Source organism: Hyperolius riggenbachi, chromosome 11, assembly GCF_040937935.1.
Source record: "Hyperolius riggenbachi isolate aHypRig1 chromosome 11, aHypRig1.pri, whole genome shotgun sequence".
NCBI classification, from domain to species: domain Eukaryota; kingdom Metazoa; phylum Chordata; class Amphibia; order Anura; family Hyperoliidae; genus Hyperolius; species Hyperolius riggenbachi.
In genome coordinates, this window is record NC_090656.1 from 62,923,846 (window position 1) to 63,045,741 (window position 121,896).

Genomic DNA, 121,896 nt, shown 5'->3' on the forward strand with positions numbered 1-121,896 from the left:
GCCCCTTGCGGGCAATCTGATCACCCACCCACACCAATAGATCGCCTGCAGATCCGACATCAGATCACCTCCCAAATCCATTGTTTACATCTATTCTCTCCTCTAAACACCCACTAATTACCCATCAATCACCTATCAATCACCCCCTATCACCACCTGTCACTGTTACCCATCAGATTAGACCCTAATCTACCCCTTGCAGGCACCCAATCACCCGCCCACACGCTCAGATTGCCCTCAGACCCCCCTTTATCAATTCGCCAGTGCAATATTTACATCTGTTATTCCCTGTAATAACCCACTGATCACCTGTCAATCACCTATCAATCACCCCCTGTCACTGCTACCCATCAATCACCCCCTGTCACTGCCACCCATCAATCAGCCCCTAACCTGCCCCTTGCGGGCAATCTGATCACCCACCCACACCAATAGATCGCCCACAGATCCGACATCAGATCACCTCCCAAGTGCAGTGTTTACATCTCTTCTCTCCTCTAAACACCCACTAATTACCCATCAATCACCTATCAATCACCCCCTATCACCACCTGTCACTGTTACCTATCAGATTAGACCCTAATCTACCCCTTGCGGGCACCCAATCACCCGCCCCCACGCTCAGATTGCCCTCAGACCCCCCTTTATCAATTCGCCAGTGCAATATTTACATCTGTTATTCCCTGTAATAACCCACTGATCACCTGTCAATCACCTATCAATCACCCCCTGTCACTGCCACCCATCAATCACCCCCTGTCACTGCCACCCATCAATCAGCCCCTAACCTGCCCCTTGCGGGCAATCTGATCACCCACCCACACCAATAGATCGCCCGCAGATCCGACATCAGATCACCTCCCAAGTGCAGTGTTTACATCTCTTCTCTCCTCTAAACACCCACTAATTACCCATCAATCACCCCCTATCACCACCTGTCACGGTTACCCATCAGATTAGACCCTAATCTGCCCCTTGCGGGCACCCAATCACCCGCCCACACCTCAGAACGTCCTCAGACCCCAGCCCTGATCACCTCGCTAGTGCATTGCTTGCATCTATTTCCCCCCTCTAATCACACCTTGAGACACCCATCAATCACCTCCTGTCACCCCCTAGCACACCTTCCCATCAGATCAGGCCCTAATTTGCCCCGTGTGGGCTCCTGATCACTCGGCCAAACCCTCAGGTCCCCCTCAGACCCCCTTCCGAACACCTCCCCAGTGCATTGATTGCATCTATTTTCCCCTCTAACCGCCCCCTGAGACACCCATCAATCACCTCCTGTCACCCCCTAGCACTCCTATCCATCAGATCAGGCCCAAAACATCCTGTCATCTAAGAGGCCACCCTGCTTATGACCGGTTCCACAAAATTTGCCCCCTCATAGACCACCTGTCATCAAAATTTGCAGATGCTTATACCCCTGATCAGTCATTTTGAGAAATTTGGTTTCCAGACTACTCACAGTTTTGGGCCCGTAAAATGCCAGGGCAGTATAGGAACCCCACAAGTGACCCGATTTTAGAAAGAAGACACCCCAAGGTATTCTGTTAGGTGTATGATGAGTTCATAGAAGATTTTATTTTTTGTCAAAAGTTAGCGGAAATTAGATTTTTATTGTTTTTTTCACAAAGTGTCATTTTTCACTAACTTGTGACAAAAAATAAAATCTTCTATGAACTCACCATACTCCTAACGGAATACCTTGGGGTGTCTTCTTTCTAAAATGGGGTCACTTGTGGGGTTCCTATACTGCCCTGGCATTTTAGGGGCCCTAAACCGTGAGGAGTAGTCTAGAAAACAAATGCCTCAAAATGACCTGTGAATAGGACGTTGGGCCCCTTAGCGCACCTAGGCTGCAAAAAAGTGTCACACATGTGGTATCGCCATACTCAGTAGAAGTAGTATCATGTGTTTTGTGGTGTATTTTTACACATACCCATGCTGGGTGGGAGAAATCTCTCTGTAAATGGACAATTGTGTGTAAAAAAAAATCAAAAATGTGTCATTTACAGAGATATTTCTCCCACCCAGCATGGTTATATGTAAAAATACACCACAAAACACATTATACTACTTCTTCTGAGTACGGCGATACCACATGTGTGACACTTTTTTGCAGCCTAACTGTGCTAAGGGGCCCAAAGTCCAATGAGTACCTTTAGGATTTCACAGGTCATTTTGAGACATTTGGGTTCAAGACTACTCCTCACGGCTTAGGGCCCCTAAAATGCCAGGGCAGTATAGGAACCCCACAAGTGACCCCATTTTAGAAAGAAGACACCCCAAGGTATTCTGTTAGGTGTATGATGAGTTCATAGAAGATTTTATTTTTTGTCACAAGTTAGCGGAAATTGATATGTATTGTTTTTTTTTTCACAAAGTGTCATTTTCCGCTAACTTGTGACAAAAAAAAAATCTTCTATGAACTCACCATACTCCTAACAGAATACCTTGGGGTGTCTTCTTTCTAAGATGGGGTCACTTGTGGGGTTCCTATACTGCCCTGGCATTTTTGGGGCCCTAAACCGTGAGCAGTAGTCTAGAATCCAAATGCCTCAAAATGACCTGTGAATAGGACGTTAGGCCCCTTTGCGCACCTAGGTTGCAAAAAAGTGTCACACATGTGGTATCGCCGTACTAGTATATTGTGTTTTGGGGTGTATTTTTACACATACCCATGCTGGGTGGGAGAAATATCTCTGTAAAAGGACAATTGTGTGTAAAAAAAATCAAACAATTGTCATTTACAGAGATATTTCTCCCACCCAGCATGGGTATGTGTAAAAATACACCCCAAAACACATTATACTACTTCTCCTGAGTACGGCGGTACCACATGTGTGGCACTTTTTTGCACCCTAAGTGCGCTAAGAGGCCCAAAGTCCAATGAGTACCTTTAGGATTTCACAGGTCATTTTGCGACATTTGGTTTCAAGACTACTCCTCACGGTTTAGGGCCCCTAAAATGCCAGGGCAGTATAGGAACCCCACAAATGACCCCATTTTAGAAAGAAGACACCCCAAGGTATTCCGTTAGGAGTATGGTGAGTTCATAGAAGATTTTATTTTTTGTCACAAGTTAGCGGAAAATGACACTTTGTGAAAAAAAACAATTAAAATCAATTTCCGCTAACTTGTGACAAAAAAAAAAAATCTTCTATGAACTCACCATCCTCCTAACGGAATACCTTGGGGTGTCTTCTTTCTAAAATGGGGTAATTTGTGGGGTTCCTATACTGTCCTGGCATTTTAGGGGCCCTAAACCGTGAGGAGTAGTCTTGAAACGAAATTTCTCAAAATGACCTGTGAAATCCTAAAGGTACTCATTGAACTTTGGGCCCCTTAGCGCAGTTAGGGTGCAAAAAAGTGCCACACATGTGGTATCGCCGTACTCAGGAGAAGTAGTATAACGTGTTTTGGGGTGTATTTTTCCACATACCCATGCTGAGTGGGAGAAATATCTCTATAAATAGACAATTGTGTGTAAAAAAAATAAAACAATTGTCATTTATGGAGATATTTCTCCCACCCAGCATGGGTATGTGTAAAAATACACCCCAAAACACATTATACTACTTCTCCTGAGTACGGCAATACCACATGTGTGGCACTTTTTTGCAGCCTAACTGCGCTAAGGGGCCAAAAGTCCAATGAGCATCTTTAGGCTTTACAGGGGTGCTTACAATTAGGCACCCCCCAAAATGCCAGGACAGTGAACACACCCCACAAATGACCCCATTTTGGAAAGTAGACACTTCAAGGTATTCAGAGAGGAGCATAGTGAGTCCGTGGCAGATTTCATTTTTTTTTGTCGCAAGTTAGAAGAAATGGAAACTTTTTTTTTTCTTTTTTTTGTCAGAAAGTGTCATTTTCCGCTAACTTGTGACAAAAAATAAAATCTTCTATGAACTCACCATGCCTCTCACTGAATACTTTGGGATGTCTTCTTTCCAAAATGGGGTAATTTGGGGGGTATTTGTACTATCCTGGAATTTTAGCCCCTCATGAAACCTGACAGGTGCGCAGAAAAGTCAGAGATGCTTGAAAATGGGAAAATTCACTTTTGGCACCATAGTTTGTAAACGCTATAACTTTTACCCAAACCAATAAATATACACTGAATGGGTTTTTTTTTTATCAAAAACATGTTTGTCCACATTTTTCGCGCTGCATGTATACAGAAATTTTACTTTATTTGAAAAATGTCAGCACAGAAAGTTAAAAAAATCATTTTTTTGCCAAAATTCATGTCTTTTTTGATGAATATAATAAAAAGTAAAAATCGCAGGAGCAATCAAATAGCACCAAAAGAAAGCTTTATTAGTGACAAGAAAAGGAGGTAAAATTCATTTAGGTGGTAGGTTGTATGAGCGAGCAATAAACCGTGAAAGCTGCAGTGGTCTGAATGGAAAAAAAGTGCCTGGTCCTTAAGGGGTAGAAAGACTGTGGTCCTGAAGTGGTTAAACAAGGTGTGTATGATGATCTGCAGATCTCATAGACTATGAATGCAATTTGCAAGAACGGATCTTTGGCAAGAACAGATCTTTTGCAGATACTGATCTTTTGTGTCTGTACAGCATCTGTGTGTGCAGCATCTTGCAAAGATTTTTTTCTGATGGGGGGGTTCAGCTCCATAGAAAAGACTGTGAAGGTATGGCTCTCATACTACATAAAGGGTGGTAAGATTGGTCTGTGATCTTTCATTTTCCAAAGACTATAGTCTGATGTGTGTATGAGCCTCTACTCATACAGTACAGTAGTGCCACCTCCTCCCTTCTGTTGTGCAAGTCAAATGAAACACTGCTGCTCTCCTGCCTCCCCCTCCTCACTCACTATCAGACTCCTCACACAGCACAACAAGCTGCTTTTCCCCAATGATAACCTCTTCACCTCACTCTCATCACACTTCTCCTCCTACTCTGACTACATGCTGTAAGTGTAAACACAGTACAAACATGCTACCCCAATAATCTCTGTGCCTGATGCAAATGTTTCACCTTGCTTTATGAGAGAACCGGCCCTGAAAATGTTATCATTAATATTGCAACTTTAAGAGCTAAGCTAGAAAAGATTGCTTATTTTTACTTTTATCAAAATAATAATAATAATAATCTGAACATTTGTATAGCGTGTTTCTCCTGTCGGATTCAAAGCGCTCAACCACTTTCAAGCTACCGTATTATATTTTCTCCACTGAAGACTGTGTAACACCTCACTGCTTCTCTGTCATTTGTCACCCTGGTCTCCCTGTTGCTGTATGACATCACACTAGTGAGAGTAATCGATTTGCTCACTGAGATTTTAGTGATATCAGACCTTTAGAAAGAATAGAAACACAACTAATTCCTGTAGCTTGTGGCTCCACCTGGTGGAGACAGATATCTATAGTCCAAAGCAGGAGGCCAAACATTTTTGTTTTTAAAATCTTTTTATTGTGGAAAACATTCAGACTTTACCAGCATACTAAAGTAACAGCTTATAATACAGATAGTCTCCCCAATTATTACAATTATTATTATAATTATTGGTTTATAAAGCGCCAACATATACTCCAGTCAGATGATCATCAAAGTTCCAGTTATCCATTCATAGTCATTCATCGATTTATGCTACACTGACCACAGCAGCTTGTCAACAGCTCACTGATGCTACGTACACACATGCGACAACGATCGTTCGTTATGAACGACGAACGAACTTTTAATTGAAGAAAGAACGACCTAAGTAAAGTTAGTTGTAAAAGGTGTGTAACGATCAGATCGTTAAAATGAACGTTACAACAAATAAAGCAATCATTGCGCTTGCGCATAAAAATGAAAAGTTCCATGGAGAAATAGTGAAATGTGCATGTCAAGCCTAGTACGAACGATCGTTTCCAACGATGTACTACTTTTGCAAACGATCGTCGTTGGGAAAAATCCGCCAAGCTAGATCGTTCGTTTTGAATGATCCAGCTCGTCCGTCGTTAGACTTCATGGTCGTTGGCTGCTTTTTTTCAAACGATCGTCGTTTGAAATGATCGGGGAACGATCATTTCAAACGACTATAGTCGCATGTGTGTACGCACCTTGAGGCTAGGTAGACTAGACATGTTACAATTTCCCGTTAGATCAATGCGTGGAATTGATAATTTTAGACATGTAAGATCTGCTGCCAATTGATAACGAGATCAGTTTTGTACTGATTTCGTTATCGATCGGGGAGTAGATCAGACATGTAGTAAAAATTATCAATTTGATCTGACAGGATATATATATATATATATATATATATATATATATATATATATATATATATATATATATATATATATATATTATAGGCTGTGTGTCCCTGATGTCCCAAGTAGGCGGCGATTATAATATTGGGCTTGGCTGTGAATAGATGATATTCCTTCACTTTTTTTTTCCGCAGTGATGTTTAGATCAGAGCGATTTTCCAAGCGTTTTTGTTACAGAAGCTGTTCAGTTACAGCTCTACTGTAACAAAAAATAAAATATGCTACACCAAAATGCTCCAAAAAATGCTAGGCATGTGTAGAAAATCGCTCTGCACATGCCTAGAATCTCTCTGAAGAAACACTTCAAAAACCGCTAGTGTTTGAGGATACGCTAGAGGTTCTTGGTGTGCACTGGGCCTTAGTATTTTGAGGACTTCCATGGTCTTAAAGGGAAAGTCCAAGCTGAAATAAAAAATGACACCTACCAGGGGCGTAAGTAGACATCACTGGGCCCCCCTGCAAAACTTTGGATCACCCCCCCCCCCACACACACACACACACACACGCACACGCACGCACCACCACCACCATGCAGATAAAAACACTTAAAGAGAATCTGTATTGTTAAAATCGCACAAAAGTAAACATACCAGTGCGTTAGGGGACATCTCCTATTACCCTCTGACACAATTTCGCCGCTCCTCGCCGCATTAAAAGTGGTTAAAAACAGTTTTAAAAAGTTTGTTTATAAACAAACAAAATGGCCACCAAAACAGGAAGTAGGTTGATGTACAGTATGACCACACATAGAAAATACATCCATACACAAGCAGGCTGTATACAGCCTTCCTTTTGAATCTCAAGAGATCATTTGTGTGTTTCTTTCCCCCTGTTCTCATGCACTGAAGTTTCAGGCTGCTTGTTTCTTCCTGCAAACAGCTTTGCCCTTGTCTGTAATTCTTCAGTATGTGAAAGCCTAGCCAGCTCAGAGGGCGATTTATCCAGCTTGTAAAAGATAAGAGAGAAGAGAGAAGCTGCTCTAATCTAAATAACACACAGGCAGTGTGCATAGAGGGGCCTGGAAGGGGGAGTTCATAGCAGAACCACAACACTGAAGAACTTGGCAGCCTTCCAGACACAGACCGACAAGTCTGACAGGGGAAAGATACATTGATTTATTACAGAGACAGTGATAGTATAAAGTGCTGCAGTAAGCCAGAACACATTAGAATAGCTTTTTGAACTTGTAGGATGATAAAAAACAGGATGCAATTTTTGTTACGGAGTCTCTTTAAGACTTAAAGGAAACATCAGGCAATCTATGCTACCCCCAGATCTACTTACCCGAGGCTTCCTCCAGCCCCTTGCAGCCTACAAGTCCCTCATTGCAGCTCTGCTCCCAGTACAGACATACACACAGACGTATTATTTTACTACATGAGAGCACATGCTATATGGAGGAACAATAATGACATGCTGAACATAAGATATAGCATGCACTGTAACTTTGGCAGAACATTCAGAATGTCACTGAATGCTGCTGTTATTACAGTTTAAGTTTGCCTCAGGCAGCCAAAAGTCTAGAACTGGTCCTGAGCTCACCAACTCTTTTTTTCAGACATAGGCAAACCAGGCAGATGCCAGGGGCCCTACAGAGCTTAGCTATTTAGCACAGTGTGAGTTATGTAATTCTTATAGACAACTGCTAGTTCCCATCAGGATTGCAAAATCATCCATTTAAATACTGGCATATCTAAGTTATGCAGGTTTTGGGGCTAATTACACATTATCAGTTCCTAAACTGTATCTAACTATCCACAAGACCTCTATAACCCATATGTGTCAGTAACCAAAGGGATAAGCTGGCAACACTGATTCCAATAAGAAAGACAGCCATTGTACTTTTAGGCCCGGTGCACACCAAAAACCGCTAGCAGATCCGCAAAATGCTAGCAGATTTTGAAACGCTTTTTTTTATTTTTCTATGGCGTTTTGCTAGCGTTTTGCGGATTGCTGCTGCGGTTTTCAGTATAGTAGATTTCATATATTGTTACAGTAAAGCTGTTACTAAACAGCTTCTGTAACAAAAACGCCGGCAAAACCGCTCTGAAGTGCCGTTTTTCAGAGCGGTTTGCGTTTTTCCTATACTTAACATTGAGGCAGAAACGCACCCGCAATCCAAAAAATGCCTCACCCCGGCATTTTTCGTTTCTGCAAAACGCCTCCTGCTCTGGTGTGCACCACCCCATTGAGATACATTGACCAAGCGGATCCGCAGCCGCAAGCGGCTGCTGAAACGCTAAAAAAGCCGCTCAGTGTGCACCAGCCCTGAATGCCTAAACTGCTAATTAGCGCAACAAACAAGACATGAATAACATATACGTGATATGGCAAGTGCTGTTAAATTGCTAATTAAGCTGTAATTGATTTCAATTTGGTCTACATTGATTGTTGCAACTTTCCTGGATTTATAATCCCCAGGACAATATATAGACATTTGAAGACCCAGGCTTTACATAAGTAGTATTTTATACCGCTCATAACAATTGTAGGACGGATGTTTTACGTTTGTTTATTGAGTGAGAATTCAGTGCGGTCGGTCGGTGAGGTATATCTAGTCTATTATTAATTGTGTGTTCTTTATAGACTTATTTTAACCACCCTGGCGTTCTGATTAAATCGCCAGGGTGGCTGCGGGAGGGTTTTTTTTAAATAAAAAAAAAACTATTTCATGCAGCCAACTGAAAGTTGGCTGCATGAAAGCCCACTAGAGGGCGCTCCGGAGGCGATCTTCCGATCGCCTCCGGCGCCCAGAATAAACAAGGAAGGCCGCAATGAGCGGCCTTCCTTGTTTTGCTTATATCGTCGCCATAGCGACGAGCGGAGTGACGTCATCGACGTCAGCCGACGTCGTGACGTCAGCCGCCTCCGATCCAGCCCTTAGCGCTGGCCGGAACTTTTTGTTCCGGCTACGCTGGGCTCGGGCGGCTGGGGGGACCCTCTTTCGCCGCTGCTCGCGGCGAATCGCCGCAGAGCGGCGGCGATCAGGCAGCACACGCGGCTGGCAAAGTGCCGGCTGCGTGTGCTGCTTTTTATTTCATTAAAATCGGCCCAGCAGGGCCTGAGCGGCAGCCGCTGGCGGTGTTGGACGAGCTGAGCTCGTCCAGACCGCTCAGCTGGTTAACTGCTTCTGGACCGCACTTGTAGAAATCTACGCCCTGTTTAGGAGATGCTTTCCCTGCCAAGCAGTAGATTTCAACTTCTGCGCCACAATCTCTCGCCGCTACCGCTGCGCTGATTGTGCCGCTGATCTCCTGAAGCTCACTCGCTCTGCCGTTGCTATGACAGCAGAGCTGTGTGAGCTGGTAACAAGCCGATTGCATTGGCTCCTGACCCCATGATCATTGTGAGCCAATCTCATTGGCTTACATTGATCACAGCGTCAGGAGCCAATGCAGTTGGCTCGTTACTAGCTCACACAGCTCTGTTGTCATAGCAACGGCAGAGCGAGTGAGCTTCAGGAGACTTTCATACATACCGCAGTAAGACGCGAAGCGACAGAAGTGACTTTTTCACTGTATCCCCGACACAGGTTCAAAACTACATTAACTACATAACAACGAGGCGATGCATCAACTTTTTGTGATCTGCGTCATCCCGGAAGTCATGTTAGTCTATGGCGATGCGTGGATTTTAAAAGTTACCGATGCAACGTCATGGTGCGCATGCGCAGAAGCGTTTGTTAACAATATGTTTCCACATACCTGAAGCAGGAAGTGATGGCTATGCATGTTATGCGCACGTCACTTGCTGCTTGGCCGGTGGCCAGACAGGGAACACTGCGCAATAGTTATGTGAATTTTATAAAGGAAAAACAGAGAAACCTATTCTATACAGTTTCCATTTTGGTTACTTTTGAATGAAGCTAATCCTGACATCATTTCCTCCCTAACGCCCAGTGCACACCAAAACCGCTAGCAGATCCTCAAAACGCTAGCGGTTTTTGGAGCAGATTTCAGAGCGATTCTAGGCATGTTTAGAGACGTTTTCTAAACATACCTAGCGTTTTTGGGAGCGTTTTTGTGTAACAGATTACTAATATTGTTACAGTAAAAGCTGTTACTGAACAGCTTCTGTAACAAAAACGCCTGGAAAACCGCTCTGATCTAGCGTTTTCCAGAGCGGATTGAGCTTTTCCTATACTTTACATTGAGGCAGAAACGCTTCTGCAAACCGCAAACGTGCAGCAGGAGGCACGTTTGCGGTTTGCTAAAAGCCTCAAACCGTTGGTGTGCACCATCCCATTGAAATACATTAGTCAAGCGTTTTCACTGGCGGATGCGGTTGGTGGATCGCTCCTAAAACCGTTCGATGTGCACTGGGCCTCCCTCTTTTTTTCTGCTCTTGTTAATTTAGTATTTGTTACCCGCCCTCCTCCCAGAGTCTTCAGACACTGAGGTCTATACTAGGAAGTGCACTGTCTTATAGCATTAGAAGGAGGGGGAAATAAAGGGAAGAGGAGGAATATATTATAAATAAAAAGGCCCCCCCCCCTCAGCATGCAACTGCTTTGCCAGCTGATGGCACTGGCAATTAAAGGGCCAGTGCGCCTAATGTATGTGATAACTCCAAATCATAACAGCAGAAAAAGTTTTGCAAGTTTTGATTACAGGATTAGCATCTTCATCACTTAATACACTCAGACCAGTTGCTGTTGAAATTTGATTTTTATGGTGACAATCACGCATTAAAGTATACCTGAGATGGGAGCACAGGGTATATTTATACTTCCCTGGGCTTCCTTCAGCCCCATGAGGTGTGTGGGCTCCCTCGCTGTCCTCTGCAGTTGCTCTGTTCTCTTCTAATCCCCTCCAGTAATCTGTCCAGTCGCGGCCAGTCGTGCACTCCTGCATATACATGGCCCTGCAGGCCCCCGTGCCCGCCATCCTCTCAGGGTTCTGCGCCGGAGAGGATAGTGAGGGAGCCCATACTCCTCATGGGGCTGGAGGAAGCCCCAGGTAAGTATGAGGCTGCATTTCTACTTGTGCGGTGCGGAATCGCCGGGAAATCACCGCAGACGAAATCGCATGCGGGTGCGATTTTGCATGCGTTTTTTCCCCACGATTTCGCATGCGATTTCGCATAGGGTAGTAGGTGGGTGATTTTAACCATGTCACTGCCTGTGTAAATTAACATTACCTCCTATGCGAAATCGCGGGGAAAAATGCATGCCAAAACCGCATGCGATTTCCCTAATAGATACATTGTATGCGATTTGCTTAGCGGTGTGCGGGGAGCGAATTCTGACGGCTCTGCCGTGCAGATTTTCCCCGCACACGAAAACGCTCTGCACAACGCACAAGTGGAAACAGGCCCATCCACTTGTATTGGCTGTGCGAATCCACATGCGGACAACGCATGCGGATTCGCTATAGTGGTAATGAGCCCTAAATATACCCTGTAGTCCCATCTCAGAAGTTCCATGGATCATCACTGTCACAACTCTGCAGTAAAAATAGAAGCATGTTCTATAGATCCAAGAAAAAAGAAATACAACTTACCAGCAGAGGGAGCCCCAGACGTAAAATACTCGTTTGAAATATATCCGATTTTTCTGTACAAGAATATTTGGAGCACTGATAGCAAGATAAACCAAAAATGAAAAAAAAAGTATGTATTCTGGTATAAGGCTCGGTTCACACATAGCAGAAACGCTAGGGTTGCATAAACGCTGCGTTTTATGCACCAATGTTACTCAATGGGCCGCATTAAAAAAAAGCATGGGTATGTACTTTGGCGTTTTTAAAATCGCTAGTTTGGTTGCATATTATGCATGAATGGATAAAAAATGCACATAATGAAAGTCAATGGAAACACAATGTATTGTGTTGTGTATGCGTTTTTGATGTTTTTTTTTTTTTTTTTTCATTTCCGATTTATTTCTGCTTCCTGTTGTCTTCCTAGTGATTTGCATAAATGTGAATATTAAAACGCATACAAAACACATTTGTGTTATGTATATGCAAACCGCAAACGCATTAAATCGCACACAAAACGCTTGAAAAATGCATCTGGTGTAAAAAAAAACAAAAACGCAAACATAGCAAAAATGCAGGAAAAACGCACAACAACGCACACATAAAAGGAAAACATAACATGAAACGCCGCCTTTCACGTTATGTTATGTGTGTACCCGGCCTAAGACTAGATTATTACTAGACTAGCCTCTGCTGGTTGTGCAATGATCGCTGCCAGTGACAGGCGAGGTCAGGCTATACGCTGTTTCGCTGGGGGTGAAAGCTCTGCCTGATAACTGTCTCTGTTTTTCGCTCCATGTTGGCAGGATTCTTTTTTTTTTTTTTTCTTCTGTGTTGATGTTGGAGATCATCCAAAACAAGTAATTAAAATCGCAGACTCAGCTGCTTTTTTCTTTTCCAACACGCAACATATAACATGTTCACGGCAGCTCCAGAACCTGCGTCTCCTGTTAGGGTGATGGGCGTGCGCAGCATCAGCAAACACGCACAAAGTTACATTACTGATTACTTAATACATACCTGAGTCCTTATTCACTGTTTCTCCTAATTTTTAATCATCTCTTTAAAATAACTTTTCAGCACTTTACAACTGAAGAAGTACCAACATAAGGTCAAAACGTGTTATTAAAATTACTAGTAGACCTAAGCCCATTTAGATACGGGATCTAGGTCTCTCTCACCCGCGCCCCCGACGCATGTCAGCGCGCATCCCCCACCCCGGCCCCGTCCTCCTCAACGCAGCGACAGTTAGGCCCCATTCACACTTACAAAACGCCAGCAATTCTTGCCGGCGTTTTTCAGGAGTGATTTTTCCGCGACTTCACGTGGAAAAATCACTGAACACTGCGGCGATTTTGCCGCGATAGCGTTTAGCACTTCTATAGCACTGAAACGCGATCGCCGGGAAATCGCCTGAAAATGGTGCAGGCGACGCGTTTGCGTTTTGCGGTTTTGCCCGTTTTTGAGCGATTTGCAGCTATTAGCGCAAATCACCCAAGTAAGAACGGGCCCATAGGGTTTCATTACGTTTGAGCGTTTTGCCGAAATCACGGCAAAATGCTCTAGTGTGAATGGGGCCTAATATAGTATGTTGAGTACTTTCTTGCTTCCTGGTGATTCAAAAGGTATTTTATTCATAAGTTGCACCTGGGAGGAAACTCGGGAGAAAAGGTTAATTGCATATGGGACAATTTTTTATCTTCTGTTTAAAATAACTTTTCAGCGCTCTGGAATTAAAAAAGGACCAAAAAGTAGGTGAAAAGGTACTGCCAAAATGATAAGGTTTTTTTCTTGCTTCCTGGTGGCTTAACATGCATTTGGCGTGTGCAAGTATCACCTATGAGAAAACGTAGGAGAAAAAAAAATTGATGAAGGCCCCATTCACACTCAAAAGCGCAAAACGTTTTGCGGGAGTGATTTTACCGCGCAAAAATTCACGCAGAAAAATCACTGGACACTGCAGTGATTTTTCCACGATTGCGTTTAGCGCTTCTATAGCACTGAAGCGTGATCGCCAGGAAATCGCCTGAAAATGGTGCAGGCTACACGTTTGCATTTGTCGATTTGCGTTATTCGCCGGCGATTAACGCAAATCGCCTAAGTAAGAACTGGCCCATAGGGTTTCATTGCACAAGCACTTTAAAAAGCGCTAGCGCGTTTTGCCGAAATCGCCGGCAAAACACTCTAGTGTGAATGGGGCCTAAGGGGCTGGGGCCAATATGCATTTTTTTTCTCCTGAGTATTCTCTTATGAGATAATTTTTCATCTGCTGCTTAAAATAACTTTTCAGCACTTTACACATAAAAAAGATTTCCCTATGCTTCCATGTCACAAACACCTCGGTAGATGCCCCGCCCACTCTACCCCATAGGACCTCGTAATTATAAATTCTAAGTGTTCCCGCCCCCTCCCCAGTCTTTTTTGTCCTCCACCTCACCTCACAGGACCAGATTAGGAGGGGCACGATTTGCCTGTCATTTATTTTTTTTTTATGCCCTGCCTGGCTGCTTAAATAGTAGCTATATATTTATTTTTCATGACCCGGTTATGCTATAAATTAGTGAGGGTCCCCTCGTATCTGCTGGTCTCGGAGGGCGGCATCGCGTGGCTATAGTCTAAAGGACTAATCTGCCTACGCTTATAATGCCTACTATTGCCGGCAGCATCTCAGGAGTTGGCCGTGGTTAGCATTAAATATGCTAAGTGTTTTAGAGCGCAGTGGTGAGCTTCTTACCTTGATTTTTCTCTCTTCCGGGCTGTGGAGCGCAATCGTCACTCCTAGTGACGTACTTCCGGTTGCGCACTTCCGCCCTACGTTCTCCTGGGCGTAACTGTTTCCCCGGCGCTCAGGACGCATCCTCCCTCGCTCTGATTGGATCAGCGGAGTGGGGGCGGGAGAGGGAGGCGGACACCCGGAAATCTGTGCATTTAATGCCGCTCGGGATGGCGTCCGGCGGCCATAGAGCAGACACTACGCACACTTGGTGCCGGTTTGCCTACAGCCTTCGTGCAATAGCTAATGTTTTAGCCAGCATGGACACCAATCCACCGGCGCCTCCAGATGCCCTAGAGCAGAGTAAGTGCAAATTCCGTCTCCCTACCCTGGCTGGAATATGTCAATACCCTGTCTGGATAATACCTTGGCTAGTATCTGAAATTTACTATTTCTTTCTTTTCACTTCGTCAGCTACTTCGGCTGCTCCTATCGCTCCCACTGCGCCCCCAGCAGACCAGCGCCGGGTTGAAAGGTATGGGCAACAAGGTAGGTTCTAACCCGATTATTTTGACATCAGGGACCTGAACATCATTTTTTGTTTTTTTCTAGCCCAAGAAAGCACAAGAAGAAGAAAAGTACTCGCTCAAGATCAAGATCACGCAGACGAAGCCCTACGCCTAGATACAGAAGTAAATCAAGATCGCCACCACGCTACAGGAGGTGCTGGGCCTGTCACAGGGAGGCTCTCCCCGACAAGGCGGTCTGCAGAAGATGCTTCAGCGATTTAGCGAAAGACTATGATCAGACACCGGTCGATGTCTCACAAATGATAACTCAGGCAGTTCAAGACTCCATGAAAGAATATTTGGCGGCATTACCCAAGATGCCTACACAAACCACGGAACAGACCCAACCACAGTCTTCGGCAGATTCTGAAGACTTGGCGGTTGGATTCGATTTCGCACTTGTCCAGCCCTTTATCCAATCAGTCAGAGAGGCCATAGAATGGGAGGCGGAAGATACGGAGGAGCCTTCCACTAGTACTACCAAACAAAAGGAATATTTCACACATCTAAAGAAAAAGACGACCACTTTCCCGTTAATGAATGAGATTTCTGATATAATTAAGGAAGAATGGGAGAAAATAGACAAGAGGACACCTTTAAATAATAGAATCTCAAAGGTATACCCATTGAAGCCTGAGGAAACTAAATCTCTGGATAACCCACCTATCGTGGACGCCTCGGTGGTACGCCTAGCAAGGCCGATGACGTTACCAAGAGAGAACGCCACATCCTTCAGAGATGTCCTAGAAAAGAAAATGGATGCAGAACTAAAAAAGATACATACTATTACAGGCAATGCACTTAAGCCAGCAATAGCTCTTACATCTATCTCTAGAGCTCTAAGAGCTTGGACAGCAAACGTCGAGGAAGCAATTAGAGTCGGCACGGACAAGGATGCAATCATAGCAGCGTTAGACGATTTCAATCTCACTGCTGACTTCATTGGAGAAGCGGCAGTGGATGTAATAAGATGCAACTCCAGAGCAATGGCTTCATCCGTCGTCACAAAAAGGGCCTTATGGTTGAAGTCATGGGCAGCCGATCCTGCATCAAAGCAGGATTGGTGCAAGATACCATATGATGGTACAAATCTCTTTGGCAGGGAGATGGACGACGCAATCAAGAGAGTGACCGGAGGAAGTTCGGGACTAATACCGCAGGATAAAAGACCGAAGAGAGCCTTCCCTCAACAGACGAATCGCCTGCAACAGATAAGATACAGAAAGGCAAGGTCTTATAGGCCTGGTAGGGAATTTAAAAAGAATTGGCGCAGCTCACAATCCAATTTGCAACGCCTAACCAAACAGAGAGCTACCTCTTCATCTTCATCCCAGCAGAAGCCCTTTTGACGGGGAATCCGTTCAAGCCTGCCCGGTAGGGGGGAGACTCTCCCATTTCAGGCAGGTTTGGGCGGAGAGCATAAAGAATCGATGGGTACTAAGAACTGTTTCCCGGGGTCATCGATGGAGCTTTGTGTCAACTCCAGCACACTCTTTTCAAATTACAAATATTCCAAAGCAACCAGACAAGAAGTTAATTCTGGAGCAGTATATCCAGACCCTTATATTAAAGAAAGCGATAATACCAGTACCTGCAAGGGAGAGAGGCAAGGGGGTATATTCCCCATTGTTCTTCGTTCTAAAGAAAACAGGAGAATGGCGCCCAGTGCTGGATCTAAGGAGGTTGAACAAGAGAATCAGACTCAAGAAATTCAAAATGGAGACCCTGGAATCAATCCGTCTAGCCATAAGAACGTCAGACTGGATGCTTTCTGTGGACCTCGAGGACGCATACTTGCATATCCCTATAGACTCGAGGTCCCAGAGGTATCTGAGGTTTGCGGTTGCGGAAGACCATTTCCAATTCACCTGCCTACCCTTTGGGATTTCCACGGCCCCAAGGACATTCACCAAAGTGCTACTGGCCGTGGTGGCTCTGCTACGGGAGAGGGGGTTGAGGTTGTACCACTACCTCGACGACCTTCTCCTTCTGGCATCAGACAGACAGACACTAATACAACACAGGGAGATACTAATAGACACCCTGTTGAACTTTGGATGGAGAATAAATTATCCCAAAAGCCAACTGGAACCCACGTAGTCAATGATCTTCCTGGGTGCTCTTTTCAATACAATTCAGAACTCACTGTCTTTACCACTACACAAAGCACAGAACCTGATACAGAGGGTCCGGTTAACATTGACGGTGTCAAGGCTGCAAGCAAGACAATGCCCAAGCCTGATAGGTCTGATGACATCTACCATACCAATGGTACGCTGGGCACATTGGCATATAAGGCCTTTCCAGTGGGACTTCCTGAACCAATGGAACAACAGTTCATTCAACCAACAGATTCTACTCACACCACTTATGAAGAACAGCTTAGTATGGTGGACGTCAATAGACAACCTCAGCAGACATCATCTAATTCAAGACAATGGCATGATCATTGTTACTTCGGATGCCAGCCTAAAGGGATGGGGAGCCCACTGCGAGGGCCATTATGCTCAGGGACAGTGGACTTATCCAACCTACCGAGTACCAGCAAACATACTAGAGCTAAGAGCAGCCCACCATGCCCTTATCAGCTTTCAACACCTGGTTCAGGGAAAGACGGTATTGATGAAAATGGACTACAAGACCGCAGTGTCCTACATCAAGAGACAGGGTGGCACCAAAAGCATGGCATTATTACAAGAAGTATCGCCGATTTTTCAGTTCACAGAAGAGAATTTATGGAACATCAGGGCCCTATACATACCTGGCAAGCAGAATCAGACAGCAGACTACCTGAGCAGAGAGAAGCTCAACAACAACGAATGGAGTTTATCTCAGGAGACCTTTCAATGGATTTGCGACCATTTTGGAAGGCCGGAGGTGGACCTTATGGCTACCCCGGAGAACATGAAATGCAGGATTTTTTACTCCAGGTACCAATGCAGGCAGTCGGCGGGAGTGGACGCGCTGTCGGTTCAGTGGAACTTCTCCCTAGCATATGTGTATCCTCCAACACCTATGATTCGACCCCTACTTCTCAAACTCTATCGAGAGAGAGTAACTATCATAGCAGTTATACCTTATTGGCCGAGACGACCATGGTTCCCCCTGCTATGGGAATTGAAATTACGGTATCCACTTCCCCTCCCATGCCACAAGAACCTGCTGACCCAGGGACAGATACACCATCAGAATCCAGACAAATTGAGACTCATGGTATGGATATTGAGGGGGAAAGGCTAAGACAATCGGGCTGCTCAGAGGACGTAATAGAGACTCTATTAAACTCCAGGAAACCAACTACAAAGGCCACATACAGTAGAGTATGGAAGAGGTTCCAGATCTTTGCCAAGGAGAACAACTTTAACCCGCTAGAGCCGGAACCAAATAAAGTCTTAGACTTCTTGCAGAACGGCCTTGCAAAGGGACTAGGCTATCATACCATCAAAAGTCATATATCAGCCTTAACCGCCCTCACTGGAACATCTTGGGCCAGTCAACTCTTAATCAAACAATTTACCAAAGGTGTATTGAGACTAAGACCACCAATAAAGAGCGTATTCCCTAAATGGGATTTACCTCTCGTATTGGAAGCCCTTACGAAACAGCCATTTTTTCCAGCACAAAATTGTAGCTTATGGCATCTGACCCTGAGAACTGTCTTCTTAGTTACAATCTCATCAGCACGAAGAGTTTCAGAGATTCAGGCCCTAGGTTCAAAGGAACCATATCTCTCCTTCTTTCCAGACAGGGTGATGTTAAGGCCAATTCAAGAATTTATTCCAAAAGTTGCTTCAACTTTCCACCTCAACCAAGACTGGACCCTGCCTGCCTTTATCATGGAAGACTCTAATGACCCACATCCCCTGGACGTGGTTCAGGCACTTAAATCTTACTTAGAGGCAACTGCCCAGTTCAGAGACACTGAAAGACTGTGGGTTATACCATCTGGGTATAGAAGGGGTCAGGCAGCCACAGCCAGAACCATATCCTCTTGGCTAGTTAAGACCATTCAGACTGCCTATAGGACTCTAAATTTAGAGCCACCACAACAAATAAAGGCTCATTCTACACGAGGCATGTCCGCCTCATGGGCGGCCTATAATAATGTATCTGCAGATAAAATATGTCAGGCAGCAAATTGGTCAAATATCCATACATTTATGCGCCACTACAGAGTGGATTTGTCATCACAGACCTCACTTGTATTTGGTAAAACTGTACTTGCTGCAATTTCTTAAATTAAAAACGTGTGTTCAGCAAATAACTTACCCTCCCTTCATTTTTTCCTAGTTAGATCCCAGGTGTTTGTGACATGGAAGCATAGGGAAAACGGAAAATTGTTACTTACCTACCGGTAATTTTCCTTTCCCGATGCTTACATGTCACAACACAACCCCCCCCTTCTATGTTAGCTTCGGTGAGTCGGAGGCTGACGTTTACTGGGGAGGGGGCGGGAACACTTAGAATTTATAATTACGAGGTCCTATGGGGTAGAGTGGGCGGGGCATCTACCCAGGTGTTTGTGACATGTAAGCATCGGGAAAGGAAAATTACCGGTAGGTAAGTAACAATTTTCCGTTATCAAAAAGTAGATGAATTGGCACAATAAAAAATGTTTTGAGAATTTTCATGTTAGTAAGTGGTTTAAAAGGCATTTTTATTGACATAACCAGGCAGCTTTACTTGTTTTATTTTGCTGCCAGAAAGAGTATTTTTTAGGCATGGAAGTGACATCTTCTGTCTTGTTGGTACCTTGTCGGGATTATAGTAAATATCACTGATAAGCAGATTACAGCTATAACATTTTCATGGCAGACTACAACTTCTGAGAGCAGGGAGAGATAAAATACATGAATTATTGACCTGTTTCTTTTTGACTTATTAGGCTGGCACTGAGCAGAGGCAATAAACTTACCGCACTGGGGCGGTGCTTTAATTTTACCGCACCCCACCACCGGGCAATGAAAGTCTATGGAGACTTTCATACCGCCACGGTACGGGGCAATGCTACGGAAGTGACGTTTTCGCCGCATCCACGACGCTAGGACAAAACTATGTTAGCGCGCGTACTTGCGTAGCCCTGCGGTGGACATGTTACTCTATTGGCTGGTGGCATACTGACGCGGCTTTCCCTGAAGGCCTGTTTCTGGCCGTGCCACCAGTTTGCAGTGTGAAACTGGCCTTAAAGAGAACCCGAGGTGGGTTCTAAGAATCCAGTTAGCACACAGAGGCTGGGTCTGCATATAATGCCCAGCCTCTGTTGCTACACTGTTTCCCCCAGTCTCCCTCCTGCATCCTTTCCCTCCTCGCTGATTGGAGGGAAGGGACTCAGGCGGGGAGCGGCGCTATGGAGGAGGCGGGGGAGTGGCGAGAGTGACACTTCAGAGGTAAACAGCCAGCTGCGACATGCTGCGTGTCACTAGCAAGGCGTTTGATTTATGGGGGCCAGCTGAGCGCAGGGGGGAGACTGGGGAAAACAGTATAGCAACAGAGGCTGTGTGCTGCCAATTGGATTCTTAGAACCCACCTCGGGTTCTCTTTAAGGATTAACACTATGCAATGCACTTAGAGGTGTTCATTACCAGCATAGCACCAATGAAAAGCTAATAAGATGGATGGAGGGCCCCTAGTGGGCCCCTTTAACCCAGGGGCCCCAGTGGAGTCACAAACTTTTCATCCCCTATTGCTGCACCACTGGGGATAGCCAGTAGCCACTAATAAAATATTGGTAAAATTACCAATATTGTGCTATTGGGCAATGGCAATGGGTAATACAATAGCAGATTATACCCGTAATCTTTACCGATATTTTACTAACGCTAAACCTAATAATATTTTCACTCGAACCCTCCTTCTATCGATGCCTAACCCTAATTAATCCCCTCCTCCCCCACAATATCCAGCGATATCCACATCATATTCTATCTACGCCGCTTTGTTATAAAATGTATTGTGTGTCGGCAGTGCCCACATTACCCACTGGTAAGATTACTTTAGCTTAGCTTTGAGCACTGCACTATAAATGTTAGTATTGCGGTATAGGTGATGTCGTGAGCAGCAGCCATCCCTGACATCACACGCCTGTATCTCGTCCGCAGCCCAGCCTGGAATGGATGTTGTTGTTTCTCTGTCTCTATCCAGAAATATGTCACCGCTCGGAATTCCCAGGGCGCCGGTTACAATGATGACTCAGTGCCCTCCACGCTCTTATCTCTCTTGATATTAAAGCGTTTGTAGCTGCTGATTACGATTAGTAAGCTCCATAACAGGATGGAGAGCCGCGGGCCCACTGAGCACTGACAATAGTACAGGGCTGCACGGCGGACAAATCAGACCGTCTGTGAGCTGTGATAACACAGCAGGGGGATGCGTCTGGTATCCACTCACAGCTATGGCGGCCAATAGGCAGATAGTTGCTGTAGAAACCTGCGTTTCGGGAACAATATCGTCAAATGCCGAAGCTACCATTTCTTTATCTGAAAAAATCACGGCTCGGCATTAGATGATGTATGCCGTAAATTTATCGAGAGACACTGACCCTTATGCGATTATTAACTTTTTCTTTCAAGTTTTCTCCTAGGAGATAATTTTCCTAGGAGATAACTTTTCAGCACTTTGCAATTGATAAAGTATTAAAAGGTGTTAAAAGTATTAAAAAGGTTAAAAGGTATTAAAAGTGATAAAGTACTATCATAATTATTTTGAGTATTTTCTTGCTTGCTGGTGGCTTAAAATGCATTTTATTGACAGGTTATAAAAATATCAACTAGGAGAAATCTCAGGAGAAAAAGTGAATTGCATATGGGTCAGACAGGGCTGCCTTCAGGGCATCACAGCAGGGACTAGAGTCTGGGGCCTGAATCAGTCTGGGGCCCGGTGAACAGTGCAACACACCCAGGCCCCAGCTGCTGTGTGCTGTGAAGAGGCAGGCAGCAGGCTCTTTTAAGGCCTGGTTTCCACTTGTGCGTTTTGTGTCAGATTTTTCTCTCAGAAAATTTGCATTGATTTTGCAGCTAATGGTAGTGAATGGGGCTGTTTCCATTCAATGTGAATTTTTGTTAGCGTTCATACGTGTGAAAAAATCTGAGGTCCTGTATCATTTTTTCGGACATCGCAATACAATGCGTTGTATAGGCAATGCACGCATTAGATCCATGATTACAGGAAGTTGTCAGCAGTCATAACTAAGCTGTTACTAGGCAGATTATGTATATTTAACTAATGCAAATTTTCTTGTACGAAATTTGCATAAAAACGCGTAAAAATGTACATGCAAATTTTCACCAATCAGAAAAATCTTATACGATTATTTGCAGGCGAAAATGTCACGCTATAGTGGAAACATAGCCTTAGAGCCTAAAGTCTGTATGTTGGTGGTGGTGGAATTTGATTTTAAAAGATTATTAATGATGAAGATGATGAAATTGTTAATAATTGCCTGGTCCTGTTTTCCCCTTCATGCCAGACAGTTCTCTGGTAGTGAAATAGCGAACATCAAATTTTTCGTTTACGAACACAAATGTGAATTACTCGCAAAAGTTTGTAAATGGGCCAACCGTGAGAACCACCATAGACTTCAATGGGCAGGCATCAGGAAAGGAGGGGACCCCGGGCCACCGGCTGGAAGTGGACATGAGACATATCAGCTGCCAGGGGCTGGAAGAAGCCCCGGGTAAGTAGAATTTTTTTTAAAATTTGCTCAGACCTTCCCTTTAAGAAGGCAGTTGTATGGACAAGAAATAACACTGAGGGCTCTTGCACACTACATGCGATTCTGATTTTTTTTTTTATACGATACGATTTTTGATTCCGATTAAAAAACGTAGCAGCCTGCAGTACTTTTTTTTTAATCATAATCAAAAAATCGGATCGTATAAAAAAAAAATCGGAATCACATGTAGTGTGCAAGAGGCTTCAAGGTCCGGATCCATCTGAAAATGGCGCCTGCGAATAATGGCGCACGGTGTTGCCGCTAATCCGTTTGCCGCTTATCGCTATTTAACGTTAAAGCCTTATTGTTATTTAACGTTAAAGCCTTATTGTTATTTAGTGTTAACACACAGAACCCTCTCTGTACCGATCCCTAACCCCTAAACCCCCCTTGTGGTGCCTAACCCTAACCACCCCCCTGGTGGTGCCTAACCCTAACCACCCCCCTGGTGGTGCCTAACCCTAACCACCCCCCTGGTGGTGCCTAACCCTAAGACCCCCCCTGGTGGTGCCTAACCCTAAGATCCCCCTGGTGATGCCTAACCCTAAGACCCCCCTGGTGATGCCTAACCCTAAATAACCCTAAGACCCCCCTGGTGGTGCCTAACCCTAAGACCCCCCTGGTGGTGCCTAACCCTAAGACCCCCCTGGTGGTGCCTAATCCTAACCACCCCCCTGATGGTGCCTAACCCTTACCACCCCCCTGGCGGTGCCTAACCCTAACCACCCCCCTGGTGGTGCCTAACCCTAACCACCCCCTGGTGGTGCCTAACCCTAAGACCCCCCTGATGGTGCCTAACCCTAAGACTCTCCCCCAGTGGTGCCTAACTCTAACCTTGACAGTGTTACATTAAATCCATTCACCGTTTTGCAGTTAAATAACGTCTGTAGTTTGGCTTATGTAGGGCGCTATTGATAAATAACGTTACTGTGCGCAATAACGTCTGCTGTTTGGCAAATGAATGGCACTATTGATAAATAACGTTAGTGTGTGCCACTATTGATAAATAACGTTAGTGTGTGCCACTATTGATAAACAACGTTAGTGTGTGCCGTTTTTCTTCTTTTTTCCCTGTGCGCCATTATTATGCAGTACTAACGATAAATAGCGATAAGCGTATCTCTTTAATGTGGCGCCATTTGTATGCATAGGCGCTGTGCGCCATTATTCACTGATCCGCAGGGTCCTTCTACATTAGGCCTCGATTCATCATTGTCTTTGAGATAACTTTTTCCAGTTTGTTAAATTACCGAATTCGAAGTTTATTGATTTCTAGTTGTATTCATCAAGGTTTTTCTGCATTTGGCGTGAATTCGATAACAGTAACCATTCGGTAACGTGTCGATATTTCCATTTTACAGCGGTAATTTAACACAAGGCCATAAGATTCCCATGGAATTGTGGGTAAAAGGCAGTCCTTTGAACACTACGTATCAACATTCTGAATAGGGCTTAACACCTGGACCAGGATTCTGGAAGTGGTTTGGGACAATCCCACAATTTCGCCAGCTACGGCTTGATAGGAGCCTTTTCTGAAAAAATATAGTGCAGTGGTAGCAATTTAGTTAACCCTGGCACTGCCTGTGTTCTCTTACAAGATGATTCAAGAGGAATGCAGATGTCCTGTTATAGCAAATAAATCTATTCTCTTGCAAATTGATATGGTTGTAGACCTTATTCTTGCCCTTCTGCGCCTTTGAAGCACTCTCAGCTGATACATAACCACTTCAAATGGCTCCATCTTCTCTGTCAGCAATGATCTGACAGGAATAACGACAGAGCAGTGAAGGAGATAACTAATCCTAAAAGTAATGCTAAACCACGCCCACTTTCATTTTCATGAATTGCACTTTCTTCCGTTTTACTGCATCACTAACAAATGATTACCGAATTATTACCGAATGCTCGCTAACAGCTGTAGATAAATTTGATGAATCCTGAAATCAACTTAACGAATTCGGTATTTTACCGAACTGTCGTTAACCAATTCGATAAGTCTTGATGAATCGAGGCCTCAGTTGCTCACAGTTATAGCTAAAATAAAACTGATTTTTAGAGATGGCCAGAACGGTTCGACCCACCCCCTATACTTCATCATTAGGGTCAACTTTGACCCTCTACATCACAGTCAGCAGGCACAGGGTAGCCAATCAGGCTACACTCCCTCCTGGAGCCCCCCCACAACCCCCTCCCTCCCCACCTTATAAAACACAGGCAGCGTCAGCCATTTCACTCACTCGTGTGGCTGCAGTAATTCGAGAAGGGAGAGAACCTTGCTGCTGCTGACATAGGGAAAGCTTAGTTAGGCTCTTGTGTTAGGCTTGTTAGCTTGCTCCTTGCTGATCTTATTGCTAAAAAGCACTCCTCATCCTCAACAGCTCTTTTGCGAGCTAATGTTGTTCTTGTGATCTATTTTTTTATTTTTTTTGTGTGCGCGTGTGTGTCGGTGTCCCACAGACACTTATGTTGCATATACAGCCTTGGTAATTCCTACTGTGCCAGTGACAGGCCCAGCACATTCAGTGACTACCTGTGTGTCGCAGGGGACTTGTGCTGCTCAACTTTCCCATGGTATCGTTTGTGGCTGGGGGGAGGAGGAGAACTTAGCTGACATCACTGAGGAAGAGCAAGAGGAGATGGATAGTACGTCTGCATCCAACTTTGTGCAGATGGCGTCTTTCATGCTGTCCAGCCTGTTAAGGGACCCCCGTATAAAAAAAACTCAAGGGGAATGAGCTGTACTAGGTGGCAACGCTACTAGACCCTCGGTATAGGCACAAAGTGGAGAAGATGTTTCCAAATCACCAGAAGGCAGAAAGGATGCAGCACTTGCAGAACAAGCTAGCAACTATGCTTTACAGTGCGTTTAATGGTGATGTCACAGCATAATGGAATAAAGGTACCACTGCCAGTATTCCTTCTCCCATGTCCATGCAGGCAAGGACAGGACAGTACGCTCCAGCGATCTCATGGTGATGTCGGACATTCTTTAGTCCAACGCCTCGCCTTAGCCCTTCCAGATCCACCCACCACCAACGCCTTGCCCGCTAGGTAGCCGACTACCTGGCCTTCTGTGGATGGATGTAGACACTGTGAGAAGCGATGAACCCTTAGACTACTGGGTGCGCAGGACTGACCTGTGGCCAGAGCTGTCACAATTTGCCATCCAACTTCTGTCTTGCCCTGCCTCAAGCGTCCTGTCAGAAAGGACCTTCAGCGCAGCTGGAGGCATTGTCACTGAGAAGAGACGTCGCCTAGGTCACAAAAGTGTTCAGTACCTCACCTTTATCAAAATGAATGAAGCATGGATCCCGGAGGGCTACTGCCCACCCGAAGACTAAGTTAGTCCCCACACACAGCATTTCTGCCTGCAGGCCGTGTGACTGCCTGCCCCATGACTAAGTCGCTCCCCACACAGCATCTCTGCCTGCATGCCGCTTGACTGCCTTCTCCGGCACCACCAACAGGGTCCAGGACTCCAGACGAATTCCTGAATTTTTAAGGTGTACATGCCTGCCTAATTTTTCTGGTGCGTGTACATGCCTGCCTAATTTTTCTGGCTGCACTGCAGCTGCAACAACAAAACAAAAGGCATGTACATGTGTCAATTCCCATTCGTGATCGTTACCTTGCCGCCGTGAAGGGGCTTGCGTATCGCAATGAAGCAATGACCGCCGGCTATATGAGTGTGTTGGGGTTGGGGTGCACACCTGACCCAAGAAGATAGATAATAAGGTTGTTGCTTCATTGTGGACAGACTAAATTCGATCAGCTGGGAAGTCACTGTTGTTCTGTCATTGAGCTACCTCAGGGGACCATATGGGCTTGAAAATCGCCATGGCCTACACTCTCGCCATGGTGCGCACCAGTCCAGCATGGCTGTCACTACACAAATAGCTGTTTGCAGCGCGTTACACAGTGAGTTTGGTGTGTCAGTGTGAAGCAGTACTCTAATTACACTCCCTGATTGATGTATACACATGCAAGATGTTTTAAAGCACTTTAGGCCTCCAATTTGGCATGCAATGTGATTTCTGCCCTTAAAACGCTGCTTTGCTTCAAATCCAGATTTTTCCCCGGGGCTTTTGGCGTGTATCCCACTCCCCCATGCAAAACTCAGATTTTAGATCCCTTGAAACATCTTTTCCATCACTTTTCTGGCCAGCATAAATGTCTCTAGTTTTTAAAGTTCGCCTCCCCATTTAAGTCTATTGCGATTCAAAAGCATGTGCGAACCCGAACTTTTTTTGCATGTTCGCGAACCGAAAATTGGAGGTTTGAGCCATCTCTACTGGTTTTCAAAGTAAGGCCCATGTCTCCCAATGGCTCAGTTACCACTATATGCATTTTAACTGAAAGCTGCTATGGAGAAAAAAAATGCAATGCTTACCAAAGCATTAAGTGTAAAAGAGCCCTAAGCAGTGGTGCTCAGCAGAGCTCGAATATTCGAGCTCTTTCTCAGCTATTCGAGCTCCGAATAGCTAGAGCTATTCGAATGGGGTATTCGAGTACACTCGAATAGCCCATTCACTATTGAGCTATTCGAGCAAACCGGCGCTATTCGAGCTCGGTACCGAGCTCGAATAGCGTCATAGCCCAGATTGATGTTCTTAGAGCCAATCAGAGGGCTCCCAGGCCCTCTGACGGCAGCCAATCACAGAGGGGGACCCTGGCCAGCCCCTACCCTATAAATAGCGGCCGCCATGTTCCGTTTCTCCGTGCTTGCCTGAGACTTGTACAGAGAGAGAGTTGCTCCTTTGTGCTTTGGCTTAGCAAGAGCTCTATTGTGGTCATTTACCTAGCGTTTTTGCTCACATACACCTCCTATATACACCTATATTGTTGTTAGTTAGATAGACATTGTATTTTAGTTAGTAGCTTTTGTGTTACATAGACAGAGACACAGCTGCTGCAGGCTTACACAGCTTTAGGCCTCAGGGCCTGCCTGTGTGGGCAGCTGTTCTCTCCTGTCCTCTGTTAGTATATTTCTCTCATCTATACCAGTATTTCTGCTGCTGTCCTTTACTACTGATTGATTCTGTATTTAGTATTGTAGTTAGGCTAGGACACTCACTGTCACTGTTCATAGGCTAAGGCTAAGGCTACTAGCTCCTGCGTGTGTGCACTCACAGTCTTGTACACACACACTCTATTTCCTTCTGATTAGTGATTGATTATTGTAATTAGTTAGTTACTTACTGTTACTACTTGTTACTCTTACTGTACTAGGAGTCTAGGACACTCAGTCACTGTTCATCGGCTACTAGCTCCTGCGTGTGTGCACTCACTGTCTGAGTACACACTACACACACTCTATTTCCTTCTGATTACTGATTGATTATTGTAATTAGTTAGTTGTACTTACTGTTCTTACTTGTTACTCTTACTGTACTAGGAGTCTAGGACACTCAGTCACTGTTCATCGGCTACTAGCTCCTGCGTGTGTGCACTCACTGTCTGAGTACACACTACACACACTCTATTTCCTTCTGATTACTGATTGATTATTGTAATTAGTTAGTTACTTACTGTTACTACTTGTTACTCTTACTGTACTAGGAGTCTAGGACACTCAGTCACTGTTCATCGGCTACTAGCTCCTGCGTGTGTGCACTCACTGTCTGAGTACACACTACACACACTCTATTTCCTTCTGATTACTGATTGATTATTGTAATTAGTTAGTTACTTACTGTTACTACTTGTTACTCTTACTGTACTAGGAGTCTAGGACACTCAGTCACTGTTCATCGGCTACTAGCTCCTGCGTGTGTGCACTCACTGTCTGAGTACACACTACACACACTCTATTGCCTTCTGATTACTGATTGATTATTGTAATTAGTTAGTTGTACTTACTGTTCTTACTTGTTACTCTTACTGTACTAGGAGTCTAGGACACTCAGTCACTGTTCATCGGCTACTAGCTCCTGCGTGTGTGCACTCACTGTCTGAGTACACACTACACACACTCTATTTCCTTCTGATTACTGATTGATTATTGTAATTAGTTAGTTACTTACTGTTACTACTTGTTACTCTTACTGTACTAGGAGTCTAGGACACTCAGTCACTGTTCATCGGCTACTAGCTCCTGCGTGTGTGCACTCACTGTCTGAGTACACACTACACACACTCTATTTCCTTCTGATTACTGATTGATTATTGTAATTAGTTAGTTACTTACTGTTACTACTTGTTACTCTTACTGTACTAGGAGTCTAGGACACTCAGTCACTGTTCATCGGCTACTAGCTCCTGCGTGTGTGCACTCACTGTCTGAGTACACACTACACACACTCTATTGCCTTCTGATTAGTGATTGATTATTGTAATTAGTTAGTTACTTACTGTTACTACTTGTTACTCTTACTGTACTAGGAGTCTAGGACACTCAGTCACTGTTCATCGGCTACTAGCTCCTGCGTGTGTGCACTCACTGTCTGAGTACACACTACACACACTCTATTTCCTTCTGATTACTGATTGATTATTGTAATTAGTTAGTTGTACTTACTGTTCTTACTTGTTACTCTTACTGTACTAGGAGTCTAGGACACTCAGTCACTGTTCATCGGCTACTAGCTCCTGCGTGTGTGCACTCACTGTCTGAGTACACACTACACACACTCTATTTCCTTCTGATTACTGATTGATTATTGTAATTAGTTAGTTACTTACTGTTACTACTTGTTACTCTTACTGTACTAGGAGTCTAGGACACTCAGTCACTGTTCATCGGCTACTAGCTCCTGCGTGTGTGCACTCACTGTCTGAGTACACACTACACACACTCTATTTCCTTCTGATTACTGATTGATTATTGTAATTAGTTAGTTACTTACTGTTACTACTTGTTACTCTTACTGTACTAGGAGTCTAGGACACTCAGTCACTGTTCATCGGCTACTAGCTCCTGCGTGTGTGCACTCACTGTCTGAGTACACACTACACACACTCTATTGCCTTCTGATTACTGATTGATTATTGTAATTAGTTAGTTGTACTTACTGTTCTTACTTGTTACTCTTACTGTACTAGGAGTCTAGGACACTCAGTCACTGTTCATCGGCTACTAGCTCCTGCGTGTGTGCACTCACTGTCTGAGTACACACTACACACACTCTATTTCCTTCTGATTACTGATTGATTATTGTAATTAGTTAGTTACTTACTGTTACTACTTGTTACTCTTACTGTACTAGGAGTCTAGGACACTCAGTCACTGTTCATCGGCTACTAGCTCCTGCGTGTGTGCACTCACTGTCTGAGTACACACTACACACACTCTATTTCCTTCTGATTACTGATTGATTATTGTAATTAGTTAGTTACTTACTGTTACTACTTGTTACTCTTACTGTACTAGGAGTCTAGGACACTCAGTCACTGTTCATCGGCTACTAGCTCCTGCGTGTGTGCACTCACTGTCTGAGTACACACTACACACACTCTATTGCCTTCTGATTACTGATTGATTATTGTAATTAGTTAGTTGTACTTACTGTTCTTACTTGTTACTCTTACTGTACTAGAAGTCTAGGACACTCAGTCACTGTTCATCGGCTACTAGCTCCTGCGTGTGTGCACTCACTGTCTGAGTACACACTACACACACTCTATTTCCTTCTGATTACTGATTGATTATTGTAATTAGTTAGTTACTTACTGTTACTACTTGTTACTCTTACTGTACTAGGAGTCTAGGACACTCAGTCACTGTTCATCGGCTACTAGCTCCTGCGTGTGTGCACTCACTGTCTGAGTACACACTACACACACTCTATTTCCTTCTGATTACTGATTGATTATTGTAATTAGTTAGTTACTTACTGTTACTACTTGTTACTCTTACTGTACTAGGAGTCTAGTACACTCAGTCACTGTTCATCGGCTACTAGCTCCTGCGTGTGTGCACTCACTGTCTGTGTACACACTACACACACTCTATTTCCTTCTGATTACTGATTGATTATTGTAATTAGTTAGTTACTTACTGTTACTACTTGTTACTCTTACTGTACTAGGAGTCTAGGACACTCAGTCACTGTTCATCGGCTACTAGCTCCTGCGTGTGTGCACTCACTGTCTGAGTACACACTACACACACTCTATTGCCTTCTGATTACTGATTGATTATTGTAATTAGTTAGTTGTACTTACTGTTCTTACTTGTTACTCTTACTGTACTAGAAGTCTAGGACACTCAGTCACTGTTCATCGGCTACTAGCTCCTGCGTGTGTGCACTCACTGTCTGAGTACACACTACACACACTCTATTTCCTTCTGATTACTGATTGATTATTGTAATTAGTTAGTTACTTACTGTTACTACTTGTTACTCTTACTGTACTAGGAGTCTAGGACACTCAGTCACTGTTCATCGGCTACTAGCTCCTGCGTGTGTGCACTCACTGTCTGAGTACACACTACACACACTCTATTTCCTTCTGATTACTGATTGATTATTGTAATTAGTTAGTTACTTACTGTTACTACTTGTTACTCTTACTGTACTAGGAGTCTAGTACACTCAGTCACTGTTCATCGGCTACTAGCTCCTGCGTGTGTGCACTCACTGTCTGTGTACACACTACACACACTCTATTTCCTTCTGATTACTGATTGATTATTGTAATTAGTTAGTTACTTACTGTTACTACTTGTTACTCTTACTGTACTAGGAGTCTAGGACACTCAGTCACTGTTCATAGGCTACTAGCTCCTGCGTGTGTGCACTCACTGTCTGAGTACACACTACACACACTCTATTTCCTTCTGATTACTGATTGATTATTGTAATTAGTTAGTTACTTACTGTTACTACTTGTTACTCTTACTGTACTAGGAGTCTAGGACACTCAGTCACTGTTCATAGGCTACTAGCTCCTGCGTGTGTGCACTCACTGTCTGAGTACACACTACACACACTCTATTTCCTTCTGATTACTGATTGATTATTGTAATTAGTTAGTTACTTACTGTTACTACTTGTTACTCTTACTGTACTAGGAGTCTAGGACACTCAGTCACTGTTCATAGGCTACTAGCTCCTGCGTGTGTGCACTCACTGTCTGTGTACACACACTACACACACTCTATTTCCTTCTGATAACTGATTGCTTATTGTAATTAGTTAGTTGTACTTCCTGACTGTTACTACTTACTTACTGTACTAGGGACACTCACTCAGTCACCTCACCCACCAACCCACTCCATTAAAGTACCCCACTTTTCACCCGCCCTTTTAAAAAACTTTTGTCTATACGCCCAAAACATCGAAGATGTCTGGAAGTGGCAGCCAGCGCGGTTTGGGCAAGGGGAAGGGCAGCAAGGGAATCAGGAGGAGAGGGAGCAGCATTGTGGCAGGCCGCGGCCGCGCCACCATGCACAGTTCCGCAGCAGCAGCGTCAGTGGCTTACATTCCTCCCATAGCCACTGGCCGTGGACGCCTTGGGCGCCGCCCAGCAGGAGCATCTGCAACTCACGCTGCAGAGACACAGCAGCAGCAGCGTGTAGCACCTGCTCCGATTTTCCTCCAGCCGGGTCGGAAACGTCCCATTGAGGAAAAGCATGCAGACACTGTGGTGCAACTCATGACGGAGGATGAGCAGCCCGCCATCAGCTCTGCATCCGAGGCCTCCACCCTCACCACCACCACCCCTGTTCGCAGCAGCCGCCCAGCAGGGTCTGGGGAGGAGGCCAGTTCACCGTCACTCGCCGACCTGTCATTCAGCAGTCTTTTGACCCCAGGCATCATGAGTAAATTGTCTGCTGTTGTTGGCGATCTTGAGGAGGAGATGCTGATGGGCACTTTGGGGGATGAGGGATTGGACAGCAAGACTGTGGCGACAGTCAAGCAGCCCATCCATGCATCAGGAGAGGAGTTTGGGGGGTCATCATCCCAGCAGGACATGTTTCAGGAGGGGGAGGATGATGATGACCCGGTGACAGACAGAGACTGGGTGCCACCACCTCCAGTGGATGTCGTCCTCAGCAGCTCTGAGGAGGAGGAGGAGGATGCGCTTGTGGGCCTTGCAAGGAGGTGCATCATTGCAAGCATTGGCAGCAGTAGGCAGGTCCCACAGCCAGCTGGTGTCTCAGGCTCAGCAGCAGCAGCAGCAGCATCTGCCAGTACCACCACCAGCCGCACCCAAGCCCCCCCCCCAACCACCACAGGGAGACAGGCAGCAGCGCTTCCATGCCGTAGGGGGATGTTTCTGTCACCAATCTGGCGATATTTCACCATGCCCACTGTGTACAGCAAGTACGCCACTTGCAACCACTGTCAGCGGAAGTTGAGCAGAGGTGCAGACCCCTTAAAGTTCAGCACCAGCTCGCTCATCAACCACCTTGCTGCGAAACATTTCCACCAGCATGAGGAGTTCCAGAGGCTGAAGGCATCTGGTGCTGGCAGTGGCACCACACCCATCACTGCACAGCCTTCAGCAGCAGCAGCAGCAGCAACAGCAGCCACCCGCCCTCCTGCTCCTCCAGCAGCACCAGCAGGAGTGCGGAAACGCACTGCTCCTCCCCCCTCTGCAACTCCTGCCGCCGACACTGAGGCCTGTTCTGGCAGCCAGTCCTCAGTGGCCTCCTCCGCTGTGTCTGCTGATTCCCGTGCCAGCAAAAGGCCACGCCAGAGCCTTTTGAGCGAGTCCTTCCAGGGGGTGGTTAGGGCTCTGCCTCCCAGCAGCCGTCGCGTGCGGCAGCTGAACGGCTTGCTGGCACGGGCCATGTGCTCCCAACTCCTGCCGTACACGCTCGTGCAGGAGGGGAGCGACATTCGTGCGCTGCTTGCTTGCGCAGCCCCAGACTGGCAGCTCCCCAGCAGACACTTTTTCTCCCGCAAGGCCATTCCTGCACTGCACCGCTTTGTGATGGCCAATGTGGAGAGAGGGCTGGAGCACGCGGTTGGTGAAAGGGTCCACGTCACCATGGACTCCTGGAGCAGCCGCTTCGGGACAGGCCGCTACCTGTCCTTCACTGTCCACTGGGTCAGCTTGGTGGAAGGGGGTGAGGATGGGAGAGCAGCAGCGGGCACAGCAGCAGCAGCAACACAGTGGGTGGTGCCACCCCGCAGGGTCAGGGGAAATGCAGCAGGTTCCTCCGATCCTCTGCCATCCTCCGGCACACCTGGCCAAACCCCCCGCCTCAGCAGCAGCGTGAAGGCCCGCCACTGCCAAGCGCTGCTGCACTTGGTCAGCCTTGGGAAGACCAAGCTGACGGCAACCCATGTGTTGGCCAAACTCCAGGAGCAGGAGAGGATTTGGCTGACCCCCAGAGGCCTCAGAGTCGGAAAGGTGGTGGCCGACAATGGGGCCAATTTGGTTGCCGCAATAGACAGGGGAAACCTGACCCACATCCCCTGTCTTGCCCACGTGCTGAACCTGGTGGTGCAAAAGTTCTTGCGCACCTACCAGGGGATGGGCAAACTGCTGGAAACGGCAAGGAACGTTGTGCGTCACTTCCGGTGCTCGGCTGCAGCCTGTGCGAGCCTGGAAGACGTGCAAAAGGAGCTGGATCTGCCACGCCATCGGCTGATCCTTGACGTTCCGACTCGCTGGAACTCCACCCTGGCGATGTTGGAGTGTCTGGTTGAACAGAAGCACGCTGTCAACCAGTACCTTGCCCTGGCCACTGTTTCCGCCGCTCAGAGAAGGGACAAGACCAGCAACATCCCGTCCATCGTCCCCGATGATGACTGGAGGCACATGCAGCAGGTGTGCTTAGTGCTGGCTCCCTTTCTGCAGGCCACTAACATGGTGAGCAGGGACCATGCTATGGTCTGCGAGTGGGTGCCCCTGGTTTGTCTGCTGAACAGGGCCCTCGATGCTTTGCTGGAACAGGGAGCGGCAGCCTTGGACCAGCAGGAGCGGCAAGCAGCTGCACAGTCCACCTCTGAGGGGGAGGAGGAGGAGGACTTGGTGGAGGTCCCTGACCTTGCTGCTGATGAGGGGGAGCAGCACAGTGCAGCTGAGTTGGTGCGGGGGTGGAGAGAGGATGAGGCTGACGAGGCAGAGGAGGAGGATGAGGACAGCAGCACTGCCGTCGATGTGCCAGCAGACGTGGCCCGCCTCTTCCCAATGGCAGCGCACATGCTGACGTGCCTGCGCAGGGACCCCAGGGTGATCCAGATGAAGCAGAGGGAGGACATCTGGATCAGCATGATGTTGGACCCACGCCTCAAGGGGAAGTTGAGCCAGTTCCTGCCGCCTGCAGGAGGAGACCCAGCGCAACAAATAAGGAGCTTGCAGCAGGCCCTTGTTGAGCGCTTGGAGGAAGCCTTCCCCCAGCCTTCCACCCCCACTGTCCAGCAGCCAGCACAGAGGCAGCAGCAGGTGCCTGCATCCAGCAGCAGCAAGCGCCCCACAGACCTGCTGTCTCTCAGCCACGAGCTCTACAGGACTGTAGAGGCTCCGGCAGCAGTGACTAGAGAGGAGGTGCATGCAGCAGCATCCTCCTCCGGTCACAGCCAGCGCCTGACCCGCATGGTGGCTGACTACATGGGGTCCTACAGCGGGCTTGACAGCGATGCCCCTGTTGATCCCATGGAGTATTGGGTCAAGCGCCTGGAGATCTGGAGCGAGCTGGCGCAGTACGCCCTGGAAGTGCTGTCCTGCCCCCCTTCCAGCGTGCTGTCCGAGCGCTGCCTCAGTGCAGCTGGTGGCGTGGTCACCGAGAAACGCTCACGTCTGTCTCACAAGTCTGTGGACAGACTGACGTTTCTCAAGATGAACCAGGCGTGGGTGGAAGGCGAGTTCCTGGCCCCTGTTGTCGGCGAGAGGGGGACATGAACTGGCTAAGAACCATCGTTAATGTGCCTTACCACCCTTTACCACCTCCTGGCTCCTGCTCACTAAGCCAGCCTGGTTCACTTTGACTATTACGTCGCCTGCAGCCACACATTTTACACCTACAGTGGGCTGCTGTGTGCTGCTGCTGCTGCTGTCTGTCTGTGTTTCCCACCGCCAGGGTACACAGATTTACCTTCTGCTGCCACTCTGCCACCAGCTATTACGTCAAAAAATAGCTATATATCTGTGTAATTGGTTGTAAAACCAAAACTACAAAACCATTACAAAAAAAGGTTTAATTTTTCTGAGGTGCCCGGGTTGAAAACTGTGTTGTCCCAGTTGTGTATTGGACACAATGTGGGCTGCACGACCGCTGTCTGGGACCTCCTGTTGTGTTTATTTACAGCCCTGGTATCACCGCTAGGTACCAGGGCTATTATGTCACGCTGCCTGCCTCATTGACTGCATGCTGCCACACACTCATCCTCCTCCTCCTGCTGCTGAATTTACCTCCTGCTGTCTGTGTGTTTCCACTGCCAGGGAGCACATACAATGCGCTTCCAACATGCGTGCGCCACCAGCTATTTGTTGTTACGCTCAAAAATAGCTGCATTTCTTTAAAAAAAAAAATGAAAAGAGAAATAAGTGAAGAAGAAGAAGACGATATAGGAGAAGATGAAGAAGAAGAAGATGAAGAAGAAGAAGATGAAGAAGAAGAAGAAGAAGAAGAAGAAGAAGAAGAAGAAGATGAAGATGAAGAAGATGAAGAAGAAGATGAAGAAGATGAAGATGAAGAAGATGAAGAAGATGAAGAAGAAGATGAAGAAGATGAAGAAGAAGATGAAGAAGATGAAGAAGAAGAAGATGAAGATGAAGAAGATGAAGAAGAAGATGAAGATGAAGAAGATGAAGAAGAAGATGAAGAAGATGAAGAAGAAGATGAAGAAGATGAAGATGAAGAAGATGAAGAAGAAGAAGATGAAGAAGAAGAAGAAGAAGAAGAAGAAGACAATATAGAAGAAGAAGAAGAAGATATAGAAGAAGAAGAAGAAGATATAGAAGATAAAGAAGAAGAAGAAGAAGAAGTATATACAGTACTGAACAAAATTCTGGACACAACTTCTCTTTTGACCTTTTTTTTTTAAAGGAACATCCCCACATAATCACTTGCTGTTGTTACTTGGAAAAAAATATGTTTCTTGCATCATTCACCCTCAAAACAAGTGTTGGGAAGCTATTTAAGGCCAATTCGAATAGTCAGCTCGAATAATGAGCTCGAATACCGACTCGAATAGTGAGCTCGAAGTCCGAGGTCGAATCGAATAGTAAAATTTATTCGACTCGAATATTCGACTGACCTCGAATAATTTACTATTCGAATTCGACCAAACTCGAATTTTAAAAAGGGGTATTTGAGCACCACTGGCCCTAAGTAGTGCAGCTGCTGAGGCATTGCTGTGATCCTCTCTAATACACAAAACAAATAACATTTATATCGCGCTTTTCTCCTGGTGGCCTCAAAGCACCAGACCCGCAGCCACTAGGACGCGCTCTATAGGCAGTAGCAGTGTTAGGGAGACTTTCCTAAGGTCTCCTACTGAATAGGTGCAGCTTACTGAACAGGCAGAGCTGAGATTCAAAAAGGAGCCTGTCCTATTGTGACCACAAGAACACCGGAGCACAGAAAGAGCGGTGGCACTGAGCTACTGTGCATGCATGGCTAACTATATCTGGACTAGTTCAAAGGTCACCGATAGTGCTGCTTGGATACCCCTTTTCAAAATCCGAATTGATCCGGATCCAGATACCCAGATATCTTTTTGGTATCCGAGGAAATTCAGATATCCGAACCCAATATCCGGCCGGATTCGGATATTCGGATAGAAAACCGGAAGTGACCTGAAAATGGCTTAAAATGTTTCCAACAGTCTCTTCAAATGGCAAAAAACCCTTTTGGAGGTCTCTCTCTCTCTCTCTCTCTCTCTCTCTCTCTCTCCCTCTTTTTCTCTCTCTCTCTCTCTCTCTCTCTCTCTCTCTCTCTCTCTCTCTCTCTCTCTCTCTCTCTCTTTCTCTGTCTCTCTCTCTCTCTTTCTCTTTCTCTCTCTCTCTCTCTCTCTCTCCCTCCCTCTCTTTCTCTCTCTCTCTCTCTCTCTCTCTCTCCCTCCCTCCCTCTCTTTCTCTTTCTCTCTCTCTCTCTCTCTCTCTCTCTCTCTCTCTCTCTCTCACTCTCTCTCTCTCTCTTCGAAAGGGATTTTTGCCATTGAAGGTGATTTTGGCTTCTGCTAGGATATCTGAACTAACTATCAGCCCGGGTTTCAGATGGGAAATCCGAGTTTGTCAGATAGTGCTATTCGGATTTTAAATAATATCCAAATTGCTATTCAAAGTTCAGATAGTGGAAAAAGTTCGGATTATCTGGGTAGTTCGGATATCCGGAATCCGGATGAGCACCACCGGTCACTGACTTTCCTCTGGTCGCAGCCTTTACTGGCCCAAATTACCAGCTGACTGAGCAACTCAGAAGAAAATTGCCACTGCTGTAAGTGACCAGAGATGGCCCAAACAGCTCGCCGGTGAGCAGCATAGCTCCCAACTGTCCCTCTTTTGGAGGGACAGTCCCTCTTTGGGAGCCATGTCCCTCCGTCAGGACTTTGTCCCTCTCTTTAAGTAAATACTTACATTTCTCAACTAAAAATTGTTTGATTGGCTCTAAACTTTATTCCCATCCTTTAAATTGATATATTACTAATTTTAAAATGTTAATATGAAGGAAAATGAACCAGGATAGAAAGGACCAGTGTGGTTTGAATTATAAAACAACATATGTTTCTTATGAAATCTTTATGGTGTGCGTGACTAGGGGTGTGATCAGGGGTGTGTCAGGGGCATGGCTAAATTGTCCCTCTTTCTCATCTCAAAAAGTTGGGAGGTATGGAGCAATATTCTGCGAACATCAGCTATTCGCATTCGCTGCGAACAGCGAACATTTGGTGTGTTCGATTCGCCCTCTATACATCATCACTGAGCTAAACTTTGGCCCCTTACCTCACAGTCAGCAGACACATGGCAGCCAATCAGCTCGCACCCCCTACTGGACACCCTCCCCCCTATCAAAAACTAGTTGCGGTGGCCATATTGGATCAATTCTCTGCTGGCTGCTGACTGTTAGTGAGAGCAGGGTCAGACTTGGTGCAGATAGGTAGGGAAAGCATTAGCTCGAGAACACAGTGAATCCAGCGCAGGAGACTTGGACACAGCCGGCGCCACCATAGGCCGTAATAGGAATTACGGCTATCGCAGCGCACAGGGAGTAACTTTGGCGCCGTCAGAAGACGCAGCTGAATTTACTTTTAAAACACAATAGTTCGGCTTCCAGCAATTGCTGTAAGCCGAATTATTTCAGTCCCCACCATCCGTGGCGGCCTGGAGAGGGAATAGTATTTAACATGGCCGGGACTTGTGCAGCAGCGGGATCAGCCATATACCGGCTGTATCCTGTACCCAAGTCTCCAGCGCTGATTCCTCTGGTACGCTTAGCTCGGCCTGTGTTCTTGTTCCTCACTAGCTGTGAAAGCACTCCAAACAGCCCTTTTGAGGGCTAGCACATCGGTCTTCTGTGGGGTTTTTTTTGTGTGACACTCCACAGCCCAGTCCACTGACACCCAGAGCTGTGTGCACACTACTGCTGTTGCCTCATTAAGTTACAGGCACAGAACTACTCCAGTGCATTATTATTTCACTGTATTCTGATAGTACTATTGTATCTCTCTGTGTGGGACACTCCACAGCGCACTGACACCCAGAGCTGTGCAAAATGTGATTTCTGCCCATATGTGTTTAAAACCCGACTTTGCATCAACTCCATAATGTGTGGCGAGGCTTTTGGCATGGATCCCCCTCTGGCATGCCCCTATACAGTTGTTAGACCCCTTGAAACAACTTTTTCATCACTTTTGTGGCCAGAAACAGTCTTTGTACGTTTTAAAATTTGCCTGCCCATTGAAGTCTATAGCAGTTTGCCAGATTCGCCTGTACGCAAAACATTTTGCTTGAGTTCACGTTCGTGATCAGAGAATTCTACGTTCGCGACATCTCTAGAAGTGACTGCTAACTTACGGCTGGCCTTTGTTTCCCTAAGTTTTTTCACCTCGGTATTCCTTTAAGCCTAATACACATATCCAATTTTGATTGGCCAACTTTACCACTGTTGTGTAGTACGAGAACTTATCTGCACAATCTGTTCAGAATATTCAAAATTTGTTGACCTTCATACTACATGGAGGTGGTAAAGTTTGCCAAGAATTGGACAATCAAAATTGGATGTGTGTAGTAGAAGTACAGACTAACCAGCTTGCTCCTGGTGAACCAGAACTCATTGGAGTGTGTGAGGGGCTACAATGGTCCTAAAAGACCCCTTACTAAGATGCTAAGAAAAACAAAAGTTTGCTTTCTTAAAACAGAAAGAATTTGCGATAATTCAGGTTGGAGTGAGCTTGAGATGTCCCCCAGTGCATCTATATGCATGTTGGATTATTATGGCTCTGTACAAATTAACAAGCTGACACATCATTGCATTCCAGCGGTTCTGGAGGTGTGTTTAGCTTCTAAGGGTAACAATGGTTAATTTGTAGTAGAAGTACAAAGTCTTATGCTGGGCATACACGGCTCGTTTTTTATTATCAATCGAGCCGCTGATGGCTCCATTGATAATATCCGACGTGTCCGATCACAGCGCCAGATCGATACCGCGCTCGATACCCGCGGGCGGACAACGGAAGAAACAAAGCGCAGATAAGGAAATGCCCGTGGGGACGAGCGGGGATTGATCCACGCGCCCGCACAGACGAGCGGAGACGTGCCGGCATTGAGCCAGAGGCTTGATTCCGGTGCACAAATGAGCCGTCTATGCCCAGCATTACACATTACACTACTAAAACCTAAATGAGATAAATTCATAAAATGGCCACTAGATGTCAGGCACACTCAAGATGTATGAAAGAGAAACCTGGGGCAGCTATATGCGAAGTGAGGTTGATCAGAACAGCCAAATAGCGTTTTAGTCGGGAATTCCACGTTCATTAGGGCTCTTTCACACTACAGGCAGCGGTGAAAGGCTAAAACGCTGCGTCTTGGCTGCAGGCGTTTTGAAGGCGTTTTAACGCCTATACATTACAATCAATTGTAATGAGAAACGCCGCAGTAGGCCCAGAAAAAGCGCCTGGGAACGTTGAAACGCAATGCTCGAAAACGCGGCGTTTAGTGTGAATGGTAAAATGAAAGTCTATGGACTTTCTTTTACCTAGGAAAACGCCAACTTCGGCCGTGGCGTTAAAACGCCGAAAAAGCCCTCTGGTGTGAAAGGGCCCTTAGCAAGAGCAACTCAAATCACAAACACTTAGAAAAAGCTCTTGCAGTGTGACCCAGCCCTAAGACAAAATAAAAAAGTTGTATATAACAACAGTCCCCTACTTACAAACCACTTGCGTTACATTGTTTCAGAGGTAAAAACAAAGTTGTCCTCTTCATGTACAAAATATAAAATGTGTTTTTTTTATGGTTACATATTTTTGTTATGTTACAGTATTGTATAAACTGTTGTAAGTAGTTTGGGCTCGTTTCCACTATAGCGAATCCGCATGCGGGCACTGCATGTGGATTCGCATAGTCAATGTAAGTGGATGGGGCTGTTTCCACTTGTGCGGCGGCGGGAGCGTTTTTCGGTGCGGCAGAAATCTGCACGGCAGAGCCGTCAGATTTCGCGTGTGGGAGGAATGCGGGGCGAATCGCCGCTAATGCATTTAATAGGGAAATCGCATGCGGCTTTGTCATGCGGATTTCCCCGCGATTTCGCGTGCGCTTTACTCAGGCAGTGCCATGGTTAAATTCGCCTGGCTCCTTGCCATGCGAAATCGCATGCGAAATCGCGGCTAAATCCGCATGCGGAAACACAGCCGCATGCGATTTCTTCTGCGGTGGAATCCAGGCGATTCCGTACCGCAACAGTGGAAACGAGCCAAACAATTTAAAAGTGCATTGAGACAGGTTATAATAGTTTATACTATATGTCCAAATCCATCCTTGTCCAAAAGATCGCAAGTCGGATTCTTTAAGGTGACCATAAATCTAGGGAAGTATGTGCAGATCGCCCAAGAGACAGATCTTTTTTTTAATTAAACTTAATTGTAAAACAACATATTTTTCTTATGAAAGCTTTATGGTGTGTGTGACTAGGAGTGTGACGGGGGCGTGCTTAGGGGTGTGCTGTGGGGGGTGGTTAGGGGTGTGGCTTTAGTGTCCTCTTTTCATATCTCAAAAAGTTTGGAGAAATTGGAGGTACTGTCCAAAGTATAGGCAGCCCCCATACGCAGAGTAGTGATTGGAGCGTTGTACCGTTGTTACATACCTCTCCGGGTTCCACCAACAATATTCCTTCCTCCAACTAGGATTGTCAATTTCCGATTCCGCAGAAAGTCCGATTTCCGCCAATGCAGATTACCGATTTCAAGGATTTCCGATCGGTTTCGATTTCCGGGTATGGATTTATGATTTTTTTGGATCATTTATTTTGCATTCTGATTGGCCAAGTGCTTCTGAGTTATTTCTGCAATCTCTGATTGGTCCAATGCTTCTGAGTTCTGTGATTGTGCTAAAATTACCAAATGGCAGTAATGCAGTATTTCTGCAGAAATCCGATTTTCAAGTTCCGTTTTCTGAGTTCCGCTCGGAAATTGGATTTCCGATCGTAAATTTGGAAATTTCAATTCCGCAAAATCCGACTGAGCATCTCTAGTCCTAGCGTCAGAGTCTCTATGATTACAGCGCCCCCTCCCTTCATGAAAACCACAGGCACTGCAGTCATACTATAGACTGATGCTAAGAGGAAGGAAGATGGTCTGTGGAGCCTAAGGTGGTCATAACTTCTATTCAGCAATCCATTACATTGTTCTGCAATTGAGGGGCCTCCCGCAGATCTCCATGAAGCCAGCCGCTCGCCCCCTTAACGGCAGCCGAGACAATGGTTTTGTGGGTCTAATAGTGTCTGTGTGTCTCATAGTTCCCAACTGTCCCTCTGTCCCTCTTCCCTCCAAATTTGTCCCTCTTTCAGGACTTTGTCCCTTTTTCTATGTAAATATATACATATCTACTAAAAAATGTGTATAATTGACTCTAAACTTTATTGCCATCCTTCAAATTGATATATTATTAATTTTAAAATATTACTATGAAGGAAAATGAACCAGGATAGAAAGGACCAGTGTGGTTTGAATTATAAAACAATATATTTTTTGTAATGATCTGCTCAGCTGCCTGTGCAGGCAGGCAGCTTTTTGACCATTGTTTAGGTTTGCATGCTGCAGGACTCTGGAAAGAAGAGCTTCTGTCAGTTTTGCAGCTTGTGCTTGCTGAGGAATTTGCATACGTTGTCATGCAAATTGCCTGGCCACATTTATTGGAGGCGTGTACTATAAGTACTATGTGTTTCCCACAATGCTTCGCTGGTCATAAGGATTTAGTCCTGTGTAACATTCCTGGAGGGGTGTCAGCCTTACTCTCTGTTTGAAGATCAGCTTAGAGTAATTCCTGGAAAACTGCACTAAACAGGTTTCCTTAGTGCAGTTAGGATTGCTTATCTGTTTGTTCTGTTGCTATTGTCCTGTCCCAGCGGTGGTCGACAGGAAATGGTTCTGATCTCTGTTCTTGGAGTATAGCTGGTGCAGCGGTTGCTACCAGCTATCTCTTCTGATCTGTCTCACTTGGATCGCGCTGGCATCTTGCGCTAGCGCTGTGGATCCTTCTGTTCTGTCTCCTTGGATCGCGCTAGCCACTTTCCGCTAGTGCTGTGGATCCTTCTGTTCTGCTACTCTGTACCTGGATCGCGCTAGCCACTTTCACAAGTGCTGTGGATCGATTTCACTAGTGCTGTTGATTGATTCCGATGAATGTGACGAGGGTGATGTGGATCTGGTGATTTATGTGTGGCAGACGATTTTGGATAAGTTGCACACACACCAACCAATTGATTCCAATAAAGAGACATCGTTGTCGGATGATTGTTCCTGCCTTTCTGGGGTAAAGCATGAGAGTCTTGACTTTGTGCAATCTGAAATGAATGAGTGTGCCGCTGTGGTTGATTCCTGTGCGAATCCTGAAGGATTCGCTCCTGACAGTGTGCAGTTTGAATTTGTGCGATCAGATGCCTGTTTCTCGGATGTTCCTGCAGATTGTGATCGGCATGAGTCTGCCGGTTTCCTCAAGGATGTGTGGGATCTTTTGTCATTTAGAAACAGATCTTTGAGATCTTCCGTCTGTGACTCTGCTATGGGGAAAATTTCTCGACTATGCAGCGTCAAAAGTAAAATTAATATGCCTAATAAAGTTTATCCTGTTGATGTCGCTATTTCTTCTACAGATGAGTCTCTGTCTCACCCTGTTCACACCTGTAAGGGCCCGTTGCCTGGTGACAGTTGCTCCAGTGTTTCGGTCCTAAATGCCTTGCAGTCTGCTCCGCAGATCGCGGAGGTTTGCGCTATGGAAGCGTCAGTTTCACAACCTAAAGTGAATTTTGATTCGCGGGTTTTGCGTTCTGGTTCCTCGGATTCGACATTGTTAGCCGAATCTAAGAGTGAGACAGCGCTTCGGTTTTGCGAATCTGATGCTGAACCTTCTTTGCCTTATTCAGAGACGCTTTCTCTGAACCTGCCCTGTACCATGAATGAAAACATATGCCTTACTCTCTGTTTGAAGATCAGCTTAGAGTAATTCCTGGAAAACTGCACTAGGCAGGTTTCCTTAGTGCAGTTAGGATTGCTTATCTGTTTGTTTGTTCTGTTGCTATTGTCCTGTCCCAGCGGTGGTCGACAGGAAATGGTTCTGATCTCTGTTCTTGGAGTATAGCTGGTGCAGCGGTTGCTACCAGCTATCTCTTCTGATCTGTCTCACTTGGATCGCGCTGGCATCTTGCGCTAGCGCTGTGGATCCTTCTGTTCTGTCTCCTTGGATCGCGCTAGCCACTTTCCACTAGTGCTGTGGATCCTTCTGTTCTGCTACTCTGTACCTGGATCGCGCTAGCCACTTTCACTAGTGCTGTGGATCCTTCTGTTCTGCTACTCTGTCTGCCTGGATCGCACTCGCCTAGCGCTAGTGCTATAGATCCTTCTGTTCTGTCTTCCTGGATCGCGCTAGCCACTTTCGCTAGTGCTGTGGATCCTATCTCTCGCTTGTCCCTGTTTTCGTGTGTCTGTCTTGTCTGCTACGAACGCTTGCTGGAGGCTCGGTGAGGTAACCGTTAAGCAAGCGCTCGCGTCCTCTGTTACATGTTTGTCTGTCGATGGTTAGTTAGGCGTGCTTGTCTCTATTGTGCTTATCACGTGGAGACCGCGCATGAACGCGTGCACTGTTGCGAATGAGTGCGGTGTTCGCGTTCAGTTAGCGTTTGTTATTTTCCGTATCTCCTTATTGTATGATTTGCTGTGCCTTTGCTATCCTCGTATTCTGTTCTGATCTGCCTTGTGTCACTTTTGGCAATCGCCTTTCTTGTGGTTGCATTTCTGTTTCGTATCTGCTGTTGTGTGTGCGCTGTCGCGGGGTGGCGACTAGATTGGCGCACACACATACAACCTGTCCCTTTGCTCGTTCTCATTCGCAATCGCTTCCCTTGAGATTGCGTTCTGCGCTTCGTACAATTCCTGTCTGGCATTTGTGGAGGTACAGATGATTGGTTCCTCTGCACTCCTCAGCGCCATCTGCCGACAGGAATTTCCCTCTACGGGTGCGTAGCACCTTTTGCTGGGTTCCTGCAATTATACGCTTGTGGAGGATTTCTGCCGTATCAGCGCACGCGTTGTGTGCTGATCACTGAGAAAGTTCCACAATCGTTACATTTTTCTTATGAAATCTTTATGATATGCATGACTAGGGGCGTGACAGGGGTTTGATCAGGGGTGTGGCAGGGGCGTGGCTTAAGTGACCCTCTTTCTCATCTCAAAACTTTGGGAGGTATGGTGTTTGTCTGACGGTGTCCCCTGTCAGTCCTTCCCTACTGGCCTGCCTTCTGTCAATTTTGCTTTAAATCACACCTGTTTAACTCACACCTGGCTAAATCACACCTGAACTAAACTAAAAAAAAGGGACTTTTACTTACCTGGAGCTTCTTCCAGCACCCCATGGAGTCAGGTCCCTTGTCTTCCTCTGAGCGCCTCCTTTGCACGGCAGGCAGCTCCGAAATTCCTGTGACTGGAGCGCCAGTGGTTCTGACTGTGTATGTTTGGTCCTGTCCGCGCACTCCACTATCACGCTCCCATCACCGAGAGCATCTGTGCATGCACAGTTCTGAAAAGAATGAGCCAGGCATGTGCACAACGCTCCCCGACCCTGTCCCACTCTCTCCCCTCCTCCAACACTCTACAGATGTCCACCACTCACATCACTTTATCACTAGCAATGCTCCAGGACTTCTCCAGAACAGCCTACTCCAATGGAACTCCCTCTCCCCCATTAGGTTTACTCCTACCTTCAACTCATTCAAGCAGACCTTGAAGACCCATCTGTTTACCATTATTTACCTGCTAGCATCATATCTCCAACCCCCATTCTTGGACTAACACCCCCCCACCCCACCCCACATGTCCCTCTCCCCCACCCCTTAGATTGTAAGCCTATTTGGCCGGGTCCTCCTCCCTGTGAGCTTTTCTCTGCCACCATATGGACTCTTCACTCGTCTTCTAAACTTATCCGTACATTGTTATAGAACTATTTTGTGTATATGCATATACAGTACTGCCTATAATTATTCATACCCCTGACAAATTTTGACTTAAAGTTACTTTTATTCAACTAGCAATGTTACAAAAGATAAGACGATGTACAAGAGGCATTATTGTGGGGAAGAAAACATTTCTCAGCTTTTATTTACATTTGAGCAAAAAAGTGTCCAGTCCAAAATTATTCATACCCTTCTCAATAATCAATAGAAAAGCCTGTATTGGCTATTACAGCAATCAAACGCTACCTATAATTGCAGAACAGCATTTTGCATGTCTCCGCAGGTATTTTTGCTCATTCATCTTTAGCAATGACCTCCGAATCTTTCAGGTTGGAGGGTCTTCTTGTCATCACTCTGATCTTTAGCTCCCTCCACAGATTCTCAATTGGATTCAAGTCAGGACTCAGGCTGGACCATTATTTTCTGGCAGAAAATTAACCATTTTTCTTGTACCATGTATGGGCACTATAAATGTATGTAGTTTATCTACTGAAAATGTGTTTAATAGACTCTAAACTTTATTCCCAGCATTTAAATTGATCATTTTTTCATTTTAAAATGAAGAAAAATTAATGATAATAGAAAGGACCATTGTAGTTTGAATGATAAAACTACATCTTTTGGTTCTGAATTCTTTGTGAAATGTATGAGGGGTGTGCTGGGGGCGTGGTTAGAGGTGTGGTAGGGGTGTGTCTTAAAGTGTCCCTCTTTCTTATCTCAAAAAGTTGGGAGGTATGCATCAGTTGCTTTGCATTGTACAAGGAATAGTGCAAGTAGTGCAAGAGGCCCAAGCAGAGCAAGGCTGATTTGCATCCTTTACTGAGCAGAAGATTCCAACAGTCAGTCCTTATTCCTGCAGCATTAAAAAGACAGTGAAAAAAAAATCAATACATTTCAAAATCTTCCATACAAATGTTAAATTGAACCAGAGACGAAGCACCCTCATGTATTTTACCATATATAGTATATCAATGAAAACATGACAGTAAACACCTACTCTGCTCTTTGTTTCATTCTTCACTTCACAGTCTGCCTGTTATCAGCTCTGATAAGAATCCCGACTGAGCATTCAGTCTGGCTTTGGAATGATTATAGCTGAGTCAGTCTTCTGGGATGTCTTTTCAAGCCCAAGCCTGCCTCCTTGCAGCTCTGCTTTCCTGCTAGGAGGATACATAGCAGGAAAGCAGAGCCACAAGGGGGCAGACTTGGGCTTGAAAAGACATCACAGAAGACTGACTCAGCTATAATCATTCCCGGGCAAAGCCAGACTGAATGCTCAGTCGGGGATTCTTATCAGAGCTGATAACAGGAAGACTGTGAAGTGAAGAATGAAACAAAGAGCAGAGTAGGTGTTTACTGTCATGTTTCCATTGATATATATGGTAAAAAAACACGAGGGTGCTTCTTCTCTGGTTCTCTTTAAAAGCATAATTCTTGAGGGTGAAAAAAAATCAGATTTAGAAGGTGTGGAATGTTTTGTGAGGTTTTATTGCTTTCTGTGTTCTCTGTTACCTGATCGAGCACTTGCAACCCAGATTTTCCAGCATGCCCGATCAATCCTTCCAACTGATTTCATCCGGAAATCGACTGAAACGATCAATCGATCAGATGGTCATGTTCCATCATTACAATTGAATCGGTTGAATATCTATGCCAAAGATCAAGCAATGTAATGTATGAGCACCCTTAAATGGTCGCACACCATATAATTAAAAGATCCAATTTTACGGCAATTCAATAAATACGGTTGTCCCCCAAAAATTTTTTCATTCGTTTGAGAAATCTGATCGAATTTCCCATTTTTATTTCGATAAAAGAAGTTTGGGAGTGTTGAATTTTTCTGATCAATTGTTATGTAAATTGAATGGTGTGTGGTAGATTGTCAATTACTTGATGTACAGACCCAAGCATTTTTTCTGAGTTTTCAATAATTTCATTCATGATTGTGGAAAAATTGAAAATAGGTGTGCGGTACATTGCTCATATTTTTTAAATGACAATCAATCAGAAAAATTGATTGCAATTATTAAATTGAAAAGATATTTTAAAAATTGTATGGAGTGTAGAGATGGCTCGAAACTCAGATTTCAGGTTCACGAACCTCGAACGCGAACTTTCACGAACCACAATAGACTTTAATGAGGAGGGGAACTTTGAAAACTAGAAACATTTATGCTGGCCATAAAAGTGATGGAAAAGATGTTTCAAGGGGTCTAACACATGGAGGGGGGCATGGCGGAGTGGGATACACGCCAAAAGTCTCCCGAGAAAATCCAGATTTGACGCACAGCAGCGTTTTGAAGGCAGAAATCACATTGTATGCTAAATTGGAGGCCTAAAGTGCTTTAAAACATCTTGCGTGTGTATACATCAATCAGGTAGTGTAATTAGTGTACTGCTTCACACTGACAGACCAAACTCACTGTGTAACGCACCACAAACAGCTGTTTGCGTAGTGATGGCCGTGCTGGACTGGTGCGCATGGCCAGAGTGCAGGCTGTGGTGGTTTTCAAGCCCATATGGTCGCCGGGCTGAGGTAGCTCAATGACAGAACAACAGTGACTGTCCAGCTGATTGAATTTGGTCTGTCCACAATGAAGCAACGACCTTATTATCTTGGGTGTGCCCCCCCCCCCTCCCCGAGACACTCATATAGCCGGCGGTCATTGCTTCATTGTGATACGCAAGCCCCTTCACCGCGGCAAGGTAATGATCACGAAGGGGAATTGACACACGTAGGTAGGTGCACTGAACAGGTATGCAGTGATTGGTATTACAAATGTGCAGCTGTCACACACACAGGTATCGTGTACAGGTGCCAGACACTTTAGATAACAAGCTTCAGAAGACAGAGCACTCTGCCACTTTAAAAGTCATGGAGCTCAATGGCTCTTTTGCAAAGATAACAACTAGAGTTTCTTAACTCTTCCTGTACTGGAAACAATATTAGACCTATGTCTCTGCTCCTAATGTAACACAGCACACTAGTGATCCCCCCCCCCCCCCCGTTTCTCCCCACCAACAGAGCTCTCTGTTGGTGGGGTCTGATTGTAGCCCCCTCCGACCTGGGATTTTTTTTATATATATAAATATTTGTCCGTTTTTAAAAATATTTTTTTTCTATTTTCTTGTTTATTTTATTTTTTTACAATGCCTCCCTCCCCCAGCTGGCCAATCCTGGTGATCGGCTGTCAGAGTCTTCTGCCTGTGAGAGGTGATCGCTCTCTTCTGCCCCAGGGGGACAGCCATGTCACACGGCTGATCCCAGTACATTGCTGCTGCTGATCGCAGTGCTGTACTATGTGGAAAGACGGCAGTTTCGCCGTCTAACAGTCTCCTGAGGAGACTGAAGGCGGGGCAGAGATCCGCCCCCGAGCAGGAGATGCGCGCGCAGCCTGCGCACAATCTCCTGCAAAATGCAGCCCCAGGACTTGACGCCAATTGGTGACACTTTGTATGCGGCAGATCGGAGGTTAACAACCCGACGGCGCTGCTAATTGGCCGGCGGGTTGACGTCACAGGTGGGCAGAGCCTAATGTCGGCGGATGCGCACGCATCTATGCGCGAGATCCCCGGCTAATCAGTCCCCCAGGTGTCGCCGCCTATCGGCGTTACGCGGTCCTGGGGGTACCACTTTGCGGACGCCTATTGGTAGTGGGTGGTCGGCAAGTGGTTAAAAGTAATTAAAGAAAATCTGTAGTCAAAAATAATTTAATTAATAAAATTGCTTATTTTGCTACAACATCCTTTTATAAGTGATACAATCTGTGTTTGACCATTGTGAAATCTTTCCTCTCCCTGATTTACATTCTGAAATTTATCACAGGTGGTGACATCTTTAGTCATGTCAGGTGTAGCTCTGCAGAATGTTTGTTTACTGAGTGGTCCAAAGCCAGTACAAAATACACCTGGTCCCCCAGAATGCTCTGGGGGGCAGAACTCCGCATAGTTCAACAGCCTACGGTGTGGCTTCATGGGGAAGCAGGGCTACATACCAATATACAGCCATATATAGTGTTTCTGAAGCCTTGAAAATTACCATAAATGTGGACATTCTACTATATGTCACTACAGGGCCTCCCTAACAGTTAACATTGTGTTGCAAAAAGGCCTGTACAGCATAGCGTCAATTACTGCCATACAAAATAGTTTCCAGAGGATGAACGCACAAAGTAGCCAGAACCAATAGCTCCCCTGTTAGGGTACATTCACTTCATGACGAGCAGATGGCCGTGCGATCGTAACGCAACGCGTATGAACTCATACCCTCTGCGCCGTTATACACTGCGCTAGTGGTGCTCATCTGAGCTAGGATATCCGAGGTACTCGGATATCCTAGCTCTTTTTTCACTATTCGAGCTCGAATACCGAGCTCGAATAGTATTAGCTATCCGGGCTGTGCTATCCGAGCACACTAGGATAGCAAGCAGATATCCGGAGATATCCTAGCTATCCGAGCTCGGATAGCGTCACGTCTGACGTCACCTCGAGTCCTCACAAGCGAATCAGAGGGCTCCAAGCCCTCTGACTGTAGCCAATCACAGAGGGGGAGCCTGGCCAAGCCCCCCTCTATAAAAAGCGGACACCATCTTGCTAGAGATGGGCCGAACTGTTCGCCGGCGAACGGTTCCAGGCGAACTTTGGTGGTTCGCGTTCGCAGAGAACCGGGAACTTTTTTTAAAAGTTCGGTTCGCCCATAGACTTTAGAAACACCAAAATTGTTGGGAATGTTAAGTGGAATAATGGGAACAAGAGGAAAAAAATTTTTTTTTTCAAAAAGACCTTATACTTTTTGAGAAAATCAATTTTATCAAAGTAAAATGAGCCGATTCATTAAAAAGAACCGGATGATTCAAGAACCGTTAGTATAGCAGAGAATGCGTCCTGAGCAGGACGTGAAGCTGCCGGCTCCGCTGCGGTCTCTCCCCAGCTGCCTGCACCTGTCACCCTCACCTAGCCTGCCACCCAGTGCACCCATGGGTGCCAGGCTAGGTGAGAGTGACAGGTGAGGAGGCATGGGTGCCAGGCTAGGTGAGAGTGACAGGTGAGGAGGTGGGAAGAGACAGCAGGAGCCGGCAGCTATGCGTCCAAAAGGACGCATTCTCTGCTATGTGGGAGGCATTGGAGATCTTCAATCAACTTCATTGAAGAATAAGAGGATACAGTTCGTTGGATCATTTACCGTGGATATTGGCGTGGGAAAACTTTTTTAAAGGTACAGGTAAGTATTTAGGGTTAATATAGAATAATAAAATACTTTTCTCGTGGTTGTGTTTTTATTTCATTTAACCCTTTGTGGAAATGGGTAAGGGGTACTTTGTACCCCTATACTCATTTCTCCTGGGAGGGGGGTGGGCATCTGGGGTCCCCTTCTTAAAGGGGACTCCCAGATGCCACCATGAACCCCCCCCCCCCCCCAGGGATTCGTCGCCCCCACCTCCTCCTGGGGCACCGGAGGTGGGGAAGAGCCCCTTGTCCATGGATTGGACAAGGGCTCCGGTGGGGAGGGGAGGAGAAAGGCTTGGCCGCCCCTCCCCCCCCCCCGGACCCCCCCCCATACCATGGACCATGCGGGCTGGTATAGCTCAGGGTGCGAAGCCCCAGTCGGCCGGGGCTCCGCATTCTGGCTATCCCAGCCTGCATGGGGGACAAGGGGTTACAGAGGCTCGGGAGGGGGGACCCCACGCCATTTTTTTTTTTTTTAGATTTCCCACACAGCAAATAAAAAAAATAAAAGCATTTTTTAAAGGACTTCCGAGGCCACAAATGTGAAAAAAAGTTAAATACCTTTTCATAATCCAGATCCCTTGAGGACGCCATCCGCACCCTCCCGTTAATTCCGCCATGGCTCCAGTACTAATAATGGCCCTGGTCGAGTCCCGACCCCTCTGAACGGGTCGGGTTCTCAACTCATTCCCCCCTCAATATGGCCGCCACAGATTGCCGCGGCTGCGCAGTCCGCATATTGCGGATGCGATTGCGGCTGCGCAGCTCTAGCACTTCCTCCCGATGCGTCCGATGTATGCACGCATATTGATGACGCGGCGGGAGGAGGGCCTAGAGCTGCGCAGCCGCAATCGGGCCTATGCAGACTGCACAGCAGCGGCAATCTGTGGCGGCCATATTGAGGAGGGAATGAGAACCCGAACCGTTCGGAGGGGTCGGGCCCGACCGGGGCCGGTATTACTGCGGGAGCCATGGGGGAATGAACGGGAGGGCGTGGATGGCGTCTTCCATGGATCTGGATTATGAAAAGGTATTTAACTTTTTCACATTTGTGGCCTAGGAAGTCCGTTAAATATTGTTTCCTGCTATCTTTTTAACATATCCTGCAAATTTGGTGTTGCTAGAATGTAAGGGGCCTTTGCTATTAACTGCTAAAGTCGGCGGGTGATGATGATAACCAACCAGAATTAGAGGGGTGCAAAAGTGCTGAATTCTGCCATAGGCTTCTATTAGGCTCCCTATTTCACTTTCAAAAATCTCAAATCTTTTCAAAGGGCTATGGCTCAGCCGTGGCAAATTTTCTAGCATTGTAGGGACTCTTAGGGGGATCATGACTGGTGAGTTTCAGGCCCCTAGGCCAAAGAGGTCATAGCCTAGGGCAGGGGTGCCCACACTTTTTCGGCTCGCGAGCTACTTTAAAATTTGCCAAGCCCAGGAGATCTACCAACATTTAGGTAGCTAGGTATACGTGCCTTCAGTATAGGTAGATAGGTATAGGGGCCTTTAGTATAGTTAGCCAGGTATAGTGTAGTTCGGTGTGGGTGCCTTCAGTATAGTTAGCCAGGTATAGTGTAGTTAGGTGTGGGTGCCTTCAGTATAGTTAGCCAGGTATAGAGTAGTTAGGTGTAGGTGGCTTCAGTATAGTTAGCCAGGTATAGTGTAGTTAGGTGTAGGGACCTTCAGTATAGTTAGCCAGGTATAGAGTAGTTAGCTGTAGGTGCCACTCACCTCCCTCCAGTTCCAACGGCGGTGTCTGGGGCTGCTCCTGGTCTCCCCTCCTTCGGCCGCGCTGGCTAGAGTCAGTGCAGATGCGCGGCATAGAAGAAGACTCCAGCGAGCGAAGCGGGCAGCGTGCGCTGACACATTGTGCCCAGCACCGCCCCCAGCTATGACATCGCGGCGTCCTCCATTCCCGCTGCTCCGCCCCTCTCCTCTCTGCCTCTTCCGATTGGCTAGCGGCCGACGGGTGCAAAAGTGGTAAAATCCCCCATAGGCTTTCATTGGGTCTCCTATTTCACGTTCCAAAATCTCACACCATTTCAAAGGGCAATGGCTCAGCGGTGGCAAAACTCATCAGTCATGATCCCCCTAAGAGTCCCTACAATGGTAGAAAATGTGCAACTGCTGAGCCATCGCCCTTTGAAAAGATGTGAGATTTTGGAAAGTGAAATAGGGAATCAATGAAAGCCTATGGGGGATTTCACTACATTTGCACCCCTGTAACTCTGGTTTGCAGAGATGTAGCGAACCCATCTTTGGAGTCCAAGTCTAAAAATATGTCTTCTACCTGCATGAGACATTTCGTGAGATTCAGACGTTGCTAACGGCCATGGCTGCGATTTATGTACGTCAGATTCACCACCATTGAAATTGCCCAAATAAACAGGTTTTTGTGACCCTAGGCTATGACCTCTTCGGCCTAGGGGCCCGAAACTCACCAGTTATGATCCCCCTAACAGTTCCTACAATGCTAGAAAATTTGACACTGCTGAGCAATTGCCCTTTGAAATGGTGTGAGATTTTGGAACTGTAAATAGGAGGCCCAATGAAAGCCTATGGGGGATTTTACCAATTTTGGACCCCTGTAACTCTGGTTTGCAGAGATGTAGGGAACCCATCTTTGGAGTCCAAGTCTAAAAATATGTCTTCTACCTGCATGAGACATTTCGTGAGATTCAGACGTTGCTAACGGCCATGGCTGCGATTTATGTACGTCGGATTCACCACCATTGAAATTGCCCAAATAAACAGGTTTTTGTGACCCTAGGCTATGACCTCTTCGGCTTAGGGGCCCGAAACTCACCAGTTATGATCCCCCTAACAGTTCCTACAATGCTAGAAAATTTAACACTGCTGAGCAATTGCCCTTTGAAAAGATGTGAGATTTTTTAAAGTGAAATAGGGAGCGGTCATGAGCCTGAACGGAGAAACTGGGATTGATTGCAGTTTGCAGCAACACAGACACTGAGACAGGAATATACTATGCAGGAAGGTTTATTTACAATTGTACATACAGTATTATGCAATTTCAATGCAGCAGCATGCATAACAACTATGTACAGCAATCAGAGAATATGGTGGCAACTATATACAAGAACGCAACCACCACATGCATACACACCATACAACCAAAGCAAGGTGCAAAACCCCCAAAACCCTATCTATCTATCTATCTAACTAAATATATACAGGATATATATACACATATACACAGGACAAATATATACAATATATACACCAATCGCAGTACAAGAAGGCAGGCACAAAATCACAGTCAGAACAAAGCATAAGTCGGCAACAATCGAGCAATCACGGTACAAAAGGAGCAGGCAGTAAACGAGGTCAGACAGAATCAAGGTTCAGTAACAGGATAACAGATACAGAAATACAGAATACCAGAGAACCAGGGTTGTCCAGATACTCCAGCTAGCGAGCACAAAGTTCTGGCAAAGGTTGCTCCTTGCAGGGCTCTTAAATAAGGAGGACACACCTGCAGCATGATTGACAAGCAAAGTCCATAGAGAGCAACCCTTGCAGTGGCAGAGCTGTCTCCAGCCAGCATAGAGCCACCCAGTGGTGGAACAAGGAAAGTTCAGGTCCTGCAAAGTCTCTAGAGCCATCTGCTGGTGGAATAAAGGAAGTTCAGAGTTCAACACGATGCTGCCACCAGCAGGCAGGAAGTGGCATGACCACATTCCTAACATAACCCCCCCCTTAAGGAGCGGCCTCAGGACGCTCCAACAAGACCATATACCACTACCGCCAGGATCCCAAGAGGCGGCAGAAAGGAAATCATACAGGAAGGTTGACAATTTCTGCCAACACTGGGTGGGCAGGGAGGGAAACAGAAAATTTAATTTTTCACTTTGTATCTCAGGATGCTGAATTAGGAACTGGAGACAAAAGACATCAAGAAGAACACCAGGCTGGTAGGCATCAGACAGCATGGTAAACTGGCATATATCAGACGAAGCACCAGGCAGAGCAGTGGTCTGGTAAACATCAGGTAGGAAAGTGCCCTGCCAGGCAATAGGCAGGTCCTCACTCAAGCACATATCAGGCTGGTAGACCTTAGGCATGGCAGTGAAGTGGCAAGCATTAGCCGTAGACTGGGTGCCATCAGGAGGAAGAGCAGGTTCAGGAGGTAGCTTGGCAGTGGACTGGCAGACATCAGGCTGGAAAGAAGACAGGAAACCATCAATCGGGGCAATGGACAGGAAACCATCTGGAGGAAGATCAGCAACAGATTGAGGTAACTGGACAGCAGCAGCAGTAGGAGTTGGTAGTGGCTGGACCAACACAGCAGCAGGAGTCTGTAATGGCTGGACCACAACAGCAGCAGCAGGAAGAGTCTGTGGTGGCTGAGCAGCAGTAATCTGTGGTGGCTGAGCAGCAGTAATCGCAGTAATCTGTGGTGGCTGAGCAGCAGCAATCTGTGGTGGCTGAGCAGCAGCAGCAGGAGTCTGTGGTGGCTGAGCAGCAGCAGCAGCAGTCTGTGGTGGCTGAGCAGCAGCAGCAGCAGTCTGTGGTGGCTGAGCAGCAGCAGCAGCAGTCTGTGGTGGCTGAGCAGCAGCAGCAGCAGTCTGTGGTGGCTGAGCAGCAGCAGCAGCAGTCTGTGGTGGCTGAGCAGCAGCAGTCTGTGGTGGCTGAGCAGCAGCAGTCTGTGGTGGCTGAGCAGCAGCAGTCTGTGGTGGCTGAGCAGCAGCAGTCTGTGGTGGCGGAGCAGCAGCGGCAGCAGGAGTCTGTGGTGGCTGAGCAGCAGCAGGAGCAGGAACTGCAGACTTGGAGGCAACAGCAGAGTCGCCAGACTTGGAAGCAACAGCAGAGTCGCCAGACTTGGAAGCAACAGCAGAGTCGCCAGACTTGGAAGCAACAGCAGAGTCGCCAGACTTGGAAGCAACAGCAGAGTCGCCAGACTTGGAAGCAACAGCAGAGTCGCCAGACTTGGAAGCAACAGCAGAGGTCTGTGACATCTGAGCAGTAAACTGGAAAACTTCAGGTAGTGCTGCAGGCATACTAGCAACAGACTGAATAGTCTCAGACAAGGTAGCAACAGGCTGGATGGTAAACTGGGTGCCCTCAAGTAGTCCAGCAGGCCAGGCACTACCAGGAGAAGCAAGAACAGTAGCAGGCCGGGCACCATCAGGAACATCAGCAACAAAAGTCTGTGAAGGCTGGGCAGCAGCTTGCATAACCTCATGGATCTGGGCCGTTGGCTGAGCGCTTGGCTGGACCGTTGGCTGAGCGCTTGGCTGGGCCGTTGGCTGAGCGCTTGGCTGGGCCGTTGGCTGAGCGCTTGGCTGGGCCGTTGGCTGAGCGCTTGGCTGGGCCGTTGGCTGAGCGCTTGGCTGGGCCGTTGGCTGAGATCCCAATACAGTCTGTGCGGACAAGGAGCAAAGTTCTGCAGGCAAGGAGCAAAGTTCTGCGGGCTGGATGCAACACTCTGCGGGCTGGATGCAACACTCTGCGGGCTGGATGCAACACTCTGCGGGCTGGATGCAACACTCTGCGGGCTGGATGCAACACTCTGCGGGCTGGATGCAACACTCTGCGGGCTGGATGCAACACTCTGCGGGCTGGATTGCAGGACTGGATACTGCAGGATGAACATGCTGGGGCTCTGCAGGCCTGTCGGGCTGACCCATAGTCAGCAAATCTAGTCCATGAAAAAGTCCACAAGGAAAGGCGAGGAACTTCTCAGGACTGACTGGAGATTGCTGAGGACAAAAATCAACTGGAGTCTGTATGGAGCTGCATGGAGTCTGCACCGACTTGGATGGAGTCTGCACCGACTTGGATGGAGTCTGCACACGACTGGAATCGGCTGGAGGCTGCACACGACTGGAATCGGCTGGAGGCTGTACAGGAGATGAAGCGAATGGAGGCTGCACAGGAGATGAAGCGACTGGAGGCTGCACAGGAGATGAGGCGGATGGAGGCTGCACAGGAGATGAGACGGATGGAGGCTGCACAGGAGATGAGACGGATGGAGGCTGCACAGGAGCAATAGAGGCTGTAGGGAAGTATTTGCGTTTTGGTTTCCTCAACACTGGGACAGACTTTAATGCAGATACTGGCAACTGTGAGGACCAAGGTGTAGATCTGATGGCCGTTTGCTTAGTAGCGCATTTCTTCTGGTCAGTAGAGACAGGCAAGTCATAATACACAGATTTAGTTATTACTGGTAATGTAGGTACAAATTGTTTAACTGTTGCAGGCTGTGAGTATTGGACATGGTTCGAGGTATATGAAGGGTTAACAGAAGGAAGGGAGTGAAAATGAGAGGACAGAATCTCAGACCAGGCATCAAGTAGCTTTGCAGCTGATTCACACTTGCAGAGTTTTTGCACATTCAGAGACTGAGTCGCACACATACAGGCCCTTATAAATTCCTCCTCTTGATTGGCATAATATTCAACAAACCTCTGCCTATCCTTCCTCAAATAATCAAATAAATGTTCAATTTGATCAGAATTAAATTTAAATTCAAATTTATTTCTTACAGGCAGGGCATGAGATATGGAGCTGGGAGATAACACTTTCTGCCAAGCAGACAATAGAAGTGAAGCTTTTCCAGATTTGCATAGGCCTTGATTGATCAAGGATTGCAGAGAGTTAATGCATGTTTGCACAGTTTGTTTATCCTTGTTATTAAAATAATCAAAAAAACCCACTTGATCATCTTCTAACAAATTAATCAAGGCTTCAATTTTATGCAAATTGTAAGGTGGTAAATACCCATCAGAAACTGTAGGGAACGCAAGATCATACCAAATTTTGATTATGCATTCAAAATCCTGTGAGTCAAACGATCCATCCTTAAAGAGAATCTGTATTGTTAAAATCGCACAAAAGTAAACATACCAGTGCGTTAGGGGACATCTCCTATTACCTTCTGTCACGATTTTGCCGCTCCTCGGCGCATTAAAAGTGGTTAAAAACAGTTTTAAAAAGTTTGTTTATAAACAAACAAAATGGCCACCAAAACAGGAAGTAGATTGATGTACAGTATGTCCACACATAGAAAATACATCCATACACAAGCAGGCTGTTTTCAGCCATCCTTTTGAATCTCAAGAGATCATTTGTGTGTTTCTTTCCCCCTGCAGCTATCTTCCACTGAAGTGTCAGGCTATTTCTTCCTGCAGAGTGCAGACAGCTGTGCCTGTATGTAATTCCTCAGTATGTAAAAGCCCAGCCAGCTCAGAGGAGGATTTATCCAGCTTGTAAAAGATAATAGAACAGAGAGAAGCTGCACTAATCTAAATATCACACGGGCAGTGTGCAGAGAGGGGCCTGGATGGGGGAGTTCATAGCAGAACCACAACACTGAAGAACTTGGCAGCCTTCCAGACACAGGCCTGACAAGTCTGACAAGAGAGAGATAAGTTGATTTATTACAGAGATGGTGATAGTAGAACGTGCTGCAGTAAGCCAGAACACATTAGAATAGCTTTTGGAACTTGTAGGATGATAAAAAACAGGATGCAATTTTTGTTACGGAGTCTCTTTAACAAGTCCATAAACCTGACTAATTAACTTCAGCAGATCTTCCCTAGGATAATCAGCAAAGAAAGTGCGGCATTCTTGCTCAGATTCCTCAGCCAAAAATGCATAGTAATCAAGATCTTGTAGATTCATTCTGACAGATAACTCAGTATACAGTGTAGCTGCAGCAATCAGTAATTGGCCAGAACTTCTGTCATGAGCCTGAACGGAGAAACTGGGATTGATTGCAGTTTGCAGCAACACAGACACTGAGACAGGAATATACTATGCAGGAAGGTTTATTTACAATTGTACATACAGTATTATGCAATTTCAATGCAGCAGCATGCATAACAACTATGTACAGCAATCAGAGAATATGGTGGCAACTATATACAAGAACGCAACCACCACATGCATACACACCATACAACCAAAGCAAGGTGCAAAACCCCCAAAACCCTATCTATCTATCTAACTAAATATATACAGGATATATATACACATATACACAGGACAAATATATACAATATATACACCAATCGCAGTACAAGAAGGCAGGCACAAAATCACAGTCAGAACAAAGCATACGTCGGCAACAATCGAGCAATCACGGTACAAAAGGAGCAGGCAGTAAACGAGGTCAGACAGAATCAAGGTTCAGTAACAGGATAACAGATACAGAAATACAGAATACCAGAGAACCAGGGTTGTCCAGATACTCCAGCTAGCGAGCACAAAGTTCTGGCAAAGGTTGCTCCTTGCAGGGCTCTTAAATAAGGAGGACACACCTGCAGCATGATTGACAAGCAAAGTCCATAGAGAGCAACCCTTGCAGTGGCAGAGCTGTCTCCAGCCAGCATAGAGCCACCCAGTGGTGGAACAAGGAAAGTTCAGGTCCTGCAAAGTCTCTAGAGCCATCTGCTGGTGGAATAAAGGAAGTTCAGAGTTCAACACGATGCTGCCACCAGCAGGCAGGAAGTGGCATGACCACATTCCTAACAGGAGCCTAATAGAAGCCTATGGCAGAATTCAGCACTTTTGGACCCCCATAATTCTGGTTGGTTATCATCACCCGCCGACTTTAGCAGTTAATAGCAAAGGCCCCTTACATCCTAGCAACACCAAATTTGCAGGATATGTTAAAAAGATAGAAGGAAACAATATTTAACCTCCCTGGCGGTAAGCCCATGCTGAGCACGGGCTATGCCGCCGGAAGTCACCGCTCAGGCCCCCCTGGGCCGCTTTGCATAATTTTTTTTTTTGCTACACACAGCTAGCACTTTGCTAGCTGCATGTGCAATCCGATCGCCGTCGCTACCTGCCGATCCGCCGCTGCCCGTCGATCCGCCGCTATCCATCGCGCCACAGCCGCCCCCCCCCCCCCCCCAGACCCCGTGCGCTTCCTGGCCAATCAGTGCCAGGCAGCGCTGTGGGGTGGATCGGAGTCCCCTTTGACATCATGACGGCTGACTACATGGGGTCCTTCAGCGGGCTTGACAGCATGGCCCCTGTTGATCCCATGGAGTATTGGGTCAAGCACCTGCCGATCTGGAGCGAGCTTGCGCAGTATGCCCTGGAAGTGCTCACCTGCCCCCCTTTCAGCGTACTGTCAGAGCGTTGCTTCAGTGCAGCCGGTGGAGTCGTCACTGAGAAGCGATCTCGTCTGTCTCACAAGTCTGTGGACAGACTGACGTTTCTCAAAATGACCAGGCTTGGGTGGAAGGCGAATTCCTGGCCCCTGTTGTCGGCGAGAGGGGGGCATGAAGTGGCGCACACACATTACACCTGCTGCTGCTGCTGCTGTTGTATTTCTTCCTGCTGTCTGTGTCTCTCCACTGCCAGGGAACACATTACAAGGTGCTGCTGCCCATGCGCCAACAGCTATTACGCTCAAAAATAGCTGCCTGCCCTGCATTATTTATTTTGAAAAAAAAAAAATTATTTTAGAGGTGTCCGGGTTGAAAACTGTGCTGTCCCAATTGTGTATTGGACACAATGTGGGCTTCATGACCGCTGCCTGGAACCTCATGCTGTGTATTTACGGCCCTGGAACCACCACTAGGAACCAGGGCCTATTATGTCTCGCTGCCTGCCCTCCTGCCTGCTGCCAGTCTGCCACACACTCAACCTCCTCACGCTGCCTGCTGTTGTATTTCCTCCTGCTGTCTGTGTCTCCACTGCCAGGGAACACATTACAAGGTGCTGCTACCCATGCGCCACCAGCTATTATGCTCAAAAATAGCTGCATCCATTTGAAAAAAAAATGTTTAATTAATTTAGAGGTGTCCGGGTTGAAAACTGTGCTGTCCCAATTGTGTATTGGACACAATGTGGGCTTCACGACCGCTGTCTGGAACCTCATGCTGTGTATTTACGGCCCTGGAACCACCGCTAGGAACCAGGGCCTATTATATCTCGCTGCCTGCCCTCCTGCTGCCTGCTGCCAAATGCCAGTCTGCCACACACACTCATCCTCCTCACGCTGCCTGCTGTTGTATTTCCTCCTGCTGTCTGTGTCTCCACTGCCAGGGAACACATTACAAGGTGCTGCTGCCCATGCGCCAACAGCTATTACGCTCAAAAATAGCTGCCTGCCCTGCATTATTTATTTTGAAAAAAAAAAAATTAAAATTATTTTAGAGGTGTCCGGGTTGAAAACTGTGCTGTCCCAATTAAGTATTGGAAACAATGTGGGCTTCACGACCGCTGTCTGGAACCTCATGCTGTTTATTTACGGCCCTGGTACCACCGCTAGGAACCAGGGCCTATTATGTCAGTCACATCACACTGCCTGACACACACTACTCCTCCTCCTGTAGCTGCATTGAGCTTCTGCTGTCGGTGTGCTGCTACCACTGCCAGGGAGAACAGAAGACAAACTATTTTCTGCTGCCACCTGCCCACCCACTCTCCTACCGACAGCTATTACCACACTACAATAGCTGCAACAAGCCTGCAACTACTTCCTCCTCCTGCTGATGTCTGTGTTTTACCACCGCCAGGGTACACAGAAAAATGCCCTGTGGCTTGCAATGTGCCACTACGGTACCTACCTATTATGCCATCAACACAAATATAACTATGGTGTTGTTATTAAAATAAAATATTTCCACAAATGAAGTAAAAAAAATATTACAAAAGAAAGGAAAACCAAGACACTTAATATAATGATAGAGAAGAAGAGGAAGAAGAAGAAGATGATATAGAAGAAGAAGATATAGAAGAAGAAGATATAGAAGAAGGAGAAGATATAGAAGACGAAGAAGAAGAAGATATAGAAGAAGAAGAAGATATAGAAGACGAAGAAGACGAAGAAGAAGACGAAGAAGAAGAAGAAGATATAGAAGAAGAAGAAGATATAGAAGAAGAAGAAGGTATAGAAGAAGAAGATATAGAAGAAGAAGAAGATATAGACGAAGAAGAAGATATAGAAGAAGAAAAAGTTAATTGAAGAAGATACATGAAGTAGAAGATGAAGAAGATTCGAGTAGAAGAAGATATAGAAGAAGAAGAAAAAGAAGAAGCTATAGAAGAAGAAGAAGAAGATATAGAAGAAGAAGATGAAGACGACGTAAATGAAGACTTCCAACTTACAACCATTTTGGACACACCTTCTCATGCAAACACTTTTCATGAAGTTCATTTACTATTTTTGATACCTTTTTTATAACTACTACATCACCACATAATCACTTGATGTTTTTCTTCATAAAAAAGGTGGTTTCATGCATCATTGACCTCCAATACAAGTTTTACAAGCTATTTAAGGCCAGCTCGAATATTTTACTTGAATACAGACTCGGATAGTGACGTCGGATATCCGAGGTCGAATCGGATATTCGATTAACTCGGATATTGAACTTCGAGTGAATTCGGATAGTTTACTATCCGAATTCGACCAAACTCGAATAGGATAATGAGGTATCCGAGCAACACTGCACTGCGCTGCTGATACCATTCATTACAGTGAAGGGGTCAGCTATGCGTTTGCGAGCAGAACGCATGCAGCAGTATGCAAGCACACCATAGCCGATCGTACTGCTGCGCAGCGCGATATGATGTGAATGGCAGAAGGGCTGTCTATGCCCTTCTGCCGTTCTTGTGTGTCACACATCATATGCGCTTCTAAATGCGCACAGAAGTGCGTCATGATATGAACGAGGCCTTAAACTTAGAATTGTACCAATCATTGCAAGTCTCCTGAAACTTGGATAGGATATCATCTAGCAGACGGGCAGTTATTTGCATAAACTTCCCTTACATTAGGTAGTGAAAATTTCACAGATCTGACAGGTTTTGGACTAGCCCATAGCCTCATGAGGGAGTCTCAGTTATTTCTTTATTTACACAAGCACTTACTGAATGGCAGTTGCCCAGCCCAAACACCAAAATGCTGTGCAAGCAAGTAGAGAAGCTGGCTGATATTTTTGAATAGATCCTTTCCAGGGAGTGCTTTTGCAAAGAATAAAGGAAACACTGAGAATCCCACATGAAGAGATGAACAAGTCCAAAATCTGTCAGATATGTCAGCTTTTTACTGCCTACTGTAAGTGACAGTTACATAGGAAATAAATAATTTATGGTGCATATTACTGTGGTAGAAATGTACATTTTATATGTACAGTGGTGTGAAAAACTATTTGCCCCCTTCCTGATTTTCTTATTCTTTTGCATGTTTGTCACACTTAAATGTTTCTGCTCATCAAAAACCGTTAACTATTAGTCAAAGATAACATAATTGAACACAAAATGCAGTTTTAAATTATGGTTTTTATTATTTAGTGAGAAAAAAACTCAAAACCTACATGGCCCTGTGTGAAAAAGAAATTGCCCCCTGAACCTAATAACTGGTTGGGCCACCCTTAGCAGCAATAACTGCAATCAAGCATTTGCGATAACTTGCAACAAGTCTTTTACAGCGCTCTGGAGGAATTTTGGCCCACTCATCTTTGCAGAATTGTTGTAATTCAGATTTATTTGAGGGTTTTCTAGCATGAACCGCCTTTTTAAGGTCATGCCACAACATCTCAATAGGATTCAGGTCAGGACTTTAACTAGGTCACTCCAAAGTCTTCATTTTGTTTTTCTTTAGCCATTCAGAGGTGGATTTGCTGGTGTGTTTTGGGTCATTGTCCTGCTGCAGCACCCAAGATCGCTTCAGCTTGAGTTGACGAACAGATGGCCGGACATTCTCCTTCAGGATTTTTTGGTAAACAGTAGAATTCATGGTTCCATCTATCACAGCAAGCCTTACAGGTCCTGAAGCAGTAAAACAACCCCAGACCATCACACTACCACCACCATATTTTACTGTTGGTATGATGTTCTTTTGCTGAAATGCTGTGTTACTTCTACGCCAGATGCAACGGGACACGCACCTTCCAAAAAGTTCAACTTCTGTCTCGTTGGTCCACAAGGTATTTTCCCAAAAGTCTTGGCAATCATTGAGATTTTTTTTTAGCAAAATTGAGACATGCCTTAATGTTCTTTTTGCTTAAAAGTGGTTTGCGCCTTGGATATCTGCCATGCAGGCGGTTTTTGCCCAGTCTCTTTCTTATGGTGGAGTCCTGAAAAGTGACCTTAATTGAGGCAAGTGAGGCCTGCAGTTCTTTTGTGGCCTCTCGGATGAGTTTTCTCTGTGCTCTTGGGGTAATTTTGGTCGGCTGGCCACTCCTGGGAAGGTTCATCACTGTTCCATGTTTTTGCCATTTGTGGATAATGGCTCTCACTGTGATTCGCTGGAGTCCCAAAGCTTTAGAAATGGCTTTATAACCTTTACCAGACTGATAGATCTCAATTACAGTACTTTTGTTCTCATTTGTTCCTGAATTTCTTTGAATCTTGGCATGATGTCTAGCTTTTGAGGTGCTTTTGGTCTACTTCTCTGTGTCAGATAGCTCCTATTTAAGTGAATTCTTGATTGAAACAGGTGTGGCCGTAATCAGGCATGGGGGTGACTACAGAAATTGAACTTAGGTGTGATAAACCACAGTTAAGTTATTTTTTAACAAGGGGGGCAATCACTTTTTCACACAGGGCCATGTAGATTTGGAGGTTTTTTTTCTCACTAAATAATAAAAACCGTCATTTAAAACTGCATTTTTTGTTCAATTATGTTATCTTTGACTATTAGTTAACGGTTATTGATGAGCAGAAACATTTAAGTGTGACAAACATGCAAAAGAATAAGAAATCAGGAAGGGGGCAAATAGTTTTTCACACCACTGTATGTATTTGACATTTTTCTCAATATTGGTCCTTATGATAATGTATCTATTAACTTTACAAACATTTATCTGACTAATAGATTGTTACACAAAATGATTTTATATCTCTATTCTGGAAGATTCCTCCTACACTTCTGATTGGTGCTTGTCCTACTCATAAGTGATCACCCAGGTGATAAACAAATGGACCAGCAAATGATTGGCGTGATCCTAGTGGTCTGCATTGTACACAGAAAGCTGATTACCCCATCATGTACTTACTTGTAATAAAGTTCCACTATGCCCCACCCCTTGTGCCCCGGAGCCAGCGTGAAGGTAGCGGGGCATTCGTACGTCTCTGCCACGGATGGCTTACTGTTGTGGATCAGAGGGCTGGTCTTGGCATCCAGTGAGGCACACACACTGTACTGCTTACCACCTGTGAGAAGGGAAGAAGATTAATGCTCAGTATGGGGCGACAACCTGTCTCATGTGAGCAACAGAACAATGAGACCACTTATAGTCATTCAGACAGTATATTTATGCCCCTCGAGACTTCATCTTAGCCTCAGGGGAGTAGATATACATATCCCACCACAATCGCTGCTGTGCGTGCGCCCGCGCACTCCAGCACATGTTCCCAGTGTGCGCCCGTTAGTACACAGATCAGCAAATGGGAACACACTGATATAGGGGCCGGTGATCAATGATGTCATTGACAAAAGTGAAAATAAAGCATGAAGGCGTTACTTCCTGTAACGTGTGTATGCATTGAACAGTAAACACTAGAAATAAAGTGAGGAGATATCTAGTTGTAAAATAGTAAAATTACACCTACATATATCCCGATAAATAAAAATACATAAAATATCCCATTAATTTACCCCTTACCTCCGCTCCCATAGTTACCAAAGTACAACACAAAAAAGTGCCATAAAAAATACATAAATAGTTATCGTAGGTGCTCAACTTTTTTAAAATATATGTCATGAGGGTATATTACTGTTATTTTTGCAAATTAGGGCTTGTAATTAGTGATGAATGCAAAACTGAAAAAATACACCTTTATTTCCAAATAAAATATTGTCGCTATAAATTGTGATAGGGACATAATGTAATATGTGTAATAACCGGGACAAACGAGCAAATAAAATACGTGGGTTTTAATTACAGTAGCATGTATTATTTTAAAACTATAATGGATGAAAACTGAGAAATATTTTTTCCATTTTTTTTACTATACCCATTAAAATGCTTTTATAATAAATTAATTCTTTGCAAAATGTACCACCCAAAGAAAGCCTAATTGGTGGTACAAAAAAAAAACAAGATATAGACTATTTCGTTGTGAAAAGTAGTGATAAAGCTATTGGCGAATGAAAGGGAGGAGCGCTGAAATGCGAAAATTGCTCTGCTCCATAAGGAGAAAAACCCGTCAGTGATGTAGTCATTCGCGTTCCGTCGTTTTCACTTGAGCAATGTTCACCTCCCATTCATTAGCCAATAACTTTATCACTACTTATCACAATGAACTGATCTATATCTTATTTTTTCCACCACCAATTAGGCTTTCTTTGGGGGGTACATTTTTCTAAGAGCCACTTTACTGTAAATGTATTTTAACAGGAAGAATAAGAAAACAACTGAAAAAATTCATTATTTCTCAGTTTTCAGCCATTATAGTTTTAAAACAATACATGCCTCCATAATTAAAACTCATGCATTGTATTTGCCCGTATGTTCCGGTTATTACACCATTAAAATTATGTCCCTATCACAATGTATGGCGACAATATTTTATTTGGAAATAAAGGTGCATTTTTTCCATTTTGTATCTATCACTATTTACAAGTTTAAAATAAAAAAAAGATAGAAATATTTCATCTTTACATTGATATTTAAAAAGTTTAGACCCTTAGGTAATTATTTACATGTATTTTTTTTTTAATTGTAATGTTTTTTTTTTATATTAAACATTTTATTTGGGTATTTTTTGAAGGGTGGGATGTAAACAATAGTTTTATAATGTAAATGTGTGTTGAGTTTTATTTTTTTTACTCTTAATTGTAGTTTTACTTTTTGGCCACAAGATGCGGCCATGAGTTTGTTTACATGACGTCACTCTAAGCGTAACATAAGCTTAGAGAGACGCATGGGGGACGCAACAGCCAGAAAAAGCGAAGCTTCCGAGAGAAGCTGTTGCTTTTTCAGCGGGGGAGAGGAATCAGTGATCGGGCACTATAGCCCGATTCACTGATTGCCTGGCTAATGAACCGCGGGCTGGGAGCGAGCTTGCACACGCGCGATCGGCCGCGGGAGCGCAAATGGGTCCTGGACGTAGTTTCTACGTCCAGGAACCAAAATAGGTTAAGGTGGTCAAACACGTTCCAGTTTCTCTGATCGATTTTACCACATTTGATAAAAACGATCGGTTGTACAGAAAAATCTAAAGTTAGGGGGTTTTTTGACCGAGAAATCTGATTGCATTTCCTTCTTTTTTTTTTTTTTTTAAATTGGTCATGTTGCAAAATTCAGACCAACTATATCATAATCAGAATTGTATGGTATGTCAAATTTAGTGATGAGCGTAATATGCTAATTTCGGTTACACAAAATTTTGCATAACATTTTGCAACTACAATTATACATAATTACGATTTAAAAATTGAATCGATTTCACATAATCCATTTGCCATTTATATATTGGAAATAGAATGGTATACAGTTTGGAAATAATATACATGGAAAAGTGATTGTTAGATAGAATTATAATAAAATGTAACTGTGTTTACACATTGTTATTAATAAACAGAAATCTATGAGTGGCTGCAGAAAAAGTGATGAATGAAGTTTTAACCACTTTACCCCCGCCCGTACGAATTTCTCCATCCCTTTTTCCATCCTTTCACCCCCAGGGACGGAGAAATCCGTACTTTCCGCGCTCCCTCCGCTGCCCGCGCTCCCGCTCGCTCTAGCGCGCACTCTCGCTCGTAAACACGCCGCCGGCCGCTCATCTGGAGATCAATGAACGGGAAAATCCATTCCCGTTCGTTGATCTAAGCCCCGCAATGATCCGCTGCTTCTCCACTAAGCAGCGCGATCATTGTGAAAAAAAAACGTTCCCAGCCTCCTAGTACTTCCTCCAAGCGTCCGGAAGGATGCTTGGAGGTCGCATTAAACAAAAAGTTACTGTTGCCATCTTGTGGCCAAATAGTAAAACTACACCCTAAAGCATTTTTCACATACAAATACATTACTTATACACAAAAAAATTAACTCATTACCTCCCACACTCCCCATATTTTTTTATTTTGTAATTAAAAAAAATACATAAATAGTTACCTTAGGGACTGAACTTTTTAAATATTTATGTCAGGAGGGTACAACACTGTTACTTTATAAACTATGGGCTTGTAATTAGGGATGGACGCAAAACTGAAAAAAATGCACCTTTATTTCCAAATAAAATATTGGCGCCAAACATGGTGATAGGGACATAATTTAAACGGTTTTATAACTGGGACAAATGGGCAAATACATTTCATTGGTTTTAATTACAGTAGCATGCATTATTTATAAACTATACTGGCCGAAATCTGAAAAATAATGAATTTTTTTTCCCACATTTTTCCCATTTTCCCATTAAAACATATTTAGCATAAAATAATTCTTGGCATAATGTCCCACCTAAAGAAAGCCTAATTGGTGGCGGAAAAAACAAGATATAGTTCATTTAATTGTGATAAGTAATGATAAAGTTATAGACGAATTAATGGAAGAAGCGCTGAAAGGTGAAAATTGCTCTGGTGCTCAAGGGGTAAAACCCTTCAGTGGTGAAGTGGTTAAGTAGCAGTGTGGTGTTCAGTGGTAACTGCAAAGCTAAAAAGAGAATGATGATGGCAGGAGATGTACAGAGATGTTACATCCCCCTGTAAGTAACAATGTGGTGCCAGTGGTCATTGTAATGCTAAATAGAGATGGCCCGAACAGTTCGTAGGCAAGCAGTATTCTGCGAACATTGGCCTGTTCACGCTCAAGTAGAACACAAACTTTTTTTTTGAAAAAAAATTGCATTTGCATTTTTCCCATAGACTTTAATGGCAGACGAATGGCTGCCAACTTTAAAGAGACTCTGTAACAACAAAAACCTCCCCTGGGGGGTACTCACCTCGGGTGGGGGAAGCCTCCGGATCCTAATGAGGCTTCCCACGCCGTCCTCTGTCCCACGGGGGTCTCGCTGCAGCCCTCCGAACAGCCGGCGACAGAGCCGACTGTAGCTTCAATATTTACCTTTGCTGGCTCCAGCGGGGGCGCTGTGGCGACTTTCGGCACGGAAATAGACGGAAATACCCGATCTCCGTCGGGTCCGCTCTACTGTGCAGTAGTGTTGGGCGAACATCTAGATGTTCGGGTTCGGGCCGAACAGGCCGAACATGGCCGCGATGTTCGGGTGTTCGACCCGAACTCCGAACATAATGGAAGTCAATGGGGACCCGAACTTTTGTGGTTTGTAAAGCCTCCTTACATGCTACATACCCCAAATTTACAGGGTATGTGCACCTTGGGAGTGGGTACAAGAGGAAAAAAAAATTTAGCAAAAAGAGCTTATAGTTTTTGAGAAAATCGATTTTAAAGTTTCAAAGGGAAAACTGTCTTTTAAATGCGGGAAATGTCTGTTTTCTTTGCACAGGTAACATGCTTTTTGTCGGCATGCAGTCATAAATGTAATACATATAAGAGGTTCCAGGAAAAGGGACCGGTAATGCTAACCCAGCAGCAGCACACGTGATGGAACAGGAGGAGGGTGGCGCAGGAGGAGAAGGCCACGCTTTGAGACACAACAACCCAGGCCTTGCATGAGGACAAGAAGCGTGCGGATAGCATGCTTTGTACCACCATGCAGTCATAAATGTAATAAAGATAAGTGGTTCAATAAACAGGGACCACGCGGCAACGCTAACCCAGCAGCAGCACACGTGATGGAACAGGAGGAGGCGCAGGAGGAGAAGGCCACGCTTTGTGAGACACAACAACCCAGGCCTTGCATGAGGACAAAAAGCGTGCGGATAGCATGCTTTGTACCGCCATGTAGTCATAAATGTAATAAAGATAAGAGGTTCCATAAACAGGGACCGGCAACGGTAACCCAGCAGCAGCAGCAGCAGCAGCAGCACACGTGATGGAACAGGAGGAGGCGCAGGAGGAGAAGGCCACGTTTTGTGAGACACAACAACCCAGGCCTTGCATGAGGACAAAAAGCGTGCGGATATAGCAGCAATGCTTTTTGCCGCCATGCAGTCATAAATGTAATACAGATGAGAGGTTCAATAAACAGGGACCGGAAACGCTAAACCATCCCAGATGTTCATCGGTCATGTTACTTGGTTGGGGTCCAGGAGTGTTGCGTAGTCGTTTCCAATCCAGGATTGATTCATTTTAATTTGAGTCAGACGGTCTGCATTTTCTGTGGAGAGGCGGATACGCCGATCTGTGATGATGCCTCCGGCAGCACTGAAACAGCGTTCCGACATAACGCTGGCTGCCGGGCAAGCCAGCACCTCTATTGCGTACATTGCCAGTTCGTGCCAGGTGTCTAGCTTCATGCCCGGTTTCAGGTCCAGCGGTGCCAGCCACAAATCCGTCTGTTCCTTTATTCCCCTCCAAATTTCCTCCCCTGTGTGCTGCTTATCCCCAAGGCAGATCAGCTTCAGCAACGCTTGCTGACGCATGCCAACAGCTGTGCTGCACTGCTTCCACGATCCTACTGCTGCTGGTGCTGGGTTAGCATTTCCGGATGAGGTACAGCTTTGAGATGCGTTGGAGGAGAAGGAGTCAGAGAGGTAGGTGCTGCTGTTGTTATCCAGCTGTTTGCGGCGTGGGCAACACCCGCGCCGTAGCAGGTGAGGAATCGCTGCCAGGCTCCACAAGGTTCACCCAGTGCGCGGTAAGGGAGATGTATCGACCCTGGCCGAACGCACTCGTCCAGGTGTCAGTGGTGAGGTGAACCTTGCAGGCAACGGCATTCTTCAAGCTTCGGGTTATTTAGCTGACCACGTGCTCATGCAACTCAGGCACTGCAGAGCGCGCAAAGTGGTAGCGGCTGGGAACCACGTAACGTGGGATGGCCACTGACATCATGCCCTTGAAGCTGTTTGTCTCCACCACTCGATATGGCAGCATTTCGCAGGCCAGAAGCTTGGCTATGCTGGCTGGCTGTTACTGCCACGGCCCGGGGGTCATTTGCTGGCAATTTCCTCTTGTGCTCAAACATCTCAGAGACAGACAACTCAACCGTAGCGCTGCACACCGAAGGGCTGTTGGTTGTTGTGTTTGATGAACACTGGGAGACCTCAAGAGCACTAGTCCGGAAAGTGACAGTGTCAGCATCGTCTGATGTTTGTGAATGTTGTGAACCACGCAATGGCTGGGCTACTGCTGCTGCTGAGGCGGGTCTGGTGGTGAGTCTGGTGAACCCAAGGGAGGCAGTGTTGCTGGTGGTACCCTGTCCTGCCGCGTTTGCCCACAGAGTGGGATGTTTGGATAGAATGTGGCGGCTCATGCTGGTGGTGGAGAGGTTGTTAATACTTTTCCCCCTGCTCAGGCGGGTCTTGCACACCTTGCAAATCGCCATGGTAACATCCTCAGTGCAGTCTTCAAAGAAAGCCCAGACTTTAACTGGCTGAGGACTCGGACCTCGTGCGTGATGTGCTGGTGCTGCTTAACCCACTGCTGGACGCTTGAGAGGTCATCCAAGTAATTATCTGGTCCTGTTCTTTTGGATCTGTGAGGGTTGTTGTCCTGGACAACATGGGCAGTATTGAGTGGGTTTTCTTGGGTGCTCCCCTGTGGCCTGTACGTGAACCGTCAGGGGAAACACCTCTTCCCTTGCCCCTCCCTCTTTCACCGGATTTCTTCCTCATTTCACTTATCCTTAAAGTACACGCTGACTGGCAGCAGTACAGTGGCAGTACAGAAATGCTATACAGTGGTGGGTGAGCGGTGTACCACTATTGTCAGCAGTAACACAGAGCACAATGCTATACAGTGGCGGGTGAGCGGTGTACTACTGTTCCCAGCAGACACAGAGTGGAAGTAAACACAATGCTATATAGTGTGGCTGAGCCGTGTACACAGAGTGGCATTAAACACAATGCTATATAGTCTGCTATATAGTCACCCCGAACAGGGTGATGTTCTGCAGAACCCGAACAGTGGCAAACACTGTTCGCCCAACACTACTGGGAGGGAACGCAGATTTTAGTACCTAAACACACGATACAACATGTTTTCCGGGGTCGGACTCTGAGGCACATACAGATGGTCCCGATCATCATCCTCATCATACAACTCTTCTCCTGAGTCTGACCCACCCACCACCTCTGCCACCCCAACATCCCCAGACACAGACCCCTCATCGTCCTCAACATTAACTTGGGATGCTGGCCTGAGCCAGACCTCCTCCTCCACATCAGGCCCCATCATCTCCTCAATGGCAGCCCTCATTAATCGCTCTGGCGACGGACTGATGGACACAACGTTCTCCTCCGGGGAGGGCTGCTGCTGACCACTGGCTGCTGGGGTGGATGTTATAGCTTGCGTGGGGCGTTGGCTGTTGCTGTTGTTGGGAGTGCTGCTCACAGCGGAGGTCTCTGGGGAACTCATGTTGAGCTCATATAGTGGTTGACGGTGAGTGGAGTATTACTGATCCCAGCAATATACACACTGACTGGCAGAGTACGCAATGCTATATAGTGTGGCTGAGCGGTGTACACAGAGTGGCAGTAAACACAATGCTATGTAGTCTGGCTGAGCGAGCGGTGTACTACTGTTCCCAGCAGAATCAGAGTGGCAGTAAACAATGGTATATAGTCTGGCTGAGCGGTGTACACAGAGTGTCAGTAAACAATGGTATATAGTCTGGCTGAGCGAGCGGTGTACTACTGTTCCCAGCAGAATCAGAGTGGCAGTAAACAATGGTATATAGTCTGGCTGAGCGGTGTACACAGAGTGTCAGTAAACAATGGTATATAGTCTGGCTGAGCGGTGTACACAGAGTGTCAGTAAACAATGGTATATAGTCTGGCTGAGCGGTGTACACAGAGTGGCAGTAAACACAATGCTATATACTCTGGCTGAGCGAGCGGTGTACTACTGTTCCCAGCAGACACAGAACAGTAAACAGAATGCTATATAGTGTGGCTGAGCGAGCGGTGTACCACTATTCCCAGCAGACACAGAACAGTAAACAGAATGCTATATAGTGTGGCTGAGCGAGCGGTGTACCACTATTCCCAGCAGACACAGAACAGTAAACAGAATGCTATATAGTGTGGCTGAGCGAGCGGTGTACCACTATTCCCAGCAGACACAGAACAGTGAACAGAATGCTATATAGTGTGGCTGAGCGAGCGGTGTACCACTATTCCCAGCAGACACAGAACAGTGAACAGAATGCTATATAGTGTGGCTGAGCGAGCGGTGTACCACTATTCCCAGCAGACACAGAACAGTGAACAGAATGCTATATAGTGTGGATGAGCGAGCGGTGTACCACTATTCCCAGCAGACACAGAACAGTAAACAGAATGCTATATAGTGTGGCTGAGCGAGCGGTGTACCACTATTCCCAGCAGACACAGAACAGTGAACAGAATGCTATATAGTGTGGCTGAGCGAGCGGTGTACCACTATTCCCAGCAGACACAGAACAGTGAACAGAATGCTATATAGTGTGGCTGAGCGAGCGGTGTACCACTATTCCCAGCAGACACAGAACAGTAAACAGAATGCTATATAGGGTGGCTGAGCGAGCGGTGTACCACTATTCCCAGCAGACACAGAACAGTAAACAGAATGCTATATAGTGTGGCTGAGCGAGCGGTGTACCACTATTCCAAGCAGACACAGAACAGTGAACAGAATGCTATATAGTGTGGCTGAGCGAGCGGTGTACCACTATTCCCAGCAGACACAGAGTGGCAGTAAACAGAATGCTATATAGTGTGGCTGAGCGAGGTACACAGAGTGGCAGTAAACAGAATGCTATATAGTGTGGCTGAGCAAGCGGTGTACTACTATTCCCAGCAGACACAGAGTGGCAGTAAACAGAATGCTATATAGTGTGGCTGAGCGAGGTACACAGAGTGGCAGTAAACAGAATGCTATATAGTGTGGCTGAGCAAGCGATGTACTACTGTTCCCAGCAGTGACACAATGACAGGGGGGACCCTGGCTAGCGTGGCTGGAGCGCGAACTACCCTGCCTGCCTACCCAAAGCTAAACCCACAGACAAATGGCGGAGATATGACGTGGTTCGGGTATTTATTTACCCGAACCACGTGACAGTTCGGCCAATCAGAGCGCGTTCGGGTCCGAACCACGTGACCCGTTCGGCCAATCACAGCGCTAGCCGAACGTTCGGGGAACGTTCGGCCATGCGCTCTTAGTTCGGCCATATGGCCGAACGGTTTGGCCGAGCACCGTCAGGTGTTCGGCCGAACTCGAACATCACCCGAACAGGGTGATGTTCTGCAGAACCCGAACAGTGGCGAACACTGTTCGCCCAACACTACTGTGCAGGCGCCGGAAACTTGCGCCTGTGCAGTAGAGCAGACCCGACGGCGATCGGGTATTTCCGCCTACTTCGGCGCCGACAGCCATCAGAGCACCTGCGCAGGAGCCAGGAAGGTAAGTATTGCGTCACGGCTGTACGGAGGGCTACAGCGAGACCCCCGAGGGACGCAGGACGGCGTGGGAAGCCTCATTAGGATCCTGAGGCTTCCCCCACCCGAGGTGAGTACCCCCCAGGGGCCGTTTTGTCGTTACAGTTCCTCTTTAACAGTTAAAAGCCCCCCTGCATGATAGAAACATGTGTGTCTGAGATTCCAATAATTTTGTAAAAAAAAAAAAGTTGAATTGAAAATCATTTCAAACAATACTCAACTTTTGTTTTTTAACAGGAATAACTTTTTTTTTTAATATGGATTTTTCAAATGTAACACCTCTGTACATCTATTAATATCCCATGCCATCATCATTCTCTGTTTAGCATTAGAGATGTAGCGAACATAGAATTTTCTGTTCGCGAACAGCATTCACGAATTTTCACAAAAAAACTCCATAGGCTTGTATGGCAGGCGAACGGCCGCCGACTTTAAAGGTTAATAGAAAACCCCACTTACATGCTAGAAACACCAAATTTGGAGGGTATGTGGACAGGGACAGTGGCTACAAGAAGGACATTTTTTTTTCAAAAGACCTTATAGTTTTTGAGAAAATCGATTTTAAAGTTTCATAGGAAAAAGGTATACATTTAAATGCGGTAAATGACACATAATGTAGAAAATAGTGTAAATTTACATATATCAAAAGAAAGAGCAATGAATTTCCTGAAGGGGTTTCCAGGGGGTCCGCAGACAGACCCCCTGGAAACCCCTCCGGAGCCGCAACACTTTAGCCTGGGACCGCTATACACAGGGCCGCCATCAGAATTTTCTGGGCCCCATACTTGGCAAACCTACAGAACCCCCTCACACCAAATAACAATCTGGTAGGTAAATTGTGTGGGGTAGAGTCAAAGCAACTTGCCTGTCGCCCATAACACCCTCCCCCTGCATTGATGCGTGTTTACCAATCACGCAGCAGGAAGAGGGAGTTGACCCCACAACTCCTGTTATGTCACGGTAGAATTGCCAGCACAGGCTCGAGTGGCACTGCCACTGTTTGGGCCCCAGACCCTTCCTGGGCCCCATACTACTGTCCCTCTTGTACCCCCCTGATGGCTGCCCTGGCTATACAGCCGCAATATGGTTGTATAAAGATCCCTGGCAACTTTTCCTATTTTTTTAAACTTTTTTTATGTTCAGAGGGTGGGAAATTAAAAAAAAGTTGGAGGATCCCCCTCCAGAGGATCTTTAGCCCCTTGTCCCCCATGCAGGCTGGGATAGCCAGAATGCAGAGCCCCGGTCTAGTATATCCCTTTACTCATTTCTCCTGGGAGGGTGGTGGACATCTGGGAGTCCTCTTCTTAAAGGGGACTCCCAGATGCCACCATGAACCCCCCCCAGGGAGTCATCGTCCCCACCTCCTCCTGGGGCACCGGAGGTGGAGAAGAGCCCCTTGTCCATGGAATGTACAAGGGCTCGGGGGGAGCGGGAGGCTTGGCCACCCCTCCCCCCAGAGCCCCCCCCCCCCCATACCATGGACCATGCGGGCTGGTAAAGCTCAGGGTGCAAAGCCCCACCCGGCCGGGGCTCCACATTCTGGCTATCCCAGCCTGCATGGGAGACAAGGGGTTAAAGAGCCTTGGGAGGGGGGACCCCACGTCGGGTTTTTAGTTTCATTTCCTTCCCACCCTCTGAACATAAAAAGCTGTATAGCGATCCCTGGCCAAAGCATACGGACCCCCTGGAAACCCCATGAGGAAATTAATTGCTCTTTCTTTTGATATATGTAAATTTACACTACCGTTAGGTTTGCTACATTATCTGTCATTTACTACATTTAAATGTATACTTTTTCATGTGAAACTTTGAAATTGATTTTCTTAAAAACTATAAGGTCTTTTTGAAAAATTTTGTTTATTCTTATACCCACTGTCCCTGTTCACATACCCTCCAAATTTGGTGTTTCTAGCATGTAAGGGGGCTTTGCTATTAACCATTAAAGTCGGTGGCCGTTCGCATGTCATACATATTTTTGTGAAAATTCGCGAATGCTGTTCGCGAACAGAAAATTCTATGTTAGCTACATCTCTAATGCTAAACAGAGAATGATGATGGCATGGGATATTGATAAATGTACAGAGGTGTTACATTTGAAAAGTCCATATAAAAAAAAATGTTAATCAAAAGTTGATTATTGGTTGAAATGATTTTTAAATCAAATTTTTTTTTTTACACAAAATTATGAGAATCTCAGACACATGATGTGTGGTACCTGGAACAATATCCTCGGAACTTTCAACCAGAAAATTGTGTCAATTTTTTCAAATCAAAAATAATAAGTAAAACTGTAACGTGTATAGCCACCTTGATAAACATTTTCTACTATTCGCTATCCCCAACTTCTACTTCCTGGGGAAGACAACAGCATTAACTATGAAAATGCCGGGCGCACCCATATCAGTTATGTAATTGAGTCCTAGACTATAAAAATCAAAAAATAAATAACCCCTCTGAAATCATTTTTGGGGGAAATATGGTAAAACAACTATGGTAAAACAAAAGTTTCTCCTGAAGTTCCCTTATAAGTGAGATTGTCTCAGATCTCTGGGTAAATCTCATCTGGAAATGTACACATAAAATCTCACCTGCTGTGAAGTTGAACACATAATGGTTTTTAAAGTCTTTGTCTTCTGCAATAGTGGAAAGATGAGCATCCGAGCTGTCGATGGCTGATTTGCTGCCATCTGGAAAAAGCACGTAGCCTATGGTGTAACTGAAAATATTGGAGGTTACTGCCTAGCTTCAGGGGCATAAAGATATAATTTGCATATTCAGGAGTGAAGTATCATGGGAAACCACAGTGACTCACTTACAGCTGAATTATTGCAAACACCTTCTGCTTAAAAGAGAGACTGAAGCCTTGAAAATGACCTGTTTTTATTAGCCAGTTCTTTTCAGCATTAATGGCATAGATGAGATGCCGCATTCCCGCAGATAAACGAAGCCTTAAATCATTGTGAATCAGTAAATGCTGACTACTGGACTAGAATACACACCAACACTTATTGCAGGCATAAAAAGTGGGAGAACATAACTTTAGTGTTGGTGTGTATTCTAGTCCAGTAGTTATTGGAGCTCTGCACATCTTATGCTATTAAACATTCAGGTATGAGTTTCTGAAAGCGCTGCCATTCCTTTTGCTGTATGAATTGAATGTGTCTATACTAGTGGCTAGCTGCATTCACTAATTCACAATTATTTTACAAAGCTTTAGATTAGAATTAGCACACAATTTGCATCTGCTTTGCATTCAGTGCGTGTATTTAGTCCAGAGTGGCTGTGCATTGCCTTTGTAGGTTTGCAAACAGATGCATCCATGAGCGCTGTCACCAGTCTGTATGTATGTTTTATCAAATGTGTATACCATTTGTCTGATTAGCTGCACTGGAAATGATGTGTTTTTATCGCTAGATTAGCGTTAGGTCTTCCCCAAGGGGGTCCGTCACAGCCGTGGGGAAGTCTAGTAGGCATAATTTGTGCACTTATTATCTCTGAAGCTAACACCCCCCTTTGCCTGAAGTGAAGCTAGGTGTGTATTTTAGTGCAGTAGTGATTGGAGCTCTGCGCATTATGGCAGATAATTCATTCAGGTATGTATTTACCCCTCACTGAAGTTATGTTCTCCCACTTTTTATGCCTGCAATGAGTATTGGTGTGTATTCTAGTCCAGTAGTTATTGGAGCTCTGCACTTCTTATGCTATTAAACATTCAGGTATGAGTTTTTGAAAGCGCTGCCATTCCTTTTGCTGTAATAATCCAAATATGTCCATGGCCTGACATACCACTGCTATGCGGACGACACCCAAATATATCTTTCCTTCAAGCCTGGTGTGACAGGCCCAACTCTACTATAAACGCCTGCTTACGTGAACTACAGCAATGGATGAATGACAACTGGCTGAAACTAAATGCAGACAAAACTGAAGTCCTTCTGATTGGAGGGCAGCGCATGACAACAAAACAACTTAACTTGCAGTTTTCACCACTGGGAATAGGAGGCACGGATCTACGCAGCTCTGATCATGTACGTAGCCTGGGAGTTATAATTGATGGGGATTTAAACTTCAGAACTCACATCTCTGCTGTGGTGAAATCATCCTATTTTCACCTTAAGAACATCACAAAAATCAAGCACCTCATCCCCCCAGAAGATCTACCAACTTTAGTTCATGCCTTCATTACATCCCGGCTGGACTACTGCAATGCTCTCTACACTGGCCTTCCAAAAAAGGACTTGTACTGCCTACAGCTGATACAGAACACTGCTGCCAGACTGCTAACCAACCCCGTCACTGCCACATAACGCCAGTCCTGCACTCCCTTCACTGGCGACCTATAGAATGGAGGGTCCTATTCAAGATTGGCCTACTGACATTTAAATCCCTGAATAATCTGGGCCCTTGATACATGAAAGAAATGTTGCAGCTGCGTAGCAATCCCTGCATTCTCAGATCCACAGGTTCTAATAATCTAGTCATACCCAGAGTCCACTTGGAAACTTTTGGTCCCAGAGCCTTCTGTCATGCTGCCCCTACGTTTTGGAACTCCTTACCTCAACAGATCAGGACAGCTCCATCCCTGGACGTGTTTAAATCCAGACTGAAAACCCACCTGTTCAATTTGGCATTTGCAGAAATATAACTTTTGTTGTGTTAATACTTCATCCTACTACCAATTACTAGCCTAAGCGCTTTGAGTCCTATGGGAGAAAAGCGCTATAGAAATGTTATTGTATTGTATTGTATTGTATAAAGGGACGATTTGCATCATGGGAAACCCCAATTTCTCCCTTAAAACTAAATTATCGCAAATACCTTCTGTTTTAAGACGGCAACTGCTGGGCCCCATACACTTTCTTTGCTGTTGCGTTACTCTGCATGCAGAAAGCTTTTGCCTCCCTTTGATATTATATACCCACTGCCCATTAGAACAGGAAGTGAGGCTTATCCTGCGAGACCAGAACACAGACTCCACCCACAGCTACAAGAGTCACTCTTTAACAATCACTATGTTTGACTTACTGTTTTAAGAATGTCGGTATGCTGATGAGGTCCAGGTGTGCACATTCCCCCGTCTATGGAAATAAGACAAAAATAAAATAAAATAAATAGTTACCATTTTATTTTAGGTTCACATTCATACATCATACGAGTATACTTTTACAGTAAAGCCCGTCCACCACTGTACATAACTCCTCCCTAGCTGTAAAATGTAATCCATTTTTCAAGAGTGGGAGTGACTGAGGTGGGGATGAAAAGCTGAAAACCACAAAACGGTGAAACCTAATGCCCTATATATATATTGTGTACTGTGCTGTGTTAAAAAAAATTAGATATAGAGAACTGCACACGCGCTGGATTGTCACACTGGCCGACGTGATGACGCATAGCGGCCAGCGTGATGACGAGGAGCATCATAAAGCAGGAAGAGCCAGCCCGACACCCAACCCGGGAGTTGCCGGTAACAGGAGCCGCCGGAGGGATACGGACAGGAGCCATGATGACGTTGGGGGACCTCGCAGCCTATGGTGGGCTGGAGGCAACCCCAGGTAAGTGAAATTTTTGATTTTAGGGGACTGCTCAGGGTCCCTTTAAATATTTTTTCAATTCAAGAATTGCAATTGCAAACAGTTTTTCTGACTGTAACATTTCAAAAATCTGACCAATGTACCGCACACATGTTCAGTTTTTCCCCAATTATGAAAAAAAATTATTGAAAACTCAGAAAAAAATTGCTGGGGTGTGTACAATCTACCGAACACTAATACATTTTCATATAAATTGATCTGAAAAATCCAACACTACTGATCTTCTTTAATCGAATAAAAACGGGAAATTCAGTTTCTGGAACAAATTTTAAAAAAGAGCTTTCAATTTTTCTGTACAACGGATCATTTTTATCGAATTACCATAAAATTGGATAATTTTATTGTATGTTGTGTGGCCACCTTAAGCCTAGATTCACCGTGGAGAAGCGTGTTGCTTTTCTACACAACGCAGATAACAAGTAATGTGGTTGCGGTGGCACTGTTCCCATTCATTGATCTAAGTCCCCGGTAGAAAAACCGGTGGCTTCTTTTCAGAGGCTGCGGTCTTTCTGTAAAAAAAAAAAAAAATCACTTCCTCGCATGCTCACTCACAGGATAGAAAAACAAAAACTCACTGTGACCATCTTGTGGTGAAATAGTAAAACTACATGCACATACATGTTTGATACAAAAAGACACAATAAATTACATTTAAAATTATCTGTTTACCTCCCACACCCCAAAAATACCCAAATAAAATTTTTAAATATAAAAAAAAAAAAAAAAAATTACAATAAAAAAAAACAAAACATAAATAGTTACCTAAGGGTCTGAACTTTTTTTAATATGCATGTGAAGAGGGTATACAACTAATATGTTTTAAATTATTAGCTTGTAAATAGTGATGGATGCAAAACTAAAAAAAAAGGCACCTTTATTTCCAAATAAAATATTGGCGCCATACATTGTGATGGGGACATAATTTAAATGGTGTAATAACCAGGATAAATGGGCAAATAAAATATGTGGGTTTTAATTATGGTAGCATGTATTATTTTAAAGCTATGGCTGAAAACTGAGAAATAATGAATTTTTCCCATTTTTTTTCTTAATATTCCTGTTAAAATGAATTTAGAAAAAAATAATTGTTAGCAAAATGTACCACCCAAAGAAAGCCTAATTGATGGTGGAAAAAACAAGATATAGATCAATTCATTGTGATAAGTAGTGATAAAGTTATTGGTGAATGAATGGGAGGTGAAAATTGCTCAGATGCATAAGGTGAAAAACTACTGAAGGCTGAAGTGGTTAAATGAATTGAGGCCAGCGTAATTGGACTGTACACGCTATGGCTGCATAGCGTGCGCAGGGAAGTATAACGCTCCCTGTAATCATTCAGCTGTGCTGCTGTAGCACAGCAGCTTAGTGAATTAAGCCGAATGTATTTCTATTCTATTAATTTATACATACCTCAAAGTGCATTAAAATCATAGCGTAGCGGTGAAAATCAGCCCAGTTTCTCGCACCTACACAATAAAAATAGGAGCAATATCAGTTGCACTGGCAGGAGTAAGTGCACTTACAGCTGTAAGCAGACTATTAAAGAGGAACTCTAGCCCAGGATTAGGTACGTATTATCTTGCCGCCGGTGCGTTAAGTGCAGGGTGAGCCGAATGACAGCACACCCTGCTGCCCCTCAAATTCCCAACGGCCTTTCGTACTATATTACCCCTCCGATTCGTTGTAAGGAAGTAAGAGGGAGAAATAATTCGGAGTCCGACACCCGAATTACGCATTGCGTAAGCCACGGACTATAGCACTAGGGTTAATGCGTCACCCGACTCTGACACTACACTGCGGGCGCCATGTGCCCGAAACCACCTGTTCCGCAGGATTGAACTTCATCCCAATAATTAGCCGATACCCCCTTTCCCATGAGAATTCTTTACCTCTTCTCAAATACAGTAGATTAATAGAGACATCTTAATGGCTGATATTGTGGTGAAACCCCTCCCACTGTGTGATGTCAGGGCAATAGCAACTAGTAATGTTTGAAAGGGAAAAATTATGGCCGCTTCCTTAGTCCTCTTCAGGCTTTCCTACCTACCTTAAAGGATACCCAAGGTGAGAGGTATATGGAGGCTGCCATATTAATTTCCTTTTAACCTCCCCGACAATCTCGAGCTACACTCGGGCTAACCGCCGGAGGCTCAATGAAGGTCAATGGAGTGCAGTGGGTGTATTTACTCACCTCCCGGAGGATCCAGACGTCGTTAGTCATTCTCCTTCCTGTCCTCCGAGGCTCTGAATAAAAGGTAAAGTGTCATTTTCGTCATTTTGGCCTCGTAAGTCCTTTAAAGCAAAACGGAAGTGATGATGAAAAATACAGTACTCACCTATGCATAGAGAAGGCTCTGGAGAGCTTACCCAGTCCTCTCTGTGCCCTCACTCCACCGCTGTTCCCCAGTTGAAGTTATTTGACAACTGGTTGAATACACCTTCAGGAGTCCTTGGCAAGGCTTTGGCACTCGTGCCTAGAGATGAGCGGAATGACGTAATTACGATTTCGCGAAATTTCGCGTAATTAGTGTAATTACGATTATGGCCGTAAGTACATAATCGTAATGAAGAAGGATTTCACGAAATTTCGCGTAAGCGTAATTTTCGCATAATTTTCGCATTACAATGGGTATTTGTTCATGCCGTAATTTCGCATTAAACGCTACCGTAATTTCGCGTTAAACCGTAACGCTCCGTATAATGTAAAAAAGCCGCCGACTTTAAGGGTTAATAGCAAAGCCCCCTTAAATTCTAAGAGCCTCAAATTTGGAGAATATATTAAGGAGATCAGAAGGAATAAGAGGAAAAAAATTTTTTTCAAAAAGACCTTATAGTTTTTGAGAAAATCGATGTTAAAGTTTCAAAGTAAAAATGTATACATTTAAAAACCCGCCAACTAACGGTTAATAGCAAAGCCTGCTTAAAGTTTAGGAACACCAAATTCCTAAAGTGGGAATAAGAGGAAACATTTTTTTTTCAAAAAGACCTTATAGTTTTTGAGAAAATCGATTTTTAAGTTTCAAGGGCAAAAATGTCTTTTAAATGCGGAAAATGTCAGTTTTTTTTGCACAGGTAACAATAGTGTATTATTTTCATAGATTCCCCCAAGTGGGAAGAGTTTTACTTACTTCGTTCTGAGTGTGGGAAATATAAAAAAAAACGACGTGGGGTCCCCCCTCCCAGACCTCTTTAACCCCTTGTCCCCCATGCAGGCTGGGATAGCCAGAATGCGGAGCACCGGCCGCGTGGGGCTCCGCACCCTGACTATACCAGCCCGCATGGTCCATGGATTGGGGGGTCTCGGAAGGGGAGGGGCAGCCAAGCTTTCCCCTCCCCCTCCGAACCCTTGTCCAATCCAAGGACAAGGGGCTCTTCTCCACCTCCGATGGGCGGTGGAGGTGGAGGCCGCGATTTCCGGGGGGGGGGGGGGGTTCATGGTGGAATCTGGGAGTCCCCTTTAAAAAGGGTCCCCCAGATGCCCACCCCCCCTCCCAGGAGAAATGAATATAGAGGTACTTGTACCCCTTACCCATTTCCTTTAAGAGTTAAAAGTAAATAAACACACAAACACTTAGAAAAAGTATTTTAATTGAACAAAAAACATAACCACGAAAAAAGTCCTTTAATATTCTTAATTAACCATTAATACTTACCTGTCCCTTTAAATAAATAATCCCTCGAAATAGCCTCGGAAATGTTCTATCAGTTACAATGTAACAAAGTTATTACAATGTAACAACTTTGTTACATTGTAACTACGCCGCACCCGACGTCACTCGCCGAGTGACGTCGGGTGCGGCGTAGTTACAATGTAACAAAGTTGTTACATTGTAATAACTTTGTTACATTGTAACTGATAGAATATTTCCGAGGCTATTTCGAGGGATCATTTATTTAAAGGGACAGGTAAGTATTAATGGTTAATTAAGAATATTAAAGGACTTTTTTCGTGGTTATGTTTTTTGTTCAATTAAAATACTTCTTCTAAGTGTTTGTGTGTTTATTTACTTTTAACTCTTAAAGGAAATGGGTAAGGGGTACAAGTACCTCTATACTCATTTCTTCTGGGAGGGGGGGGTGGGCATCTGGGGGACCCCTTTTTAAAGGGGACTCCCAGATTCCACCATGAACCCCCCAGGAAATCGCGGCCTCCACCTCCACCGCCCATCGGAGGTGGAGAAGAGCCCCTTGTCCTTGGATTGGACAAGGGCTCGGAGGGGGAGGGGAAAGCTTGGCTGCCCCTCCCCTTCCGAGACCCCCCAATCCATGGACCATGCGGGCTGGTATAGTCAGGGTGCGGAGCCCCACGCGGCCGGTGCTCCGCATTCTGGCTATCCCAGCCTGCATGGGGGACAAGGGGTTAAAGAGGTCTGGGAGGGGGGACCCCACGTCGGTTTTTTTATATTTCCCACACTCAGAACGAAGTAAGTAAAACTCTTCCCACTTGGGGGAATCTATGAAAATAATACACTATTGCTGCCTGTGCAAAAAAAACTGACATTTTCCGCATTTAAAAGACATTTTTGCCCTTGAAACTTAAAAATCGATTTTCTCAAAAACTATAAGGTCTTTTTGAAAAAAAAAAATTTCCTCTTATTCCCACTGATCCCCTTAATATACCCTGGGAATTTGGTGTTCCTAAACTTTAAGCAGGCTTTGCTATTAACCGTTAAAGTCGGCGGGTTTTTAAATGTATACATTTTTACTTTGAAACTTTAACATCGATTTTCTCAAAAACTATAAGGTCTTTTTGAAAAAAAATTTTCCTCTTATTCCTCCTGATCTCCTTAATATATTCTCCAAATTTGAGGCTCTTGGCATTTAAGGGGGCTTTGCTATTAACCCTTAAAGTCGGCGGCTTTTTTACATTATACGGAGCGTTACGGTTTAACGCGAAATTACGGTAGCGTTTAATGCGAAAATACGGCATGAACGAAACGCGAAATTACGCGTTGAAAATTACGCTTACGGTATTTTCAATTATGATTTTAATGGCAATTACGCTACCGTAATTTCGCATCGTAATCGCAAATTTCGCATGCGTAATTATAGTAATGCGAAATTACGAAAATTTCGGCTCAACTCTACAAGTCGTGCCCCTGAGTGCTTACAAAGATGAGCGGGTCAATACTGTGCACAGGTGAGTCCGGGCTCCACAGTACAGATGCCCATGTCTTTGGAAGCACTCAGGGACTCGAGTGCGTCTGAAGTCTTCCCAAAGCCTTGGAGTTTAAACGATGTGACAGTAGTAGACCGAGGGCTCAGGGCCTAAAAAGGGGCTCTATGGGATCCAAAGCCACATAGGTGAGTACTGAATGTATTTTTCAGCATCCTATCAGATCTTCCACCCACAGAGGCAGTGGCGTAGCAATAGGGGTTGCATCGGTCTCAACTACATCGGGCCCTTGGGCCAGGCGGGGGCCCTCTCTGAACCACAGTATTAGCTCTTTATTGGTCCTGTGCTGGTAATAATCACTTCTATAGATGCGTTGAATAGTAGGAATCATGAACACACTGCTTCCCCTCCCCTTCTTACACCTCTGACACTGTGGTTGCCCTTGGCAGGTTTTGCAGCATTAATTGTATGTTTAGAATGCTTGGGGGGGCCCAATGTAAAACTCGCACTGGGGCCCATAGCTCCTTAGCTACGCCACTGCACAGAGGGTTGCTGGTTTCAGTAACTGTAAGAAACATGTAATGTTTAGACAAATGATGCTGTGAGGTTCACCTGTACCAAGGAATGTAAGACACGCTAGGGATGTATAGCTCACATACCATAGGAATGAGTGTGCACTCCAAACAGACGCATCTTCTTCTCCTGCCCTCCAATCACCAGATCAGCATCATGGCTTCCCCACTGCTCATAGCGGGAACTTTCCTTTCTAGATCTGGAAGATAATGAAAGTATTATTATTATTCATTTTGTTTCATATATATATATATATATATATATATATATATATATATATATATATATATATATATATATATAGCACCAACATCTTCCGTAGCGCTGTACATAGTACAAAAGAAATAGTGGGGAGCATAGATACATAAGAGGTTCAGAACTCTGTACAGTCAGGACATTCAGCAATACAAATACATACATAGCTGGTGCATGTTCATATGATAAATTACATCAGAATAAGAAAATATAGGAGGAGGTCCCTGCCCTTGTGAGCTTACAATCTAGAGGGTAGTGGGTTGGAGACATTAGGGAAGGAGACACAGGGGTTAGCGGATAAGGCAGTGAGCCTCTAATGCTACCTATGGCAAATTATAGACTTGTCTGAACAGGTGCGTTTTGAGTCTACATTTGAAGGTTTCCAGGCTGGGAGCATGACTGATAGGCTGAGGGAGAGAGTTCCAAAGGAGAGGGGATGCTCGTGAGAAGTCCTGGATACGGGACTAAGAGGAGTTGACTAAGCTAGAGGACAAGAAGGTCTCCTGGGAGGAGCGAAGGTTCCTGGTGGGACGGTATCTGAAGATTAATGAGGAAATGTATTGTGTTCTTATATACATTATTATTTTCCAAGTTCAACATTACTTTATCTATTATCGAACAAGTACATCTAGGGCTGGTTCACACTGAGCTGAAGTGGCAGCATATTCATAAAGCATTGTGCATGCGCACTGACCGGCGCCTTCTATGGCAGCCCCTCCACCATGCAAAAAAAACCTTGCAGGACAGGATCGTGTGTTGTGGAAATAGATTGAACAATCCCAGACACGGAGGAGAAGGATATTGTTGTGTGGACCGGTCCATGCTTTCCTATATGAACCGCACTGGGACCGCACTGCATGTCTGTTAGTCTGCTGATGTCTGCTCAGTAAGGTGGGACAGCAGAGAACCTCAATGCATCAAACCTAAAGGTACGTATACACGCATGAAAGATGAGGCTTGCAGGGAAAAGGACCAATCGTACGTGCAACAGTCCGGGGCAGATTGCTGTACAGATGCATTCTGCTACTATGGAGAGGGAAAAAGGGACAATGACACAACGGTTACAAGAAGTAGTGAGAGTGCGGTCACTGTCTTGGTCAGTAAGTCTAGGTTGGGCAGGGATGGGGGGTGAAGAGGATGAATGTGGGGTGGGGGGGGGGGATAAGGAACACATTGTGAAGGGCTCTGGAAAGTCAGGACACGGTTTAGGACAATGGATAGATGGGACACAAAATAAGACACCAGAGATATTCCTCTGGCTATTCAGGGACTTGAAACTGGGGCACAGTAAAAGTAAGAGTCAGAGGGGTATGAGCAGAGTTTTCCTATTATGATGCCCAGAAAATTCTGATCAGATGAGTAAGAGACTGCAGCTTTCACCCCCATTATCATGGTTATATGTTGGTGCTATATAAATACAATAAATAATAGTACACCCTTTACTGATGGCTGGGACAAGGGTGCACCAGTTGTCAGCTGGGATGAGCTGTTTCAACCAGCCACCAACATAAGGTCAGATGTTTTCAGGCTGGGGTCTCTTGAATAACAGGCTAACGTGCCGGGTTGTAACTACATTGGGCTGGATCTAAGGATTTTCAGCCATTCCCTCCCCCCACCACCACCACCACCTCCATCACGGGAGGAATTGGAGTGAGAATGAATTATTACCTGCTCCCGGACGCAATACAGACCTTGGGCAGCCAGCCAATCACCATGCAGCTTCAGTCTCATGCTGTTGCTTTACATAAACTAGGTACAGGACTGCCCCCAAGCTCCCTTGCCTCCCCCCCCCCCCCCCCATGATGGCGGGTGTCAGGAGGGCTAGTGGAACCCTGTACAGTGTAGTAGTTAGCTGCTACACTATATAATAGATATATGTTGATCAGTATAATGAAGATGTATTAACAGGTGTGGTTTGCAGGACTAGCAATTACAGCATGAAGCAAGTGAGGAGAAGCACATTCTCAGGTCTACTGTAGCTAGGCAGGTCAAACTCATCCCTGCCCATAAAAAACAGGGAATTTCTGACGTGACCTCAACAACAACAGGCCCGTGGCCCTATCATCGGTCATCATGAAGACCTTTGAAAGAGTGGTCTTGTCCCACCTCAAGCTTGCTACTCTGCCCAGACAGGACCTGCTCCAGTTCGCGTATAGAGCAAACAGATCCACCCATGAAGCCATTGATATCTGACTGGAGCTCATCAGCAACCACCTAGATTAGGCGGATTAGTACGCCAGGATACTTCTTCTGGACTTCAGCCTTAAATACTATCTGTCTCCTCATACTACAGAACAATCTTGCAGCACTCCAGGCCCATCCCACCCATTGCCTGTGGATCATGGCCTTCCTGACCAAAGGTCTCAAGTTGTCAAGCTAGATGACATCTTCTCTCAACCAAGGGTTGCGAACACGGATGCCCCACAAGGCTGCATCTTGTCCACCAATCCTGTTCTCTCACTAAACGAATAACTGCAGATCCATAGCAAACTCTGTCAAGGTCATCAAATTTGCTGATGACACCATCATCATTGGCCTTGTGACCCAGAATGAGGAGCAGGCCTACCGTCAGCAGGTGGATAGAATATGCCACTGGTTTAGAGAGAACATCTGGTCCTCGGCACAGCCAAAACTGTTGAGTTGATCATCGACTTCAGGAAGCAAGCCCCCACACCACCTCCAATGTACAGTGATGGCACTAACGTGGAAAGAGTATCCTGTGTCCACCTCCTAGGCTCAATCATTTCCAGGAACCTAAGCTGGTAAGCAAACAGCGGAGAGGAAAGCCCAGCAGAGACTATTCTTCCTTCTCCAACTGAAGTTTGGTATGGCCCAGGAGGTTCTTCAGACAAGCTTCTACACCGCCACCTTTTAATCTGTCCTCTGCTCTTCCATCCTGGACTGGTTTTCTGGCTCCTCCACCAGCGATAGACACAAACTTCAGAGGGTCATCAGATCAGTGGACATGATAATTGGTAAAACACCCCCCCCCCCCCTCACTGGACCTCCCCTGTAGGCTTGATCGTAACAGCCGAATTCCGATTCCGCTGGAACTCGGTGCTCCATAGGCAAATACAGAGTTCTGAAGTTTTGACTCCCGCAAACATTTTCTATTAAATTCAATGTCGGCAATTTCAGCGGTTAATATCAAAGCCCCCATACATGCTATAATCACCAAACTTGCTATATATATTATTAGGCATTTAGGAACATGGTGAAGAAAAAAAATTATGGTAAGACCATATAGTTTTTGAGATAATCCGTTTTAAAGTTTTGTAGGAAATAAACCCGTAAAATTACACTTTGGAACAAGAATTTTTGGAAAACAGTCACCTCAACCCACAAATGGCCACCGGGTAATCCTAAGTCCCTGGAGGCCACCTACGTTTCAGTAGAAGAACGAGCGGTTTTCCACATGGATAGGGGGGCCAGGGGAGGGGATGCCTTTGTCCTCCTATCTATGTGGGAAACTGCTTGTCTTGTCACTGTGGGTGGCCTCCAGGGACCGGGGATTACCCGGTGGACATTTTGTTGATGACACTGTGTGCCAAAAAAAATCATTTTTTGGGGGGGGAGGGGAGACAAATTTTGGGTTTCCAGCCGATGCAATGCATTTAGCATGGTGAGCTCGTCAGGTGCGCGGGACCTCCGCCCTGCGGATATTGGCATGGCATCACTTCTGAGGATACTGGTGTGGGATTATTCAACAGTAAATATATCTGGTTAATTAAGATTAATAATGGACTTTATTCTTTGTTGTGTTTTTATTCTTTTTTAACCCTTTTTTTGTGGAAATGGGCAAGGGGTACTATACCCCTACACTAATTTCTCCTGGGGAGGGGGTGGACATCTGGGGGTCTCCTTATGTCAAGTGACAGGCATGTCAAGCAGCCTACTGGGCCAATCAAAGTGCAGGAATATTGTTCTTTGAAACTACTGAACCGTCGGGCTCTGGGCGGGTTCAGTGGAACACTCGTTAAGTTTAATGAGGTGCTTGTTAAAGGGGAGAATGTAATTTAGCAGCACACGCTATGACTGCATAACGTGCGCTGAGAATTATTAACAAGCTCTGTAGTCATTAAAGAGGAACTTCAGCCTAAACAAACATACTGACATTAAGTTACATTAGTTATGTTAATCAAAATACATAGGTGATAGAATCTCTTACCCACCCTGTTTTAAAAGAACAGGAAAATGTTTGTGATTTCATGAGGGCAGCCATCTTTTTGGTTGAAAGGAGGTGACAGGGAGCATGAGACACAGTTACAACTGTCCTACATCCTGATCACCCCACCGAGTTGCTAAGCAAACAGAACAACAACATCAGAAATCGCATCATGCTTTGCACAGTATCAGGGGAAAAAATGCCTGGGCAGTTTTCTTTGATGGGGCGGAGCTTAGCTTCTGTGCAGCTAAAAATGAGGCTTTGGTAAGAAAAACAAAGTTCTGATGTTGTGAAACTGTTAAAGAAACACCAAGACTTTTCAGTGCTGCTGAGTAGATTTTTAGTCTGGAGGTTCACTTTAAGTGGATCAATCACTTTGCATTTCATTGGTCCATTCCTGCTTCCTCAGGTGATCAGTGTCTTTAAAAATAGATTCTGTAGCTAGGAACTCTCGTAGAAAAGGCTGATTTATTTAATAAAATATCTCTATTGGGGCCCCTTCTCCATCACTATACAGTCTCCAAATGGACTGCAAACGCCCATTCAATAATAAGAGTCTGCTTACCGTAGTCCTTTGAAAAAGTTGATGCTCATTTCTTCCAAAGCCATGGCGTGCGCAGTAGCAATGGCGCTGAGGTCATAATCAAAGTCACACACACCCGACTCTGCTGTCCAGCTGTAGAGAAGACAGGAAACCCGACTTATCAACATTTTTATTGTGACACACAAAAGAATCATGTAAATCCTTTATACACTAAAACTTATAAAAAAATAAAATAATATTGATTATTAATAATAATATTAGTTAAAAATGACTGCAGTAATTGATTACACTAATCGGCTTCAGCAAGGTTTCTCAGGCCATACATGCACCATTATTCAAAATAATCCAAGCAGACATCTTGCATAATAACTTGGTTCCATGTATTATTTTTGTGTGTTTGAGATTCGTTTTGAAGCTATGTGGCCTAGTAGTGATTCATTCATAAGCAATCAAAACTTTGCCATCTGTTCCTCCTTCAAGAAATGGTAGCAGGAGATTTGCGGGGTGCCCGTGGCTAATAGATGATTTGGGCACCCCGTAGGTGCTAATGAAGATATCGTTAATACGGTGCCCAAAACAGAAATTTGAGCACTCGAAAAATATTGTTTTCAACATTAGAACACTAAAGTTTTTTAAATATGTTATTGTTTTTAAACTTGCAACGTTGTTTGTACAAATTTTACGTTATCAAATATGTTATAATTTGTATGTGCAAATTTTACGTTTGTAAGTGTGTTTGTGCAGGGGGAATGGCTAGGGTTAGGCGTCAGGTAGGGTGTTTGTGCGCGGGGGAGGGGGTTATGGTATTAGGCAATACCAGGGGGGGGGGGTGTCTTAGGGTTAGGCACCACCAGAGGAGGTTTCAGGGTCAGGCACTGCCAGGAGGGTCTTAGGGTAGAGGAGGGTTCTGTGTGAGAGTAGGGTTATGTTAAGCTGTAGTCAAATATCAGTAAGATTTTCTACTACAATTTTCCCTCCACAATATTATTACAATAATATACACCATCTACACTTTAAAAACAGAGAATATCAGTAGATATGAACAATATTTTTATTAACAAAATAGATATTAACGGTATTTTTATTAACGCAACCCCACGCCATTTTTTCCATGATGCTTCCTTTTCATGCACGCCACACAATGCAGACAATCCATCAAAGGCTATTTGATAAAAAAAAAAAAAAAAATTGGCAAAATACTGCATTCTATATTTTAGACTTTTGTGTGCTAATTCATCAATATTTTCACAGGTGCGGTAGAAGTTTGTTATTTACCAAAGCCCATTGTCGGTAACAGCAGAAGAGTGTGTGTTGTTATTCCGTGCAGAGACAGTATTACAATAGTAAGAGGCATCCCGACATCCCTTTAGAATGTACAGTACATGTTTGTTTTACTGACTCTGCTTGCTCTAAATCTATCTATTAGTCTCCATTAGTCTTTCTTAACATTTTATTTAATTGCCACAGCTTATAAGAACTTCCAGGAAACGTTAAAGGGACTCCGAGCACCTCTCATGGGCATGCGACTCCAACCAGCACTGCAAAGTACTTAAAGATGCATACCATTCTGTAGCTTGTGCTCTCCTCTCTCATTTGATGCCCGAATCGCCGTTCTACACCAAATTTTTTTTGTTCGATTTCAGTTTAAAAATAGCGGCTGCCATCTTGGCTATGTTATAACTTACGGGTCAACCCTGTCTTCTTTATTAGAGAAGTGCATCACTGAATGAAGCAGGAAGAGGAAGTGACATGCATGGCCATTACAAGAGGCTCCTCCAGAGGGGTCATAGCACGACTTTGTTGGAAGTAGTCTGCCTTAAAGGCATGCCCATGAGAGGTGCTCAGAGTCCCTTTAAACATGCCATGCTTAGGTGATTTCCTCTGCATCTTTAAACAGGAACTCAAGAGGTTAAGCTGCTGAAGGGTGGCAGGGGAAACCCGTTTGTTAAGATCTCTCTCTGCTCATTGTCTGGGGGGTAGAAAAGCTAGACCCACCTGAGAAGCCTTTCAAAATCCGATCATGGATCATCGGGACTTGCAGGAGGCAGAAGCTGTTTCTATTGGCTTCTGCTCCTGTCAGTCATAGGTAATCACCTATTCTTCTGTGAGTTCTGATTCCGAAAGAGGAGAACTGCCAGTAATGGAACTGTGTTTTACCGTATGCTGTAACCTTGATGAATTAACATTTACTTGGGAAGGGGAAGCTTTGGCATGCAACAAATGAGGCGTCAGCAACAGTGACCAATCAGATGTCACTGCTACTGATCAAGTGCAGTGATTTGCTCAATGACGGTACCATGGTCCCACCCATGAGACCATCGGCCCCAGTTAGCAAAAAGAGCAGCGGGAGGCTGTGATTTGCCGGTCCGGTGCCAGCACCCCGCCTGATTGATCGAATGTCAAACCTTCTCCTCTGACTAGTCATGGTGATGGGGTTTTACTGTAGCATGCCTCAATAACAGGCATACATCGACACCTCACCTGCTTATGATGTCATAGGGAAGGACGGCAGGTGACTCCGGACAAATGAGGAAGGGCATTTCGGGGATGCGTGGATGAGGAGAGTAGTGTGTATGTGCCAGGCTGGTGGGTGGGAGAGCAGAGAGGAGGCAGGCGCCAGGCAGTCCAAACTGTTTGTCCAAATGCCGCCCCCTAGATTTTGCCACCTGAATCACGTGAATCAAGTGGCTTTGTGGTAAGTCTGCCCCTGCTGGGGCCCCTACAGAGTCTTTGTCAGGGTGGTGCCCCACCTTTGCTGGCAACAGGTGCACTCCTCTGGCAGTCCGTGACTCCATGCACTCCTCTCTTCATCCTCTCAGGTGCCCCTCTCCTCCGTTACCCGACTGAATATTATTATGTAATAACAAGTCGCTGGGTCACAGAGAGAGAGACTCTACTTTGGCAAAGACTTTGCAAAGGCCACGGGGAACACAATTAAATAGGGGATGATGGGTGGATGAGGGAAGAGCAGCTAGCCCAGGGACTTTGGGGGAAATTTGGTTGCAACAACAGACCTACTTTAATGGGAATTTGAGGGAACGGCCCTGGTTCCGTTGATGCAGGACTGGTTCTAAACTATTTGCTGCCTGAGGCAAACTTGTGAGGATGCGCCGCCCCCCCCCCCCCCCCCCCACTTTTCTTCATGTAATGTTCTCAGTCAACAAGGGAGCATAGGCAACAACTTGAGACATGACATGCTGCCGATCAACGCAATAATACACTGGCTAGCTGGCTGCAGGACTGTAAAAAACAAACTGCTCACCCTGCTCACCCTCAGCCAGTCGGCCGTCCTCCATTCCTCCTCAGTCAGGCCAGCAGTGCCACCTCCTCCCTTCTGCTGTGCAAGTCAATTGAAACGCTGCTGCTCTCCTGCCTCCCCCCTCCTCACTCACTGTCAGACTCCTCACACAGCACAACAAGCTGCTTTTCCCCAATGATGACCTCTTCACCTCGCTTTCCTCTCATCCTACTCTGACTGCATGCCGTAGGCCACATTCACATTATCAAATGCGGATGGCCGTGCGATTGGAACGCAACGCTTACGAACGCACGCACGCCATCTGTGTTTGCATGCATTGCGTGGCTGATCCCATTCACTATACTGAATGGGTCAGTCACGCGTTTTGTTAAAAAATGCGTGCAGCATGCGTTCGCAGACCGCACTGTTCCGGAACGCTTGCAGTGTGAACATCAAACAGTGCAGTCTATGCACTTCTGATGTCACGGGTTTCTGCCTCCGCACGTGTGTCCGAAACACTGGTGGCAATGCGTGCAATGTGAACAGGGCCTTAGTGTAAACACACAGTACAAACATGCTGCCCCTGTAATCTCTGCGCCTGATGCAAGTGTTTTACCTTGCTTCACGAGAGAACCGGCCCTGCGTTGCTGTAGATTCTGGAACCATAGCTTACGTGTTTGCTGAACCGTTTGATCATCTGTAAGGATCCTTCGTGCCGGTTGCAGTGGAGCCGCAGCCGAGCAGTTTTGATATTTCTGCTTGCATTTGGTTGCTTGGTTTTGTTTGCAATTGCCATGAGAGTCCTTTCTGTTTGCAAGAACACTGCAGTTCAGAGTATGTTCAGGATGTTGTCATGAGTCCACCTATGGCTTACTGCAGATGAACTGCAGTCAGACAGTGGTGGATTTCTTACATGCATGTGGTTGCATAATCTGGCATGCATTTGTAGTGAGAGTTTCGCCCATTCCCAGACAGTTTGCAGCTTTCAATCAGTGTAACACAGGATTGCATGATTACCATTCAGCTGTGTGTGAATTTGCATGTCAGTTTCCATTGGATGATGTCCACATAAAAGCCTGCCTCTCATTCCAGACCTCGTCCGACATAGTGTTCAGCTTACCTGAGTTGTCGATGGGTCCATGCTGTGATAACTGTATCTTTTATTGCCTTGCTTTGTATTACAGTACATTGCCTGCCTTGACGGTCACTGCACCCGCGGGGGCACAGTGGAGTCTTACCACCCTGCTGACTGCCTTCACCACCTTGGTGACTGGTAGTTATCCTGCTTGCTCTGTTCATGAGGATGTAACTATAAGCTGCGGTTGCTATTAGTTACGCTCCTACCTGTTTGTCTTGTAGGGATGGTCGTAGTCAGCCAACTTCGCTACGCTGGAAATACTCGTAGTTTTACGCAATTACGCTTCACCAAACTACGGCTTCGAAAACAAATATTCGCTTTGTATGCATTTCGTAGAATACGCGTTAAAATACGCAATTACACGTAGTGTATGCGGATATTTATGCCCGTATGCAGAAAATTGAACGCATTCATTTCTTTATAAATGCATGTACTGGGAACCCTTCTATGCGTACATTCCCCTTTCCAATGCGTAAATTTGTATGCATACAATCACATGCGGAAAATGAGACGCGAGTAACGCATTCGTAGTTCACTACGCAATACACATGTTAACTACGCATAATGGGCGTAAGCTACGCGTAGGGGTACTTCGCTACGCATAAATTCAGAAGCGTAGTTTTGAAACTTCGCCTATGAACTACGATGCGTAGATGCGAACTATGATGCGTAAATTCGCACTGGCGTAGTTTCTGCTCATCCCTGTATGTCAGTGTGGATGTTTGCCGTCGCTGGTGCAGCGACTAGATTGGCAAGCATTCCGTCTGTCTGTCTGTGGTCTGTCTTGTTACTCAGCCAGAGGTTTAGGCGGCGGTCGCCCTGAACAACCATTGTATCTTGTTCGCTAACAGTCAGGCTGTCTGTCTGTTGCCTGTCAGCGTTGCACTGAGCAACTATTGTGTCTTGTTTATTTGTGGCGGTATCGGAAGCCCAGAGCTGCAGTTGCTCTGGGCAATCTTGCTCTCTTGTTCATTACTCCTGTGACAACCTGTGTAGCCTCTTCCATCACCCAGCTACATAGTCTTGTTTGTTCTGGTGGTACTCTGGCTTTCTTGCCCTCAGCTGCTATACCTTGCACCTCCAAGGCCTGGGTGTAACTGAAGTTGGGCAGGTGTTGCTCTTAACCTCCCGTTCAAGCGGGGTGAAGAAGGTGGTGGTAGATTGGGGTATGGCAGCTGAAAAGAAAGCAGGTGATCTGCCAGGCATTACATCATCACTGATGAAAGTGCAGTATGTAGATCAAAGACAATTATGCTGGCTGCACCTGACAATGGTTCCAAATGAGAATCACTGTATGCATTTGTGTACAGTGTTTTTTAATATCTGTATGACAGGACTTCCTTACAGAAGTGAGAATGTTACTTGGACTGCCTCAGCCTTGGAGTCTTGGCTTTGAAATGGAGCCTTTCTGAAAGAGAAATCACACAGTGATTACCAGAAGTAAAACGAGCAGGACAGAGACATAGAATACTCCAGCCAGCAGTTAAATCCACATGTAGTTCCCATTGGAAGGACAGCAGTAAGTACCTTAAGACCCCAGCAAATGAGATTCTCCAGGTCTTGAATGGATCCAGACATTCCAGTTTCAGCCCACCTGCGTTCCAGCCGTCCTCAGCGTCAGAATCCAGGATAGTGTCGGGGTGCGCTGAGTGCTGCAACACACAAACACACAACCAGGGTCGCCATCAGACATTTTTGGGCCCTATACTGGACAAACCTACTGGGCCCCCCTCAAGGCTGGATTTGCACTTTTTGTGCCCCTAGGCCAAGTATGTTGTGGCTCCACTTTCATGTGCAACAGTGCCCCTCCCATTCCATGTGCCGCCCCCCCTCTTCCATGCATTCCATCTATGTACTGTAACCCCTCTCTTTCATTAACAGCTACCTTGGGCATCAATTTCCATTTTTCATGTGTTGCTTCCCATTTTCACTCTCCTCTTTCATATGCAGCAACCACTCTTTAATTTTCAGGTGCCCCCTTGGGCTGTAGCTACACACAGTCCGGGCCTTTGTGGCCTTTGCAGGAATCCACCCCTGGCCTCCCTCATTCCCCTCTGCCCTCACATGATAAATCACAGTCTTTGAAGGCCTGAACACACTAATGTCCGTGCATCCGCTTTTCACACACTCCCATGGCTGGGAGGGTTCTGCGTATGTTCAGTTCGTTAAGCCTGTACCTGCACTTGCACAGAATGCTTCCAGCTACGGGGCAAGCGCAGAGCCCTGCAACCCAGCTGGATTCTGAAGACTTCACAGGAGCACAACGGATGGGACAGGAACGGTATTGAGGGAGATGACGGACTACAGAGGGGCTGGAAGGAGCCCCAGGTAAGTAAAAATCCTTTTCTCCCATTCTTCTCAGGTTTACTTTAATCATTAACTGACTAAGGGAACTCCTCGATAAGCCTCCTGGAACCTCTCACCACATTAATGGTCATCCAGAAGGACAGACACGGACAGACACAGACTGCTGCTGGGGCCCATGTGTGGCACTGTTCGCCAGGCCCCAGATTCACTCGGGCCCCATACAGCAGTCCCCCTGTTATGCCCTGAAGGCAGCCCTACACAAAACACAGAGAAGCTGGTGGAGAGATCGCTACGTAAAGCATGCAAAGTAATAAAAGAAAACATTTCCTTTCCCTCCCATCCCAGGCAGATTCATGAGGATTTGCCAACAAAATTTGACACATCTGCAAAATGTGGCAGCTTCATGCAAAATTCCAACACAACAGATGCCAGTTCCAGATAAAGTCAAAGTGGAATGTGCCTATACTGCTGCATCTGAAATATTACAGAAGACACACCAAAAATCCTGTGCGGGAGAACGTGATCACATGACCAAATGCAGAACAATGGAAACTTAGGAATCGCAGGGAAAACACAAAGTCCAGTGTTCTACCGAATTATAACTGCACGTGTGAAAATATTAGTGAATACGTAAAAAAATATATTTTTTGTTACTGCATGGAGTAATTTACAATAGATGAAATTTTTGCTGAACAGGTCTTAACCACTTCAGCCTTCAGTCGTTTTTCATTCACCAATAACTTTATCACTAATTATCACAATGAATTGATCTATATCTTGTTGGTTTTTTTGCCACCAATTAGGCTTTCTTTGGGTGGTACATTTTGCTAAGAATTATTTTTTTCTAAATTTTAACAGGAATATTAAGAAAAAAATGGAAAAAAATAATTTCTCAGTTTTCATCCATTATAGTTTTAAAATAACACATGCCTCCATAATTAAAACCTACGTATTTTATTTGCCCATTTTTCCCGGTTATTACACCATTTAAATTATGCCTTTATCAGAATGTATGGCGCCAATATTTTATTTGGAAACAAAGGTGCATGTTTTTAGTTTTGCGTCCATCACTATTTACAAGCTTATAATTTAAAAAATATTAGTTGTATCCCCTCTTCACAAGCATATTAAAAAAGTTCAGACCATTAGGTAACTATATGTTTTTTGTTTGTTTTTTAATTGTAAATTTTTTTTATTTTTTTTTAGTTAAACATTTTATTTGGGTATTTTTTGGATGTGGGAAGTAAATGGTTAATTTTAAATGTAATTTATTGTGTCTTTTTGTAATAAAAATGTATGTGCATGTAGTTTTACTATTCGGCCACAAGATGGCCACAGTGATTTTTTTGTTTTTTTAACCTGTGAGCGAGCACTCTCGCTTACAGGAACTACAGTGAGGACGTGACTTATTTTTTTTTTTCAGAAAGACCGCGGCCTTTGAAAAGAAGCCGTCGGTTTTTCTACCGGGACTTAGATCAATGAATGGGAGCAACGTCCCCTTTCATTGATCTCCAGGCTAACGGGAGCGGCACAGGGGTCCACGTGTGCCGCAGTAGCAGCATTTTGGATGTGAATGTCACCTCCAAAAGGCTAAAATGGTTAATGAATTGAAGTGACACTGAAGCAAAATAAAATCTTCTGATATAATGAATTGCATGTGTAGTACGGCAGTAGCAAAAAAAGTTTCTGTACCCTGTTAGCCAAACAAATTATGTAGTTAGAAAGAACAAAGTCTTGTAAAAGTAATACCTTTTAATAGCTAACTGATAAAGCTAAATGATGCAAGCTTTCTGAAATAAGGATCCCGGAAAGCTTGCATTATTTAACTTTATCAGTTAGTCATTAAAAGGTATTACTTTTACAAGACTTTAGGCTCATACACACATCAGACCATAGTCTTTGGTAAATGAAAGATCACAGACCCATTTTACCCTCTTCCATGTAGTATGAGAGCCATACCTACACAGTCTATTCTATTGAGCTGAACTCCCCATCAGACAGAAATCTTTGCAAGATGCTGAACACAAAGATGCTGTAGTGTAGACATTCAAAAGATCAGTATCTGCAAAAGATCTGTTCCTGGAAAAAGATCCGTTCCTGTAAAATGCATTCATAGTCTATGATATCTGAAGATCCTCATACACACCTTGTTTAACAGACATTCATCTGCGGGTCAGATCCACCAGGATAGTGTAATGGATTGCGGAGACACCGCCGCGCGGTCTGACAGTGAGGCGGCTGTTTCCGCGTTCAGACCGGCGGTTTCTCCGCAGCAGCATGCGTCTGGTTTGTCTGAGCCTAGTAGTGCACACAGATGGAGAGCTACGCGTGCGTGCGCGCTGCAAGACAGGCTCTTTATGCCAATAGGAGAGGGGTCAGCTGATCGGGATGATCAGCTGATCCCAGCGTGGCAGGGGATTGGCTGAAGGGAACTGGGCGGTGCTGAGGAGCGCTTTGCTATATATACTCCTTGCCTGTCAGTTGCTGGTTGTCTGGCGTTGCGAATGCTTATGTGTTGGCACTCAAACCTTAGTCAGATCTTTCAGTGTGGTTGAACCAGGAGGACGTGGGAATGCACACTTAGCCAGATTACTGTGTTGCTATTGTGTTATACTTCAGACTAGTTCCAGGGTGTTGAGACCACGGACCTCACACCCAAGACTAGGGATACTGTGTTACTATTGTGTTATACTTCAGACTAGTTCTAGGGTGTTGAGATCATGAACCTCACACCCAAGACTAGGCCTTGTTTGATATCTTTTATGACCTGTTGCTTTCCTGACTCTCCTTCTGCTTTCTGATTCGGTACCTACGCATATCTGATTACCTGTTGCCAATCCTGCCTGTCCCTGGTTACCGAATCAGCCTTCTATCTCTGTACCTTATCTGCTCATGTGTTGCCGACCCGATCTGGCCGACCCTTCTTGCTGTCACCCGCTCCCTGGGTGTTCAGTCCATCTGCAGGGACCCCCTGTCTCTCAGAGGGACCTCTCTGCAAACCAGTCAGCGACTCATCCTCTAGGAGTCCTTTGACTGCAGTAGAGTCTGACTCTCCTTGGTTAGAGTCATCTGCTCATCAGGTGATTCTACTCATTACTGTTGCACCAAACACTTCCATGTTTTCAGGTGTCCAGAGGTTAGCTATACTTGTATTATCGGTGATTCTGCAGATCATCTATATTCAGGTATATATCTGTATTGTTGGTGATACTGCAGATCACCAATAATCAGATTCTCTCTGTGTGCTGACACTGATCGTTACAGATGGATTTTCAGATCTGCAGATGATTGTCTGATCTGCAGATGAATGTCAGTTAAAAAAGGTGTGTATGATGATCTGCAGATCTCATAGACTATGAATGCAGGAACATCTTTTGTGTCTGTACACAGTGGCGTACCTAGGGTATTTGGCACCCGGTGCTGATTATCCACAGTCACCCCCCGTAATTGGGGCTACGTTGCGCGAAAAATGTGTGTGGTCATAGACCAAAATGTGGGTGTGGTCACGGGTGGAGACAAGTTTACATGAACTTAGCAATGGTGGGACATTAGATTAGGACAGTGGTGGCGAAAAGTCACTTATCTATCGCAAAGTGCCAACAGCAATTTAAACTAAATACAAACATTTTAACTCATACATGAACATTATGGAAAATCCAAGTTGAAAATAAACTGTGAAGATAAACAAATTCATCCATCCTACTCCTGAAAATGTATTTTTTTTAGAATCCCCCAGTTTTATTTTCTGTTTTAAAAAGCTAAAAAAAAGTAGGTTTAATGCTATTATCTCATATGATGATGATTCAGCTTTTCCCATAGTCTCGCAGTTAGCAATCATGAGGCCCCCAACAAGACAAATTCAGCAATCTTGAGGCCCCCAACAAGACAAATTCAGCAATCTTGAGGCCTCCAACAAATTATGAGGCCCCCAACAAGTCAAATTCAGCAATCATGAGTCCCCCAACAAGACAAATTCAGCAATCTTGAGGCCCCCAACAAATCATGAGTCCCCCAACAAGTAAAATTCAGCAATCATGATGCCACCAACAAGACAAATTCAGCAATCTTGAGGCCCCCAACAAATCATGAGTCCCCCAACAAGACAAATTCAGCAATCATGAGGCCCCCAGCAAGACAAATTCAGCAATCTTGAGGCCCCCAACAAATCATGAGGCCCCCAACAAGACAAATTCAGCAATCATGAGGCCCCCAGCAAGACAAATTAAGCAATCTTAAGGCCCCCAACAAATCATGAGGCCCCCAACAAGACAAATTCAGCAATCATGAGGCCCCCAGCAAGACAAATTCAGCAATCTTGAGGCCCCCAACAAGACAAATTCAGCAATCATGAAGCCACCAACAAGACAAATCCAGTAACCATGAGTCCCCCAACAACACAAATTCAGCAGTCATGAGGCACATAAATAGACAGCATTTCACATAAATGGGCAGAATGCCCCCTTAATATGGTAGACACCTCTCACCTGGCTTCTGAATTCTCCTCTACTGGCTGCTGTGCCTGGCTGGCAATACTGGTTTTGGCTGGATTGGGGATGATGTGTGGGCTGAAAGGCCTGGCAGTGATGCTGTGGCCTGACTGGCGGTGATGCTGTGGCTGGGCTGGCTGGCGGTGATGCTGTGGCTGGGCTGGCTGGCGGTGATGCTGTGGCTGGGCTGGCTGGCAGTGATGCTGTGGCTGGGCTGGCTGGCGGTTATGCTGGGCTGTGCTTGGCTGGTTGAAGTAAATGCTGGCCTGACTGGTGGTGATGCTGTGGCCTTTTTGCCAGTGATTCTGGGCTGGTTGGCTGGTGGTTATGTTGGGCTGGATGGCCTAGATAGTTTAGGTAGTGACAGGAGCCCCCCCAGTTTAGGTAGTGCCCGGAGCCCCCCAGTTTAGGTAGTGACAGGAGCCCCCCAGTTTAGGTAGTTACAGGAGCCCCCCAGCTCAATTAGTGACTGGAGCCCCCCAGCTCAATTAGTGACTGGAGCCCCCCAGTTCAGTTAGTGACAGGTACCCCCCAGTTTAGGTAGTGACAGGAGTCCCCAGTGTATGTATTGACAGGTGCCCCCCAGTTTAGGTAGTGACAGGAGCCCCCAGTTCAGGTAGTGACAGGAGCTCCCAGTTCAGTTAGTGACTGGCGACCCCCAGTGTGTGTAGTGACATGCCCCCCAGTTCAGATAGTGACAGGGACCCCCAGGTTAGATAGTGACAGGGACCCCCAGGTTAGATAGTGACAGGGACCCTGAGGTTAGATAGTGACAGCGACCCCCAGGTTAGATAGTAACAGGGACCCCCAGGTTAGATAGTGACAGCGACCCCCCGGTTAGATAGTGACAGGCACCCCCAGGTTAGATAGTGACAGCGACCCCCAGGTTAGATAGTGACAGCGACCCCCCAGGTTAGATAGTGACAGCGACCCCCAGGTTAGATAGTGACAGGGACCCCCAGGTTAGATAGTGACAGCGACCCCCAGGTTAGATAGTGACAGGGACCCCCAGGTTAGATAGTGACAGCGACCCCCCAGGTTAGATAGTGACAGTGACCCCCCCCCCCGGTTAGATAGTGACAGGGACCCCCAGGTTAGATAGTGACAGGGACCCCCCGGTTAGATAGTGACAGGCACCCCCAGGTTAGATAGTGACAGGGACCCCCAGGTTAGATAGTGACAGGGACCCCCCAGGTTAGATAGTGACAGCGACCCCCAGGTTAGATAGTGACAGCGACCCCCAGGTTAGATAGTGACAGCGACCCCCAGGTTAGATAGTGACAGTGACCCCCAGGTTAGATAGTGACAGGGACCCCCAGGTTAGATAGTGACAGGGACCCCCAGGTTAGATAGTGACAGGGACCCCCAGATTAGATAGTGACAGGGACCCCCCAGGTTAGATAGTGACAGGGACCCCCCAGGTTAGATAGTGACAGCGACCCCCAGGTTAGATAGTCAGCCGGCGATAGTATCAGCCGGCGACCAGTTAGAGCGGGCGCACCGATCTCGGTGAACACCACGCTGTATATGCGGAAGTGATATCACTTCCGCATGTCAGTGCAGTGTCCGCTAGGTCCTAGCGCCCGCATAGTGGTCGCCGGCTGGTCGGAGGTCTGAAGCTGGGCTGCTCCTGCCTGACAGCGGGGACGGCCGGGGGGGTGTCAGCGGGGACAGTCGCGGGGGGGCAGCAGGCGACGGGTGTAAAACCCCAATCTGCACAACGTGCAGCGGCAACACAGGGCAGCGGCAGGGGCGGCAACACATGACTCCGGGTGTCACCCCCTACCATGAAGACAACCGGTGCGGGTCGCCCCTGCTGCTTGACGGTAGGTACGCCCAGGGCCGAGCCTGGGCGGATGCTGCGGGTGCAAGGCACCCAGGCGCCTGCCTCTGAGAGGCGCCGCCCGGCCGCTGCTCTCCCCCTGTGGCCGCCGCTCCCTCCCTCTAGCCGCCCGTGCCGCCGCGTCAGACCTCGATCAGGCGGGCGGGCGCTAGGACCTAGCACGCCGCACTGATATATACATATAGAGCGGGTGCGTCCGGCGCCTTCTTACTGGTCGGGTCGCCCGCTGATTGAGGTCTGAAGCTGCTGCCAGGTGAGGGGGGAGCGGCGGCGGCAGCAGCGGCGGCGGCGGGAGGGGAGGGTTGGGTTGGGTGCGCTCCTGTCACTCACTACCTAAACGGGGACCCTATACCCCCTGGCTACATATACTGGTCACATATACCCCCTGGCTACATATACTGGTCACATATACCCCCTGGCTACATATACTGGTCACATATACCCCCTGGCTACATATACTGATCACATATACCCCCTGGCTATATATACTGGGCTCATATTACCCCCTGGCTACATATCCTGGGCACATATTACCCCCTGGCTACATATCCTGGGCACATAATACCCCCTGGCTACATATCCTGGGCACATATAACCCCTGGCTACATATCCTGGGCACATATACCCCCTGGCCACATATCCTGGGCACATATACCCCCTGGCTACATATCCTGGGCACATATACCCCCTGGCTACATATCCTGGGCACATATACCCCCTGGCTACATATCCTGGGCACATATACCCCCTGGGTACATATCCTGGGCACATATACCCCCTGGCTACATATCCTGGGCACATATACCCCCTGGCTACATATCCTGGGCACATATACCCCCTGGCTACATATCCTGGGCACATATACCCCCTGGCTACATATCCTGGGCACATATACCCCCTGGCTACATATCCTGGGCACATATACCCCCTGGCTACATATCCTGGGCACATATACCCCCTGGCTATATATCCTGGGCACATATACCCCCTGGCTACATATCCTGGGCACATATACCCCCTGGCCACATATCCTGGGCACATATACCCCCTGGCCTCATATCCTGGGCACATATACCCCCTGGCTACATATCCTGGGCACATATACCCCCTGGCTTCATATCATGGGCACATATACCCCCTGGCTACATATCATGGGCACATATACCCCCTGGCTACATATCCTGGGCACATATACCCCCTGGCTACATATCCTGGGCAAATATACCCCCTGGCCACATATCCTGGGCACATATACCCCCTGGCCTCATATCCTGGGCACATATACCCCCTGGCTACATATCCTGGGCACATATACCCCCTGGCTTCATATCATGGGCACATATACCCCCTGGCTACATATCATGGGCACATATACCCCCTGGCTACATATCCTGGGCACATATACCCCCTGGCTACATATCCTGGGCAAATATACCCCCTGGCCACATATCCTGGGCACATATACCCCCTGGCCTCATATCCTTAGCACATATACCCCCTGGCTACATATCCTGGGCACATATACCCCCTGGCTACATATCCTATCTTGGGCATATATACCCCCTGGCTACATATCCTGGGCACATATACCCCCTGGCTACATATCCTGGGTACATATACCCCTGGCTACATATCCTGGGCACATATACCCCCTGGCTACATATCCTGGGCACATATACCCCCTGGCTACATATCCTGGGCACATATACCCCCTGGCTACATATCCTGGGCACATATACCCCCTGGCTACATATCCTGGGCACATATACCCACTGGCCTTATATCATGGGCACATATACCCCCTGGCCTCATATCCTGGGCACATATACCCCCTGGCTACATATCCTGGGCACATATACCCCCTGGCTACATATCCTGGGCACATATACCCCCTGGCTACATATCCTGGGCACATATACCCCCTGGCTACATATCCTGGGCACATATACCCCCTGGCTACATATCCTGGGCACATATACCCCCTGGTTACATATCCTGGGCACATATACCCCCTGGCTACATATCCTGGGCACATATACCCCCTGGCTACATATCCTGGGCACATATACCCCCTGGCTACATATCCTGGGCACATATACCCCCTGGCTACATATCCTGGGCACATATACCCCCTGGCTACATATCCTGGGCACATATACCCCCTGGCTACATATCCTGGGCACATATACCCCCTGCCTACATATACTGGGACATATACCCCTACCTACATATACTGGGGACATATATCCCTGGCTATATATTCTGGGGACACTGGCTGTTTGTCATTATGTGCATTTACTGGTGAAAATCTGTCTTATTATGTATTCTGGGGACACTGGCTGTTTGTCATTATGTGCATTTACTGGTGAAAATCTGTCTTATTATGTATTCTGGGGACACTGGCTGTTTGTCATTATGTGCATTTACTGGTGAAAATCTGTCTTATTATGTGCATTTGCTGGTGAAAAGCTGTCTTATTATGTGCATTTGCTGGTGAAAAACAGTCTCTTGTTATGTGCATTTGCTGGTGAAAAGCAGTCTCTTGTTATGTGCATTTACTGGTGAAAAGCAGTCTCTTGTTATGTGCATTTACTGGTGAAAAGCGGTCTCTTGTTATGTGCATTTCCATGGGGAAAAGCTGTCTCTTATGTGCATTTAGTGGGGAAATTTTGTCAGTAAAAATAATCTTTTGTCAGTAAATTTTTAGGTATATGTCAGTAAAAAATAACATGAAAGGTTGGCAACACTGGCAGGCTGTGTGGTGCAACGGGAAAGATACAGGCAGCCCACCTTGGGCTTGGCAGGGGGGAGGAGCCGATGTCAGCGAGCGAGAGTAGGGTGGCCGCATGCAGCCATAAATACGCAGTGTGTGACTGCGTTGCACTCGCAGAGCCTCTCAGCCTGAGTCAGTCCAGAGACTAGCAGACTCGCAGGAAGCCAAAGCCAGCCAGGAGCAAGCCCATGAAAGAGGGGTAGGAATGGGGTATCACATGCATGCGTAAAGAGGTGGAAGGTGTGGGTGTGATTAGGCAGGACATGGGTGTGGTTATGTGGTTGGGCGCGGTTAATTTAACCACTCCCATAGGCGCCAGAGAAAATCTTGCACCCAGGTGCCAGGCACCCCAGGCTCACCCCTGAGTACGCCACTGTCTGTACACCATCTTTGTGTGCAGCATCTTGCAAATATTTTTTTCTGATGGGGAGTTCAGCTCCATAGAATAGACTGTGTAGGTATGGCTCTCATACTACATGAATCGGGGTAAGATTGGTCTGTGATCTTTCATTTTCCAAAGACTATAGTCTCATGTGTGTATGTGGCCTTTGTTTTTTCTACCTACATAATGTGTAGTATGGATAATTCATAGAACATTAGCAGCAAAGTAAAGAGTCTAATTTTTATTTTCAGTTCTATCGATTTCTTTCATAACATTGCATCCTTCTCTAATATTTGTAGTTTACAAATTACACTCTGTATTATATATGATAAAACAGAGCAGAGCTAACGACCCTTCGAACTTCCTGGCAGAAAAACTTTAAACAAACAAGAAACAGTGAGAGACAGGTTGATAAGTGTTTTAGAAAACAGCAGTGTAGCGGACCCAAGGTTGGTCGGAGAGCTCAGAGAAGCTCTTTTGCATTGATAACTGAGGTTTCTTAACTCTTCCTTTACTGGAAACAATAGGCGACTCATATCTTTGTAACTAACAGGGGTGTAACTAGAGGGGAGCAGCACATGTGATTGCAGGGGGCCCAGAGCTGTTTATTGGAGCCCCAACTACTAACTTCCCCTTCCTCCGATACAGGGTACTATACTTCAGATCAGGTGTGTTTGTGGCTACACTTGTTATGGGTGTGAAGCTCATGATGGCCACACTTGTCTTATGACCCTTGTGAGATTGACCCCAAGGCTGTGAAGGGCACCCAGGGAAGGCAAGGGAAGGGGTGTGAACATTGGAGGAGGGCATTAAAGTTTTGCTGGGAGGCCCCATGAATTGTAGTTACGCCACTGGTTAGGAATATTGTATTTCTTAGCTGTATTACAAATACAAATCATTATATCATACGCTTATTTTATCTTCAAATCCCCTTTGAGCCCAATGTGTGTGAAACGTTACATAGTGATTATTATGATGTGAAAACAGCAGCACACAGGGGAATATTCACAAAAGTTCTTTAAAATCTACTTGTAAGTTTGCCGGATGTTACGCAATTGCCCCCCAACACAGCTGTGATTCCGACCATCATAAAACACTATCCCTTCTTTACTAGGGATGCTCATTCGGATTCCATTTCCGTTCGGAAATTGCATTTCCGCATCGGAATGCAGAAATCGGTAATACAAGTGCGGTAGGCGGATTTCTGCTGATTTCAGCCGACTTTAACATTGATTTTCTCAAAAACGATAAGGTCGTTTTGAAAACTTTTTTTTTTCATCTTGTTCACAAGATTCTGTTTAATAAACCCTGAAAATTTGGTGTGTCTAGGTCTTATGGGGGCTTTGCTATTAACCGCTAAAGTCGGCGGATTTTTACTGTAATGTAAAATGCAGAAAATCTGCAATATCTGATATGTGGTAATTTTAAGCTACTCAGAAGACTCAGAATGAATAAACCAATCAGAGAATGGGGATTTAGGCGGAAATTTCCGCATTCTCTGATTGGCTTATTCATTCTGAGTCTTCTGATTGGCTTAAAATTACCGCATATCCGATAATGCAGATTTTTGCATTTTACATTACAGTAAAATCCGCCAAATTTAGCGGTTAATAGAAAAGCCCCCGTAAGTCCTTCAGGGTTTATTAAACAGAATCTAATGAACAAGATGAAAAAAAGTTTTCAAAAAGACCTTATAGTTTTTGAGAAAATTGATGTTAAAGTCGGCGGAAATTTCCCGCGATTTCCGGCGGAAATCCACATCGGAATGTGGAAATTGGTAGCGGAAAGCGGAATTGGTAACAGTGGTGGTAATTGGCAATGGCGGAATGCGGATTTTCCACGGAATCGGAAATTGGCATTTCTGACCATCCCTACTATTTACCAAAAACCTGAACCGAAAATGAAAAGGTAAAATAAACATCCACAGGTCATACTTACCTCCCATGTAGTTTACTCATCAATCTCTTTATTATTAATATTGATTTATAAAGCGCCAACATAATGATATATGTGAATGTGCGGAGATAATTCTAAAGGAAGACAGAGGAAGGCCATGTGCAGATCTGAGATTGCGGTTGGGTTGGTATCTGGAAACTAGTGAGGAGATGTACAGGGGAGATTGTGGAGAGCTTTGTAGGTTAAGGTACATACACACGTCTGACCGGTCGTTCGGACATTAAATCGGGCATGTGTACAAGCGGTCGTTCGGCTGATAAGGCCAGTTTTCAATTCAGCCTTATCAGCCGAACGACCGTTTGTACACACTCTTAGGGTTAAGAGTATGAAATGGATCCTCTGAATAATTGACAGCGAATGAAGAGCTTGACAGAGAGGAGCAGCAGATGAAGACCAAGAAGAAAGATTAATGAGATGACTGAGTTCAGTACAGACTGGAGCGGGGACAATAGTACGTTACAGTAGTCCAGACAAGATATTATAAGAGCATGTCTTAACATTTTAGTTGAGTCCTGACTGAGTAAGAAATGGTCGGATGCAAGATATATACGTTTTTAAGTTGGAAATAACAAGAGCTGGTTAGGGAGTGAATGTGAGGAATAAAGAGCTGGTTAGGGAGTGAATGTGAGGAATAAAGAGAGAGAGGAGTCAAATATCTTTCTCCTCTCCATTTTTCCTGTTTATCCACTGTTATCAATGGAATTCTCTGTCCTCCATTTTAAAATTGTGGATGACCGTGTGGCTGGGTTCACATATGACATAGCATGAAAGGCTGCGTTTTATGTCAAGTTTTATGTTGAGTGCATTTTTGTGCATTTTTGGTACATTTGCGAGGCATTTTTCATGCATTTTGCATGCGTTTTAATGCGTTTGTAGTTGGCATATACAAAACGCGTATGCATTTTCATATTTCCATTTATGCAAATCACTTGGAAGACAACATGAAGCGTAAATACAGAAAAAAATATTTATATTTTTTGGGAAAAAACTAATATAATAAAGCATGGAAAACGCATTAAAACGCTATGCATCTCTGTCACCATAGACTTTCATTATGTGCATTTTGGGAGTGTTCCTGCATAATCAGTGTTTTTAAAAACGCATAGAAAAAACACATATTCATTTTTATATGCGTTTTTTTCCTGCGGCCCATAGACTTGCATTAGAGGCAAAAATGCAGCGTTTTACGCAACACTAGCGTTTCTGCTATGTGTGCAAGAACCAGCCTGTAACAGTTTCTGGGTCAGCAAACTGCAATATCACCCACTTGAGCCATAGGGAAACATGGACATTACCTCCATCAGTAGTGCTTTTAGTTGCAACTGATATATAACTGACAGCAACTGCTATAGTTCAGTTCTGACAAAATCTTGTCAGAACTGCAAGGAATCATTGTCAGAAGAAAATAGTGAACTTCTGAGAGGAACTGATGGTGAGTTAAGTAAGTAATATTCATTTGCAGGTACATCATGTGTTTATTTTAAATAATTTTACTCGGTTCAGGATCACTGTAATTTCATACAAACGAAAATTATTACCTGAAAATCACCAACGCCCTCCAACCTCAAGAGCACCCAAACTTCACTCTGTTTCTTTGGTCTCCGGGCCACGCGGGTGATTATGAAGGACTTATCATTTTCTGAAACCCCTGTGAAATACACAGAGTCTATAGCCTGTAATGAGAGACAGAGTAGGCTGAGACAGAGGCCGTTTCTAACAATTTGGGTGTCTTGCGCACCCACTGTCCCCCCTTATCTTCCTCCCCTCCCCAAGAGGAGGTAGACAGCGGGTGTACAGCACCTCCCAAGTGGTCAGAAGATCTTCAGCTGCATACACATTACTCAATAACCGTTGTTAGAAAATGAATGATTCACAAATATAATGCAACAAACGATTGACGTCTGATGACATCATGACACATTTTAAGTCAACAACAGCATAACGATAATCTACCGGTGGATCGTTAGCAGAGGTTCAAAACTGGGGATCCGGAAGTATGTAGCACAAGGCCGGATTTAAGCCAAGGCCACATAAGCCATGGCCTAGGGTGCCACAGGAGCAAGGGCGGGTGGGCAGCGGGCTGGACTGGTGCAGCTTTTGCAGTGCAGCGAGATCGGCAAGTGTCTGAACGTGATACCCTCCTGCCAGCTGCCTGTGGCTCTGCAGGGGTGCAGTGTCAGTGAATGTGTTGCCAGACCTGGTCCGTGGCCGCCCTGCTCTCTGCGCACATTGAGGTGGGCAGCATCGGACTCAAACAACATTGCAGAGAAAGTGGAACAGCAGCTGCCAATCACTCGCCTCACCGCCAACAGACACATTCTCTTCCCCCCATGTGCCCAAAAGTCACATGTGACAGACCGATGTACAGCGGCAGCTGATGGAGACGGAGGGGAAGAAGAAGCTTCTGCGCTGGCAGTGAGGTGGGGTGACTGGCGGCTGCGGGGCGGAGGGGAGCTGGCTACCTATACTGAAGGGGTGGTGGGAGGACATCTGCATACCTCCCAACTTTTTGAGATAAGAAAGAGGGACACTTAAGCCACACCCCTGCCACACTCCTAAACACGCCCCCAACACACCCGTAGTGAGGCATACCATAAAGATTTCATTTTAAAAAATTGTTTTATAATGCAAACTACAATGGTCCTTTCTATTCTGCCTCATTTTCTCCATATTAACATTTGATAATAAGAAACATACTCAATTTAAAGGATGGGAATAAAGTTACGAGTCAAATTTTTTCAGTAGAAAATATACATATATCTACACGAATCTGTACACCAGTCCTGAAAGAGGGACAAATGAGGAAGAGAGAAGGACAGAGGGATTGGGTGCCCAAAGAGGGACTATTGAGAGCTATGCGATCTGGCTAGCTTTAGTGAAGGGAGGGGGGGGGGGGGGTCATATGGCTACCTATACTGGAGTGAGGGCATCTGGCTACCTATACTAATGGACTATGCATCTCAATGACCATCCCTGCTAAGGTCTTTGGTACACAGAGCCTTAGAAGAGGCGCTGAGGGGGTTGGGATCTTCGAACTTGCAGAGTTACAGTTTAATGCTACAAATCCATCCAAAACTCATATTTATGCCAATGAAACTGACAGAGACTCGCCACATACTGAGTGATATCTCTCCGTGGGAGTAATTACTGCCGTCCTCCAGGTATCAGCCTTTCCGTGAGATATAGCCAGAACAAAGGTAGAAATCAAACCTCTGGACTCTCTGAGAGATGTCTCCTCTGTTTACTCTGATCTGACACATTCATTGTAGGTGGGCTTACACTGTAAAGGGAACCTGTCAGGACGGAAATATAACGGCCGCCATTGATTTTTTTTTTTTTTTTTGCAAACAGTGCAACTTCTGCCACTGCCGCTTTATCCTTGCCTAATGCCCATTGCCCACTTGACAGTTGCTGATTGCGTTCTCAGCCACGCACAGTGATGCGATCCGCAGGGATATCAGAAATACACAGACTGCACTGTCTGATGTTTCCATCCTTGTGTTGCGATTTAGATCGGATTCACAATGCTTGGCTGCAGACAAAAATATGCAAACACATTGCAACTTTCATTCATTACGATGAATGGGATTGCAACCACATCCACGAAAATTGTGTAGCGACACAAGTGTTCTCCCTGAATAATGGTAGATCTCAGTAACACATTATGTGAAAAGTGATTTCCACTGAGAGTCTGTAAACCCACCTCCTACATGAAATGATTGGACTGTGGCACTATTCCCTCCCGTCTGTGCAAAAAAGCATTTTGTATGCCCAGCTACGTTTGATCAAATCTGGCAGCATGGTTTTATAGCTGAGATTTTTGATTTCCAAGGGGGGTGTTAGGGTTAGGCACCACCAGGGGGGGGGGTGGATAGGGTTAGGCACCACCAAGGGAGGTGCTTAGGGTTAGGCACCACCAAGGGGGTGGTTTGGGTTAGGCACCACCAAGGGGGTTAGGGTTAGGCACCACCAGGGGAGGGTTCTGTGTGAGAGTAGGGAGAAGCTAGGTCATAGTAATCACTTTTATCAGCTATATCTAGAGCCCTTTTATAGCCCAACAAATTTTGCCTATAACAGCATCCTTTCTATAAACTTAAGCTAGCTTTTTCGGCTACACCAGGAGCCCTTTGTAGCTGAGTTTGGCATATATGGGCTACACCGGCGCCCTTTGTAACGAATTTGGCATATATTGGCTACACCAGGTGCCCTTTGTAGCCCAATTTGGCATATATGGGCTCCACCATACGCCCTTTTTCCAGGCGTCATTTTCAAATGGACGCGGTCCCACTGCTTACAGACAGGTCACATTCTGGGAGATTGTAAGTTGAATTTGTTTGTAAGTTGAGTCCTGCGTTAAAATGATGAAACTGTCATGATCGCTGCTGCAGCAGGTATTGCTGGAAGTAGTAGTGCTGCAGCTCAGGCAGTTCTGATCTCTTTCCATGCAAGCTGCATAGCTTTGTCTGCCTTTCCCTGCTGTCAGCTTGTGACTGATTATCATTCACCTGTGTGGGAATCTGCATGTCTGCTCCCATTGGATGACCTCAGTATAAAGATCTGCTTCCTGCAGGACTCCTCGGGTTTTCATAGCTTCAGTTTAAGCCTGTCTTGCTGTCGCTTCAGCCCCCGATCGTGTTTCTTGTTCTAAAGATACTTTGCTGGTTTTGCATCATATATTGGTTCATTGCCCATATATATGCATACCAGCACGTTTATTATTTTCCTTGTATTCGTGTTACGTTGATACATCAGTGACGCTGATATATACGTACACGAACTGTTTATATCCTGTGTTCAGTTAGTCAGTTCTAGCACGTTGATCACCCGTGCTGAGCTAGTTATCCTGTTCCTGGTCCTGTTTGTGGATTGCGTTCATCTCTGCGAGGAGATAACGAATCCTTCTGAATCCTGTCCTGTTACCGTTTGTGGATTGCGTTCATCTCTGCGAAGAGATAGCAAATCCTTCTGAGTCCTGTTCCCTGTATTACTCCAGTCCTAGTCAGCGTTCCTGCTTATGTCATATATCGGTTCATTGCCGATATATACATATGTTAGTCAGACGTTACAAATAGTTTCATTGATAGCAGTAATTGTAATACGCTAGGAAAACATACTTATTGTATATTCGTCTGTGTTACGTTCATCTATCTTGATCCTGCTATTTCCTGACTATCCTGTCCTGTCTTTGTGAGGCAGGCCATCGCTGCAACGCATTGGCTGCCTTATTCCAGTCTGTCTTGTTGTGGACGCTTGCTGTCACTAAGTAGCGGCTAGCTAGCAAGCGTTCATTCTGTCTACCTGTCCTGATCTCCTCAGTTCTGGTTTATGCGCTCAGCGCTACTTTGCGCTGAGACGTTATAGCGAAAGCATTGTTTGTGGCTGTCGGATCTGGACCGGCCCCATGCGCCACAATCTCCTTTTGGAGTCAGTCCTCCCCTCCACTATACTAGGGATAGCCTGTTTCCTTGTGCTAGTGTGTGTACCTCCTCCACATCAGCTCATGCGTTGCATGCTGACTGTGGAGAATACACCACCAAGCCTTACATTATGAAAACCCCATTACCAATCCCCATTGTGGGGCGGATTCCCAGAAAGTATGACACTGTTAATTATGGTTCCTGTTCCTTTAAGAAATTTGAAGAACTTAACTCTGAAACAGAAAATGAGTTTTTCTCTGAATGTGCCAGGTTCCTGGCCAATCCCGATCTCCAAGCGACTCCTGTTTCAACCTGGGCACTCCAATTAAGTTATATTCTGTTTAAAGGGGAATTATTTCAGTGGGCATTTGATGTTCTCAATCATTCCGATTTGAAAGAGAGACCGCTGGAATTTCTAGCGTTTGTGATCCATAACTGGTTGCGCATAGATCCATTGCCTTTTCCTCTAAATGAACTCCTGGCAGCAGGCCAATCAGCTTCCCCTTCAATTGTTTGCAAAAATGATCAGCAAGCAGAGAGTGTTCCTGATAATTTTCCTGCAGCTTTGAATAAATCACCAAAGGCAGCAGGGTCTAAGGCCAAACGCAAACGTTATAAGAAACGTGTCCGATCTGCAGAGTCGTTATCCTTAGCGACTGAGACCTATAATGAGATTCTGCCATTAACAGATAATGAAATGCAATTGTCTTTCAGGGGAGTTAAATGGACTTATGAGACTACTAATGAACTTTCCTCCCTGGCTAGGGAAAATAAAGATTTTTGTTTAAAATAATTATCTGAGTATGATTATGAGGAGATATTACAGAGTATTGAACAAATCAACTTATTTGTGAACCAAGGGAAGTTTGCATACACTACAGTTCAACACTTGCTACAGGTATTGGAGATTCTTAAGAATAAGGAATCTGCCAATCACCTGCTAATTAACCCTATACATGTGCCTGCCACAATCATATCTGCCAACTGTGATCAGCCTAAATGTTTCGCTGTTAAGTATGCATGGGATCCTCCATTCGAGAGGGGAGAGATGGAAGCCCTGGTCTGTGAATGGAAGAATGATTCAAGTTCATTTTGTCAATTTTACAGTGCAAAAAGTGAAATGGTATTGAATGCATGCATTAAGTCAGCCTATAACCTAATAGAGACTGGTGTGTGTAGGTATGACTGTGTGGCTCCTTTGATTGATGTGTGGGAACTGATTTTGGATGATTTTTATGTGACTCCGAATTCGCAAATATGGCGTTCTGACCCGCCTGCTTCAGCACCTTTCGCTGATTCAGCAGGTGATTCGGAGCTCTTTTTGTGTGAAATTGAAGTTCCTGCAATTCCACCCTGTACCATGGATAACTCAGTGTTACTTCCCAGTAAAACAGAAGCCACTGATACTTTCTTAACCTTGCCCTGCACAAATTTCTCAGCAGAGAATCCAGAGGTCCTGCTGACTTCCGAGTCCAGCCTAGCCAGTACTCATGAGTCTTTGTTCAGTGAAACAGACACCAGAAAAATCTTGCCTGCCTCTGCAAACACTTCTGCAGAAATTACCTGTGTTAATAAAGTTCAACTCCTGTCTGATCCAGCAGATGCCAATAGATGCACTACATCAGTTTCCGAGTCCCAGCAATCCTGTCTAGAAACCTCAGAACCCCAGCATCCGAATTTTCCAATTTTACAAATGAATGGTGATTCAGATGCGCAAACATTGTGTCTTGATCTTCCTGTTTCTACACCTCGCTCTAGTTTCGTGAATAGCTCAGAGCATCTGCTATGTGAACCTGAAATCGCAGAATTATTACCTTGTTCAGAAAATGTTCCAGTAAATTTGCCCTGTATCGTGAATAGCTCAGAGCATCTGCTATGTGAACCTGAAATCGCAGAATTATTACCTTGTTCAGAAAATGTTCCAGTAAATTTGCCCTGTACCATGAATTGTGCAGTAGATCTCTCCAATGAAACTCAGGTCACAGAATCATTATGCTGTCCAGCAGGTGCTTCCATGGTTTTGCCCTGCAATATGGACTGTTCAGTGATCCTGTCCAGTGAAGCTGTGGTCACAGAGTCTTATGCTTCACCCAGTACTTTGGATACTTCAAACCCTCTAGCAGAGGAGTCTGAGGCACTGCTTACCTCAGTTGGTGTTGCAGTAATATTCACTTGTCTAGCAGCTGTTTTGGAATTACAGTCTGCTCTAATAAAACTTGATGAATTTCTGCCCAGCAAAGCAGAAGCCATTGAAATATTGTCCTCATCAGCAAGTGTGTTAGATACCTTGCCCTGTACACAGTCTGATTTAACCAATGTTGTTGAGTCCCTCTCCAGTGTTGTAACAGCCGAGGAACTCCAGCCCTGTCCTCTGAATGTTTCAGAAGTCTTGCCCTGTAACATGGATAATTCTGATTCTCTGGTCAAAATAATAGAAATCTCAGAATTTCAGTCCGGTCTGATGAGTGTTCCTGAAACCCAGCCCTGTATCCTGAAAGATTCTGGTTCTCTGGCCGCTGTGGCAGAGTTTCCAGAGTCCCCTTCCTGTCCAGGGAATTCCTCAGTTTTGCCCAGTTCAGTGGGGGATGCTGTAATATTGACTTGTTTTGCAGCTACTTTGGAGCCCCAATCCCAGGTACTAGATGAGTCTCTGTCCAGTCCAGAGGAAGTTGTGGAATTCCTATCTAGCTCAGGTCATACATCAGAAGACTTGTCCTGTCTTGTTGATGCCCCTGAACCTGATTTGTTAACAACCTTGCTAGAATCAGCGACATCCAAGTCTGTTCCTGCATTCTTTAGTGAGAGTCCAGTGCTTGTGAAGTCTAGTCATGATGAATTTTTGTCCAGTCCTGGTTTCGGTCCTATCTTGGCTGACCCTGAGGTTCACAGTTCCTTGACATGCCCAGAAGTTTCTCTTGTACCAGTGTGCCCAGATGTGCTTTGTGTGCCAGAATGCCCAAGTGTGTCTAAGGTGTTAGCGTACTCAGATGCTTCCTTAGGGGAGACATGTTCTGATGTTGCCAGTCTGCCTGCATGCCCAGAGATGGTTCTGGTCCCTGAAAGCCCTGATCTTGATGTTTGTCCTTGTAACCCTGACTCGGGAATTGCCATAGGTTCCATGGGGATTCTTGATAGTTCTCCATGTGAGCCTAAAGGGCGTTCTGACCTTTTGGGATCTCTTTGGGGCTTTAAAGTGTTCTGGGAGATCTCTGAAGAAGCTTGTCCTGGTACCTTGGACTGGTTCAACAGTGGGTTTTGTGTTGGTAAAGACAGTTCCGGTGGGCATTGCAAAGGCTTTGGCATTTTTGGACGGTCCCTGGAAGGCAGTGGGTATCGCTCAGAGAGCTTCGGGGGGCTTTCTTCTGGAAATCATGGTTCTGATGGGTGTCACACTGAGACTTGTAGTACTGATGGGCATGGTTCTGTAGGTTCTGATGGGTCCAGTCTTGTGATGACTGATTCTGGAATTTGGTCTTGCCGGGCTGTCCCGGTCATCATGAATTATCAGTTAGGTTGTCTCCTTGGGAAGGTCAGTTTTGAAAAGCGTCTGGAATCCGCTTTTAAGGGCGGGGGTACTGTCATGATCGCTGCTGCAGCAGGTATTGCTGGAAGTAGTAGTGCTGCAGCTCAGGCAGTTCTGATCTCTTTCCATGCAAGCTGCATAGCTTTGTCTGCCTTTCCCTGCTGTCAGCTTGTGACTGATTATCATTCACCTGTGTGGGAATCTGCATGTCTGCTCCCATTGGATGACCTCAGTATAAAGATCTGCTTCCTGCAGGACTCCTCGGGTTTTCATAGCTTCAGTTTAAGCCTGTCTTGCTGTCGCTTCAGCCCCCGATCGTGTTTCTTGTTCTAAAGATACTTTGCTGGTTTTGCATCATATATTGGTTCATTGCCCATATATATGCATACCAGCACGTTTATTATTTTCCTTGTATTCGTGTTACGTTGCTACATCAGTGACGCTGATATATACGTACACGAACTGTTTATATCCTGTGTTCAGTTAGTCAGTTCTAGCACGTTGATCACCCGTGCTGAGCTAGTTATCCTGTTCCTGGTCCTGTTTGTGGATTGCGTTCATCTCTGCGAGGAGATAACAAATCCTTCTGAATCCTGTCCTGTTACCGTTTGTGGATTGCGTTCATCTCTGCGAAGAGATAGCGAATCCTTCTGAGTCCTGTTCCCTGTATTACTCCAGTCCTAGTCAGCGTTCCTGCTTATGTCATATATCGGTTCATTGCCGATATATACATATGTTAGTCAGACGTTACAAATAGTTTCATTGATAGCTGTAATTGTAATACGCTAGGAAAACATACTTATTGTATATTTGTCTGTGTTACGTTCATCTATCTTGATCCTGCTATTTCCTGACTATCCTGTCCTGTCTTTGTGAGGCACGCCATCGCTGCAACGCATTGGCTGCCTTATTCCAGTCTGTCTTGTTGTGGACGCTTGCTGTCACTAAGTAGCGGCTAGCTAGCAAGTGTTCATTCTGTCTACCTGTCCTGATCTCCTCAGTTCTGGTTTATGCGCTCAGCGCTACTTTGCGCTGAGACGTTATAGCGAAAGCATTGTTTGTGGCTGTCGGATCTGCACCGGCCCTGTGCGCCACAATCTCCTTTTGGAGTCAGTCCTCCCCTCCACTATACTAGGGATAGCCTGTTTCTTTGTGCTAGTGTGTGTACCTCCTCCACGTCAGCTCATGCGTTGCATGCTGACTGTGGAGAATACACCACCAAGCCTTACAGAAACCTAGATAAAGGCAAAAACACTGCACTTTTCCCATCAGATTGACCCATAATTTCCAGCATGTCTGATCTTCTTCAGATCGAGAAAGGGATCTATTATGAGATCACTACGGCACAAAATCGAGAAGTCGAAAGGAGAAAGATCAACTTTGTGCAGTTCTCGATCAGAAGCAGATTGGACATGCTGTTAATTATCATCAATCAGTCGATCTGATGGGAAAATTGCATGGTGTGTACCCACCTTAAATGATTTACCTTCAAATAACTCTGGATTTGGACATATGGTACGAACAATTTTTTTGTTTGTTTGTTTGTTTGTTTTCAATGTGCTCTTAAAGTTTTTAAAGGACTTATAAAAGCTCATACAATAATGTAACATTTAGAAACAAAAACATGTAATAATAAAAAACATTATTGAATATTTCGTACATGAAGACAACTTATCTCTGAAACGTTGTAACTTGAGTCTTTTGTAAGTAGGCGACTGTCTGTTTAAGTTCACCTAAATCTGTACTTAAAATTAAAAAAAAAGAGGAAAAGAGGAAAGATTACCTGTTCCTCTCCGGGGATCAGGGTCTGCGGCTTTTCTAGATCGGCCGTAGTTAACGGTCCTGTCCGATCGCCGCGGCGCTCCTTCTCACGCAGGACTGCGTATGTTGGTTTATTTCTGGGTGTAAGTTGTATTAGTAGGTAATAAAAAATCTTCTTGAGATAATACCATCGTCCTGGTACTGGGTACCTGCTATCCTTACCTGCTGCTTGCTGGCTGAAAACCTGCGCCACCAAAAAAGCACAGAGCAAGGTGGCAGCGACTGCCAGCAGCAGAGACATCTCGCCGTACATCGACTCGTCTCTCTTAGCTCCTCTGAACTTTATTGCCCTTCTCGTCCTTCAGATATATACATTCTGGGCAGTCCCTCCTCCCTGTTCCTGCAGAATTTCCTGCAATTGTAGCAGATAAATGTTGTAGAGCCAATTCGCGATACCCAGGGCATGACTCAAATTCTGATGATTTTTTAGAAAGGATATTCAGACACTTCTGAGAGATTTTTATTGTCATTAAAGAAAAATGCTTTTGTGCGGTGTTAGCCAAGACAAATATGTACCGTAAGTAGGGAAAACACGAAAGGGAAAGTGATACCTGTTAATGTTTAACTGAAATAAAGAGACAAGTTATAGGATCTAGGATGGACTGCACATAAATACAAACGCAATTATTCTGGGGGGAAAGCAGACATGTTAATGATTTTACTTGTCTTTGGAACACCCCACTTATAAAGAGGCCAGATTTGCCATTAACTACTTTGCATTTCAGTCACTGTTTTGCTTTACTGGACTTATGGTGCCCAGACTCAGTACAATTTTTTTTTTCATTTGAAATTTGCTCAGTTATTCAATTTGGTGGAATAATTTTTAAAATTATTTTCAAGGTACCATAAATGAACGTTTGATTTTTCTGAAAATCCCCCCAAAAAAGACTGAATATGAAGAAAAAGTAGTTTTTTACCTACAGTAATAATAGTATTTCCTTATACAACCTACCAAACGATATACAATTTCACAATCACCCAAATTTTTCCAACATGTCTGATCAGATTTTAATTGAAACAACGGAAAAATCATTTCTTTTACTTCATTATCACTATATTCAATCGTTTTGGTTGAACAAACAGGAAAATTGAGTGTTTTAATTGTACCGTGTATGGGCACCATTCGTGTCAGCCCTTTTTTTTCAGTAAAGCTAGACATACATTAATCAATGTATGGCCAGATCGACTGTTAAGGTGGCCACACACCATACAATTTTTTTTTTTGCATTTCTTTTCAATCCAAGAATTACAACCAATTTTTCTAAATGATTGTAACATTTTTAAAAATCTGACCAATGTACCACTGTATGTTAAATTTTTCCCCCAAAATAATCATTAAAGTAATCCAGAGATCAAAACATCTTGTCTTCCTCCAGCCCCATAAGCACGTCTGAGTCTCTCGCCGTCCTCCGGTAACTGGCTCAGTCGCGTCAGTCTGGGTCTACTGCACATGCATGGGAAGGTCCGCGCATGCGCAGAAGACCTGGACTGGAGCCAACTGAGCCAGTTACCGGGGCTGATCGCAGGTGAACGACAGACCTCGGGAGGACGGCAAGGGACTTAAAGGTGCATATGGAGTTGGAGGAAGCCTCGGGTAAGTCTCCATTCTTTAAACGTTTTGATCTCTGGTACACTTTAAGAACTCTGAAAAAATAGCTTGGGTGTATACATTAAGAAATTGACAATCTACCACACACCAGTAGTAAAAATCCAAACAGAGGACGGTGCAGGCGGCAGGCAGAGAGTAGTCAAAATCCAGGCAGAGGTCGGTGCAGGCGGCAGGCAGAGAGTAGTAAAAATCCAAGC

General features: G+C 45.4%; 1 protein-coding gene across 1 annotated transcript; it reads right to left on the reverse strand.

The window, feature by feature from the left end:
- Positions 1 to 46,360: 46,360 nt before the first annotated feature.
- Positions 46,361 to 120,524, reverse strand: LOC137539175 (uncharacterized). The gene is made up of 11 exons (XM_068261684.1): positions 120,053 to 120,524; positions 110,868 to 111,002; positions 97,109 to 97,233; positions 96,927 to 96,989; positions 91,227 to 91,337; positions 86,328 to 86,440; positions 81,963 to 82,018; positions 79,987 to 80,039; positions 77,550 to 77,677; positions 65,522 to 65,678; positions 46,361 to 47,169 (listed from the first exon to the last, which is right to left on the reverse strand). The coding sequence occupies exons 1-11, from the start codon at positions 120,341 to 120,343 to the stop codon at positions 47,157 to 47,159; spliced, it is 1,245 nt and encodes a 414-aa protein (XP_068117785.1). The 5' UTR covers positions 120,344 to 120,524; the 3' UTR covers positions 46,361 to 47,156.
- Between the last annotated feature and the right edge of the window lie 1,372 nt (positions 120,525 to 121,896).

Coding starts and splice junctions, on each gene's coding strand:
- LOC137539175 (XM_068261684.1), bottom strand. CDS start 120,343: ATGTACGGCGAGATGTCTCTGCTGCTGGCAGTCGCTGCCACCTTGCTC. Junction 97,234..110,867: donor AGGGCGTTGGTGATTTTCAG/GTAATAATTTTC, acceptor TGTGTGTTGCAG/CACTCAGCGCACCCCGACAC. Junction 80,040..81,962: donor TGATTTTAATGCACTTTGAG/GTATGTATAAAT, acceptor TTATTTCCATAG/ACGGGGGAATGTGCACACCT.